The sequence below is a fragment of the Mirounga angustirostris genome, unplaced genomic scaffold, assembly GCF_029215605.1.
Source record: "Mirounga angustirostris isolate CCGP_5_RB_7025 unplaced genomic scaffold, mMirAng1.0.hap1 SCAF_15, whole genome shotgun sequence".
NCBI classification, from domain to species: domain Eukaryota; kingdom Metazoa; phylum Chordata; class Mammalia; order Carnivora; family Phocidae; genus Mirounga; species Mirounga angustirostris.
Window position 1 is genome coordinate 13,089,556 of NW_026991723.1, and position 121,246 is coordinate 13,210,801.

A 121,246-nucleotide genomic window follows, 5' to 3' on the forward strand; every position below is an offset into this window, starting at 1 on the left:
CCTGTGTGAATGCTTTCAGATTCCTGGGATTTCTTTGTACGGCTGACAGGATGAGGTTAGTTTCATATGGCAGATGTCACATGTCAAAAGGATCTTGGCCTAATCACCTCACTTCTCTGAATCTTGATTTTACCATCTACAAAAGAAATAATAGCTTTGACTAGGTGATCACTGGGGCTCTTTTTAGCCTTATAGAGATCACAGAATTTCTTTCTTCATGCACAAAATGGCAGAAAATCTGCATTGGGGGCATCTAATAGGTTTGGCTTCCTATCTGATACATTCATTCCCTCAAGAACATCCCTAAGAAGGGACCTTGGTTTTTGTGCATGGAACCATATGAAAACCTCGTAGTTTCTTTTTCTTTTTTTTTTTTTTTTTTGCTGTCTCACTCTCATCTGTTTATTAGCTTTGGGCAAATTACCTTTTTTTTTTATTATTGAGATGTAACTGACATATAATGGCTTATACATTACAGGTGTATAGTGTGTTGATTTGATACATTTATATATTGCAATATGATTACCACTGTAGCATTAGCTAACGATATGATCCAGCAATCCCACTTCTGAGTATACATCCAAAAGAAAGGAAGACAGGATGTTAACAAGATACCTGCATTCCTGTGTTCACTGCAGCATTATTCCCAATAGCCAAGATACAGAAGCAACCTAAGTGTCTGTCAACAGATGAGTGGATGATAACACACACACTGGAATATTATTCAGCCTTGAGAAAGAAGGAAATCCTGCCATTTGTGACAACATAGATGGGCCTTGAGGACATGATGCTAAGTGAGATAAGTCAGAGAACGACAAAGACTGTATGATATCATTTACATTTGGAATCTAAAAAAGCCAAACTCATAGAAACAAATGACCATATTTAAAACATTCTCCTCTTAGGTCGTCGATCCACAGCACCATAATCTCTGTTCCCTGCCCTGAATGCCATATTGGTGATACTTACACACCCAGCTCGTTCCTCTGTTCTGGAAAAAGCTGATACTCCCAGGGTAACAAACCCTTTCCTGTGAACCCTGGGACTTCCTGGTCTAGCCCCTGAGTATGTTCCACAGCCCCCCCTCCACGGCCCTCCCGACGCCGACACGGTTTATGGTCTGGCTCAGAGAGGACAGGCTGTGTACGAGAGCCGAGCTTTAGACTCCTTCGGACTCAGAAGTGAATCATGCCAGCTGATAGATGGGCAACCTTAGGTTACTGCTGAGGTGCTCTTGCAAATCTCTGAGCTTCAGATTCTTTCTGTGCAAAGAGTAGGGATAGCTCCTTGTCTCAGAATTATTGCAAAACTTTCTGTGGGATCATCTTTTAAAATCATATAGCACAGTTTCTAGTATCTTGTATGGGCTTAATAATTGCTAATTCCCTTGCCATGTGCTAAGCTGGGCACGCTCCCTGGGGCTGCTCCCTCTCCCACGGCAGTTTGTCCTGTCGTCTCTTCTCTCTGATGATGCGTCTGGTCCCTTCAGCTTTGCCTGACTATCTGCCCCTTGTCCTCTCAGGCACCGTTCAAGTATCATCTCTTATGAACCCATCTTGATTCAAGCAGCCTTCCCTGGGGTTAGGTGTCTGTCCTCTGTACTGACCCCTCTGTCACAGCATTGACACTATGCTATAAACCATGTCACCATCTGTGGCCGCAATACCACTAAGGTTGTTTGTTGTGTATTTACAACGTGCCAAACGCTGCGCAAAGCAGTTCACAAACAGACTTTGGCCGACCCACAAAAATCATCTATCGTCTAGTTTCTATGATGATTCCCATTGCCCGGATGATGACCTGGAGGCCAGGGAGGTTAGATGCCGTTTGGAAGGCCACGCAGTCAGGAAAAGTTGGGGTGCGTTCAGAGCCAGGCGGCCTGGTTTGAGGGCACGGTCTCCTGTTTTCTGGCCTCCCTCCTTCAATAGTCTCTGATTTCTTGGAAGGCAAGGGCCCTTCTTCCATCTCTACACTCCTGTTACGCAGTAGTGTGCTTGCCATGTTGTGGGTGTCCGATGAATGTGGAATGAATCCTTCATTCCAAGTTCAAATCTGGCCTGTGGTTTTCAGATGGGGACCATGCATGACAAAGGCTCTCTCCTTGACCAAAGTTTAGCCTGGCTTCTCTGAGCCCTCTTCTCTACCAGGCTCCAACCTTTAGGCTTCCATGTTCACCCTGACATTGCCCTGTTTTAGCAAGAATCCTCCACCCTCAGTATCTGATCATTCTCCCTATTTGGCCAAATTCCTTATTCTCCACCATCCCCCAGTGATATCTGAGCACGCTGGCCTGCCTTTAGCAAGAACCTTGTTAGGTCTCTTTTGCAAGAATCCTCCTACTCTCTTAGTCATTTCCCATCCCCTCCCTCTACTCCTCCCTTTACTCCTTGACTATAAATTCCCACTCCCCTCCCTCTACTCCTCCCTCCCTCTCCCTCTACTCCTTGACTATAAATTCCCACTTTTCTTTTTCTGTTCAGAGTTGGGCCCAATCTCTCTCTTCTGCTGCAAACACCAGTGCATAGCTCCTTGAATAAAGGCTTTCTTACTGTCTTTAACAAGTGTCAGAATATTTTTTTCTTTAACATATCTGAGATTGAACTGTCCTCACTGGATTCCAGAAAGGCAGGGCTGGGGTCTTAGATGCTCATCCTCTGGGTTTGGGTGTCTATGTATCTCTGCATTGTCTGTCATCCAGCGACAAGTCAGGTTTCCACCTAATATTCATCCCCAGTCTCACCAGTAAAGACAAGATAAGCTCAGCCCTATATTCCAAGGGCACCCAGGTCCTGAAGGATTAGGACTCATTTCATGTGTACCCTTGTATACTAATCAGCAGCAAAACTGATGCTGCCATTTGGTCAAGAATGTCCCCATGTGGTCATAAGAACCTATACTAAATTAATAAACTAATTCATAGCCTGAGTGAGAGGGTAAAGAAAGAAAACCTTCCGAGTGGCTTTGTGGTTGAGTACACAAACCACATGATGGAAGGACCCCTGTTGGAAGGACATGTTGGGCCAATGTTGGGATGTCCTGGAGTATGTGTCTGACCCAAGATAATCCTGAATTTTATGTGTTTGTTTGAATGAATGTATTCGAAAGCATCTGCAAGTGGAGATACAAGAAGGTATAATGATTCTTGTCTTAAACAATGGTAGTTAAGAGAGAAAATCACAAAGATCATCTACTGAGAGTCAGACCTTCTCTAGACCCTCCTCTCGTTTCAGTTTGCATGCCAGCCCAGGGCTGCTCTCCTCTCCTGGTTCCTGTGTGCTTGGCTGACGGTCCCAGGGGCAGAGAAAATCCCTTGTTTATGTACACAATGTCCCGCCTGGGGACACTGCCTTTTTTCTCTCTTCCTTTCTGCAGGTCTTGATTTCAATGTGTGCTCTCTCCACAGCTTTTTTCTATGGATGCTCAAGAAGAATAAGAAGCAAGAGCCTCCTTTGTTATATGACAAGAATGAAAATACAAAGGGAAACAAAAAGCAGCTCCGGTAGGTTTTCCCCTTAAACCAGCCTGGCAAATTAAAAATAAAGCTGGCAGGAGAATGCAAGGCCTCCCCTGCATTTTCTGGCCCAACAATGGCAGGACATGACATTTGTTCAATGGTAAAAGGGAGTATGAGTCCAGGGCCCATCTACTGTCATATTCTACCAACCTACAGTGAACCTCGTTTTGAAGAGTTTTCTATTCTTTCAAACTCTGATGGGGTTGATTCGAGGAAAGCACAATTCAGTTTATCAGCTCCATTGTTTGCCTCTAAACCCAAGTAATCTCTTCTCCTTGGGCCAATATGGACACACAGCCCTGTATCCTTCCATTTTACAGTTGATTTCATTCACCTTGTTGCTCATTGCACAAGCCATAGCTGTTAACTATCCCAGGGTCAAATTCTTAGCATAATAAATTGAGGCCAAGGGGGTGTCTGGCCACCCCCTGCCCCCCCCAAAATGCAGGCCAAGATGTTCGTACTATTGACTTCTTGGAGCATGATTGTTTAGGAAGGATAACTTTTGTCCCAAGTAGAGCAATTCTTTCCTCCCTGTCTCCCTAAGAGTTGGTTTACTGTTGCTTGTCATATGTTCCAGGTCATATGCACATATGTCCAATGGGAAAACATTTGGGGAAGAAATAGAGATTCAAAGATGCTCAAAATCAGGATGCTGTGATGAACACCATGAGAAAATCCTAACTAGGCTCAGGATATAAAGACGAAGGAGAAAGGTCATTTCTGGCTGGTGTGACCCAAGAAGACTTCAAGGAGGAGGCCAAGATTTGGTCTGAACATCGTGGGGTAGTTTGAATTTCAGTAGGGAAGTGTGGTGGTGGGAGGAGCAGGAAGAAGAAAATGGTAAGAGAAAATAAGAGAAAAGTTAACATTAAAACATTACATACAAATATTCAGTTTGGCTGGAGCCCTGGGTGAAGGGAACGTGACTCATGAAGCAAGCCTAGAAGGGAAGGTTGAGGCCAAGCTATGAATGATCTTCAGGCCCTAAGGAATTTGGACAGAATTCAGTACACACGAGGCCTGGTGCCAAGCACCTTATACCTGCTACCTTGTTAATCCTCACATCAATCCTATGAGGCTCAGAGATTAAACTGATTACTCGGAGCGCTTAGCTGGAACATGACTGTCAAGATTGGATCTCAGGTCTGTGCAGTTCTAAAGGCTGTACCCCTAGCCTCTCTAAGCCATCTTGCTGAAGTCAAACGCTGTCAGGCACAAATTAATCTCGGGGTGGGGATTGGAGTTGGGGCCCAGGTTCAGAGCTGTTGCAGCAGGCTTGAGATGGATAACAAGGGCCTGGATTAGTAGGTGGCTGTATGATGGGGAGGAGGCACGCACGAGGGGCATCAAGGAGAATCACAAGGTGGGCTGACCTTCAGGGGTCAAGAATCGGGGAGGAAGCAAAGATGACTTCGATTTTCAGCCTTGGTGCTGACAGCATGGGGCTGCTCTTAACAGAGACAGAAACCAGGATGATTTGGGGCAAGGTGAGGAGTTTATCCATCATTTCTATCCTTTTTGACTGAGTGCTGAGCGGAGGCCCAGGGCTGACCCCACCAGGCAGGGGGTGACTCGGACAGCACTCTGCCCTGCATTGAAACCCAAACTATTAAGAGTCTCTGCTGCCCACATGCAGTCCAGACCTCTGCGTTGGTGAGCAAAAAGAATGACCTCTTTGTTAAAGTGCCTCTCTCTAGAGCTACACCACAGCCCTGGGGAGGTTCTGAAGAGAGCTTCTGAATTTGGCAGACCTTAGAGGCTGTCAATAGCTTTTTTTAATTTTTTTTTTTTAAAGATTTTATTTATTTATTTGAGAGAGAGAGAGAATGAGAGAGAGAGAGCACATGAGAGGGGGGAGGGTCAGAGAGAGAAGCAGACTCCCCGCTGAGCAGGGAGCCCGATGCGGGACTCGATCCCGGGACTCCAGGATCATGACCTGAGCCGAAGGCAGTCGCCCAACCAACTGAGCCACCCAGGTGCCCTGTCAATAGCTTTTAAGGGTATTATTGCCCCAGAGCCATGTGTGTGTATGTGGAGAACCCCAAGACTGAGAAAACAGAATCTCTCATCAAATTGCTCTCTTTTGCTCTGCAAAATTGGAGGGAGGTTTTATACATACCCGCTTGCCTATCATGGCAATAGGAAGATACATGCACACATGCAGTGGTTTTTATGAGTCATGTGACTAGGGCCATATTAAATATGCCAACCATTGTCCCAGAAGGCAACTCGGTACCAGCTTGAGTGTGTTTCTCTTGGATGGCAGAATGTACATTTTAACCAGCCTTGCCCTTCCCACAAAGAACCCTCAGAAAAATGTTTGACTTTGTAATTACCATGTCCATCAAATACCAGTATTTTTTCCACACGCCCGTGTTACACCGATTGTCCAGTTATACAATGATGTCTATCCTATTTAGAGACATAAAAGAATGAAGTGTTCCACAGAAGAGAATTTTCTAGTTAAGTATGGATTATCCCTTACTGCCAAGTGAAAACATGTTAATTCTCCTGGGTGGAATTTTCTACAATGCAATGGACACATTTGTCTTCTTAGACAACATTAAATACAATGAAAATTCACTTTTTTTTTCTTCTGGCATGATTTAGTGGTGTTCTCGTTGACAAGAGAGGTAGGCCCATTTGGCCCTATCTAAATGGCCCAGCTTCTCACGTTTAGAGACCCTGTATCTGCTGTTTATAGATTCTGGACACTCGGTCTGACTAACCTTCTGACAGTGCTCATTCATTTTGCCTCCCCACTTTCTGGCTGCAAAGGGCAGGACGACCAGGCTAAGCTGGAGCAGAAGCGTGGTGATTTCTGCGGCATTTAGTGCCTATGACCATGTGGGATTTCGTGCACAGATTGTCTGATCTCAATGCTGACATTCAGATAAGTCTTTTTTTTTTTTTTTAATTTCTTATTTCCTGGTTCACAGTAGTTGACATTTCTGTATAAGAGATTTTTCGATAAATTAGGTATTGTCATGTTTTTTTTTTTTAGCAGACAAATTTTCTAATTAATTTTATTTCAGCTCCTCTGGCTACTCCCTGCTTAGGGAGGAAGGATATTGAATATCTCTAGACTCTTAAGGGGAGCAGCTGCTAAGTGAAATCAGCACCTCTGCCTAAGGTGGGAACGGAAGTGAGCCTTTCCTGTTAAAAACAGCCGCTAGGCTGGGCAGACGCGTCTCTAAGCATTCTGTATGTGTGACTCTCGTAGGTTCTTCCCCCAGACCCTCAGTGTCATCATTCCTGTGTTCCAGGAGAGATACCTGAGGCTTGAAAAAGTCCAGTAGCTAATTGAAAGTCACACAGTTGGCATTCCCAGGCCGTGCTCTCAGACACGACCCGGTTGAAGACCTCCCCACTCATTCTGCCGGATGGCTCATTAGAATTTCCAGGCTTCTGTGGAGGGACAGAAGCAGGAATGGCAGCCACACTGAGGGCACAGGTCATGTTCCATCGTTGATGCCCATGGCCACTGCTTGCATGCAAGTAAAGATCTGCTGGAAGAAGGGGTGGGGCAGCAGAGCCCTGCAGGTGCCATAGGAGGCCTGATGGCTCTCAGGCCCCCTGACCAGCTGCCCTGTCACAGGAGCCTCATTTCCCCTTGTTGGGTGCCATGCAGTCATCTACTCAGTGGGCTGGAAGGAAAAGAAAAGCCCAGCAGAAAGAAATAATCATGGCAGTTGGCCCGTCTCCCTAGTGCTCTCTAAAGGTCAGAATTCATCTCCTATTTCCTGAAAACCACCAACTCAGAGGAGAGGGTAAGAAGAACGTGATTACAGAGAAAGAGACACGGTTACCACCCAGCCTTGAACTTCCTCTCTACTGTTTTGGCAAGAGCACCTATTGATTGGTTAGATCATCCAAGCAGATTCTATCTGTCACTGATCAGCCGCTCCTCTGGACGTTGCTTTTTTGAATAGAGAATTCCCTAGATGCCCAGCAGGAGAACTAGCATGGAATAAAGCAAGCTGCTGAAGAAAGTCAAATTCCCAAAAATAGGCACAGGAGGATGGCTTGAAAAGGTGCATATTTTTAGCTAGCAATTATAAAGCTACTGCATTTAATTGAGGTGACAGTGGTGCAAAGTATGTAATTATTTTCTGTCCAGCACCTGTCTTTGAGTCTGCCGCTCTGCTATTCACTTCTGGACATCGGTGAGAGATGCTTCTCTGCTTTTTTAACCTCTTCCTTATCAGCCCATTGCAACGAAACATCACATAGCTTGAAAGTTATGTATGCATAGACGCATGGGAACATTCAAGGAACAGTGAAATGCTGAGTCCCTCTCTCGTACAAACCCTGCATTTCTTTTGGTTGTATTTTCAGCCTCCTCCTCTCTTTCCCTCTTCATTCCTTCTCTCCCTTCCTTCTTTCCTTCCTTCCAAAAATATTAAGGCACTGTACAATATACACACATATAAATTTAAAGGCTCCTAGCTAATATGTGCATACACACATATTAATCATATTTAATATATTGTATTCTATATAAATATATTAATAATATAAGTAATAACTAATTATCAATAATTAATGTATACATATATACACATATTTACTGGGAGCCTTTAGTTAAAATATTAACTAGGAATCTTTAAATCTTAAATCTTTAAAATCTTTAAATTAAATCTTTAAATTAACCAGGGCATAGTCACCTCCACGGTGACCTACTTAGAGGCTACTAGTTGATATGTGTTAGAAATACACACACAGATATTACATATAATATACTCACGCATACCTACACATGCCTAGGAATATATCTCTATTATCTACATCTGTTTATATTTATGTACTGTGCCTGCCTTTGGGATCACTTGCTCTTTATCTCATGTTTTGGATAATTGAGTACATACAACTCAATCAACACTTTACTGAAGCTTAATGATACTGTGATTCTACAGAGATATTTATTTCTATGGAATAGGAACTATATAGATTAGGTAAAGCTCAGTTCCAAGTTTAGAACCTTAAAAACTGCAATGTTATTAGTTAAAAGAATATAGTTTTCACAAGATAAGAAGAATGTACCTAAGAGATATATATATATTTTTTCTGGCCATTGCAGTACAAAACAAGAAACAATAGGATATATTAACAGCTTAGTGAAGCTAAATTTAGCCATGGGGAAAAATTATTAAATTATAAATTTACCATGGGGTAAAATGGACAATTCTAATTCCTTGAAAGGAAACCAGGTTTTATATTTATTTATCATCTAGAAAAGAAAAACCTAGTTTTTATTAGGTAGTAGAGTCTGTTTGAGAGAATGACACTACTGTGTCTCTTCATAATTATACTGTCAATCTGAAAGGGTAGGTAAGGCCAGGTTCATGGACACCATAACTCCATGAGCCTAAGACCTGATAGAAGTGAGACAGGCTGTCCCTAAAATAAATCAGGCAATAGGAAGATTTTTTTTTTTTCAAAAGAAATATCATGTGAGTGACAAATCCTTTACTTACTCAAGGCACTATCAACTTATCAAGTATCGCTCATCAACTTTTAAAAAAGGCCACCTAGGATCAGTCGGTTAAGCATCCAACTCTTGATCTCAGCTCAGGATTTGATCTCAGGGTCATGAGTTCAAGCCCTGGGTTTGGCTCCACCCTGGGCATGGAGCCTACATAAAAAAAAAAAAAAAAAGGAAAAAAAAGCCACCTAATGCATGACCACCATGCCACTAGGAACGAACAAGGAAGACAGCCCACAGCCACCAGCATCCCTGGTACTGCAAAGAAAGGAGGAGGCTCGTGAACATTTTCCAGGTTGCTGGGTGTTTTGCGTCTGTCTGTCAGGCTAGTTCAATTTCTCCACGAATTCCCCCAGATGTGACAGGCAGTCAACAGCTTTGTTGGGTATGACAAATTTCATTTCAAAGAGTCCAGCTTGTAATTTCAAGTAGGACAGCTGCTGTTAGAGGTCCAGTGAACTCAAGGTTTTGACTGCTTCCAAGCACTACTTCGTTGAACACACTCCGCAATGACAGAACCACCCAGGCCAATGTGGCAAAGGCTGGGGGGAAGAACTCGAAAGTCCCTTAAAGCAAAAGGATATTTTAGCAGCTTTCTGAAACAAGCATTCTACATGTACCTTTTCATACTGAAGGAGCCTAGACTTTCTGATATGCAAGAGGAAAGGAGGTATTTCTGGAACTGGGATGCAATCCAGGGGGAAGACTTCATCTTTATCACTCATAACTTACTTATGCTGACTTTGAAAGAATTTTGGATGCTCCTGCTTTCACTCCAGCTCAAATTTTAGTTGGGTTTTACCTACCATTTTTAAATGATCGGGTTTTTACCTTTTACAAATATTTGACTAGATGTCAATCCCAAGAAGTTAAAAAAATGGCATTCCACCTTTTACACTGACACACATCTAATACACACATTATATAGACACATAAAACACATACACTAACTACACACATGGAATTTTCCAGAATCGTTCCTATTTCAAATATTCCACCCAGATGGTAGCTCACATCCAAGGCCATCTAGTCTAGATTTTAGTACTGAAACTATGGTTTCTGGACCCATATGATTCACTGTGTTCACTTGTTCTAAGAGTGACATTCAGATTTTGATTTAGTAGATATTTTCTGAACACCTTCTCCAGTTGCAGGGTTGGTGTTTCAATTCAATATTTAGTGAAATCAGAGGACCTTTATTACGTGGGATATGGCATATTATTTTTTCCTGATTGGCCTCACCAATGCATGATGGAGGGATCGCAACACTCTTGACTGAAATATTTGATGCATAGAACATTTTAGAGAAATGAATTTTTATAAGTTTCAATAAAGAATACTTATTATTGGGGCACCTGGGTGGTTCAGTCGTTAAGTGTCTGCCTTCGGCTCAGGTCATGATCCCAGGGTCCTGGGATCGAGCCCCGCATTGGGCTCCCTGCTCAGCGGGAAGCCTGCTTCTCCCTCTCCCACTCCCCCTGCTTGTGTTCCCTCTCTCACTGTGTCTCTCTCTCTCAAATAAATAAATAAAATCTTTAAAAAAATTTTAAAAAGAATACTTATTATTATATAACAATTTTGTTATGACTCTATTTTATCATAACATAACATGTTATAGATAATATAATAAAAGATAACCATATAATATTTTGGGCCACTTAATGGGCTCTGTGGCCTTGAGCATGTCATCTGTTTTACAGATGATGATACCGACAACACTATGAACCACTAAATTCTACCTCTGAAATGAATAATACACTATATGTTAATTAAATGGAATTTAAATAAAAAGATTGCCTTCATAGGCTGTTGTGAGAAAAGTGAATTAATATGTATAACACAGTCAGAAAAGACCACAACATATTCTTGGAGAAACTGAACTAGCTTGAATAGATGGGCACAAAAAACCAAGCCACCTGGAAAATGTAAGTATTCAGTAAATACTGTTGCTATTACTGTCATTTAAAGCCCTGATTTCCTCATCAGTACCTTGAATGGGTAGATTTAATCTTGATTGTCCCTAAAGTTTCTTTCTCTTGCTGTGGTGTCCTTTAACTTCCTAGGGAGTGACCCATATCCTAGATGAGTGGGCCATCGTAGCAAATAGAAGCATAAAAATAACTATTCTGTCTCTATGCTTTTTTTTTTTTTAATAATGCCAGAATGATGAAATGATCAGCCCCAGATAATTCCCCCTGGGGGCTTAACTAGTTGGCTTAACTTTGAATGCTTTGGGAATCCAGAAGGAGAGACACCCCACTCAGCCTTCAAGGAGAGCAGAACAGCTTGTCAATTGGTTGTTGTAGCTCCCTGGAGGTTCATTCTGACATGGCAATTTTATGTTATAAATTCAGGAGAATGTTTGGACAGGCTGAGGGCCAGTTGTTCCAACAACTGCTACTGTAAATCCTTCATTCCCCAAGTAGTTGCTCTCTTTCTCAAGCGTCCTCCTATGCAGAATAAACGCTAGTCCTGGGGGCTGTGAACTCCTTAAAATTAGGCTTTGAGCTAGCTGAGTATGGCCTCTCCTAAAAACGGTATTTTTTCCTTACATTTCCCAGTATTTTGCCTCCACCCAACTTGAGGGCTATGTTTTTTGCTTCCAAATGCATAGAAAAAGTATTAAAAAAAAGTAATGGTGAGAGACGAAGCAGTTAAGAATATATGGGTGTTTTCGTTTGTTTGTTTTAGAGAACTGTCCAGAAAAGAAAAAATACTATTCATCAGTAGTTCAATTTCAGGGGAGTTTTACAAAACGAACCACTTCTGATCAGGTGTAGATTTATTGGTAACACTGCTTGCAAAACAATTCAAAGGGAAAAGAAAGACAAAAAGAGAAACAGAGCCTACGTGAGAAGAGGCGTCAAGAGGGATTCTCTTTGGTGGTTCTAGTTGGTTTCTACCACTATCCCTGACATAGCCTTTGCTGCACGTGAAAAATAACACCAAACCATGACTATTCAATAACAGGTCATTGTTTCGTTGGTCACTACCTGGTATGGAGGTAACCTTGCTGGTTGTCTTATACTCAGCAAACAGGAGACTTACAATGGGACTTTCTCCGGGGCCAACATTAGAGCCACATTCATGGAGAATGCAAATTCAATCAAGGTAAGACTGGTAGGAATACATCAGTGAAAGATTGCATTTATCAGTGATGTCAAGTCCAGCCTGGGTCTTCATATTTCTTTTTGTCACACGATTTCTTCTTGTCCTGTGGCTCCTTCACATGGACTGCATATGCAGGGGACAAAGGTTCTCTAGGAGGCTTTGACTAAGGTCAAATCCCGCCATGTCTAAAAATCCATGACACTCTCTAACTTGGCAAATCGCCCAACAAAATGTTTGGACGTTACATGAATTAAAATTAATTATATAAACTTCCCGAGTGAAAAGGGTCCAGTAGTAAGGGCCATTTCTGCATTATCATATTTAACGATCATCCTTTGTTCAAATGCTGGAATATTGTGCATTTTTCAGTAGGTGCTCATAAGCAGCATTCATGGGCAATCTTAATGGTGAGGAAGGTTTTGTTAAGGTGACGTAGGATTGGCCTGCTACTAAATCCAAAGTGTTTTAAAGTGTTTCAGTAGAGTTCATAACGCTGATAATTCATGATATTGATAATAGGATGACCACAAAGTTAATTCTTGTCCAGGCAGACACCTTACAGAAAGCGGGTTTGAGAATCATGGCAGAGAGAGGAGGAGTAGCTATTGGTAGCACTAACTCTGGTATCCTTATAACCAGATACCTGCTATTTCCTAAAAGTATGGGTAGGAGGGCTTAGGTACATGATCCATGTCTTTTCCTGAGTTTAAAGCTCAACCTAATGTTTTTATTTTTTCTTATTTTTTTATTTTTATTTTTATTTTTTTAAAGATTTTATTTATTTGACAGAGAGAAACAGAGCGAAAGAGGGAACACAAGCAGGGGGAGTGGGAGAGGGAGAAGCAGGCTTCCCGTCGAGCAGAGAGCCTGATGCGGGGCTCGATCCCAGGACGCTGGGATCATGACCTGAGCTGAAGGCAGACGCTTAATGACTGAGCCACCCAGGCGCCCCTCAACCTAATGTTTTTAGTGGGGGAATCCCACTATCAAATGATGGAAGATTCTACCTTAAAAATGTATGTGTATGAGTTACATGAAACAATGCAAGTGTTTTAACGCTAAATGAAAAATCTTGTTGTACAAATATATACATGATTACGACGGTGTTTAAAACAAATCTAAAAACTCACATATAGGAAAAATAAAACACCTTAGAAGGAAATTTAACAAAAGTCATTGTGCTTGTGGGGCTGTGGGCAATATTTTTCCTCCTTTTTATTTTGTGGTAGTCTCTAAATTGATAATAAACATATTTTTAATCAGCATGCATTGCTTTTACAATGGAAAAAATGAACTGGATCAAAGCTACGTTCATACTCAGGTTCAAGATGATTGTTCCCTGAGAGCTGTGAAATTAACCTCAAGTATGGAAGAAGACTCTGAACTTGTAAATGAATGACAGGACCCAAGAGAGGCAGTGCTGGCTGGGACCCAGAGGTCATTTAGATTGTGTATTCCATCTAATCAAGTCATTGGAAGGTGAGATTTTTAGGCTGGAGAGTTAAAAGCCAGTCCTTCTTACATTAGCCGAGAGAAGTGGAAAGTACTCAAGACGTTTATTCAAACAAGTCTGGATTCAAATCTTGAGGCTGTTACTTAACCCTACCTGTCACTTGGGCAAATCATTTAAACTCTCTCAGCTTTAAAGAGGAAAGATGACAATAATACCTAGTTGTTAGGGTGGTTTTTGATTTAAACGAGAAAGGGAGAGAGAGAGAGAAGGGGAGATAGAGAGAGGGGGAGAGAGAGAAGGGGGGAGGGAATATGTATAATTTCCTAGTATCTCATAAGCACCCAATAAATGGCAGCTTTTAAACATTATTATTTGAATCTCTTTGATTTCTCAGTGGTCCCCAGGCCAAAAGAATTTCAATGCCATTTCTCTCAGGTTTAGAAGAGAATGAAGATAATTACCAAAATCTCTGTCCTGCGTGCATCTTCCAATACTGAAGAGGGTAAATATTTAAGGTCATGGAATTTTTTATGGACGAGAGTTATTGTGATACCATCTCTTGATACCTGTCCTCCTCTGGTCTCCTCATTTTTTTTAAATTGCAAGAGTCCTCAAAAACATTTTTTATTCTCACTCATTTCTACTTCTCACAAGTTTCATTCTTTCTTGAATGCACTGCATTTGGGATTTTCTCCTATACCACCACTGAAACCACACTCCTCAAGGCCACCAGCGAAATCCATCTTGCTAAATCTGGTGGCTGATCTTTAATCCTGGTGGTACTTGATATATGAGCACAAGGCCATTCCCTCCTCTGTTCCATGTATTTGTTATTTCTTTACTATCTCTCCTCCACTGGCATGTAGGCTGTTTGAGGATCGGTACTGCTCTAACCCCAGCCCCGTGACTACTTCTCGGCACGTGGCAGGCACTCAAGAAATGAATGAAAAACTGCAAACATAGTTTGTTGAACCAAAGAGTATTGCAGGTAACAGAGAGACTCTAGCTTGCTCTGGGTGATTTAGAAGGGGACCCTAAATGGAATGTGAATGAGTGTTCCCACCTGAAGCCCACCCCGTGGACACCATGAGCATTTCCTGAATACATTCTGGACTTCTGTTCCATGCTCATCATTTATTGGCATGTGTGATGATTTGGCTTTTAAAAAAAAGATGCATTTCCTGCCTGGATTTTCCCGCAGTGAGCTTTCTGCCTATGCCCATGATGATTTGTGTCCCATGTGTGCTGTGCCTGGCATCTGCTCTGCTTCCCGCCCCTTTGTGTGCCCGTGCCCACAGGGCATCTGGGAGTTTGCGGCGTGTTGTAAGGAGGTTGGAAAATTCTCCTCTCTGAGCTCTCTGGCTTCCCCTACTGGGGCTGAGAAAGCTACCAAGTACTGCTAGGCTGGCAGAGCGACAACATCACCCCACACAAGGAGCTAAAAGAGCTGCAGTGGGGATGGAGAACTTTGGAGGACCAATGAGAGAGGAAGACAGAGATTACGGCTCATGGATGGCAGATGGTGGAGGTCTGGTTAGAAATCAGGTTGTCGAGAAACATTTTGTCTTAGGCAGAGCTGGAACATTGGCATTTAATGCCACACAAGGGCCAATGACAGGTCCTGACAATCTTGGGCTCTACTGGTGTCAGGATGGGGTCCTCTCCTTCATCGTCCTGCCCCCATTTTGGTCCATAATGGAACCTGCAAGTTGGTTCTCATGAGTCCTGAGTTTGGGATGCCAGTGGGTGTGTTATCTGGGCACTGTGTCCTATTCCAGAGTATTCCACCATTGCAGGGGCATCTCTCTGTAGGTGCAAGGATTGAAGATGTGCATTGAGGTGCTGGAAATATAGGTATTAAGAGAGGAGATTTCCAGACAGCCATGGAAAAGGAACTTGCTGTTCAAAGTGACTTCCTGACTTCACTGTTTCCAGAAAGCGCTCTCTCTGGCAGCAATGACTACTGTGTTTCCTGCCAGGGAATGTGCATGTTTTTGGCAATGTGAAATGGGAACATGGGTAGAAAGAATGAACGCATACAAGGAGAGGAAGAAAGATAAATGAGAAGCATTGTTGTCCAAGTCTTTGGAAAGTTACTCATCCTCCCTGATACTGTCTTTTTTTTTTTTTTTCCCACAGAGAAAGTGTCATAGAGTGAGAAAAGCAAAAGCTTTCGAATTAGACACATCTGTGCTTGAATCCTGGCTGTTTCAGTTATGATATTGGCTTAGGCAAGAAACCTAATTTCTTAAGCCTTAGTTTCTTAATCTGTGAAATTGGAGAAATAACACCTATCACATAGTGTTATTTTGAGTTTTAAATGAAATATATGTGCAAAGTGCCTAGCATAGGGTCTGGAATAGAGTCCTCCCTAAATAGTAGTTGAAAAAAAAAACGGCAGGGGGAGAAAATACAGCATCAGATATGGTAGACCTGGGCTTGCTTTATTTATCAATTTATTCAGCAGATATTTAAATCGAGCATCTGCTTTGTACCTAGAGACATGTGACATGCTGGACAAGAACATGTCTTCCTAGAGGTTAAAAGCGCAGATAGACAAAAACACATGCAAATATGAATAAATGAGAGAAGTGCACCAAGTACCATCACAAAACAAACAGTAGTGTGAATGGGGGAACAGCTTTATATAGGGTGGTCAGGGAAGGCTTCCTGGAGGAGGGGAGGTTCAAGCTGAGAACGAAAAATGATAAGAGCCAGCCATGTGAAGACTGGAGGGAAAGAGTGTCAGGCAGAAGGAAGGGTACAAGCCAACGTCTGAGACCAAAGAAACCCAAAGTGGCTGAGATGAGAGACCAGGGCCGGAGTAAGGAAAGAGACACACGTGTTAAGTATTGGCGGTCATTCCCAGGGAAAACTTCTCTTGAGGGTCTACTATTTCCCCCTGCCCCCCCCCCCCCCCAAATGCCACTTTGTAATAATGAGATTTCTCCTTTGGTTACGAGTCTCTCCTCTATGGGTTTGGAAACAAAATGATGCTCCTTTGTTGAAGTCAGGTGGTCTGCCTCTATTCGAATCATTGGCATTTGATTGTTAGTGTTGTTAGATGACAGAATGGTGTGCTTTTGTGAATGTTCTGTTGTTCTCCACGAGAACCACTGGCTCCATGACACAAGTCGTCTGGCTCTCTCCACGGGGGGAGATGAAAGGACTCACACTCTGGGGCTGGCTGGAATCTCCTGGAGGAAGTTGTGTTTCTCCCCTGCCCCAGGGCCCTGTGGGGGTTAGCATGCTGCCAGGAAAACTCCAGCTTTATTTCTTGGGCCCCACGTCAGCCTGCCTCCACCTGAGGCTGAGAGGGGCAAGCTCCCTCTCCTCTGGGCAGAAACTGCCCATCCTCCCCCCGGAACGAGGTTGGTGGAAAGCTGCAAGGGAACTTTATTTCATTCACACCAGATGTAGGGTGGTTATCTTCGTTTTTCTGTTTTTCTTTTTTTTTTTTTTTTGTAGGCTTTAATTGACTTTTTTTTTCTTGTATAAAGTATGTGGTGGCCACAGCGGGAGCCTGGGTCCTCTGCACGGAGACTCTGGTGTGTGGGTTGTTATAAGATGGTCAGCAAATCTGATAGGGAGACTATCGGGTGGTGAATGCAGTCTGTTTCCAGAGTCGGGGTGAGCTAGCTGTAAGTCTTGGGAATGGTGACGGAAGTGGCCTCGGTAAAGTAGCCCAGGGTGGCAGTGCAATCCCTGGCTGAGAGGGGGCAGTCGTCTCTACCGACCCCCGCCAGTAGCTTCTCTGGCACAGGGGCTGAGGCAAGGCCAGTGCCCCTGGGGTCAGGGGTGAGGCGCCCCAGCACAGAGCCACAGCGGCTGGTCACCTTGCATGGGACAGTGGGGGGCTTGTCGATCTTGTTCCCCAAGTAGCCTCGCCACACTGGTAGATGGAAAGCTTGTCTGGAATCATGGCCCCATGGATGGCAGTGGCGACCTCTTTGGATCACTTAACACCCAGACCACCGTGTCCACAGTCATCTCCGATGGCAACAGATACCTTGAACCTGGTCCACTGGCCAGCACAGATCTGCTTTTTGCACCAGCATAGTCTTCAAAACCTCATCCTTGAGGGATGCCCCCAGGAAAAGTCAATGATCTCAGATTCCTGGATGGGCAGGGAGAAGAAACAGATCTCCTCCAGGGACTTGATCTTCATATCCTTGACCAGGCGGCTCAGCTTGGTGACAGGCATCCATTCCTTGTCTTTGGCCTACAGAGAAGCCACTGTGGTCTCCCATTCCATCACCCCTGGGACCCCCAGGCCCACCCACAACCTTGGTGCCATCTGACACTTGGTGTTTTCTCGAGAAGAAGCAGGGCAGTTGTCTTTGAATGGATGGTGGGCAGTGGGCGGGAAGGTAGGAGGAGGCCCGATCACACCACTTACTAGCTGAGTGATCTCAAGTCAGTAAAAGCAGAGAGGATATTCTCTGTCTCTTAATGTTGTGGGGAAGATAAAATTATAAAGCAACTGGTAAACTAGGGATTAATTTACTCCTCCTCTTCTACTTCCTGCCTTTCCTTCTCTTCTCTTCTGTCCCTCCTCTGTTCCCTCCTTTCTGTCCTTGATCATTGACTGTCTCATCGTGGGCACGTGCAGAGCCCTCAGGATGGTAGTGAAGCCCCCACAGTCCTTCTGACCACTTGTCAGAAGTCATGGCCAAGGGCTTGGGGAAGAATGTGGTCACAGTACAGATGGTTCCCAACTTAACGATGGTTCAATTTACAATTTTTTGGTTTGACTCTGGTGTGAAAGTGATCTGCATTCAGTAGAAACTGGGCTTCAAATTTTGAATTTGGATCATTCCAGGCTAGTGATATGTGTTAGGACACTTTCTTGTGATGCTGGGCAGTGGCAGCCGCAGCTCCTGGTCAACCCCGCAGTCGTGAGCGTCAACAACCGATACACTGACAACCATTCTGTATCCATACAGACATTCTGTTTTTCACGTTCAGTATGGTATTCCAGAAATTACATGAGATATCCAACACTTTACTATAAAATAGGCTTTGCGTTCGATGACTTTGTCTAACTGTAGGCTACCATGTTCTAAGCACGTGTTATGGCGGGCTCCACTAAGCTATGATGTTCAGTAGGTTAGCTGTATTAAATGCATTTTCGACTTAACAATATTTTCGTCTTATGATGGGTTTATCAGGACATAACCCCGCTGTGAGTTGAGGAAGATCTGAATTTAAAATCAAGTTGGTTGTGAGTTTTGGGGTGGCGGAGCAAGATGGCGGAGGAGTAGGAGACCTGGATTTCGTCTCCTCTCAGGAATTCAGCTGGATAGGGATAAAATCAAGTTGGTTGTGGCCAATTTCACCTAATTATGCTTTTTTCTCTGTTCCAGCGCCCCACCAGGCCTGTTCTTAATATATCATGACACTTCATTTGGTAGCATCTTTGGAAAATGAGGAGTTTCATATAAGTGAAACCTTAATTTGTTTTCCAGAAAACTTAAGCCCATCTCATTGTGACAAATTATACCAGAACTTCTCTAGGCTCAAAGGCACAGAAGGAAATAGGATGTGTAAGTGGTAATGGTGCAGAAGCAAGAATTTCCTTCTATGAGAAAGTCCCACCTGGAGAACTGTCCACATCTTTCACATTCAGGCCACATCCCAGGCCAATGACACGAGCCTCCAGGGGTGGGATCCAGGTGCCTGTTGTTTTTAAAGCTCCGCAGGTGATTCTAACACGTGGCTCATGTTGAAACCACTGCTGTGTGGTTTCTTAAGACCCCAAACCTCTATGTTTTTGTGGGTTATGTGTCTATGTTTCTATGAATTAAAAAGAGGGAGGAGGAGGAGCAGGAGAAGGAGGAGGAGCAGGAGAAGGAGGAGGAGCAGGAGAAGGAGGAAACTACAATGGTGTGGCCACCAGAAGCCAATGCCATGGTCCACAAGGATGGGGGTAGGGAAGTGTGAGTCACGTCATTATGGAAATGAAGAAGACAGACCAGCTCCAGAGGGAGCCTGAGCTCTGGCCGCAGCTGATCACAAACCGTGGAAGTGGGCAGGAGAATAAAGAAAACGCAAGAGAGAAAAAGGCCAGATGAGAAAGAGAAAAAAAAGCAAATCCGATTTACAAGAAAGGAGACTGGCAGGCAGGACATTTAAATTCTCTTTGAGGGAGAAAATAACTAAGTAAAGCAGATAAAAATCAAAGATAAATGATAGAGATGATAGTGGCAGTGATCATTTTTATGCAGTGTATGTTTGTCCTCCCCGATTAGGATAATTTTCTCTGGTCAAGGTTTAGGTTTGGTAAAGGCAGAAAATAAATTGGGAGAATGGTCTATTGGGCGACACACGATCAGCATCAGGCTAATGGCCCCAGGGCTGAAATCTTGGGATTTGATGAATGTATTCATTGCCTGGGCATCACACCTAATAAGCAGCATAAATACTAATATAGATGGAAATGTGGGTGAATGAGTTCAAATGACAGGAGGTACTGTATACACATTGATTAGCACGGAAGAGAGAGCAGAGAGTATCTGGCTCTTGGACACCTGGCTTACAAATAACCTGTGCTCATCAATGGCCTCTCTAGCTCCTTCCCATTTAATTTCCCCTCGGCCCACACTGTGGGTCAAACCACAACAAAACATACAGGTTTAAGTACATTCTGTGGGATTGAAGCGATGGAAAGAAATACGTTGGGAACCACCTGTGTCCTTTGGAGCTGTAGTTTTCAAACTATAGTTCTATAGTCTTTGGTCAAATGAAGTGTTACTGGGAAGGGCTAGAGAACTCAGATAAATTTAAAACAGAGAAAGGGTAAGCCAGCGTCTGTTAAGCTTTTTCTCCTTGCATTTGGCCATGAAGGAGATGCTGGAAGAAGCAGAGCTTGGAAAAGATGTGAATATGAGAGTTGACATGAGATTTCCAAATAAGACTGGACAATCTATGTGATCACTCAGCCCTTCTGACCCCCCCGCCCCGCCCCATATTTCCCCCTTCACTTGTTATACTGCCTTAGAATCCCCTAATCAATAATTCCTTCGGTTCCAGGGTGCCTGGGTGGCTCAGTCGGTCAGACCTGCCTTTGGCTCAGGTCATGATCCCAGGGTCCTAGGGATTGAGCCCCGTGTTGGGCTCCCTTCTCAGTGGGGAGTCTGCTTCTCCCTCTGCCTCGCCCCCTGCTCTTGCTCTCTCTCACTCTCTCTCTCAAATAAATAAATAAAATCTTAAAAAAAAAATTCCTTCGGCTCCATATGCATCCTCCGTCAGAAGCTTAAGTCGGTTACAGAGACCAAAGGGCTCTCAGTCCCACATCCATGAATATGAATTCAATAATACTGGCCTTCAGATTCCCAGGTAAGCTCATCTGCAGTAAGATCATGGTATTGTACCAGTTGGGAGATGGGCAATGCTAGAGGAATGAGATGGGGAAATTCTATTCGGGTGTCCAAAGAGGCTTTGTTGGGGGCAGGGGTGGGGTGGGCTCTGGGAGCAATGTTGCAGAGAAAGAGGGAACAGGTTCTAAAATGTTAATACATTAACAATTTTGTTGAGGGTCAATCCTGTCCCAGAGAAGGGGATGACAATCTTTTTCTTTGTAACTACACTTCTTGGTTTCCTGTTCTCAGTCTCATTATAGCAAACCAGAAGTTTGCTGTATTATTTACATGACTTTATGAAACAGTGGGTTCTGAGCTATAAATAGATCTTTGGATCACAGCCCATTTACAAGCTGCTGGCTTCCTGAAATGCATGATTGACTGTTTATCATGGAAGAGATTACATCTACAGAAACTGTTAATGAGAAATATGGAGGTGCACACATTTCAACAGTGCTCAGAGGTTAAATGTTCATCCAGATGGGGTATCTCTGAGGGACTAGAAGGAATGTAAGGCAGTGTTTATGGCTCCTGTGATCCAAACTTAGTTGTTGCCACGAAAAGGCATCTACTACAGTGGTTCTTAACTCTCTGGAGTGATTCATCCTGGGGGAATCTGAGAATTGGATGCATTCTTCCCATAATATGCTTATATGTACAGAATTTTGCATATATTTTCAGGGGATTCACAGAACTTAATGAAGACTTACTGCTTTTCTTAGACATGAGGCTAAGAACTCTTACTCTATTGAATTCAGGGAAAACACTAGTCCATGTATTCCTTTTTGTGGATAGTAATATTCCTATTTGAGAGTCGGCTGTAGGGTAGGGGTGGAGAATCCATCCCAGTGCTTCCAGAAACTAGTGCATTTAACATTTGAAAAGAGGATTCAAGAGCTTGTACAAAATACAGAAAGATGTATAAGGCATGGTGTTTCTCCTCAAGGAAAATTAGGTTTGGTTAGACTGGAGTATAAAAGTGGTGGTACCAATAATTGTGGCTGGAAAGGTAGACCAGATCCAGACCAGAAAGGGCCTTGAAAGCTACATTAAGGAGATGCAACTTAATTCTGAAGGCCAGTATGTTCCAACCTAATAGTCTTTCTGGTACAGTCCTCACTGTTTCACCATTTCTATATACCAACACTACAATCAGATTGTTTTCTTCAACTTGAGTCCCCTTTACAATTTGTGTTTATTTAGACTTACTATTCAAGGTTTTGTGTTTTGTTGTCATCATTTGTAATCTATATGCAAATTAATACATGCCTCTTAAAAATATTGATTTGCCTTCCTCCTGAAATAATCTCATATGCACTCAGTATTCCTCACTTTGGCAAACACTGCTAAGGACAGTGGGGGTTTCTGATTGGGGGGAAGGTTGTGTTAGGAGAGTTGCTCTTTAAGACGTGTCATTCCACAGTCAAGTGTCAGCTGGAACGGAGGGGCTGGTGGTGGTGTGGCCAAGCAGAGCCCGTTGGTCAAGGCAAACACGGTGAGACCCTGGCCTAGGAGGCAGAGTGGGAATGCATAGTGGAGGTAAGATGTGAAGTCTCTGTAACTCAGTTTAGAAAGGCCATCTTAGTTGGGGCACCTGGGGGGCTCAGTCGTTAAGTGTCTGCCTTCGGCTCAGGTCATGATCCCAGGATCCTGGGATCGAGCCCTGCATGGGGCTCCCTGCTCCGCGGGAAGCCTGCTTCTCCATCTCCCACTCCCTCTGCTTGTGTTCCCTCTCTCGCTGTGTTTCTCTCTGTCAAATAAATAAATAAAATCTTAAAAAAAAAAAAAAAGAAAGGCCATCTTAGAATTGACACTCAAGCCAATTGTTAGGTAAATTCTTTAGTAAGTCAGCTCTTAAAGGGAATGCAATAATATGTTTATTTCTTGTATATTTATATTTTATTTACTGTATTGTTTTATTTTTCTCAGGAAAAGAGTATTTTCTGTGTTTTTCTATTGCCTCGAATCCACTGATAATGTTTGGTGACTATGGCTGGGAAAGGTCAGGGACATTTCTGTTGGTTCTGAGAGAGTCTGAGACCTTGATAGTGAGAATGGAAGGCAACTGGGCATTTTCTGTACACTTCTGTGGACTCCTCCATTTTGTTTCATTTTTCTGGTTAGCTGAAAAATAGATATAATTCTCAGCCCATTGTTGTGCAGTTCAAATGACACAGGGATGCAACAGAACTTTGTCTATTATAAGGTGTTCTTCTACATTATATAAGATGAAAGAGGTTAGCATCATTATTAGCTGTCCTGGCAAGGAATTGTGTAAATGACGTTTCCTTCAAAATTTTTTTTTATTTCAGTGAATATTTTCCGAGAAGAACATAGAGTGAGTCAATCTCCAAATGGGGGGCTTCTAGTTAGTCTGATTAAAATACTATCCTGGACAAGAATAATTTCAGTTTGCCCTTGATGCAGAAGGATCAAGTGGCCTGGTCTTTGTGCTTACATTTTCCTTGTAGGCATATGATGGCTGCTACATAGGGGCATAAAGGGCATTCCAGAAATACCAACCAACGGTGTATTCTTTTTGTTCCAGGAATCTTGACGTCTAATAGATATTTGTTCAGATTACTCCAGAAATGAGAGAGAAAATGGGTTCCTACTTCAAAGTCATTTTTAACATGGTCATACCTGGTATTTAGAATATGTTGACATATGGTGGGAAGTGCTCAGTCCTTGCAGAAAGATGCTATTGGTTCAAGTTCTAAAGTTGCTACTAACTAGCTGCATGACTCTGGGCCTGTCACATAAGTCCTTGAGTTTTGGTTTCCCTCTATAACATGGAGATACTAATAGTGACCTTAGCAAGGTTCATTGTAGTATCAAATAAGATGACATGAAGATGATCTTTGTTAAATATGAAGCACTATATCGACATCATCACCACTGTCGTCATCATTGTTACAATGAAAGTATCTATTGAGTGTTTATTATGTTATCTGCATCCATTAACTTATTCAATTCTTATAATTAATCTCATAAATGCAATTATTATTATCTGGAGGAAAAAACAAAGGCATCTAGAGATTAAATAGTCTGTGGAATGACATGCATTAAATAGCAAATCTGGGATTTGAAGCCAAGCAAATGGATTCCAAAACCTGCATCATCCTTATTCCTAGGAAGTGATATTCTAATCATCTAAAAGAGTTTCAGAACTTTAGGGGCACCTGGGTGGCTCAGATGGTTAAGTGTCTGCCTTCAGCTCAGGTCATGGTCCCAGGGTCCTGGGATCAAGTCCCACATCGGGCTCCCTGCTCTGCGGGGAGCCTGCTTCTCCCTCTCCCACTCCTCCTGCTTGTGTTCCCTCTCTCAGTATGTCTCTGTCAAATAAATAAAATCTTTAAAAAAAAAAAGAAAAAAAAAGAGTTTCAGAACTTTCAAAAATCAACCTGCACCCCACTGTGTGTTGAGAACACAATATGGAGAACATTTTTAAGGGAGCAGTACTTCTTCTGCATCTTTTTCCCATGATCTCATTTAAAATATTTAGATTTAAATTATGTTAAGATGACATTTAGATGAATTTAAAAGGAGTTAGGTACAATTCAGCATCTATCTCAAAGAGCATTTCTATTTCTCTCCAAACATTGTGTTGGAGAGAACTGTTTTTTAAACTTGATACATGACTCTATGACTTTCAGCCATTTGGCCTAAAAAGCCTTTTCCTTTGCAGCTTGAAGAGTGTTCTTCCCTCATGACCTTAGGAGTCTACTGTGCTTGTTTGGGCATTGGTGTTCAACAGGGAAGACATTGGGAGGTTACGTCTGTGTTTCCTCTTGTCTGTACTCTCTGTCCATTAAGATGAGCAAAGAGGGGAGCTGGAATGTAAAGGTGGGATGACAAGTCTCTGAGGTCAAATTGTGCCTCACTGACAATTTTAGCGACGACTACGAAAACACAGGGCAAGAGTAGACATCTGTGCTTACACTCAAGTTAGTCTCTGTAGTTACTCGTAGAATAAATGTAATTACAGTGAGAAGTCATCCAGTGCTTCCTAGAACCACACACTATGCCAACATTCTTTACCCATGCTAGAATGCTGAATTCTCTCAGTAACTCAGGGCCATAGAGTAACTGGGGTCTTCAAGAACATTTCTTACACGATGCTGAGACCCTAACCTGCCAAGTAACACTCAGCCACCGGCGCATGGTATTAAGAATCTGACAAGCATCAAATTTTCCAAGCAAGGAACATCTTGGACTTTGTGGTCCTTCCCTGGATATAATAGGCCTGTTGGTAAAAAGAGAAGAAACCTCTTTGTTTAGAAGTCATGTTTGCTTGGTTTTTATGAATCTGTGAAAAGATGGGTAGAAAGTTGCCCCTCAGTTTCCCAAATGTGGCAGAGATTGTGATGGGATATGAGCATACATGTTAACTATACCCTCATAAGGAAACACATGTCCCTGCACTGAAGGTAGCAGTCTTGGGCCTCCAGGGTCTCATCAGTAGGGCACAGACAACACTCCTCTGTTGCCCTCCCTAGTATCTCTGGGAGATTCGCCAGTTCTGGAGCCTGGGACTGTCAAACAAGAAAAGGAAGCCATGTGAGTGACATCTGGATACTGCTCAGCCTTGTCCTTGGCAGAGTATGGATGGAGGGCATGTGAGACCCTCGGGCCAATCTTGATCTTTTGGTCTATTGTGATATTTGTCTCATTGTGTTCCTTTAACATTTTTTTAAAAAGATTTTTTTATTATTTATTTGACAGAGAAAGAAAGCACAAGCATGGGGAGCAGGAGGGGGAGAAGCAGGCTTCCTGCTGAGCAGGGAGCCCGATGTGGGGCTTGATCCCAAGACCCTGAGATCATGACCTAAGCCAAAGGCTTTACTGACTGAGCCACCCAGGCGCCCCTCATTGTGTTTCTTTAAAAAAAAAAAAAAAAAAAAAAAAGGATCAAAGTATAATCTGTACCAAGAGGAGGAAGTATGGCCAATCCTAGAACACATGGGTATTATTAGCACTCCCCCTTAAAGCGGATGGTCCTGGGGCTTCATGGAGTTAAGTCACTTGAATGATGAAGCCAGAATTGGGATCCCGGTTTGTCTGCTTCCAGAGCTTGCTAACCACCACATGAGCATACCGCCCATAACTGAAGCAGATGGTCCTGAATCAAACCTGAGTCCATAAACCAAATCTATGACTCCCTAAGGAGATGTAACACTGCATTAGTGGAGATTTTAAGGCAATTTAATGGATATTAAATACGTATCTCTCCTCTAATGTATATTCCTCTGAATTCATTCATTTGCTCGTCTATTAAATAAAGATTTATTGAGTGTTTGCTACGTATATGCTGTGCTACTGAGGGATAAGGGATGAGTGAGTGCAGGGAAAACAGAATAATGAATTAGACACAGATTCCGCTCTCAGGAGCTTACATGAGAAGTCAGAGATATACGTAAATGACTTAAGGTATAAATGATGAGCACCACAAGACAGTTGCAGATAAAGGAGTGCAGTGTATTCTAGAGGTGTGTGGGGGGGTGTGTGGGTGTGAACGCGTGCATGCACACGTGTGCATTCGTGCGCACGTATGTGTTTGGCAATTGGTTATGGCGAATGAGAGAGCTCTAGGTTTGAACAAATGCAGGGAAGCAGGCAATAAGAAAATAACTGCAAGAAGACTGGTTTAGTTAGCATGAAAGGTCCATAAAACAGTGGTGGAATTTAAGACCGGAAATAGAAGCAACGCGTTACACCTTCCATGCAGAGAGCGATGCCATTGGTTCTGTGCTTTGGTAGGAAGTAGCTGGCATTACTGAGCAGCAGGGGCCAGGAAACCACAGCTTGTGGTCACATTTGGCCCATGGGCTGTTTTTCGATGGCCAGCAAGTAGGGAATGGCTTTGAGATTTTGAAGCGTTGTTTAAAAACAAATAAGCACATAAACAAAGAAACTATGTGACAGAGACATTCTGCAGCACACAAAACCTGAACGTTTGCCAACCCCTCAGCGTATAGAACAGATTGCTGGAGGGTACTGGATTAGGGGACACCAAATTACTGGGGGACAGCAATAGTCTAGACAAGGAAGACGAGGAGGGTGTGGGTGACAGCGTGAAGTCTGGAAACGCAGGAGCCTGGAGGGAGACAAAGCTGGATATTTGTACACTTGGGAGTTGTCTCAAAATGAGACCTGAAATTCGAATAGTGAATGCAAGGGGAAAGAGCCAAGGATCGCTCTTTGATAAGTGTCTGTTTATAGAGTGGGGAGGAAGAAGAGGAACAAGCAAGCCCGCTGAGCTAATATCATTGCTTCCATTTGTTCCATTAGCACATGCTCTATGCCCTTGGCCGATATTTGCCTCAAGGTGCCCTCCTCCAGTGAGAACGTGACGATACTGAGATGCTCCCCCTTCGGCTGCTAGGACAGAACAGGGAGCTACTCCTTCAGTTTCGCCTCTCAGGCTATGTGTCCATCATCTTCCAAATACAGCTCGATCCCAGGTCCCCTCTAATTCTCCCCAAGCTGCCTCTTCTCTGTGTCCCTGTGGCATCCCTGGAAGCTTCTTGATGAGGTTTAAGGAGAAATCAGTTTATTTCTCCCCTCCCCCCGTACATCCTGAATTGATGGACCGGATAAGCGTCCTTAATAGTCTAGTTGCGAAGTTTGCTTCTACACTTTAGAATCACTACCACACAGGAGAGCTAGCTGTAGGAAAGGAAGCAGGACGCTCGTGTGGCCATACCATAAAGACTGTGACATGTACTGCAAAGGCCCCCAAGAGGCCACCAGGAGACTACCAAGGTTTATAGCAATTGTAGGGAGCAGGAGAGGTGACTGATGTCCCTGGAGGCCTATCTGAGTAAGAGCCAGATGACTCCACTTTGGGAGGGTACGGAGAAGCACCAGACCCATGAGCAGAGGGACGGGTAAGTGAGAGGACCCAGGCAAGCAAAGAGGGGAAACAGTCTGGACTCTCTGTGAGGCACAGGGCAGAGAAAACTGCACTCAGCTACACTCTGCCTCCATGGAGTTCAACTCTGACGAGCAAATTATGGAGAAGGTTGGTGTTCAAGTTTGAGATGAATGAAGTGATGGTGGTGAGTGGAGGAGGGAGGGCAGCTGTGTTTGCAGGGATGTGTGTGTGTATTTTAAAGTCTTGGATTTGGGAGCAGCGTACGTTCTGGATGCAGACATGACTCCCAGGTGTGACTGACAGGGGGCGGCAAGGTGGCCCCTGTGGGGGCCGGCAGCTGAGAGAGGACAGCAGATGGGAGGAGACGTCAGCGTGGAAATGGAAGGTGGCAAATGAGTCTCTAGACTTTCTAGGAAATTTACAGGACTGCTGAAATGGGTAGTTCTGGTAAGTTTTCATGGTTGGCATTGGGGAAACTGTTAGCACGCGGTCAGCAGGAAATCCGTCCTACATGCAGCAGGCTCTGGGGTTCATGTGCCCCTTTGGAGCTGGAGGAAGTGTTTGAACTGGATCTCCTCGTGGCTGTGAACCCCATCTGTGCCCTGGGTTCTCTATATATACAAGGTGGCCAGACTACCTGGGTCTATGGACACTCAAGGATTAGAGATGGAAACTTTCACACCAAACCTGGAAGGGGCTGAAGGTTCTCACAGAGGTCATGCGGATGCTTTCTGGACATGGGTCTTGCTTACTGGAATCAAGTCCTGTTTTTCTAAATGTTCGGTTTCTCAAACTCAGAAACTGCCTCCTTCCCCTGCTCCCCTCCCTCCTGGGAGTCTCAGTGAGCCTGCCACAGTCCTGGGCACAGGGACACCATCATGAGCAAGAGGGCTCCAGACCACGCCTGGAGGAGCTGAGGGTCTGGTGGGGGAACTGGCTGAGAGCGACTCACTCCAGCCCCTCCCTACCCTATCTGCCTCCCTGTGGTTGAACCTTTCAGGGTCTGGTCCTGGCATCCCTCTGAAGGAGAAGTGCCCCGCCCCCCCGGAGTCCCCAAAGATAATCATTCCAGGATGCCCACGCAGACTTGAGGTGGTTCAAAGCCTGAGTGAGGCTTCTGCTCAGGTTTAAGCTGTTCTTTTAACTTCCCCTGTCAGCAGGCAGGCTCAAGTGACCTCTGAGGATAGTCTCTGCTTGCTGAGGTGGGCAGGGAATCTGCTCAGAGGGGGCTCAGTGAGACAATATCTGATAAGAGCATTTCCCACAGCGATGAAATACCGCGGTGTTGAGTCCTGCCTCCTCATTTACTAATCCGTTTGCATCTCCTCATCTGTCAGGTGAGGATAATGATCCTACCTCTCTCCTTGGGACATTTGTAAAGATGGCAGCAGTTAATACATGTAAAGATTTAGCATGCTGCCTGGCACATGGCAGTACTCGTTAAATGTTAACTCATGTTATTTCTGTTCACTCTAACAGAAGGTCTCTGTGATGATGCCACATTTGCAAGACACTTGCACCAGATGTAAGAAATATTTCAGTAGTTATTGGAGGACACTTCAGAAGCTACAGAAGTTTCCAGCATTCCGTGGGCACGTCCCTCCCTTTTCTACCTGCATGGATTAGCATGTGAGCATAGCAGTCCTGTGTCACTAAGATACGTGACAATAAGCCCATCAGTGATTCCCTACTCCCAAGCAAAGGGAAGCCCTGAAGGGAAGTATTTTCCAGGAAGAAACCTATTTTCTCTCCTCGACTCATTTGGTGGAGGCAATCAGAAGCATTGGGGTGAGCTTAAGGAGGGTGCTGAGGCCTGGCTGCACACACTTCATTAAATCTGGGCAGAAAAAGCAGTGTCTTAGCTACTGAGGGGAGGAGGCTACAGGAGCCAATGGAAACTGAGGAACGTTGCGAGCTTGGCTGGAATAAAGAACAGTTGGTGTGTGATTCAAGAAAATGTTTCGATGGACAAAGGGAATATGGAGGGGACTCTGCCACGCATGGGAAACACTATTTACATACCAATTCCTTCTTCTTCATGCACTCCATGAGGATGATGAACAGATGCTGGGCTTGGGTCCGAGTGTATGTGAAAGTCTTCTGGATGGTCACCAGCAGCTGGTCTCTCAGAGATTCATTGATAAGTCTGCAATTAGAAACAATGTCAACCACAGGTCAACCCAGCTCCTCTTCAGAACATGTTCCTGAGAAATATTCTAGAACACAGGAAAGCACTGTGGGAATTGATTTTAAACAGGAGTTATTTCTTCCTGTATTTTTCTGGCCACAGTTATTTCAACTGCGATAATTAAAAAAAAAAAGCACTTAAAAATAAATCCATTTTAATGTCTCAGAACCTAAAAGAGTAGTCAGAAGATGAATTTGGTTCTTTTTTTTTCTTTTTCTCTTTTTTTCTTTTATATGGCATGTGTCTAATACCCTGTTCCTCAAATGCCGTTATCAAAGAAAGCCTTACTCATTAGCATCTTGGTAAAAATTTACTGCATTACTTATATGAAGATTTAATTTTCAACTTCATCTCTAATTGTGGGGGAAAAGCTTCCATCTCAGTAATTTGAGCACCAATGAGGAGCAATGGGACTTATGTTTCTTCTAAGACCATTTCCTGTAGGTGGTAACTTATCTGACCTATGATTCAGGTCATCATTTATGTCAAGCATTGGCTCAGCCAAAAAGAGTCCGATTCAGAGGAGCAATGGGACTTATGTTTCTTCTAAGACCATTTCCTGTAGGTGGTAACTTATCTGACCTATGATTCAGGTCATCATTTATGTCAAGCATTGGCTCAGCCAAAAAGAGTCCGATTCAGAGGAGGTCTAATATGGACTATTTCAGTAAGAGAGAGCTTTTGTGCTATAGAAGAATGAGGGAAAGCAAGGGAGGTACATGATACCCAACCACTGGCCTGTTGCCTCTCGAAGCCGAACCAGCTAACTTTTAACTCTGCCCTCACTAAATGACCTGGTGAGAACTGGGTTATCTTTATTAGCCATCAGGGGATGAAAAATCACTTTACTGTTCATAGATTCTGTCCAAAATCAGGAAGATAAAACTTCTTTCAAGGACCAGCGACAAAATTACCATACTTTGCCTAGCATTTTATGGTTTTATCATGTTTTCCCCATAATTGAAGAACCAGAAACTCTTATCTACAACAGTAAAATATAATTATTTCATTTGGTGCTCATGGGAACCCTGTAGGCAAAAGGTCTGTACAATTTAAAAGGGAAGGGTATTTTAGCTGGAAAGAGCCAGATGCTTAAGGTCATCAGCAATTAAGTGGCAGAGCTAAAACCAGAATCTAGGTCTTCTGATTCCTTGTCCAGTACTCTTTCCATTACACCACTGTCTCTCATTACACCAAGTGCACTATACCTTGGCCTCTCTTCCTCACTGTGGCTACTTGAGAAGCAAATTATAACATATGCTTTAATGTGAAAGCATAACGAATTTTGTTGCTTCAAAGAAAGCAAGATGGGAGGCTTGAGGATAACCTTTTGTGCCCCAGGATTGTGTGAAGATCACCCGAACCCACTAGGTTGGACAATATGGTTCCCTAAGCTTTGGGGAGGGTGCATTCCTCATGACAGAATCATACCAAGGGTCCTGGAATGTCACGCAGCTCGATGGAGGATTGGGTTATGCCTTCTGCCCTCCAGGAAGGTTTATATCATGAATAGTTAGAAAAAGAGAATGATCCAGATGAAGTTGAAAAATACTACCAGATCCTCTCAAGATTACTAAATTATTCTGGACGACTCTGTGGCCTTAGGTGTAAACCAATCTGAAACCATTCATTCACTTACTCGTTCATTCAACAATTGCCTAGTGATGTCTATTTCGTGCCAGAGACTGTAGTGCCTGCCAGGGCTACAGGGATAGATGAGAGACACACTCTCCCAGCCTTCAATGAGCTTACACAGTGGTGGAGTAGGAAGATTGGAACTGGCAATTTAACTGTGATTGGTAGTGGTAAAGAAGTAGAGAACTTGTGGGACACCTGGGTGGCTCAGTCATTGAGCGTCTGCCTTCGGCTCAGGTCATGATCCCAGGGTCCTGGGATCGAGTCCCACATGGGGCTCCTTGCTCAGTGAGGAGCCTGCTTCTCCCTCTCCCTCTGCTGCTCCCCGTTTATGCTCTCTCTCTCTCTGACAAATAAATAAAAATCTTTACAAAAAAAAAAAAAAGAAGAAGTAGAGAACTTGTGACAGTTGAATATAATCTAATCTAGGTGGTACAGCGAAGACTCCTCTGAGGAAGTGCTGTTTAATCTGAGACTTGAAGAATAAAAGAGCATTAGCACAGGGGTGGGGGGAAGCTAAGTAAGAGCATTCTTGGCAGATGAAATAGTGTGAAAAGATGAAAAGCCCAGTTTTGAGAAAATAAGGTCAGTATGCCTAGAACATGGAGAACAAAAGCAAGAGTGGAACAAGATGGCGCTGCAAAAGGGGTGAGTAAGGATAAGATCATAGGGGACTTTTGAGATGGTTAGAGACTTTGGATTTTATCCCACAGGTAGTGAGAAGCCGCTGGAGAGTGACATGATCCCATTTGTGTTGCCAAATTTCCTGAAGGGTCAAGACGTGAGCACTCTACTTGACAGGCAACCCATGTGGATGGGTCTAGAGAGTTTTGAAATATTGAGTATACATAAATGTTGTACATGATTAACAACACAAGAAGAGACTCTCCTCATTAGCCACTTGATAGATCCAATCATTCATCTGCAGGTGTTTAATTTTGATAAAAGCTCGAGATTTGTTTTCCATTGCTAACGATCTGTAGTGAAATGCCAGTTCCCTGAGGTCATTAACTGTTCGAGGGATCTGTCTGTTATTTGTATGTCGTCTATCACTTTGTAAAAATTGAGAAATCATGTGAAACTTAGTTTATTGTGAGCTTTGTTAGTGAGGAGAACTGAAAGACATTGAAGATGTCTTTATACTAAAAAGTATAAGATCTTTATTTTGCAACTGAATGAAGTTGTGCCTTTGGTTAAATCATTTAGCAACAAACACCCAGAATTCTACTTCTAGAAGTACAAGGATTCTCTAGATTGGTGTTTTCTAAAGTGTGGGGTGCCAATCACTGATAGAGCAGAGTGGTTTTAGGTGAGACAAAGATGATTTAGTCTTTCCAAAGCATTAAGTTATACTCATTAAACATTAAATAACTATTATTCTGGCTTTAGTTCTTTTACTATCCTGATTGCATCAAGAGGAAAATCACATTTTTGATGTTTCTTTGGTTTTATTAGCTCATGAGCATTTGTAAATCTCCCCCTTTGGGCAAAAAAATAACAGGTATTAGGTCCCATGCTTTTTGCAGAAAGAGTTTAAGAACTTTTAAAAGAAGATCCTGTAAAGCATTTGATGTGTTCAGAGCACTTCATGGTTTAGGACATACAATGGGATCATATCATTTGATTTTCACATCAATCTGAGAGAGAAGTAGGTATTAATTCCATTTTGCAGAAGAGGAGGCTGTGGCCAAAGAGACCAAATGATTTGTACAAGACCAAATGAGGTTGATGATCTTGGTGCTTGAGCTGAGTCTGCTGAATTCAGCCTTCCATTGTGGTGCTACTTTTCCTGTTTGAAACTTCTAAATATGTCTTTTAGTTTCCTAATCATCTGCACTGGAAGTAGAAATTTAGGTATATTTGTTTTAGGAAATTGTTCTTCCTTTTTGTGATAGAACATCTGAAGGAAATCTGAAGATACGGGGAAGAGTGAGGACAATGGCAAAGTGCATTTAGTATGTTGAAGATTCTATCGCTTCTGATTTCCTCACAAGTATTTGCTAAGCTGAATGATATGTTTTCTGTTTGGCACAAAGACTTCCCCTGTCTTCTCTAAGGACCCTTTCTTACTTTGTGACCATATTTTGTAGGATATTGGGAAGCCTGCTTTCTTGAAATTATTGCTTTCCTAGCTCTTCCCGTTTTTTTTTTCCTGCACAACATTGGAAGGATTTAAAAATCTTGACCGTGATATTTGATCACCAGCAAAAAATAGAAATAAGCCCATTTTAGATTTCTTTTTATGGCACAAGAATAGTGACTGAGAATTTCTTGACATCAAAACATGGTCAGAGTATTATATAAAATTTTCATTTTAGAATTGGGTCTTTGACAAAATGGTGCCTATTTACAGAAACTTAATTTGTGGCTCCATATGGACCAATGCTATTTTTGGTATACCTCAAATTAGAATGTTTCTTGATTTAGGAAGGGTAGTCATTGAAGTGAGGAAAATCTCCATACTATGGCATTTGTGTTTCCTTTTAAATGCTGAACTTTGATCTGGAGCTTTTTGGATGAGTCACAGAAGTATCTGAAATAGGTCAACGTTCATCCAGTGCTCAGAGTAACCAAAGGAACTTCCCACACTTGGCTACTCTCATTCTGTTCAAAGGCTAGCAATACAACCCACGTGTGCACACTTTTCTCGGAATGACTTTAATTACCTGTCATATCAGAGTTTTGTTCCTCGATTTAAAAATTAGAAAATGCATTTAGAATTGAATGGGACGCGAAGAGCTAGACTTAGGTTAATGGCTTTCATCAAGGAGCGAAGCCCTTCTCCTGCCCTCCACACATGCTCTCAGTTCATTTATTCAGATACAATATGAGAAAATTTTACCTATATAAATAAAGATCATTAATAGTACCGCATTTTGGTACTTAAAAGACTTCATTTCCCAGAGAATCTCTAATGCTCTAAAGAAAAATAAAATTTTGTCATTTGCTTCATGCCAAAGCAAATTACTACATGTAACCTCAGGAGACAGAAAGGTTACATGTCTTGCCTAAGGGTCACAGAGAATGGCATTTTTCTTCTCCTCATCCTCTCCCCCTCCTCCTCCTCCCATCCCCCTCCTCCTCCATTTCCTCCCTCTCCTCTTCCTCCTCCTTCTCCTCCTCCTTCTTCTTGGTTAGTAAAAGTTACACCTTCCTCCCAAATGCTATGACTGTGGGGTCACAAGTAACAGCATGATTCTTCCCGGAGAGGGAACCCACATTGTGGATAAAAACCATCACAGTCACCAGGGTTAGGCTGTCTGGAACAAAGCTGTCACTTGCTAGCTATATGATCTCGTGCGAGCTGTTTAGTCTTTCCATGTCATGTTTTTCATGTATGTAAAATGAGAATTATAAGAGTGCTTATCTCATAGACTTGTGAATATTTAATGAGTTAATCTTTGTAGAGGGCCTGATGCATAGCAAGGTCTATGCAAGCATTTGTGTTATTAAAACACAGTCCCACACAGCTCCTGGCTCACTGACATTCCTTCTTGTTCAGTAACATGGCCAGTGGCTGGGGTCTTTGTGTGCCATACAGAGCTCTCTCCTGGGACCAACGGTGCTCTGCATCCTTGCTCAGCCCAACAGTACAAGGCCACTCCCAAACCAAGCTGGAGAAAGAACTTTCCCATTTCAGAGAGGCCAGGGATCACCAGTTCTTTCTTATGTTTGGGAAAGAGGGATACATAGCAGATTTAGGAGGCTTCATTATCTGTGAAACCTTGCAAACCCTCCATGCAGTCTTCTGCACATCTATTTATTTATTCATTCAACAAACAATACTGGTGCCTACTATGGGCCAGGCGCTCTGCTAGGGGTAGAGAGATGAATAACATTTAGTTCTAGCCTCAAGGAACTCATAGGGCTGTAAGCCATATATTTTGGTAATAATAGGTAACACACCCTCAAACTTAGTGATGTAACAGAGCATTTTTTTTTTCAATTGTGTTGATTTTGTGGGTCAGGAATTGAGGCAGAGCACAGCGGGGATGACTCATGGCTGCTCCATGAGAGCTGGGTCCTCAGCTGGACAGGATGGAATGGCTGTATGTCTGGGGCTCCAGTCTTCTCTACGTGGCATCTGTTGGGGATGCAAGGACTTCTTTGCTCCACTGTCTGGTACCCAGCCTGGGATGGCTGAGAGAACTGAGGACTGGCTCATTGTTCTTTCTGGTGGTTGCACAGTGGATGGACTTCGTACACAGCAGCTGGCTTCTCTCAACTTGAGGATTCCAAGAGTGTGTTTGAAGAGGCCCAGGCAAAAACTTCAAGACTTCCTCTGATTTAACCTCACAAGTCCCAGAATGTCATTTCCTTACATTCAATTAATCAAGCATGTCTAAGAGTAGCCTGGGTTTAAGAGGAGGGAGGGACTCCATCTCTTGGTGGAAGGAAAGCAGGAATATACAGAGAAGGAATATATTGATGGTGGTCATCTTGGAGACCAGCAAATCCATCAAGGGATTCTGTTCAGATGAGACATTATAAAGCATCAGTCTTTTCCACAGTTTAATGATAAACAGCCTCAGCTGTCTTACTTTGCGTTTTTTCTTTTAATAGCAGATTATGAAAATCACCCTTTTCCTTAAAAGTGATAGTCTAACCACTCAGAAGTATTTTCAAAATGTTATTACTGATTTGAAGCATAGAACCTGCAAATATTTTCTCTTTTGCCTCAGCAGCCTATTTACATTTATTTAGCATATACTATGTACCAGGTATTTCTTTTAGGTCTTGGGCATCGGCCGGAGCCTTTTTTCCAGGGATACCATCACCATACTTTGTCCCTATCAAATGCAGCGTGCAAGGGACATCTTCAGTCAAATGTGTGCATGCTTGGGTCAGCCTTAATGCCCAGCTTAAGTCACCACCAAAAACAGTGGGGTGTTTTCTTGGTGCCATCATCTTGCCTTGAGGTCTATTTAGAGAAGAAAAGCAACAACAAGCACCTGCCAAAAGCTAGAGAGAAATTTTGACTTACTAATGTATTGTTCCAGTTTATGTTATTCTTTTTTTGGCGGGGAGTGGCAGAGGGAGAAAGAGAGAGGGAATCTTAAGTAGGCTCCATGCCCAGCACAGGGCCCGATGAGGGGCTCGATCTCATGACCCCAAGATCATGACCTGAGATGAAATCAAGAGTCAGACGCTTAACTGACTGAGCCACACAGGCACCCCCAGTTTACATTATTCTTGATCTACCTTTGTTTGGGCCCTCCTCATATCTTACTCAGATGGTACTAATAGACTACTAATTGCTTTCTTTTCTATCCTCCTTTAATCCATTCCACACATTTGATTGAATGCTTGTTCTACAAAGCAAAGATGATTCCATCACATCCTTCTTAAAACCCTGCAATAGCTTCTCATCACCAGTAAGATAACATTTCAACTTCTGATTTTTCTGGAGTTTGTATGTTGCTCATCTGAAAATTCAGCTGAGGGATTTGAACTTTGGAATAAATTAACTGATACAATTTAGGAGCCACCATTTTGTAGATGAAGGGTCTGGAACCTGCAGTGGGAAGTTAACTTGCTAAAGATTATATACCTGAAAGCATCAGAGCCAAACTTAGAGGACAAGAGAGTCAGGAAGGAAGAATCTTTGATAATGAACTACACTAACCTAAATATGTAGGCTCAACTCAGTGTGGTTATGTAAAGTTAGTGATTTATTGTTTAATGACTAGATACAAGTGGAGATTTCTTCTGTTTTACCCCTGAGACAGGGTGTTCTTTATCTTATGTGTGAGAAGACTGAGACTGAGTAACGTGGTCCCAAGGATCCAATTTTTCCCCAGAATTACTCCCCAGCTTCTCAGATGCCCAAAGTTCCTTTTAATTAATTGAGAGGCCAACAAATATTTTGCTCAACAATTGGAAGCCCTAAGAGCAACTCTTAGGTTAAGTGATGTAAATGGGACCCAGGGAAGTGACCAATAGATGGGATGGGATGGGGAGGGACTTACTTTGCCCAGCTTTTTACTGAAGATCAACTCCAGATACAAATGCCTTCTATCAGCTAAGACCTGTGAAAATAGTACCTCTAATCTTGTTTTAATATGTAGCTTAGAAAAGTGGTTCACCTGGCTTTTCCTAAGGGTTCTATCTAGTAATGCGAGGTAGTGAGAATGATTTTGGAGAAGCTGCCTGTAATCGGGAAGGATGCACACTTGTGGATGCAATCTGTTCAAAAAATTTCATTTACCACTACCCACAGAGGGAGCATTTCTTATTTTTGTTCACTTTCTCCTTATTTTTTTTTTACTTTTTAAAAATCCACTCTAGAATCTTGAGCTAGATATGGTAAAACAGAAGGCGCAGATACACATACAAAAGGAAACAGAAGGGGGGGTGATGCAGTGGGGTTGAGCGTTGTAAGGAGGGGCCCTCAGTACCTATTAAGATTTGGGCTGGGCATTTTATGTGTGGCATTTCATGAAGACAGATTAATCCAAGAAAATCCTAACTAGATTAACTCCTTGGATGCATGGATGATGACACGTGATATTACTTATGTATTCTCTTTTCTCAGTCTTCATCAAGGACCAAGGTGCTGAAGATAGAAGCTTTGCTACTATCCCCTTACCTTGGTTCCCTTCACCCTTCTCTTTTCCCATAGCATATCACTTTCTAAAGTATTATACAATGTGCTTATTAAGTTAATTACTTATTATCTATCTGATCCTGCCAAAATGTAAGTTCTGTGACCACATTTTTGTCTATTTTCTTGACAGGTGTATTTTTGCCAGTGTCTAGAAGAGTGCCTGAAACATAGTAGGTTTTCAAAAAATATTTGTTGAGGGGTGCCTGGGTGGCTGGGTCGGTTAAGTGTTTGACTCTCGATTTCAGCTCAGGTCATGATCTCAGGGTTGTGAGACTGAGCCCCACATTGGGCTCCATGCTCAGCGGGGTTCAGCTTGAGATTCTCTCTCTCCCTCTCCCTTTGCCCCTCCCCCAGCTCATGCGCTCTCTCACTCACTCTCACTCTAAAATAAATAAATAAATCTTCAAAAAAATATTTGTTGAATGATTGAACATACAATGTCAGTTGGATGAAAGAATGTAATTTAAAAAACGAAGGGAACAATGTCCAATCACATTGAAAATCCGTCAGACACTCAAGGGGTCCTCGAGGGGTGGAGCTCAATTACATAAATACTACAGCTATGTTCTCCAATATGGGAGCTGTTAGCCACATGTGGCAATTCAAATTTAAATTAAGTACAGCTAAATAAATTTAAAATTCAAATCCTTAGTCACACTAGCCACAGTTCAAGTGCTCAGTGGCTATCTGACTGGGCAGACAGAGGACATTTCCATCATCACAGAAAGTTCTATTGGAAAGCAGTGCTCTTGAGGCAGACAGGGCTGCCAAGCTCTTTACCTTGGGCAGAAACTAGCAGGACATGTAGGTGAAAAAATCCTCAGCAGTGTTGGCTGTGTCTCTGTAATTTCTCTCCTTTCCTTCTTTTGGGTATGAACATACCCAAGAGTGAAAACTGTTATGTGTTGCCAAAGCATACAGGGACTGCCACATGGTCAGGTAGCTTCTCTGCTGCCAAAATTGAAGGGGAAAACACATCCTCTGTGTTCATTCCAAGTGTAATCCCATCAGTGACCATTGCATGTAGCCAGGCAGGAGGAATAGTGGGATTTTTATTGTTTTAGACCCTCCATAAAAGACAGAATCAGACCTGGACTTAGATGTATGAGCTTCTTGGGCAGGCAAAAGCATTGGCACCTCTTTAACTGACATATTTTAAAGGTTGGTCTAACATTTATTCAGAGGAGAAGTTCACCTGCACGTGAGAGAAGGGGGGAAGCTGGAAGCTGTTGTTAACAATCACTCAGCTCTGGGGCAAGCAAGCCTCCTGCAGTTACTGGTCTCATCTTCCGAGAGGCAATACGGTGTAGCTGTAGTTTCCAGCCCCAATGTCCTTGGACAGACCACTCCCTAGTGGTGATGTCGAGCAAACTTCCTAATCTTTCTGTCCTCAATTTCCTTATTTATAAAATGGGGATAATTATCGTAGCTACCCTAGAGAGTGGATGACAGACGGTATTTAGATCAGGTTCTTGCATGCAGAAGCTTTAAAAAATATTCAATTTTTCAAGTATGCTTTTGGGAAGAGGGTCAGAGGTGTGGGGGAAAGGGTGAGGCAAATCTCAACTCTCTCTCAAAGTAATTTGTCAAAGATTCCTTCTAACCCCATATTCTACTCTATGAGATGTGGGAGCAAGTATAATTTTATTTTTTTCAGATGGATTAGTGATGGACTAATTCCTCGCAGTTTTTAAATTATTCTTTCTTATAAATTATCCATGGACAACTGCTCAGTTAGTCTGTCCCTCAGTCCAGCTTCAAACAGTACCCCACAACAAAGAGCCTCTTGTTTTTGATATCCTATGTATTATGCCTGTAGGGAAAGACTCATATTGTCAGACAGTTTAGACTGATGTGCTTCACAGTGTTGATGAAACATGGACTATTTCCCAGACATCTTTTAGGCAGATAAATTTCTTATTTTGCCCTTGGCTTCATAATTCAATGTGCTATTTGATGACTGCCTGGTAGTGATATATGGGGTTATCTATAACACTTGGTCTTCACTCCAGAATAAAAGTAGCCATCCATGGCATGTTGACTGTACATTTCTTTCTTTGCATCATTGTTAATCCACCACAGAAATCTTTCCCCTGAGCCCATATGTGGCCTCGGACTCATTCTCAACACAACATTCTAGGACGCTGGTACCAACGGATTGTTGTTGACACTCACGATGAAAACTATTTGTCATGCCTGCATTAGAGATAATAAAATCTCAAATATATTATAAAATGATGAATACCAAGGATATCACAGGATTGAAGAACTCCAAATTTTAGGTTTGTCTCCAAGACACTGAACTAGGACTTCCGTGAACTTAAAGGAATTGATTTTTTACTGCTTACTTTAGGGATCACTGCTTGTGGATACTTGATTTGCACTGAATATATCCAGAAAACACAATAAATATGTATATCAACTCTAGGACAGTTGTCCAGCAATTACGACAGCTGAAGAGAAAGCTTACTGAAGCTGAGAGGAGACTTTTCTTGACAACAGTAGTACAGACGTGAGTTAACCTTGGAATGCTACTTTAATGCACCTTTAGTGTGTCTCTGGTGGAAGACGCTTTTATAGCAGGTGGTCACTGCTGTATTCAGTTTTTATGAATCCTGTGGTCCATAATCAACAATGAGAATTGCATGGGGAATCTAATGGAAATCTATTAAGAACACTGCAAACATTATCTATTATTAATGATACCACCGGGTGAGATGTTAATCCACTCTATTTCTAGAAGCTGCAGGTTCTCGTGTCAGCCAGGATGATTCAAAATTCATCTCCTCTAAGGTAGAGGGATTAAATACCAGGGCATTTTATTATCTGAGGCTCCCTCAGATACATTTTAAACGTATTTGTGGATCTTAAAGTCCTCACGACTTCTTTTCACGAGAGAAAGAGGCTGTCTTGTAGAAACGGGTAAGGAAACGTACGTGTACATCTCCTGCTAAGACAGAGCAGCTTACGGCAGCAGTGGGGAGGACAAATCAGTTGGGTTGTCTGGTGAATGGAAGGTTCGTTGAGATGGCCCTAGGGAGAGGCTGGGGCCAGAATGCAAAGGGTCTTGAGTCCAAGCAAAGAAATGTGGACTTGACCTGTGGATTAATGGTCTTTAACTGGGTTCCACAAAGAAGCCCCTCGAATTTTGAGGAGGTGCTCCAAAGCTGCCTCAGAGTTGCCTTAGTGGGTGAGAGCCAGGCAGAGAGAGGGAGGCTCTAGACCAGCGACTCTCAAATTATGGTCCCTGGACCAACAGCATCCACATCTCCTGGGTACTTCTTGGAAGCACAAATCACCTGGCCAATTAGACCGAACTAGAAAGTCAGAGATGGAGCCCAGCTATCTGATTTTTTTTTTTTTTAAAGATTTTATTTATTTGAAGAGAGAGACACAGAGAGAGAGGGAACACAAGCAGGGGGAGTGGGGAGAGGGAGAAGCAAGCTCCCTGCCAAGCAGGGAGCCCGACGCGGGACTCGATCCCAGGATCCTGGGATCATGACCTGAGCCGAAGGCAGACGCTTAACGACTGAGCCACCCAGGCGCCCCAACTATCTGATTTTTAATAAGCCCTCCAGGTGATTCTGATGCAAGATAAACACTTGAGAACCACTGGTCTAGGCCTTCCACCCCAGCTTCACCAGAGTAAACATGTACGTATCTTGTCTGTCTCATATACTGCACTTCTGAGGTTTCGTATGAGAAGGGACCCAAGGGCTTTCAAAAAGTGAAAATCAATGCTACAGGCAAGTGGGAAATTGGGACTCTTAAAGGGTTGTCCCCTGCAACTATAGAGTCTAAGGAAAATGAGCCAGGACCTTCTAATGCTGAACATAGTGGCTTTGATGACTGCCAGTGGCGTCTCCAACAGCAGAGAGAGCCGTCATTCAAACTGGCACCGTTTGGGGTCTAAATACTTTTATGTTTCTCTTTCTCTTTTCCCTTTTGAAATTGGTCATCCATTTTGACCTAGTCAGAAAATCATTTTCAAAAGAAAGAAGGAAGTGAACTGAACGCCCTTAAGAAATTCATGTAAATAAAAATATGAACAGAGAAATCTACCAGTCCTGTCAAAGTGAGTATTTCTGTGGCATAGCTTTCTCTTCAAGGGAGGGATTTTCAAGTCTAACAGATGTTTGGAACCAAGAACAGCTGTGATCAAGAAATAAATGAGGTGATTCATGCTAAATAAACTTTTCAAGTCAACTGGGTTCCAGAGCCACAAGGTGGCAGAGGGTACAAAGTGCTTGTGGTAACAAGCTGGTGTGCCCAGCATGAGCGTGACACGCAGAAAGTGAGGAAGCTCTTTCTGAAAACATCAGGGAAGTGTGAAGACAAAGCTCATTTGTATACATTTAAAGAGTTTCTGAAAGTGTGGTCCATGGACCACTCTGGTTAGAATCACCAGAATTTTTTGTTTTTTTAAGATTTATTTTTTTAGAGAGCGAGCCAGCGAGCAGGGGGAGGGGCAGAGGAAGAGGGAGAAACAGAATCTCAGGTAGACTCCTTGCTGAGGGTGGAGCTCTATGGAGGGCTCGATCCCAAAACCCTGAGACTGTGACCTGAGCTGAAATCAAGAGTCTGATGCTTAACTGACTGAGCCACCCAGGCACCTCGGCATCACTGGGATTTTTGTTTCAAGGACAGTTTCCTGCACCCCAGCCCAGGTATACTGAATCAGGATTATTCAGGGGAATCTGTGTCTCCTAACACATTCTCAGGCATCCTGAAGTGTGATAACTGCATGCCTATTTTCAGTGTTTTCTGTGTAACAGGTGGTCAAGAAGTCAGCTAAGCAAATCTCAGAGGAACGTAGTTAACCCATCCTTTGAAGTCTTCACTTGGCATTGATGGGCTGTTTAAAAGTCATGGGCAGTGGTTCTCCGAAAAGGATTGCTTTATCATAATGGATTGCTCGGCTCTGTATTGTTTTCGGATGTTTGCTGTTTATATTCAAGGCCACACTTTCCCAACTTGGAGCTGAGCAATTCTAAAGCAAATTTAATCAATGTGGAGAACTGACTGACCAATTGAGATCAATAAAACTTTTCCCCTCACTAGTACGTTCTTCCATGAACGCTAGCTAGGTAATTGTCTTAAAGTCAATGCTTTGTTCTCTCCATGCTGACACAACATGGAGGGATCAAGGAGCCGTATTTTATTTTGAATAACTGAAGCTACTCCAGCCTTGTGGAACTTGGGAGGCAATGACACAGGTATTTATATAGCAGTATCTTTAATACATTCCATGGAGGGAAAAACTGCAATGTAAAAATTGCAAAATTGCAATTAAATAATTACAGGCATTAGTGTGTATATATATATATATATATATATACACTAATTATATATATAATTAATTTTATTAAATTAATTTGTCATTTAAATTGATTTCATTAAATTAAAATATAGAAATTCAATATATAAATATATAATATAAAATATAATTAATATATCAATATGTAAAATATAATTATATTTTAAATTATATTAAAATTATACTTAAATTAAATTATATACTTATATTAAAATTATACTTATAATATATTCACATATTATATTAATATATTTTAATTATAGTTATATAAACATATAATTAATATTATATGTTATAATATATAATATATACTTAAATATATATAAATTTGAGTATATATAAATTCAATGTAATAATATGTACACACACCTACAAACACACTATCTCATAAAACTATCCCTTTTACTGACTTTCCTTCAATACTATGCAGACTGATTCTTTGTTTTTCTCTGTTGAGTTACGTAAAAGAGGGTCAGAGATTAGCTTTTTCTTGGTCATTCAGGCTGATGATCCTCAGTTTGGATCCAGTTTTTGATGGAAAAGGAGAACAGGAGCAACAGAGTCACTATATTGCTATTTTGTGGGTAATTAACATACGCTGTTCCACTGAATAGATTCTTGGGAAGAATGCCACACTCAAGTACTTTGTCCTCTGGGCTCTTGAAACACTTTGTACGTTTATCACAGCACACGTGACCTCCCAGTTATCTGTATTCATGCCTGTGTTTTAATCTCCATTACAGACTCTGGGACAGGGCCGTGTCTTGCTCATTCTCCAGCAGGCCCATGCACAGAGTAGGCATTCAGTAAATGTTAACTTAGAAAACAGTTTACAAAAACAACACTTTTTATAAATAAAGCCCCCAATAGCCTTTGTCTGCGCAAGACGTTTCCAACTTTCTTTCCTTCCTTCTGGGGAAGGAAACAGAATCAAGTTTTGACATGCTAATTTCTTATAGAAAATCTAGAAAAGAGACAAGGTAAGATGAAATTAATGGAAACTGAAATGGACACTTGAAGTCAGCATGCTTGATACTTGTTTCCTTCTTTCTCACTCGACGTTCCAATTATGTCTAAATCATACTGGGATACAAGCCACTGAGATCAATTACTTCCTTTCAGCACATCTCACAGAGACAAATTGATAGGGCTGTGACATCCTTCAGCCTTAGATGGAAATCTCAAGCAGCAGAAGAAAGCATTAGTAACCAGTGCATAGAGTGATATGCCCTAGGGAATACAGACTACCACCTGGATTCCTAAAATGGCTAATTTTCTGGCGACTTCCTCCTGATTTTGGTCATTCTGATGTATACTTGGAGAGCAACACGCTTTTGTTACATCTGTGCTAGGATACAGTGATATAATGTGAAGCCATGCAACATATTTTTCCTTATTCATCTCCACTTTGTCTTCCATTTATGCCTTTACCTCAGCTAATCGAAAAATGTAGGGACCTTTATTAAGCTCCCCTTAAACAGGGAAAATGAGATTTCTTTATTTGATTTATTTGATTTTTTAAAATCTATTCCTGTCCTCAAGATCAGGCCATTCCTCAGTGTTTCTCCACAATATCTAATACAAATTCCACTGACACATAAGAATGCGAAGAGTCTACTGGTATTTGGCCCCATTGATAATTTCCCAAAAGTTATCAACAGACTACTTAAGATCTTTAAGGCTTTCTGCTACCACAGGTTCTGCTTCTCGTCCTGGGCTCTCTAAAAGTGGTAAATCCATATAATAACTTATGGGGAAAAAGACACCAAAATAAATATAAGGCTCGGCAATAAAATCCAGATGAATGAGCTGCATCATCTCAGAATGCACATTCATTCAGATACTTTTTCACGCTGACATTTTTTCATCCGTGCAGCACTTTCTCACTGACTGATAAATGAGGAGCTAGACCACGTTTCTCTGCAATCTGAAACTTAGATTATGAATTTTCAAGCAGTCTCTGATTTCAACTGCAGGCACCTATCACCTGAAAGGTATCCCTGACAATGGGTGATGTTGGTCGGCTTGCTCGGTCAGCAGCAAAAAGCAGAATGTCGGTATTTGAAAATGTAGGTAATCAAATCTAATGCCCCTTGGGTGGCATTAATCTGTTTCTGTTTGCAGTATTTAGTCATGCATGATTCAGAAAAGAAAATTTGATAAGATTTTTAAGGAATGAAATTAGTTAGGGAGAGTGACTTGTGACTCATTTTAAACTTCGACTGATGAGAAATAGAAACTCTAGTACGACAATAAGGGAAAGAGAGAGTTTGGCCATTTCTTCTGGGGGGCTTGTGCGATGGAGCAGAGACAGAGGAGAAGGCAAAGGTAAGAATTTAATTGCAAATGCCTCCTAGTTTATCCAAACCCATTTGTGTTGGGATAGATGCGGCCTGTCTTCCCCTACCTCAAGTAATCTCATCTACAAAAGTTAATTAGTTTTGCCAATTATAGTTTGCTTCCAAAGTGATGCCCTTTCAAATTCATATTCTTGGAAGATGGTTAATAACAGGGAATATAAAGGCAAAATATCAAGTTCACAAAAGTTAAAATAGAAGGTGTGTAAATTTCATTCACTTCTTTAAGATTATAAAATGAAAAGCTTTAGAGCTAAATATACACATTTACGAGTCCTTGGACCTGTATTATTTATTTAACCACCTGTAAATGAGTTTAAAACATTTTAAAGCATATTTAAATTACCAAAATAACCAAAAAGTAAAAATCAATGATTCCAAACTCTGATTCAGGTTTTGTAAACAAGGTGTGTGTGTTTTCTATAATCAATTTTATATGTACAATTATACCCCTTTATTTATATAGGTTTGTTTATATGAACATATAGTTATACATTTATATTTATTTGTAGTGAAACATGTCCCAACTCTGTCATGAATCAAAGAAGAAATTCTTGGTGAATGAAGTCTGGGATGGGTTCATCTTTTTTTTTTTAAGCATAAAGAAAACACACTCCTGCAAAATAATGTTCTTTGGAAATGCTTTTTTAAATCGGCTGCACATGTGTGGCTAGACAACTTCTTAGTCAAGCTAAGTAAACATGATTAATTCTGGCAGTAATTCAGATGACACAGAGAAATGTCATGAATTCACTGGATCAGGATAAATTTATAATTGCTTTCCTGGAGCAAGAGTTTACTTTTATCATAACAGCCTATAAAATAAATAAATATAGATTTATATATTTGGATTGGCAATAACAAAGCTTCTCTTGAAGTTTCTACTTTCTTAATCATGGTTTCTAAATGTTTCTTAAAATATTTAAAGTTTTAATTTCAATGATTCCCAAGGTGAGAAATTATATCTCAATTCTTTATCTTCATGCTAGTTAATTCTTTGATAATCAACCATGGTTTATATATTTGCACAGATTCCATACAGATTGTGCTTTTGCAAATTTTGGTCATAAAATAGAACTAAAACAAAACTTTGGTTTTAAAGCGAAAATTGCTAATTAAAGTTAAAAGGGCATGGTATTTCTGACTCTTAATTTGGGACTGGACTGGGGAAAGGAAAAAAATCTACATGACACCTGAAACTAATATTATACTGTGTGTTAACTGGAATTTAAATAAAAACTTTAAAAAACCTTAAGAAAAAGAAAGGGGAAAAAGAAAAGGAACCCACGTTCGTCAGCCTGGACATTGGTTTACAACCAGGAATGCATTGATTTTATCTTTTTGGGAATGCATGAAATAATACAAAAAATTAAGAAATTATAAGCAAAGGGGAAGCTAAAGAGAACTTAAGTGCACTTATATTCAAACAACAGTATCATTGAAGTACTACATAAAAAGCATGAAGGCACATACCACAAAATCCATTTCAGCAAATTTTTATAATAGACCAGAAAAAATCCTGGCCTGGGATCATGGGCAAGCACATAATTGCTCTGTGTATCTCTGTCCCCTCGGTTAAATAATATAGAGACCCTGCCCCCTCCGCCCAAGCTCTAAAATGTGTAATATTTCCCATGTATAAAAAACAGAATCAGGAAGAGCAACTAATCAAAAACTGTAACATTTTCAAAGTATACAACCCACAATAAGGACAAAAAGGAGGCCCTGGGTGGAGACCTTCACTGTGTACAGACCTAGAAAACCTGAAATACTGAGATGAACAGCTCACTTTTCCAGGAATTTTCTGAAAAGGAAATGTGCATTCTGAATGCAAACTTGTATCTACTTTGTGGAAACACAATAAAATAATTACAAGCACTGGGAAGCCAAAAAGTAAGCCAAAGCAAAAAACTGTGTAAGTTCTTCCGTTATGTTTGAAAAAGGAATACGTTGCTATATTTAAATTGATGAGAACTATGGCTTAATTTTTTTTTTTAAAGATTTTATTTATTTATTTGACAGAGAGAGAGATAGCGAGAGCAGGAACACAAGCAGGGGGAGTGGGAGAGGGAGAAGCAGGCTTCCCGCCGAGCAGGGAGCCCGATGCGGGGCTCGATCCCAGGACCCTGGGATCATGACCTGAGCCGAAGGCAGATGCTTAACGACTGAACCACCCAGGCGCCCGGCTTAATTTTTAATAAAAGCAAAGCACAGTTGAGGATCCTGAGCTCTGGTTAGTAACCAACATGGAGGCGTTTGGGCAAATGTTCTTTTCAGTTTTTTAGCTAGAGAATGGACCAATATTTACAACGAAAGGAGAAGATAAAAGTCATTTAAATTTGCCAGGAAGCAAACTCCAATTTCATGCTCAGGAATATCGGTTTTTTGTTTTTGTTTTTGTTTTCATATCAAAAGCTTTCATCAGGGGACCTGAAATCACTGTTACTGTTTGCAGTGTTACTTGGAGGGCCCGTGACTCTCCTATATTTAGGTCCATACACTTCCCCGGGCAGGGTGCCTGTGTTAATGGCTACCTGGCCATGACAGGTGGGGTAGGGAGTGTCCCGTAGTCCGCAAGCTCACCGGTCACTCGCTATTATCATTACACGCTTGTCTACTTACTAGACTTCCTAGGAGCTATTTGAGGGTAGGAAGAGTTGGTGTGCTTTTTCCCATCTTGGTGCGTGGCCCCCAGTAGGCACTTTGTGTATGTTTGTAAAACGGGATGAATAAAAGATCGCATCTCCTTTGGGGCTCCTTTCTCTCACCAGGTTCATGGGTTAGGAGAATTGATTAGGTGAGGAAGTTCCTTATTTAAAAAGTTAATGACCAGGGCGCCTGGGTGGCTCAGTTGGTTAAGCAACTGCCTTCGGCTCAGGTCGTGATCCTGGAGTCACAGGATCGAGTCCCACATCGGGCTCCCTGCTCAGCACGGAGTCTGCTTCTCCCTCTGACCCTCCCCCCTCTCATGCTCTCTGTCTCTCATTCTCTCTCTCGCAAATAAATAAAATCTTAAAAAAAAAAATTAAAAAAAAAAAAGTTAATGACCAGGGGTGCCTGGCTGGCTCAGTCAGAAGAGCGGGCGACTCTTAATTTTGGGGTCATGAGTTCGAGTCCCATGTTGGGTGTAGAGATTACTTAAATAAATAAAAACTTTTTAAAAAGTTAAAAAAATAAAAATTCAATGACTCCTCCTGAGTTTGCCTTCTTAAACTCATTCACACCTTGGGATGAATTACTTTGATCTAATAATATGCAGGAGTGCTTGGATTTTAGCATTCACTGGGTGGGACCTCAGATTGGCAGGGAAGGTTGGGAAGAGAAGTCCTCCTTGGGGTTGGGGCTTTGGACTGTTGAAAACAGCAGCAGGGGATAGACAGACCAAGGAAAATGCATGGGGGTGGGGGTGGACGCCAGTAAGGGTGTCCAGAGTGGTTAGAGGCTCTGCTTTCTGAGCTGATCTAGAAGGATTTGACAGCACAGGCCACCCAAAGTTTGGGTAAAAATTTGGCCTTTGTAAACCTACAGCAGTTTGGTGAAGCTGGTGTTTGGAAACTGAGCCTGGAAGCTGCACATCCCAGCTTCTCCCAAAGTACTCACATGAACCATAGGGTCCGGATTCGCTGTGCTTTATGTGTTCAAACCCAGTCCCTGCTTCTCCTCAGCGGGAGGAGCAGAAGAGAGAAGAAATGAAGAGAAAGGGTACCAAGTGCTATGACCCCTCCTTCCCTTTTGTCTTCCTTATTAGTCTAGTGTAGTGGGGCTTTCATAGAATTTCTCACTTCATAGGACATCTAGAATATATTCCCCTGCTCTTCCCCACCACCTTCCCAGACCAAACGTCTCCATCAACTGATACCATCTTCCTGAGCTTGGAACACAGCTTTGTACTCAAAGGTCTCTTATAGGGCCTGGCAAATTACCTACCCGCCTTCTTCTGAATATTTATGCCCAAATGCCAGGATGTCAGATGCCCGTCCACTCCCATCACAGACAACAACAGGCACGGGAGGGGTGTCTCGAAGGTACTCCAAGACAATCGAGATCACATTGGGTCCTCCTTCCACAATGAGTGCCACCACCGGAACTCCTTGACCGATTCCTGCATTAAAAAAGGAAAAAAAAAGGGAAAAAAAAGAGAAAAGAACACAAAGCCAGCAAACCAAAGAAACAAAAAGAGAAACAAAAAGCACAAACTAAAATTACTGAGCATGGGGGAGATCACAACATATGAAGGGATAAAATATGGAGCAAAAATTGTACAGAAACTCCTTTCACAGAATCTTCCCACCAAAGTCTATCTGATTTTGCCCTCTCCTCAGAGTTCCCGGGGTGCTGGGGCCGGTGAAGGGACCCACTGCCGTACTTTACCGGAGGTGGGGTGCATAGGGTGAGGAAGGAGAGGAAGGAAGGTTAGTAGATCAAGCCTTGAGCCAGCAACCGAAAGACTGGAAGCTAAATGTGACCTTAAGCAAGTCTCCTATGTACCCAGTGGTTCAGTTTCTTACGTGAAAAATGGGAATTTAAAGCAGGCCAGATCCCTGATGTCATCACAGTGCTAAGAAAACATCTGAACGGTTCACTTTATTAAAGACGGTCAAAATCAGCTGGGGGCATATATGCACTTGTTGAGTCAACTACTGGCTACATTAGGGGTCTATCTATATCTGACCATAAATGATCCGCTTGACTAAGGGTTCTTAACAGCGTAACAGTCATGATAAAGAACCCAAGAGACATGGCATCTGCCATCTGCCGCCTGCTGATACTGTGTCCTTGACCACATGGCGGGTGGTCCGGAAACAGTGGTTGAATTCAGTTGTTGAATTCTGGGGTGTCACAGACCTTTTCTAAAGTATTTAAGTTATTAATGGTAAGCTAGAAGACGTAAAAATTGCCCTAACATCAGTACTCATGTGGGGTTCAACCTAACATATTAAAGATGACTATTAAAAACGAATGTCCATGAGAGACGCGATGACAAAGAAATGAAGTTCATTTTCAAGTGACCTCTCAAGTGTCATCATGGTTCATTGGATAACATCTTGTGCTCATTTTGGTATCACGCTGCATTTTCTCACTCTTCACCTTCCCAGAAGAGTTAAGAAATTGAGCAGTACCATAAAAATGAGATGGTTCTGTACAGAGCAGTTATCTTAAAAAAGAAATAATCAAGATTCTGTACCACTTCTGTAAATACGAACTAAAAAAAAAAAAAGCCTTTAGTCATCTCAGTTTTTCCCTTTCCCCTTCCTGCTGTGGTTTTTTTTCTTTTATCCAGAAACCGCTGCCCTGTGAGAAATAATAGTATGAGGTTTGGTTTCTTGCTCCATTAGTGAGAGATTGTATTTGACTTGGGGGCCCTGTTATACTTCTACAGTATTATCAGTCTCCTGGGGGCTTCTCTTTTCTAAGTCAGTGTTTTTGATGATTTGATTTTCGTCTTAAAGGAATGGCCCAAAGTGTCAGTTACACAAAAATGGGTGCTGTTTTTAAATCTTTTAAAAATGTAAGAAAATGACAATTGTGGGTCCCCAGATTTCTTTTTGTGCTCCAGAGGGAATTAGAAGAGAGGGATGACCCGTGGTGCCATTCGATGTTTCTGTGGATGGAAAAGGTTTGAGAATCCCTCCTTCAAATCCAAGAAGAGGGAAGAGAAAGATCAGTGCTGCTCCCCTTTGGCTCAAAGGCCCTTAATGATTCAGACAAAATGTCCCTTTAAAACTCTCTTTACATGTCTATGAAGGAGACATCTTCCCCACTGCTGATCATGAGATCAAGTAAATTCTGTTGAAAGGCTCTTTGAAAATTAAGGGCTAACTTGAAATGTTAATACAGCACACTGCTTTTGGAAGAGAACTTGCTGACATAGGAAATACCCACCCTACGTGGATTTGTATTTTAACATGCCTTGGAAAAGGGTCTCTTTTCCAATGTTTAAAATTATTTTATGAGGTATTTCCCAAAGAACTATGCTATTTAATTTTTCACTTTTCCTTGAGCTAGCACATGCTATTGTATTGCTTCCTATCAAGGAACAGTACGCTGTGTTTGCTGCTTTATACCAAATGATTTATTTAGACTCATTCTAGGATCTTCCAAGAGAGGCATTTGCCAAATTCTGATCTTGGGCACTGATTCTGTCAGTGGAATCTTTACTCCAAATCACAGACCAATAGTGATCCACTCAATGTTCTCATGGAGAAAGAAGTCTTAGAATGGGCCTTCTAGAATTTCCAATCATCTACAATCTACCAGACAATAGGCAAGATGGCTGGAAACATCTCTTCCCTTTGCAAGGATACATAGGTGCAAAGGATCAATTTTCAGAGCAGGACTTGAGAGCAATAAACTGTCAAATGATTTCATATCAATGTATTTATCAATGTACCAAATTGTTGTAACCCCTAGAAACAGAGAAACATTTTAGATGATCAAATTTCCTATATTTAGAATGAAGCCATTATCAATTACAAGGATGAGAACAATTATATTAACTCATATTATTATTATAATAATATGACCCAGTGCTAAAAATTGGATGAAGTATCAAGATAGAATCTCCCTTTTCAAAAGTACTGAATATATCTGGTCTCCAAATTCTCTTCCATTTCCTACACTGATAATACATGGAAATTCGTTCCATAGACAACAAAAGCTCTTATAGTCTGAAATAATGTACTTTTGAATTTCTTAGTTATGGGAGGTAGAGAATGAGGCTATATCTAAAAATATCATGCTTTATGTAAACTAAACCTGCCAGAATATGGTAACATTAAGTCTTCCTGTCAAGACACACACACACACCCCCCACCTTTGTTTCTGAGAAAGGAAAATGATATCAAATAATCAGTGATGAACAAAAGCAGTGGTTCTTAGCCTATTTTTTTTTGGAGACAAGGGTCTCTGAATACTTTTGTGAATCTGATGAAAGCTAGTGACCCCTTCTCCAGAAAAATACACATATGGATAGTCAAAAAATGTGTCTATACAATTTCAAGGGTTTATGGATCTTTGAGAGAGATTCATGAAAAACCTATGAATGGACGCTTACAGAACTCCACCCTAAATTAAGCACATTGTTACAGCTGCAAAAGAGCATCAGCTTGCCTTATTTTATGAAGCTCACTGACACCTGTGAGAGAAGTTCTAGAATGGGTTTTCAAACGAAACTCTGTGCCCAATGGGAACTATATCATACTATTGCTGTCCAGTTAGACTGACTGGCTAAACTTCCACAGAAAACACTGTCTGTAGGGTATCACCCTTCCCTTCATTCTCTCTCGTTTTTCTTTATTTCTTCTGTTCACACTTTGGTTCCTAAGTTACATTTTGGACACAGGATATTAAAGATACCCTAGAGAAAGTCACAAATATAAAAGTTAGACTCTGTGGTATATGACCTCATTAGTAAAGAAAAAGCTTCTTAAATTATCAAGAACAGGACATTTTCTATTAATGACGTAAAGAAAACATTTTTCTTTCTGGAATCCACTACATACTCAGCTCGATTCACATGGCTCACTACTATTTTCTTTATGCCCATAACAAAATTAATATAAATTCCTTTGAAGATAATCACAAGTTTATACCATACTCAGCTAAACCTACTAGCCATTCACACACACACACAAAAATAGTTGTTCAGATGTATAGTTTTAAAAAATATAACCTCTATTATTAAAGAAACTTTTTTCATTTTATCTAAAGCCTCAGGGACTTTTGTGTGTGTGTGTGTGAATACATTTCCTGTGCTTTTGGGGAAAAATAGGTTAATTCCTTAGTTGATCACAATAATTTTTCATTTTCTACCATAACCAAAGGCTTTCAGTAGTTCTCAGAGATTTCCATTAGAATTTAATTTTAGAGTAATGTGGAGTTGCTTAAGCAGGAAGAGGCAAGATGCTTGCCACACGCTTGAGCTTTTGCAATGCTGGAGCTAGAGGCATGGCCTCCAAAACTGTGGGCTTGGGTAATGGATTTAACAGCCACATTCTACAACATTCCAAGCTGAGCTAGGGCTTTCAAATTACAAACTGCACCCCCAATTCATTGTTCTTTGCAGAAGACAACCCCTTGGACTTTTGTTACATTTTGTTCTGACTGCTATGTCCTTTAGCTTGGGCTCCCAATGAGGCTCAGTGCCAAAATTGGCTTAAGCAAAAACTGGGTTGGGTGTTGTGAGGAAGGGAGGCGGCAGGAACAGGAGAAAGCCTTAAAATTCCAAAAGCGCCCCCGCCCCCCACCTTCTTTCTTTCTGCTGACTTGAGATCATAATCTATGATCAGTTCGGGCACTTGTGAAACCATTCAGTCTGTTGTAGTGAAACGCCTGGATAACGTGAGCATTTTGATCAAAGTAAATGAACACTTTGGTTTTATGTCAACATCACCATATATGATCTAAAATGCCTACGGGCCTAAGGAATAATTTATTTTCTGTTGGGAAATGAAGATGGAGCATAGAAGGTTGATCTTAGGTAGGTCATAATGATGTAGGCTAGAGATCATGTGATTATTACAGTAGAAGCCATTTAGAAAGGAGGGATCAAACTTTCTGTGAGAGATGGCTTCCTGAAGATCTTAATGCATTCAAGACTGAGTCCGTCAATGGTGGGTGGGCATTTCTGTCAAGCCCCTGAAATTGTGCCGCAATAACAACATAGTTAATTCACTGGCCTTGCCACCTCTGGGATTATGTGATTCTTGATGATTTGGAAGTTTGTGTGGAGAATTCACATGCATTGAAATTATGCATATGGTAGGACTTCACCAGTATATTTTATGTTTCACAATTTTAAAGTTACATAATTAAAATTGGCATAAAATTTGAAAGCATTGAACATGTCCCCTTCATCCAACTTCTCACTTCAATCACCTGGTCTTTGGTTCAATGGTTGGCTTCTACCAACAGAACACTGGTCACTATCTCCTGTATTTGGGCTACAGAATGAAGCCATAGAAACTCAGCAACTGCCTAAGATTTTGCATTCTTCAAACAGAACCTTGCACAGACTTGGGGGACATTAGCAATTACTATAGTGATGGGAAGAGAAGCAGTAAGCTGTTTGCCTCATTTTAATGGATACCAATTTGCTACCTACTTGAGAAGTAATGGCTGAAGTTTGCATAATACAGAGCGTTCAACAGATAAGAGATTCTTGATGCTCTTATCTATTTAGTGAATCTCTTCTATGTTCAGAGAAACTGTGGACAGATTGATAAAAAGTACATAAATCTGGTAATCATTTGTGTTCAACTGACAACACTCGACACTATTCTTGTTTATTAAGTTTAAGGTGCTTCTTATCATTAGGAAGATTCATAACACTTGAATATTCAGGTACGACTATAGAATATTATTGTCCACAAAGGGAATATTTTAATATGCTGTACTTTGAGAAAGGGAACACAACTGGAAATCGTTGAGCTACCAAGGAACAGAGCAAGCCCAAGAAAATATCTAGGGAATGACATGAGAAAACATTTTTTCTTCTTCTGAAAAGATCTTTTCAGTCTCCTGTGGAAGCAGATGTTTTGGATATTGCCTTCATGTTTAGAGGTAAAATATACTATCTATTCAAGATGACAGAACTATAACCGGAATGTGGCTGGCCTTATTTGGAAATGGGTAAGAAACCCAATTATCTGTTGGTGAATCCTGGTGATGTAACAATTGGTAAATGCCAAACCCTGCAAACCACTCCTGTGCATCATTGTAATTACTATACCTTTTTGCCACTATAATTCTGCACCTAAATTGATGCTTAGGAAAGCATTTGGAGATATAAAGTACCACACAAACTCTTAGGCAGCAAAAATAAAGCCACACACAACAAGATGCTTCACTTCTGGATACTTATGGTTCTCGAGTGGGAAGGAAATTCCTGGAAAGATGGCTGGGGTCTTTCCCGGTGGTTCGGACTTCCCAACATATAAACTTCCAATTCCTTTTAGGACTAGGCAGGGGGAAAATAATGTGAATTCCTTAAATGTCCTTTCCTATTCACCAATTCCTATGGCAATTCCCTTACTGATATTTAACGTAATGGGTCCCCTTCCTATACAGTCCTTCCTGTTTACAGCTAATGCCGATAAGCCATATGTATTTTATCTTGCCATTTAAAATCTCAGCAAATTTGGCTGGAGACAGGCGGTTGTTAAGACACTAAAGATACAGAGTTCGAATTGATGGGAAAGCCTCTCTCAGCGATGAATGACTGAGAGCTGATGGTGTAGCCTTTCTTTTCCTGGGGACAGAGAATGCAGAATCTATCAAATTAATATGGCAAAACCCTTCTTGTCCAGCTTGTTTTCAATACTGTTGCACTAATCTATTTTGTGCATTATTGACACCACCAGTATTTTCATAGGAATGCTGTACTAGCTCCCACCGGCTGGCTTTCATTTTGGATGAAATGCAAAATTCATCGATTTTTGCTTCGATTTTCTGTCCAGCCATCAGAGGGCAAAGGACAGCCTGGGAGGGTGGACGAGTGGATGAAGTGAGGTATCCTGTAGACCAGCCATGGTACGCTGTGGCACGTATACTAGAAATACCTGTCATGTCCTCCATGTCCACACTCCCTGTCAGAGAATTGACCCGTTCACAGAAGCTTGGCCTTATTTGGCTTCTTTCAAAGCTGGTTGGACTAGAGGTGGATGGCAGACCTGCAGTGGGCCACATTTGCCTTCCTGGAATTAGAGTGGAAATCCCTAGGTCTGGAGTGAATAACTGGAAAGTGGGTTGGTGGGGAGTGAAGCCTCCATGGGCCGCGGCTCTGGTGGGATCATGAAGGGTGTTTAAGCAAGCAGAGAAGAGTGTATTCAGGGAGAAAGGAAGGGGCAGAGGGTACCCTGGAAAAGAGATTATGTGACCTGAGTGAGGGGAATGAAAGGGTGTGTGGTGTGTGTGTGTGTGTGTGTGTGAGAGAGAGAGACAGACAGAGAGGGAGGGAGAGATTTATAATTAGTCATTATTTATAAAACACTTAGAACAGAGTTTGGCACTCGAGAACCATATTGTTAAACAAACACAAATATAAAGATTCTTATTTATATTTATTAAGCTTATAAAAGATTTCTACTTTAAATATATGTAAATATTCATGAGGATGAAAGAAAAATAAATGCATTTTGTATGTTTAAATCAAAAGGATGCTCTGACAAATAATCGGAAACACGTTTTTCCAAAGTTTGAATGTTCTCTCACGCAGACCAATAATATGCTTAGGAAGACAAATTCTTTTTATCTTGTATCCAAAAGGCTAAAACTTTCTGGTTTGGGGTAGGTGACTCTTTCTAGAGGGGGATTAGGTGACTTCTTGTATTACTCCCCAAATGCCTTCTACCCTGGGCCTCTCCTCAACCAGCTTGGAAAGCCTTTCGAGTTCTGTGGCTTGGACAAAGATGTAAATGCCAAATAACAAAAACCCATAAACCAACTCCAAGTATATTATATGCTAATAAAGTAACTTGGCCTTTGACTTAGTCAATGGGAAACAGTTATTCCCTTATGGCCAACCAGCTCTGATCGAAATATCCTGCTATTAACATTCGCTTATTACCAGGACATGCAAGTAACATTCTCTGTGAATCGTTTCAATAGAAAGGGAACAGCCAATCCCAGGGGCTGTGGTGCAAGTATTATTTTCATAAAAGGAAAGAGCCAGTGTTTTCTTTGAGGCCATTGTTTGCGGGCTGAATGTCTTAATGTAACTGATCTAAGTCTACAAGAGAAGTCACCCAAACAAAGCTAGAGTCTTCTTACTTTCTACTCTGTTCAAAACCTCCACATCAAAAGGCATCCCTTGCCTTCTCAAATGTAAGGTAATCAGAGTGGTTCTAACTCATTTTACTTTATAATACTTTGCCTATCCTCCCCGATAAATGTGCCAGGATCTAGGTCCACGGCCCATACAAGTTTGTTTGGCTTCTGGGTGGAATTAGCAGGCAGCAGAGCAGGCCAGGGAATTATGGATTTAACCAAACATGGAAAGACCCGGCCCCCAGGGCAGGACAGAGGTGGGAGGAGAGGGAGACGGTAGGAAAGAGCAATGTTGCGGGTAATGGCAAAATGGTGGCATGTGTATTAATTTGCCCTTCTAAAAAAAACAAAAACAAAAACAAAATAAAAACCTTTCTGTATTAGTTGAGACAGGCTGCAATTACTTCTTCCTGCCCCAAATGTGAAAAGGTCTTTTCTCTCTTTAGGGAATGTTCTTTTTGACTTACTCTCTGTGAGGAACTCATACTCATCCTGCAGTTCTCAGGTTCACAGACAAGTCTTCCTGAGCCCCCTCCCCCTTGCCCCACTGGGCAGAATTAACCATTCTCACTTGTGTTTCCTCATAGCATTTGCTTTTTTAAAAAGCCCATGCCAATGAATATATTTTATAACTTTGTCCATCAATTACTCTGTTATAAATAAAAACATTCTCATAGCACCTTTCATCCCGAAGTTTTAGCTCATTAATGACATATTTAGGCACCTCTTTTCTCTGTTAGGTAGGTTTATCTTTGTATTCCCTGCACACCATACAGGGCTCTACACAGGGTAGATGCTCACTAAAACTTGGGGTACAGAAGGAAGGCGGGAAGGCAGGGCACTGCATTACCATCAAGTATCTCCTGATTTCTTATAGGTTAAATGACAATATAATTATTTCCACATTAAGTTTTTGATGTTTTCTGACATAAGCAATTTCCCCCTCAATCAACTGGCCTGAGTTCCAGGGCACTGAGATCTGATTTAAATTCTCATGAAATCAGGAATTATTCCAAATGCCCAGTTTCTATGCCCAGTTTCTATGCCCACATTCCTGTGGACTAGCAGAACTGCATCCTGATTTCCCTGCCTCCACAATGATCACCACCAGCTAGTTACCATAATAAACACAGTCTTCTCTACAGCCATCTTTAGTGGGTTCCCGTGGCTCATAGACAAAATCTCACATCTTTCATGTGACAGGCAAGGCTCCTCATGTTCTGGCCCTAGCCTCCATCTGCAGCCTCATCTCCCTCCAGAACCTTCTGTTCACCCTAATTCTAGTCTCATCAGACTATCATCATGATCTGCCATCTAGGATTCCTAGACATCCTAATTTTTAGAGGGAAATATCTCTCCCCACTCCTGGTTTCATGAAGAAGAATGAGGTCTCCCAGTTTCTCCAGGGGCCCCGTGCCCAAAGCTGTGTGTGCTGGGGTGGGGGGTGAAGGCTCCTTGTGGGATGCTATCTGATTTGGGGTGGGGGGTGAAGGCTCCTTGTGGGATGCTATCTGATTTGAGGGAGCCCCTAGGCCCACTTGACTAACAGACTTAAAGCCACGTCTGCTAACTTGCCCAACAACAAAAACTGGTATTTTGAGTCCCATCAAGTACTTTTTTTATTTCTCAAGTTGTTCAGAATTTGGATGAGGAAGACAGGTGCTATGTATTATGGCCCCTCAGAGAACCCCCAACTCCATCTTCAAAGTCCAGTCTAAATGTTACTAATTCCTGAGGCACTTCCTAGCTCCCTTGGGTAGTATTAATCATTCATTCCTTTGTAGTCCATTGTTGATTTGTTTTTCTTTTACATAGCTTTTGGCAGTTATTTTATTCTGTCTTGCTTTAATGAAAATTTTACCCACTAGATTTTAAGTTTCTTGGGACAGGACCCTCTTAGGCAACATCCTGGTTTCCAAAGTGCTTCACACATAGAAGGTAGTTTAAATACTTGTGAAATAAAACAAAATTAAAATGCACAATGTCTGGGGTCTAGACCTTGGGACCAGCACAGTTGAAGGGACAGGAATAAATTGGTGGTTGTAAAGGGACTGAGTGCCTTATCGCAATACTATTGATGTGTCCGGCCGACAGTAGAGATGATAACCATAAATGGTTCAAAAGTGGCCTCATGTTGGCGTTTCCCAGGCCTTAACTAATGGGACTCAGCAGTAGTCAGAGACCTAGAGAAGAAGCTGAGTCACCCAGGTGGGTGCTCACATTTCACTTGGTCCATTTGGATTAGGTCTGGACGAGTCCAGATTCTTAGTGACTCACAGAGCCAATTTGGTTCAGCTGTCTTGTACTTTTAAATTGAAGGCTCATTGTTTCTCAGAATTGCACCCAGCTGGAGTGACAACGTGTTCTGGTCATGGAGGGGGAAAGACGTAAATAGAGGTTTACATTCTTCCCTTTGCTGGAACAATATCCACGAAAGCTATTACTTCCTCCAGATGAAATGAATAGGGAACTACATGACTGAAAAGGCGACCTAATTCTTTTCCCTCTGAGGTGATTGATGTGATTCAGCCACTAAGGTGCTGTAGGCTAGGAGTGACCTTCATTCACCACCAAGGTTATTAAAGTAACTGCCCTATCACATATGAGACAAAGGGAGTGTTCTGATTATTTGGGATCTAGTAATGGCATTTAGTCCAATTTCTGACCAGCAGTTGGGAGAAATGATAAATTTATATTTATCTGGGCATCTTTTCTAAAAGACAATGTGTCAAGTCTAATCAAATCTTTATTGTGACTAAATGCTCAGTGAGAAATATGAATGACGTCACAAAGAACCTTCTTTCCCCTGGTTTCAAGTTTTGGTGTGGATGGAGGTCTATTAGGGTCATGCATCTAGCCCCTTGTCCTTCCCTTACTCCTCTCCACATATAAAATTGAGCAACTTGATTGGTGGTGACTAATGTCTGGCCATGTTTCTCAGTTAGAATAAATCTACTCAAAGTCTTCCACTGAAGAGAATTTAGCTTCTTTCTTCCTCTTCCTCCACAGACCAGTGCCAGTCAGCGCTGTTAGTAAAGGTGTGTTTTGTAGACACAAATTTCTTCTCTGGTTGGCTGTCTGGAGGCTGAAGTGAGTAGGCAAACCCCTTTGGCCCTCACACTAAGTCATTATTTCCAACAACTTCACCATTAATAAAAATGATATTTTGATCTCCATCTGCCTGACTCTGGTGTCCAACTCTCAGTCAATTTCAATCCTCTCCCATCAAGGGTGATGTATAATTTATTGGGCTTTTCAAGCTCCAACATCACGAATTACAATACTGTCATTTCTCTTTCTGGCCTTCACTTTGCAGCAGAGCATCTAACAAACTTGAGCCTCTGGTTCAAACCTGTGAACGTGAAATTATTTTTCAAGTGCAAATATGGCCTTCTCTGAAAGACAGTTTTTTTATTTATGTTTTTATAGCTCCTCCAAGGGAAACAACAGTTAACAATACACTAAAAAAAACCTAGTTATAAATGGAGCCCAAACAAGGTCGCTTATGAATTTCTGAGTTGCAGTGAACGATCTCATGTAGTGAAGTCCGCTCAGCCAAAAGGCTGAAGGCAGTTTCTTTTTCTCTTAGGGGAAGGAGCAGGTGTTGAGCACCTACCAGAAATGGCAGCCTCCAGGTGGGTTGCACTGGCTGACTCAGTCTGCTCAACAACCCTATGATAGAGATATTACTATCCCCATTTTATAGTTAAATAAACTGAAGCCTAGAAAATAAACTGCCTATCTGAACTGGGTTTCCCAAACAGGGGCCTGTTAGGAAATGCAGAGTCTGGACACTGTACTCTTCTGGGTTATCTCTCACAGGGGTGACCATATGATTTAGCATTCAAACACCAGGACACTCTTGCAAGGGAAGGGGCCATCAATCCTTAATAGTTTTTCTGGGATGACAGGTATAAGCCAGAACTATCTGGTCCGGGACAAACCAGTACATAGGATCACTCTAAGTTTCTCATGTCTTAGCGTCTCAAACTCGTTTCTGGAAGATTTTAAAAGTTTTTTTTTTTTTTTTTTTTTTTAAGATTTTATTTATTTATTTGAGAGAGAGAGAATGAGAGACAGAGAGCACGAGAGGGAAGAGGGTCAGAGGGAGAAGCAGACCCCCTGCTGAGCAGGGAGCCCGACGTGGGACTCGATCCTAGGACTCCAGGATCATGACCTGAGCTGAAGGCAGTCGCTTAACCGACTGAGCCACCCAGGCGCCCCGTTTCTGGAAGATTTTAAACATGGATGCCACCCTCAGATATTTAGAAAGGGGCCTGAGTTGGCTGGCTGTTCCTTTGCTACATCTCTTCCTGGCTTAATAAGGCCAAGACTCACTGCTGCCCCTCTGTGATTCCCTGGGATCAGGTTTCCAGCTCCTTCTAAACCACAGCTATTCATTATCAGAGATATTCCTTCCTGTTAGGTACTCAGAGAGATGAAGCTCCGGGGAAGGATTCGATCATTAAGCAAGGGAAAATAGCATCTACAATCTGGCAGCACTGCATAAATCCTGGAGGGGGAAAATATCGATTTACAGTTTTTCTCATTCTAGCATATCCTTGATGGTGCCGAAAATAAATCACTTCTACTCTTCTCTCTTATAAATAAATGCCTCATTACATTCTATCACTTAAACACATTGAAGTGCTGGGATGAAGAATCGGCAGACAGTCATGGCCCAGGGGCATCCAATGGTACTTTGGGTCCTTAACCACTCACTCATTATCCTACTCTGTCATGTTTGTGTGAAACAGCCACTTGGCTTCTTCCTACTCTGCCACCAAGAATCCTTTGACTGTAATAGTAATCATCCTAGAAAGGGCATGACCCTAATGTTAAATATAAGAAAGTGGCCCTCTAGGAACTGTTCTTAAAACCCTAATGCTAATGTACAAAGAACTAGTTTGTGCACTGAAAATTATCACTGAGAGGGGTGTGTAGAAATGTCCATGTCAAGTTCTTAGCTCTTCTGATCAGTGTCTGCTCTAACGCATGGCTTTTGAGTGTAGCATGCATCAGAATGACCCAAAGCTTCTAAGCAGGTCTAAAGTGGGACTTGAGAATGTGCGTTTCTAACAAGTTCCCAAGTTCCTGTTGCTGCTGGTCCACAGACTACACTTTGAGAACCACCGCCCCAGCATTAAGCTATAAGTAGAGGAGACTTCCGTCGATGAAAAGAAGTGAAATCCAAGATATGTCCCCTGCAGTAACTCAAGATGAGAGCCCATGGAGCAGGACTGAAACACCCATGTTATGTTTCCAGCAGTCTATCTTAAAGTCCAAACTAGGAGTCAGCAATCTTTTTCTGCAAAAGGCCAGATAGTAAGTATTTTCAGCTTTGCAGGCCAGACAGCCTCTGTTGTAAGCCCTCAACTCTGCCACTGTGGCATGAAGGCAGCCATAGATGGTACACAGAAGAATGAGCATGGATGTGGCCGTGTTCCAATAAAGCTTTATTTACAAAGATAGACGGCATGCTGGATTTGGCTCACAGTCTGTAGTTTGCCAACCTTTGGGTCTAACTATTGTGATAAAAATGATTCCTATGAGGCAACATCTGTTAGTTGGCCAAGACTGAGTATGTCCATGATCAATGAGAAACTAACCAAGCTGGAAATCTGACCTTGTAAGCCAAGCAGTGACAGCCAGTTTTGTTGTATACGATTGAGAAAACATGGCCGTTACTGGAAGATATTTGCTTGTCTTGCCGTTCAGCCACTAGAACCAACTATTTAAAGATGAATGGCTCCCCACTTCGTCCTATTTCAGTAGGGGTTTCACTGTACTGCTGAATATTATTTACCTATATTGAATGTATTCTCTCCTTGGTACTTTGCCTAATAAGTTTCTGTGTAGCATGATCATTTGTTGAGTTACTAATTAATTCACATTTTGTTTTCCATTTTTTCTCTTTCTCCTTATTTCCAAAAGGGCCCACTGGGCTGTCTTTCCTCAGGGAAAGTTGGCATTGCTGGCCTGAGGGTGAACTCATTGAATGGCTTTTGTTAAGAACCTGAGCTCACCAATGTCTTGAAGAGAAAGAGGAGAAGCCAAGTGTCTCTGATAGGGAGAAGTGGGAGCTGATGACACAGGAAGAAGGGACTCACAGCCTCCCTGACTGTCAGTTCCCACGTCTCTTCTGACTTGACCCAGTTGGCCATTCCTTCCTCTTGGAAATATGTCCTTCACTTGGCTTCCAGACAGCTCCCTCTCCTTACCTTGTGAGTTGCTCCTTCTTCATCTTTGCTGCTCCCCTCTCATTTCCCTGACATCTGGTAGATGGACTGTCTTAGGAATCAGTTCTTGGTCCTCTGCTGTCCCCTACTGTCTCTCCTCACACACTCCCTGGATGATCCCACCCACCAGCATGGTCTCATACACTGGCTACACATGGACAACTTCCACATTTACATCTCCAGACCGAGTATCTCCACTGAAATTTAGTCTCGCACAACTGTGCTCCTCTCGACATTGCCACATGGGCTGTGAGATGCCTCAGATCGGACGTGCCCAAAGGTAAACTCCTCATATCATCTCATACCTGCCATTCCCATCCCCACAGCCTCAACACAGTCTTCTAGCTGGGCAGCCCCCCCAAATTGGAGTCATCCTAGACTCATCTTTTCCTTTTCACAACTTGTAGCTAATTTAATGGTAAATCTTGCCTGTTCTGCCTTCAAATTATAGCCTGAATGATATACTTCTCACCTCCTCAACTGCTACCACCCCTAGTCTAAGCACCACCAGCTTTTGCCTGGATTATTGCCATGGTCTCTTGACTGGTGTTTCTGCTTTCACACCCACTCCCTGGGAAGCCTACTCAACTTAGTAGGTAAGGTGATGCTGTTGAAACATACAAGAACACTTATTCCTTTGCTCAAAACTCTGCAAGCTACTATTTCATATAGGGAGAATGCAGAAATCAAAGTTCTTACTGTCCTCACTGGATCTGGCCCTTGTTCCTTCCCCAGACTCCATTCCTGCTCCTCTCCTCCCTGTTCCATCCACATGGCCACGCAGGCCTCCTGATGTGCTCCAATCATGTTGCCTACATTCCTGCCTCAGGGTCTTTTCATTGCTGTGCCGGAAACGGTCTTCCCCAAGATGTCCCATAACTTGCTCCCTCACTTCCTAAGGTCCTCACTCAAATGTCTCCTTTCCAGCGAGGCCTTCACCTATTTGTTTAAAATTGCAGCTCCTTCCTCCACTCCCTTTTTTGACTTACTTCTAATCTCCCTCACACTTATCACTATGTAATACGCTATATGTTTTGCTTATTTATTTCCTGTTTCCTTCCACCCAGATGCAAGCTCCAGGAGGGTGCGATGAGCATGGACACCTGGCCTGAGCGGGTTCGCTGTGAGGTGCACCCTGGGACTCTGCTCAGCACTGGAGCTCCCAAGCCTTCTGCCTGGTCTGGGAGGGACCACGCGGGCTGGGGCAGTTATGGCAGCAATGGTTACCTTGGCTGAGGGAAAGTACGAGGCCCCTTCCCAGTTTCCCAGGTACGCTATCAGCCTGAGAGAGAGAGCAGGCAGGGGGAGAGAGAGGGAGAAGACGGGAAAGGAGGGAGGGAGAAGGGGAGAGGTGGGAGGGGGGCAGAGAGAGGGGAGAGAGAGAGAGCACGAGAGGGGGAAGGAGAGAGAGACCTAAGAAAGACTGAGATTGAATTCACCAAAACTAGATGGAAAGAGGGCTTGGAATTGGATTTATTTGAATTAAGGAAAATTTTCATTACATGACATTTCCTACATGCCTAAGTTTATGAACCATAATTCATACTCACTACCACAGTTCTTATTACTTGAATAATGGAAAGAAGTAAGTCGACAGAACAAGACAAATCCTGCTCGGTGCATGCCATGAAAACTGAGTCCAGGGACAGAAATACAAGGGTGAGGAGAACTTTCTATCTCTCCCCCAACTCCTGATGTGGGCACACCATGCTTAATTGTCTCTTTCAGAATCTCCCCCATGATTTCCTAATAAGTTCTGATATGCACCCGAGCCAGTCCTCACTTCCTATGTGGAAGAAATGCTGCTAATGAGGAGAGGTTCAGCTCAGATTTGTTTGATGACCAGAAAAGCTGACTCTTCAGTCCTCACACCCCCCGTTGAGCAAAGGCGCACCTGTTTTTTTTTTTTTTCATCCTCCCTCGCTCCAGCAGGAATTGCCCACAGAACCCCATGTGGATGCCAAGATGCCAAGGCTCATTAGCCAACAAGCGCTGTTGATTCCTCTGCCTGAGATTTAGGACCTCAGTGTTTCCCTGCAGGGCCGTGGCATGTGGAACTCCACGCAGCTTTTGAAATCTGGCATCCTTGTGGAACAGGGACAGTCTGTTCATTGAGGGGAAGAGCTGCTTGTTTGTTTCAGCTCTGGATGCCAAAAAAGAAAAGAAAAAAAATCAACTGTTTGCCTATTTGGCTGGTATTAGGGCATAACATCTCTATTTTCCTCTTTTTTTTTTTTTCTCTTCCTTAGGGGTTAATATATTTTGCTGAGGGTTCAAGGTTAAAAGATTTGTATTCTGTCACAATATCTGACAATTTTATTACTAACACCTTGGGAGCCCTATTTCTGGTCACTTTTCAAGCCTATCTGAAATCGACTTCACTTCCGTAGCCATCAGTTTCAATGGTTTGAAATGATCCAAATAATATTTGAAGGGAGAAGAATATTATTTTAAATTCTGGGAAGGGGCTTGGAGGGGTCCTATGACAAATTCCCTAGCCTTACAAGCAAATTAAAATCTCAGCCCACTTTTTTTTTTTAGACCCCTAGAGAATGAGATACCTTATTCTCTCTAAATATATCCCACTGTAAAATCGTTGATTATGGCAGAAAAGTACTTGGTCAGCACAAGTTCTGCCATTTATTTCATGTTTGCCTAACTTTCTAAAGTTAGCTATGCATTTCTACTGAATGGTTGATCCTAATCTAGACTGAAAAGCAGCCATGGGCAATTATCACTTTAAATAAGTGGGGGAAAATCAATACTTATTTCTTTTTCTGCGCAAATGGAAATAATGAAGCCACCATGGCATAGCCTGCTACAAAAATTACACATCCTTCAACTCTCTGAGCTCGTATGATGGCAACGATTTAACAAGAATCATGAGTCAACAGGAACACATTCAAATTTCTAGGACAAAAGCTTTCATGCCCATGACAGTCGGAAGTCTTCACGATGGTCTTTGCCTGTTCGTGTTCCTATTCGTTTCTCTTCCCTAAGTCTGTCTATGTGTTATTGCTTTATTACATGTCCTTCCTTTGTAGCTTTCAACTTCTAAGCTCCTCTATTACATTTTTATATCAGGCTGGAAACCAGAGCTAAAAATAAGGCCAGAAAAACATGGATTGATGTTTACAATAAACATTTATTGAGCACCTACCTGCACATACCAGGCACTGTGCTAGGGTTGCCGGATGACAAAGATGAGTAGGACTCAGGCTCTGCTCGCAAGGAGCTCACAATCTACAGGTGACGGAGGGGACGGTGCAGGCAGACAGATAAGCACTCTGCCGGAAGAGACAGAGCCTCTTACACAGAGACTTAACACAGGGCACTGTGAGACAGAGCCTCTTACACAGAGACTTACACAGGGCACTGTGGCAACAGGAGTTATGGGGCAAATAATTGAGCCTACAAGAATCACAGTGTGTGTGCGTGCGCGCGCGCGCGTGTGTGTGTTATGATAAGATTTCACATAAGAGAAGATTTTGAAGATGAGGCTTGGAATGTAGCTTTCTGTCAATAACTAGAGTTGGAAGAGGTTGCAATTTCAGCAAATGTCAAAACAGGAGGAATACACATCTGACGAGGTATGTCACTATGTCATTTATAGGAAACTGCAAGTAGCTTGGAATGGGTGGAGCAGAAGATCCACATGCATGATGGAAGGAGAAACTAGAAAAACAACAGGTGAAAAGATATGGAAAGACACTCCTTTAGCAGTGAAACCAGAAAGAGGTTGGGTCGCATTAAGAAGGTCTATGTTATCTTGAGAGTAACCTATTATATCTGACCAACAACAGCAGATTTTGCTGACATTGAGACCAAAATGCCAACTATTTGCAACACATATCTTTCGAATCTGAAAAGAGATCTCAGCGTGCTTCCCTGAATGTAAAAGCACCTAGGAGATCTTACCGGAATGGAATGGTGGACTGTTTACAGGAGCTGCCACAGTCCCTGAACAAGTCATTCTAATGCATAAAGAAGCGCGTTCCCAACAGAGAAAAGGCTCCTAGCTTGAACTGGAAAGTAAGTCAGATAAGCAAGATAGGCAGCTACCTAGAAACAGGTTTCACTAACGTTAGTTCTACTCCCCCAACACTATTCGTTTGACTCCATTACTGTCTTGATTGACAAAGTGACTTTTTAGTACCAAGCATGACAAACATTTCAGTGACAGCCAACTTGTATCAGGCCATTTCAAAAGATGAAGAGAGGGCAGATGTTTACACTGCATTGTCTTCGTCACACAACCTATTCTTTTTAGAAGGAAAATTCTTTAAAAGGTAGGGAAAACTTCAAACAACATGTTCAGCTGAGAGCCTCTGAGAAATGGCTGGTCATTAGAGTCCAAAGTTAACGGATCATGAATTTGATATTTGTATTTTGTATGGTCTTTTACTTGATCGGTTGAGTCTACAGGTAGTAGAAAGTCCAAACAGGTTAGAGCATCCACAGAAGGCAATGAAATGTCCCTGATATACATGTAACCCACCCAGAGGAAGTTTAACAACCTTTTCAAATCATGTGGTTTGAACCCAGGGCTGTCAGTCTATGGGAATATAAATTCATTATTTCTTACTTCCAGGTCTCCCTGGATGAAGTTCTGCTATGACCCTTAATCCACGGAACTGTTACTGATCTCATGGAACAGTTATGGGCTCAGTGATGGAAATTTTCATGTCATGGTTACCCCAATGCATTTGAAGATGGTGCAATGATCAAAAAAGATGCCAGTGATGACAATTGAACGTCCCTTTGCCTTCCCAGCCTCCTTCATATATTCTCAGGCATAGGATGACAAAGGGAAGTCCACGAGTCACATGAAGAAAGACTGTAGCCATGGGTACACGATCAGGAGCTTCTGTTTCTCTTCACCCCATCCTCCATGCCATCACCCTACTCTATTTCCTCCTCATTGTTGCTCCTGTGAATTCCTCCACCATCTTGCCACTAAGCACTGTCCTCTGCCCACAGTTCTGTTGCTGATGAATTCCAAATGAACCAATGTCCAACCCGTGTGTGACATGGAGTTTGTGTTCAAATAGTTGTTGAATGAAGTAATGACCCCCAAACCCTCCAAGGTAACAAGATTTTAGGGAAGTGTCTTTTTGAATGATATAAGGCTTCCTTATGTGAGGTGAAAGGAGCAAGCGTTCTGGAGTCACATCAGCCTGGCTTGTGCCATGCTGTGCCACTAACTGGATTTAGAACAAGGGCTTAAATACTCTGTAATGCTGTGTCATCAACTATATAAAAGGAAGATAATAATCCCTACCTTGAAGGGTTGCTGTGAGTATTAAGAGACAGTACATATGAATGCCTAGCATAGTGCCTGGAACATACCAGGGCCTCAAGAAATGCTTATCTCCCTCCTCCCTGTCTTATTCTTATGTCGGATTTTAGGATGAGAAATAATAGCGAGCAACTAATCTCCGATGTGGCTGGAAGTCTTAGAAAGAGATAAGCAGCAGTCATAGGGAGAGAGAGTGTTAGGAATTTTTAAAGGAAACGAATGGTTTTATGGTTAATTTTCTTGGTTGGGGTTTAAGAGGAGATTCATGTTGTCCATTAATTATACTTACCAATTGGGTCTAATTGGCAACTACCCCAAAATGAATAAAACAAGCGGGAGTCAAGAGAGAAAAACGGCAGGCATCCTGTCAAAAAATAAAATCTTTGAAATTTCTACAACCCGATGGTTGAATATACATTTCATTAAAGCAGATGGACTCACCCAACTTATAAATGTGTACATATGATGGAAATCTAAGTTGCATATTCAGACTTTCACAAAGCATCAAACAGCCCTCTGTACCAGCTCTACCGTGTCTCATCACTCTTTCACTTGTTGGGGTCCTTCAAATCAGCATCCCCTTTGCTGGAGAAAGCAACCCTTATTATTCTGTTTTAGCCTAGGTGACTGTTCTGGTGGTCAAAGAGTTAAACGAGGCACTCTGTGTTGAGTACTTGTAAGCATGCTTAGCCCTTAAGTAAATCCTCAAGAAACACTAGCTGTTGTTACAGTGATTCTAATAATAATCATGAATTTGGTTCTGTGTTTTCCAAGACTGAGCAGAACTGGATTGTCCCCTCTCTCCTTTTAAAAATGCTTTTCTGTTTTTGGGGGGATATGCATCCTGTTTTCAGGTGATTGGCTTACTTTTGACTTAAATGGAATATCCTCCCCCACCCCCCCCACCCCCCGCACCGTTGGCTAATGCACTTAATTTCTTTTCCTTTTAAAGAGTAATTGAAACCAATGTTGACATGTCACTCAACATGCATATTATTTACTGAAAAGACTGCCCCATTTCTCACTCTTTTCTTTCTCTTATTGCCAAGAACATGACTAATTAGATATAGCCGAATATATATTATCTATCCATATCATCTATCTACTGCTTCCTTCCTTCCTTCTATGTATGTATGTATGTATGTATCTATCTACAGAAGAAGTCACCAAAGCCATTCCATTATAATAGGTTTCCTTACTAATTTGGCTATACTATCCTAAACTGGGAGGTAAATTTAATTGTAACCTCATGCCTCTGGAGTTGTTAATTGACTAAAGAAGCTACCTTAGGTTGAGATGATTCAGTATCTCATTTCAAATCTAGGCCTCAGAGGAGAATCCCATGAACAGCTGTTTTTGCTCCTCTTTGTTCCTTCCCTAGAAACAGCATTTACGGAAGCCCCCCCCCCCCCCAGATCCTCAAGTTATGTCTTCTGGCCCTAGCTTCGTAGGATCAAGCCAGACTTCTAGAGCAGCCTCAACTGGGGGCGGTGGTTGGGCAGAGGGTAGCTGGTCGGTGAGAGATGCAGTAGGGTCTTACCCACTTTTATGGAATATTACTTGGTGAGTCCTCATTGCCCACAACCTGGCCAAGCTGCCTTGTCATAAAAATGTATTCAGTGGGGAAAAGACAAAGCAATATCCCTCCAAGCACAAAATGCAAAGGGTTGGTTCCTCTAGATTCTTAATAGGTTGTAAAATAATAAGTCAAGAGTAACTACTGTGTATTTTCCAGAAAGTTACCAATTAGCATGTTCCTGAGAACATAGATTCAACTTGGGAGCCTATGCTTCCCCAGGCCACTCTACCACTGTGTACAACAATTAGACTGCTGGCTAAACACTGTGAGCAAAGCCCCAAATAGACAACAACACAAGCATCTGTTTACGGAACCAAGCACAAAACTGGCTTAGCTCTGTCTTCCCTGCAGAGTGAACAGCACCCTGGTATTTTCAGTTTGTTTGTTTTTTTTCCTTCCAGTTACCAAACCCTAACGAACAAAAGTTAAAATGACATTTTAGTGAGGATAAACCAGATTTGTTGGAGATTTGTTGCATGGTTGAAAATGGAAATGTCTAGACATCTGGCATCTGTTGACCGTGACCCCAATTGTCTCATTATTTCCTTGATTACCCTTCTGGGCACGGTGGAAAAAGTGGTCTCAAAGGGGAAAATAGGGAAACAAAGGGCCAAGGATTGTGCTTCCAGTGAGGTTGATGCCCTAAGGACCCTGCTTTTGTTCCTTGCTGAGGTGCATGGAGAAACTTTCCTAATTTGAGTTCTCTGGTGTTGGCGTTAAATAGAGTAAGAAAACTACCTCCCAAACTAACACAGTGACTATGCTGAGCAGCAGACTAGAAGTGTAGTGTTTTGAGCTGAGATCTGTGTCAGCTAATGCACCATATGAAAAGAGGTAGGATGCGTGACTGTTTCCAAGGGGGGGCTTTCCTATCTGGAAAACGAGGCCAATGAACTAGGTGAAATATACATACACACACATATATATATATATATATATATATATATAATAGTGTATATGTGTATAGTTTATGTATATGGTTATACAGACCCCATGAGCATGAGTAGCTTTGCACCTGCCCCATCTGTGTATCTCTATATATGTAATTATATCCCAGTTATCATATATTATTCTATAGTTTATCTTTACATCCCCATCGAGGAGTATCTAGAAAAAGAAAACAATGAAACATACATGTCTTTTCCTTATGATTTTGTTATTTGGATTTCCTAAAAAACTAACCCAGTTCACAGGTAGACCTTGTTTATATTTGCAGCTAAAATAATGCAACCAGATAGGATAAACAATTTAATGAGAGTAGAACAAATTCAGTTAGACCTCATGCTAGGCCCTCAGTTTCTGTATGTTGAAAGCTTTTACCTACGCGGCTTGCAATCCATTGCTCACATTCTACCCCGCAAAATCTTACTTAAAATACTTCTGCTGAGTAGCCCCTTGAACATTCCACCTAGAAATACTCTTTGTCTGAATTCCTGTTGTATTTCATGTCATTAAAGGGCACGTAACACTTGCTGCTTATTGTAATGCAGCTCTTTGTCTCCTGTGTGGAAACAGCCTGATGGTGGGGGCTCTGATGCGGGCGGACTTCTTGGGTGGGCCTCTTACTGCCAGTCTGACGTTGGGGCCATCACTTGACCTCAGTTTTCTTTTTGGTCAATGGGGATAATAAATGGTACTCACTTCCTAGGGTTGTCATAAGGAATAAATCATATTTCTTGCAAAGTGTTTAGAATAGCATTCAATTAAACACTAGTTATTGTTCACTTATTTGTAAAACTCTAAGTTCTTCGAGCGCACAACTATGCTTTATTTCTCTTGCAACCCCTGTGGTGCTTTGTAATGTTACAGGTGCACAAGGCAATACTGGCCGGGCCATGGAAATACACAAGGGGAAATGTAACAGGCAGAGCAATCACTATTTATCGTAAATGACAGATATTTGCCCTTCTCCTTTTGCTACATTCTGAAAAGCTGAAGAACTTTAAGCCTGTGTTTTGGCTCCATAGGAAACATCTTAAAGGGACAGTGGAATAAAGAATATTGCGGGAGCCACTTTTCCACAGTGAGCACCACGGATGATCTCCAACACGATAAACAGTTGTTGAATGAGCCATTGTGTGACCCAGCTCCATCTCAGGGAGGAGGACCCTGGGAGAGGGTAGCTGGGTTTTGGGATGGCCAGGAGCATAATGAAGGGAAAATGAACAATTCCAACTTTGCTGAACTGTACTCACAGTAGAGATATAAAAGTAGGACATTTTCAGGAGCCCCATTATATTAGGATGTCTTGCTATGGCTAAGGCTTGGGAATAAATTTAGGTTGTTTTGTCATTCACTAAGTCCCAATAGGGAAGATTATTTTGCTTCTGATTTCAGCTACTGTCAAATGTAGGCATCAAATCTGTTACACTGGTCTCATATATATATTTTTTAATTTTATTTATTTGAGAGAGAGCAAGTGAGAGAGAGACCAGGAGCAGGGGGAGGGGCAGAGGGAGAGAGAGAAGCAGACTCCCCACTGAGCAGGGATCCTGACGCGCGGAGCTGGATTCCAGGACCCCAAGATCATGACCTGAGCTGAAGGCAGACACTTAACTGACTTAGTCACCCAGGCACCCTGGATGTGTATTTTTATACACATCCTTTATATATGATTGCACAATATTATTTTCTATTATGTGTCCTTAACCAGCCTCTTCTCTTAGGTTTCCTGACTTGACTCTTTCCTCTTGTCTTAGAGGAAGCAGAGGATTGCCAGCAGGCTGAGTGAGTGAGAGAAAACATGGCGGGGCTGCCTCCTTACCCAGAGGTCAAGAATGATATACATATACCTGAGGAAGGAAGATTCTGAACTTACATATTACATGGATAGGCTGACTACTTCCAAAGGTTGTCTTCTTCCCTCCTTCTCTCCCCCTGTCCATTTCTTTCCTTCCTTCCTTCCTTCCTTCCTTCCTTCCTTCCTTCCTTCCTTCCTTCCTTCCTTCCTTCCTTCCTTCCTTCCTTCCTTCCTTCCTCACATCCCCTTCCCTTTCCTCCTCTCCCGTCTCCTTCCCTCTTTCCTTCCTTCCACTACAAAGGCTGTATTTGTTCATTGTAAAAAAACAACATTGAGAAGTACTTAAAAGGTATACGTGGAACACATCAGTTCTCACCCCACCTCTCCCACCTCAGGTTTCACTCCTTAGAAGCTACGACTAATAATTATTCACCTGTCTCCTTTCAGATGTTTTATAAGTATATACATATATATATATTTTCAAATTTTTATAAACATAAATGTAATCATAAACACACAGTTGTACTGTTTTACAACAGGCTTTTGCACTTAAGAAAAAAATACCCTTGGGTATCTTTCCATATGAGCCCAAACAGAGCTAGTACATTATTTATAACTTCAGAGTATTTCACTATATGTTAACATAAAATTTAATTAGTCACTTACTCGTGAATCTTTGGGTAAAAAATACTGTAATAAATATGAATAGAATTCTTAGAAGTAAAAATATATGACTAAAAGGTATGCACATTTAAAATTTAATAGGGGTAGCCAAATTGTCTTCCAAATAAGGTTGCCCATATTTGCACACATCATAATGCATATTTCTGGGTATACTTCTGGACAGTAGATCTTTGTAAACTTTGTTTTTTGCCAACTGATAGGTTGAAAACATTTCATTGTCTTAATTTTCATTTCTTTAATTTTGAGTAAGGAAATTTGTACTTTCTTCCCTGTGATCTTCCTGTTGATATATTTTGCCCATTTTCTTAGAGAATTTTTCTTTTTCTTTGGATTTAATGTCCTTTGTTTATTATGGAAATTAGCCCTCTGTCATAGTTGTATCTGTTTGTTTTGCTTTGCCATTTGTTTTTTGAACTAGTATTTTCTTTTTTTTTAACTTTTATTTATTTATATTTTTTAAGATATTTGACAGAGAGAGAGACAGCGAGAGAGGGAACACAAGCAGGGGGAGTGGGAGAGGGAGAAGCAGGCTTCCCACTGAGCAGGGAGCCCAATGCAGGGCTCAATCCCAGGACCCTGGGATCATGACCTAAGCCGAAGGCAGACGCTTAACGACTGAGCCACCCAGTGCCCCTGAACTAGTATTTTCTAATGGGGCTTCTAAGCATTGAATTTGTTTTCTAAAGCAACTTAGCTTGTGTGAATGGATGAGTCATAACAGCTCCGAGTTTGGTATTATTAAAAGACGGGAAAAGAAACAAGGGAAAATACCAGTTTCACATATGGAGTATCCAGAGAGGAAAGGTGAGGTTTGTTTTCAAATCACCTGCCTGTGGTTTCATTAAATCTGTAAGGCATTAGATCCTCGTACCTCTACTCATTTAGAAGGGAAATTCCAACTGTCTACAGCTCTATCTTTGGGGTTTTATTGAATAACACAAGCTAAAATCAAAAGAAAAACTAAACTACGGTTGGATGAACAAGGACATGTGTATCTCGGTCTCTAAAACAAGGTGACCCAATTCACTATTTATTCCAAGAAGCTTCATGAATTAATCTTTTTATAACTGTCAGTGTCAGCAAATACTCTCAACTCTATATTTACTGACATTCGAAACATTTTAAGAGCCCTTCAGCTGTATCTTGCCAAATTATTAGTTATCACTTAGGGGTTATTAAAATGTAGGAATGACATATTGAATAATTGGCATAAGAAAGATTTCAATCCCTGAGAAACTCATCTGCTCATCTGGCCTCCTCAAATGTTTCCTCAACAGAGTGGGGGGATATCTTATTCCCTAAGTCATCTCCTTTGTCCTTTTCTCTCAACAGGGCTGAAGTCCTGTTGGAACCTACGGCTTTGAGAGGCTGACCAATCTTCATCCTCCTGCCTATCACCAAGATTATGGTCATGTTTGGTCACATGAGAATTATTTTGCAGGATTTATCTTTGAAGCATTTGTATCAAGAGTACAGCGTCACGGAAACATGGAATCTTATTTATTTTTAATATTTTGGGATTTAAAATGTTACCAAATGATGCGCAACAAAATATGTGATTCCATTAAGGATCCATTATGGGATGCACATGGATTATGCATAGCACAGCATATGCAGTTACTTTGAGGCTTAGGGGATCTATTTGAGTTAGTTAACTTAAGATGTTAACAAAACCAGAACGGTCTAAGATAATCTATATAATTTTATACATCTTGTCTCAATCCAGTTTCAACAGATATTGCAATTTCCAGAGCCAGTGCAAGACTCTGCAACTACCGATCACTGAAAGACTCAAGGTAGAGAGTGAAAGAGTGTGGTACAAAGCATGCGCTACAGGAACTATTTATGGACAAGGCTCCCCAATGAACAAATTGGAACCGTAATAGGCATATCTCATTTATAAGTGGCAGATAGGTTTTTTCTCATGTGACAACTCTAGCCATTCCTTAACAATAATCCGGAATGCTAAGCTGAAAGATATGGCAAAAACTGCTGGCTATACGCCGATATCTATTCTTCCCTTCCTTCATAGTGATGGGATTTTAGCTCCTGATGTATTTGTCCAGGAATAAAGACTATATTTTCAAATCCCCCTTTAGCTAGGTGTGAACGTCTGACCAAATATTGCCACATGGGATGGAAGTCAAAATGGCGTGTATGACTTCCTCATGGTGACTTTAAAGGGAAAGGGTATGACTTTTTCCCTTGCTCCTTTATCCTGATGCTTTCCGGCTAGAAAGTAGATGATGGACCATGAAGACAGGGATGGGAGGAGCAAAAGAAAGAAGGAAACTGAGTCCTCAATACCATGAGGCCACGACATTAAATCTGGACACCTGTTCAGAATAACATGTACGTAAGGAATAAACTCTTGTCTCCTTTAGGTGTCCAGTGTTTTGAGTCCTTGTTACAACAGCAGAACCTGTGTCCTAATGAATGAAAAATGGTTCTGAGCTGAATCAAGGCTCAGTGGGAAAAGTCATGCTAGCTTTGCAATACCCCAGCTATGGGCAAGGGACACAATGGGCTCCGGCCAACTCTAATCTCTTACTGTATGGAGAGCTAACGTACTCCAAAATGGAAGACTCTCAAAAAACCCTTTCATGTCACTCATACATTACAGCTTTCCTTGGCCTTTTGCCCGTCTCCCTCTCTGTGCTATTGTTAACCACTTCAGGCTTAACCTCTGTGTATTTGGTACAAATACAAAGAAATGAGACTGACTTAACAATCATAATAAAAATAAGTAATATGTGTAGTATTTAGGATATACCATTTATTTTTATGTAAATGACTTTAAAAAATCCTTTAAAATAGCCTCCTGGAAAACTATATGCTTATTTCAATGATGCTGTCATTACTAAAATATTTTTGGAATTTTTTTGGAGTTGTAAATCCATACGTTTCTTATAATAATAGGACTGGATCAAATCCCTTAAATTTCTTTCATGCCAAACCAGCAACTCTTTATTGAGCACTTACTATGCATAACATTGTTAGGTTGGGTGTCAGAGAGGTTGGTAATCAATTAAGGATGTCAATGGTAATCTTCAGACAATCTATGTTAAATTTCCTGGGGAAGATGACTTCACAATTCAACAACAAAATAATATATATAAGGGGTCTACTATAGTCCAGGGAAATGAGAAATATACACCAGAAATGGAATGTGAATTTTTAAAAAGCTCTGCTTCATGGAGTTTTATATCATGAATTTATTCATTCACTCAAGATTTATATTCCTGCCCTCCTCCCTTACTTCCCCCAAATTCTCAGTAATTTATAGATTAAAAATTAGAGTTCTGTTTGTATTCAATTTCGAACTCTTTATTCTACTAGAACCTTGATTTATTAAAATATTCCCTGTGCAATGCATTGTACTGAGTAGGCTTTCCGGGGACCTCTGGGTACAGAACCCCATCTCTGCCTCTGCCCCTGTATCAGTGAATAACTGTGGACTGGAGGATTTCTCTGAGTACCAGGGACTCTGACAGGAGAACTCCTAGCGTTAAGCACATTTCTGGAGTCACTGAGCCTGAAACATAAAGCTGTGGTGCTCAGAGCGGGTGCTGCTGAATTGGAAATACTGATCTGATTTACTTCGTGAGTCAGTTCTGCCTGTTAAGCAAGTCGGTATGTCTCTTCAAATGAAAACCAGCTTCCTAATAGTCATTAGGGCAGAAAGGTCAACTCAAGTCCATTTACAGTTTTCAAATATGCCAAGAGCGTGGATTTAGACAATGAGTTTGGTACTCACCCCGCAGAGAACAGACACAGAGCAAATGAAGTCAGATAGTTGGAAGGACTTCCCAACAGCAAGTGATGTTAGGATTGGAAGGGCTGACATCCAGCCAATGCTGTTGGTTTAGGAAACCAACGTCTTCACCGGTTGTTAAAGATTTTAAATCTCACTGCTCGCTTGCTATGGCTGCCTCTTCTGTTGTCTTAGGTATGAGTATTGTGGGTGTGGTCTTGACAAATCAGGTGTGGGCTATTGGAAAGATTTGAAAACAAAAAAACAAAAAAACAAAAAACCCCCAAACAAACAAAAAGAAAACTCAAGGAAACATACTTGGAGTAGCGTTTCCTGAGGGATGTGATTGGCCTTTGGGCCAGGCAGGTCTTCATGTGAAACTGTTCTGCCCAAGGCAGAATATTAACCTTCCTGCCTCCTCTCTTATGTCATTCAGGAGCATGAGAAATCACATCAACCTGAGGCCCCCTGATATTTTTAAATGCCCCCTAGGGGAGGCAGGGTCACTCTACTCATAAAACACTACAGCCATGTTTAAGAATCATCACCCAAAAGGGTGGTAAAGGAAGTAGGATATCAATGATGCAGTCATGAGTACTCATTTCTGACAATGGAAATTCAATGGAAACAAAATGCTTTAAATTGATGTGTGTCATGTCATAGAGATGAGTTAATTTTTAAAATGAAATCCCTTAGGGGCGCCTGCGTGGCTCAGTTGGTTAAGTGGCTGTCATGGTCCCGGGGTCCTGGGCTAGAGCCCCATGTCGGGCTCCCTGCTCAGCGGGGAGCCTGCTTCTCCCTCACCCTCTGCCTGCCACTAGAATGTTCCTGTGGCTCAGATATCCTATAACTCAGTGAAAAGGGGATATATTTGCTCCCACAGTAAGGCATAATTCATTAGGGATGACATCCTGTACTGTTGGAAGACATTATTCTCATTATTATTTTTGTTAGTTTGGGTGAGTAAGCATACAATCATATATAAAGAGGTGTGTTGGCTTAGGGACTGCATAATAAAACATATATTTTTTCCTAGAGAATTCTAAATATCAGTATCTTCAAAGACCAAATGTGATTATGCTTTATGAATTCTGCCATCATTTCTTCCACCTGTTTACTCAGAAATACCAAGCCCATTTTAAGCTGCTGCTTTAGTAGAAGTACTACTCTCCATGTCTTCATCAGACGAGGCTACACTCAAATGTCAGTCCTTACCCTGGGGCAGAGAAAATGTGGAGAATCAAATTCTCTTTCAAGCAAACCCCGACAGTAGCAAAAGTTCTGGTTATGGAAATCTAAACCTACCCAGACACCCCCATTAATTAATATAGCAAAATAAACGTAGACTGGATTTAGTCTGACATAGGGACATAATCCCGTAGACTGGATTTAGTCTGACATAGATTTCATCTCATAGTATGGAGATGACAAAGTCAGAAATTTCTAGCCTCATAACGAAATTTCCTACAACCTACACTGATGTTCACAATATAATTAGATATGCAGTCTGAATAAAACTTTGCATCTGGGCCAACCTAAAATAAAATTCAAACAACAAAGGAGTAACATTTTAATCAAATAGAGCCCAAAGATAACTAGATTCCTGTCCTCTCCCTTCAATCCCCTTTTTGAATAAAATGGTAACTTACAAGAAGAAAATTTAAAGCGTGAGATATATTCTGGGCTGATTCACATTTAGCCTAAGTTCTAACACCTCCACCAAATACAGTAGTCAACAATCCTAACTGACAGTCACCATGATTGCTCCAGGACACCGGAATAGCTTGAATCTCTAAAGAAAGATTACATTTTCTCCATTATGCTCTGTTTATTCAGGTAGGAGGAACAACTGCAGTGTAGAATATATTTTTGACAATATATAAAAAGACAAAAGAGTTTGCTGGCTATCGCTGCAATGGTTAAGATTTTAAATCAATTACTCTTTAACAAATCATGTTCACAGAGGATTGATGGTAAGTTCCAGAACATAATTTTGAGCCCTCATTTTTCCTCTTTGGACCTTTTCAGTAACTATAGACATATACGGTTCCTCCTTAATGAGCAGAGCCAGGTCTGATTTGTGGTATTATATATATATAGTGATGAATACCCTTGACTCTCATAGGCTTTAATGAGAGGGTCTGGTCTCAGGTTGGAACCCATGGCAGCCAGGCTCTGTCAACACAGGACATGGTTTCCCGCAGGGGGACCACTGTACCACCAAGAAGGCGGGAAGAGAACCAGTTGTTTCTGGATGGCCATGTGCCAGAATCCTTTCATATGTTGACTTGTATGTCAACTCATTTAATCAGGGTTCACAGATCCAGAAACAGAGTCTAAGAGAAATGCTTTAATGCTGGAATATTTATTGATGAAATGATATGCCATCTGGATTTCCTTCAAAATTATCCAGAGAAGGATGTAGGTGGCTATATAGAGAGAGATTCTAAGCTTGGCCATGGGCTGGTAAATGTAGAGACTGGGTGACAGTCATGGTGAGTTATTATAATATTCTCCAACTTTTTTGTATGTGAAATTTTTTAATAATAAAAACGTACACACAAGATACGCTTAGGATTTTAAAGTCCCACGAGGCTGCTCATGTGCTACTTTCTAGAGCAGCTCCTTGGTAGTCTTTCAGCTCATATATATTTCCTGAGCAGTTAGCAATGTGCTAAGTTGCCTCAATTTATGTGAATAGGTGAACAGCAATAAAATAAATATGAGGAATTTTTGATTATGTACCTTTTTTTATTTAAATAGTTCAAACTTAGTATATGGTGCTTGGCAATATTCATGAAAGGTGTGCACCACCTTTGATAATTCTCTTAATCACTTCCCTGCACCTCAGTCTGATCTTTGAGATGAATGACTTTATGTTCTTGTGAATGTCAGCCACACCTTGCTTTCATCCACAGACACTGATAAGACTCCTGGGATATAGGTATATAGGTTTACAGAGTACATACAGCCTCACTCCCTTGCCTCTCTCTTCCTCTTACTTGCCAGGCAAAATCCCAACAGGCGCTTAACCCATTTCTGTGTCTGTTCTACTACTCGAGCTGAACATGGCTGCAAAGAAAACACACAAGCCTAGTGATCCATGCCTCTCGAAATTCACAACCACAAATACCCGGTGGGACCAGGGTGCTGTGGGTTAATGCTACATTTCCCTGGTCCGGTCATTCTCCCTGTCTCTCTATTAACTATAGTTCCTTTTGCTCCCTAATCTCTCCCTCCTCCCCTTCCACATTCTTTGCTGATGACCTCCCGTACTCTTTTCTTTATAAAGAAACTATCTACAGAGAAGTACCTGATCATCCCAGCAGAAAACGTTCCATCCTACCCACGTCTGTGCCCATATGCTCTGCCCTCCCTCCTGCTATGCAGGATGAAGCTGTCCACATCCTATGGCGGAGCTCTTTATCTGTGCACTGAATCTCATCACTTCCCTCTCTCTTAGGGACTTCGTCCCAATTCCCCAGAGATCCCCCACTTTTTTTTCCTGCAATAGCTTACTCCTCTGGGGCTCTCCCTAGTCCCCCTGTTTTAAGAATATACCAGTGTTGCTAAGAATGGCCTTGCAGCTTTCACTTGATGTGTCTACTCCTTACCCTGAATGCCCAATTCATTAGCAAGTCCTCTTGAGTTCTGCCTGCACAATATATCTTAGGGCCAATATTATATGATTTATATGAGGCACCTGCAACAGGTGAATTCGTAAAGATATCAAGTAGAATAGTGGTTATCCGGGGCTGAAGGGGGGAGGGGGGAGGAACAGGGAGTTAGAGTTTAATGGGGACAGAATTTCAGTGTGGGATGATGAAAACGTTCTGGGGATGGACGGTGGTGATGGTCGCACAACAATGTATATGGGCTTAATACCACTGAACTGTATACTTAAAAATGGTTCAAACGGTAACTTTTATGTTATGTATATTTTATATTTAAAAAAAAAGCCCAGGGCGCCTGGGTGGCTCAGTCGGTTAAGCGACTGCCTTCGGCTCAGGTCATGATCCTGGAGTCCCGGGATCGAGTCCCGCATCGGGCTCCCTGCTCAGCGGGGGGTCTGCTTCTCCCTCTGACCCTCCCCCCTCTCATGTGCTCTCTGTCTCAAATAAATAAATAAAATCTTTAAAAAAATAAAAAAAAAATAAAAATTAAAAAAAAGCCCAGTTAAGAAAATATCTATGCTTGTATTCGAATCCGACCACGTTTTACTTCCCCTATCGCTGCCATTCTATTTCAAACCGCTCATGCCCACCTGCATTATTGCAACGGCCTCCCAACACATCTCCCTGCTCGAAAGCTTGCCCCCCGCCTGGTCTCTGCACACAGCAGCAGAGTGATGTTTTAAACCGGGAAGCAGATCCTGTACTTTGCCGGATCACAATTCTGTTAGAATACAACCTAGCCCTCTACAAATGCCTTGCTCTTTCTTGAACACCTGGGGCTTTTGTCCCTACTTCCGCTCCCTTCCAGAATGTTCTCCCCACAGTGGGCTCCCTGACTTCATTCAGGTCTCTGCTTCCGTGTCACCTCCTCAAAGAGGCCCTCCCTGACCACCTGCTCTACACCAGCCTCTCGACGCGCGGGTGCGTATGCGTGCAAACCGCGCACGCAGGTCCAGTCCTATACCTTCCTCTGCTCTCTTTTTCTTAACGGTTCTTTTCACTACCAGACATCATATATTTATTTGTTCCCTGATTTACCTATTACTCTACCCCTCTAGAGTGAAGGTCCATGAATTTCGCAGACCTCAGCCATGACTGGTCTGTAACAGCAGTTCAAGAAATACCTGCCTCCTAAAAGGCATCCTTGGAGCTGTTGGAGGCTGTGCATGTTAAGTGTGAAGTTTAGTAAGTGGCAGATGGAAGAATGTTCCAAAGCAGGTCACTGCGCATGCCCCAAAGGGTTCTCCTTTAAAAACCAAGTCCTTCAGGGACCAGGGACAATACTTGAGAAGGGGCTGGTGACAGCAGGAATGAGTGGGGTGCGGGGGAGAGACGAGATAATGGAGGCCAGGGTGCAGAGACAAATCAAAGGCACTGGTGCTTGTGATTCATTATCATTCATAATTGGCATTTTGATGAGAAAGGGTTGAAAGGTCTCCCGAACAGGATTCACTTAATATTTAAGGAAAGCATCCTTCAGACGATTAGGTCATTTAGGTAAGAAACAGACTTGAAAGGCTCCCGTGGTAGGCAGGGCACCCCTAGGTGGTGAGGAGGAATGGCACTTTAGGAAAACGCTGAGCGCAGTCCCAGCACCCCCGGTGTCCTCTGAGGCGGAATGGGTGATGAGCCCTGTTAATTGTGGTGTGGTGTCTCATTTTTGAGAGACCACGCTGGGGCCCCAAATTGAGTTCCACCTTTGTGTTTTAGATTTCTTTAACTTTTGAAGGGGGAACTACAAAAGTAAATGAGGTTTTTAGAATCAGTTTTATTTTTAATGGGAAGAACCACATTACTGCTAATTGTGATACAAGGAAAAGAAATAGTGTCCACCCTGGACAGTAGAGTTGCTGTTCCAAGGTACTGATTGGGGATTGATTGCATTAAAGGTTTGTATTCTTACTTCCGCTGTTTCTTGTTATAACCGGGTCAACTTTACCCCTTGTTAGTCCTGTTCTGGAGGCTTCTGTGTTCTCAGTGGGCACTTTGCCGTTAACTAAATTGAGGCCTCAAGGTCCTGCTCTACTTTGGGGAACTCCTTGGGACACTCCTTAAGCTCTGAACACCTTGTTGCCCCTTCCCTGCTTTTTGGGGTGAATGCAGCAAAAAGACAAGGAGACCTAACGACTCACGAGTGGCTCACTTGGAGGGTAATCTTGGTTTGCCTGGGACTGAGGGGACCCAGGGACATGGGACTTCCAAAGAAGAGACAGTCTCAGGCACCTGGGACAGGTTGATCACCCTCTCAGGTTAAGCTTAGGGACAGAACCGGTGTAAAAGCTAACTCATGGCATCTTTCACTACAGCTTGTGAGCAAACTGCTGACCCTGACCCTTTTTACTTCCTGTGACCTCAGAGATGGCCTCTGGGTGTCTTTAACCTTTTCTTCCCATTTAATTATTTTTACTCAATGGGAGCCTGCGGGTTTCTGCAAATCCTCAAATAAGTATCTCGAAGCATGTAGGAAAATTATGTTTATAAATTATGATAATTCCAATGACCATGTGGTTCCCCTGCCCCCACCTCGTTCCAACTACTGTCATTTAACCCACTGGGGCTCATCCCTTACCCCAGACCTAATCCTGTTTGTGGGCTTAGAGCAGTTCAAGAGTCTCTACCCTGCCTCTCTGACCTTGTGCCTCAGCTCTGTACCTGGTGCATGCTCCTCCCCTACATTTTTTACCCTAGACCCTTGACTGGGTCCCCACTTGTCAATGTTTTTGTGTGTTGCTACCTACCTTGGTAATCTAGCAAGGGTCCACTGTCTCTATGAATGGCATGAGGCCTGTGGAGGGGGTCCCAGCAACTCCAGCATCCCTGACATCCTGACCAGCCTTGGCCCGCTCTCCGACTCCATGCTTCTGGGCTCTGTGCCTCACCGTGGCAAGGTCATTATATGGGCCCCCCACTGCAGGGCCGTCCACACATAGAGCACCTCTGGGAGCTTTACAGGAAGGGTGCCCCTCCAGGCAGATAAATTACAAAAAGATGTTCCCTCTAGGATGACCAGTTAGAAAAAAAGCAACCTGTCCTTGGGCAGCCTGTAAGGCATGGAGCTTGGCAGACAGAGGCTTGGCGGGGTTTTAACCCCCCTGGCACCCCTGAGCCGGGTATATAACTTACACCACCACATACCTAGCTCTTCTCCTCACTACTGACTAACCGGCCCGGCTGCCACCAGCGCCTAGCCCAATGCCAGGCTTTGCTGGGCTGGACAGGTTTCGCCTCATCAGCACCCTGAATCTGACCCTGAATTTGCTCTTTGTCTGTCCTGCTCCCGTCCTGCATCTTTCAGGTCACTCCCATTGAGGTTCTCATTCTTAACCTGATGGTGTATAAAATGTCAAAATCTAATAGATATCACTCATAACATAACATTTGCCCTTTCTATCCACTACTGTAATAAAATTCAATTTTAGTATTACAAAACCTACTACCTATTGGTTATAATGCTTAGTTACATTTGATCTCTGCCGATTTCTGGATAGATTTGCTAGTCTTTTCTATTTTTGTCTTTCCAAAAGATGTCTAGCTTGGGATGATCCTGTTTTCTCTTTCCAAAGACAGTTGGGGATTCTAGGATAGAAGACAGTTTCCTAATACAACTTGGACTTCAGGCCTAGGCCAAAATGTACTATTCCAGACATCTCTGTGAAAAAGATAAAATAGTAGTAGCTCCTAAAAGTTGGGACCACAACAGGTATAAGAAAGAGAAGTTGTGGTCTGATAGGGCGAACATTCCAGTTTTGGGAGGAAGGCGGCTCTGGCAGGCAAAACCCACCCCAGACAGTTACAGAGAAAAGAAGAGAGAGCAACCATTTGGACAAGCTGAATCACAGCACACTGAGCTTTTGGAAACTTATCTAGCCAAAGAGAATCTTTTGTTATTTAGAATTGCAGGCTTTGAAAGTTGGATCAATTAGATCCAAGTTGTCCTGATGAGACATACAATTACCCCTAAAGTTTGAGCCTGCCACGAATCCTCCTCAAGGGTTACTTTTGTTTAGAGAATGCCAGTTGCCTTGAAATTCCTAACCATGGGCAGATCTATGCTAAGATCAAAACATATGTATATATAAAATTTCTGGCCAACAAAAGTAGCTTAACAAATAGAAACAATTTCTCTAGGGTGCCTTTCCTCCTTAGAGTACTGTGTAAAGGATGTAGGAAAAGTCTGGAAAGAAAAACATATCTGCTTGCATACACCCCAGATGGGGTTGAGTTTCTTGCATATGACAAATGAGCGCTAGGCCACTAATCACGCTTACGTGTCCAGTCCTCCTCCCCCAGATGACTTCCTCAGGTTCTAACCACTGGTCCAGCAGACTCATAATGATCCCTGTTTGAAACTTGCTCAAGTTCTTATAATATTGCCACACGGTATACTTGTAGTTACTCACTTTCCACAGGCTTCCTATGAGGCCCGGCAGTGGGAACAGTAGCCTACTTACTTGTGTTTATCTTCTGGAGAGAAATATGCTTTTCCAGTTGTCTCCTCAGCTTCACTTCGGCTCCATATTTCCCGGTGGTCCCGTTGTCGGCCAGAATGAAGTGGGAATGCATGCTGTTGAGAACAGTGAGCTTGCTCATGGGATTGGACATGGTCTGATATGGCCGGACAACCTGCAGGATTTCAAAAGGAAGAGGCGGAAGTCAGAAGAAAAAGAGCAAAATATGAAAAGGAGAACCAGCCAGAGAGGAAACAGAGAGAAGGATAAATCAATTCTCTGGTACAGTGAAAACAGAGTTTACATCCTCCTCCTAATAGCACTGTGGGTAGCAAGTTTTATGGTCAATGTTCCCCAGTCACAGCAAGATTATACTTAAAGAGTAATGTGTTCATTTATATGCTGAGTTGATACAGAAGCTAGAGTTTGTGCTCTCATCATACTCAAAAACTGACATGTGAAGGATTGTGTCATTGTGAGGTCGATCTTTCATTTGCTGATGAACCACAATTAATTTTAACGTTTACTCATTCTGTTTTCTCTTTCTCTTCTCCACGATGTCCATACTCCAACGGGCACAGCAGAGCAATCATGGTTCTGGAGTAGGGTTGGGGAGGGGGTGGGGGCCAGGGTGATCTTTTCAGTCAAGCCCATTCAGTCATCTGAAGGTCTGTTAATTCAAAAATCAACACTGTTCTTATTAGACACCTTATTTAAGTGGAAATGTTGAATGTCAAACACGTGTCTCATGAGATGAGCATGAATCAAAATGTTCATCTGTCTTTGTTTGTTGTTGCATTATTTTAATTTCGTGGTGAATTATACTACCCCAAACAGAGTAAGTCTTTCAGATTTTTGATATCAAAAGAAAAGCAAAACCTATTTTGAGTTTGAGTTGCTAGTTCTAGTTGCTTTATAGACATTATCTGTATTCCTTGCAACAATCCTTGCAAGGTGGGTGCTCTCATGCTTATCTCATAGATGGAGAAACGGAACTGGAGGTAAAATAGGTTTTTCAAGAGTTTCTTACACACAAAATCAGAATTAACACCCAGGTCTGATTCCAAAATCTTTGCATGTCCCCCTCCCCACACTGCTTAGACACGATGGAAACAAGACGTTTTGGAAATCTACTCCTAAAATATTTAGGAATAGACTTCACTCATGACTATGAAAAGGAATATTCAACAAGCTCACTGTTACAAGGTCCAGTACAGTTATCCCTGTATTGAATCATCAGAATTGACAGGACAGAAATAAATGCTACTGGGTTTTTATTTCTGTGCCTTTGTGCGGTGTGTACATTCATTATGGAGTTGAGATGCTCTCGTTCATGTTCAGTACGTAATAACTCACCATGAAAAGCTGTAGTAAGATTGAGTAGTTTGTTAAAGAAGTTACAAAGTGATTTAGTAAGGGCAGTCTTTAATAGTACAGACCTCATAAAAGTCATTTTTTAGATCTTGATTCCAATTTCAAAATCCATTTCTATGTGCCTGGCACACAGAATCTACTCAATACATAGTGAATGAGTGAACAGGAAAACTTGAGACAGGCACGCTTTTGTTCAAAATTGGAAAAAAAAAAAAAAAGAGCCCTCTCTTTTCTGAATTGCTTGGGAGTTGACCTAATCTAAATTTAAAATGTATAATTTTGAGCTTTTGAAATATCCTTCATTCCTTTTAATGTATGTCTTATTTGTTAATGTAGCATTAATATAACATTAATTCATAGCCTCATCTTAGTTGACTCTTAGTGATAAAGGAAGCTCATAACTTTTTGATTATTGTTTCCAGTAATGGATGGGATTTTTTCCAGTAATGGAGCAGTATTCAATTACTCCTTTGTCTGGATGAGTGCATGAGAGTCCCCCAAAATACAGAGACAGTGGTTTGCTAACTCCATCCTGAGTTCTTTATCACTGGAAGAGTGGGTCGCTTGTGGTTGAAATTCCCATTTTGTTGTTACTCATTTTTGATCATAAAACATTCATTCTATAGCAGAGTGCAAGTTAATAAATATTAATGCTTTGTTGAAAGAGGCTTAGCAGAAGGACTTTCTCCTATCCTTAAAGTGCCTCGGCATTGTGCTTTTGGACAAAAGAAAATACTTTAGTTACTCTTCTCTATTTTCTGAGTAGGTCCCCAAGGCTCCATGCCAAGGAGGAGGAAGACCCAAAATATTTCTTTAAGAGGCAGGGACAGTGGATTTTCTAGAAGTTAAATGATGCATGACAGTGAATCCCAGACACTTGTTCTAGCTCAGACATAAGAACACATTTTCTAATTCCTGGGAACCTAATTAAAGACCATCAGTGAACTTGAAATTTTCAAATGAATAAGGTAGTGAAAATAATTCTGGGCCAACTGACATCCTTACCACAATCTGAGAATAATATCATTAAATCATCTAACTATATTCTGTATGTTTCCTCCACCACAGGATTCTAAGGACAGTGGGGCATCAGTCTTCTGAGTTTTAATCTTTTCTTGTGAAACATGGCACACCAGCTCTTTGGAAATACTGTTCCTTTGAATCAGTCATGGCAAGAAGGTCAAGTTTACAGTATCACTCATGAATTTTAATTTCTTCATCTTACTGCTCCCCATTTCATTTGATCTTATATGAAGGTAAGTTAAAGGTGGTCATATTTGGCAGAGATTTTGTCTGCTGCATAATAGGGGATATACATCTGAAAAGTAAGTAAAATGCCCTAATTTATTTTCCTGTCGTCACTGGAGGAAGATCTGCTGAATCCTTGAGAATCCTGAACATATGAGTCATGGAAATCTGTCTGAATCCCATTAGTTCTGTCAGTGGCTGTGTATATCTGAGGCCCACATTTTTAATCTGTAAAAGGGATATGAGAACACCACTTAGCTCATGGCGGTTAGATGAGATTATAGATGCAAAGTACCTGGCACTTTGCCTGGTTCCTGGCAGGCAATCTATACATGTGAATTCCTTCTCAAGTTTGGCTTTATTTTACCAACTATAAACTGATTTTACCATTGCAAACTAGTGACCAAAATGACAAGATGACAGACTTATCACGGACTTTTGTTTTCCACAAGAGATTTGAATCAATCAGTTTAAGTAAAGAAAAAAAATTAGCAATCAGTTGGCAAAACACACAACGTGTTTTTACTCCATCACCTCCTCTCAGGCCATTTAAGAGGGCGATGCTCCGGAATTAGTGGTGGATTAACTGCAAAGTTGGAAAGACCTTCCCAAATGCTTCAGGAGGAATGCGTGTTGGTCTAACTTGCCTACAAAATCCACTTAATATTCTTCATAACAAACATACCAGCAGTCTGTTCTTATTTGAGTTATAATTTGCATATCTACAAAAGATGCTGATCTTCCTGTTAATGCTTTTCAAATAGGAAAAAAAAAAAACAATGCCTTTGTGTCACATGAATACAAATGAATTCTTCCCTCTGACAAAATTTTAGAGGTAATGTATCTGCTTGCATTGTTAAGAGCTCAGAAAAAAGGGCTTTTTTTGGAAACGTGTGTGCGTGTGCGTGTGCGTGTGTGTGCACGTGAGTGCATAGCCACACAACTGTGACATGTTCAGGACATGTAGGCATGTTAGACAGCTCTAGCATGTTCCTCAGCCACTGTTTTTTGAGAGAATCAAGCCCTAATGCCCATACATAATGGATCACCTCTCCTAAGAATATAGGATGGTCCAGGTTATGTACCATCTTTGAGGGAATTAAGAAGAGAGTCGCTCAAATAATTTTCCGTGTTCATATTTCAGATGTGGAATCTGGGTTGATGAAGGTTGAATAGCATCTGAGAGGCCTACATATCATGTGACCTTTCATGATTAGTAAAAACGGAATTATATGTACCTAGAAGGGAAATTTGCTTAGAAACAGATTTTAGATACCTTGTACTCTTCGGGTATCATGGGCCAGCATACTTCTAAGTAATGACATTTTGCCCCTTTCTTGTCCCTCAAGGGGAGATGGGAGAATTCTGCACTCTTTAATACATCTACACCACTTTATACTGGCTGATTGGTAAAATTCTGGTTCCAAGGCCTCTGTATATCTTGACTCTGAAACAAAGAGGCAATGAAGTAGAAGCTGCTTAAGAAATTAATGAAGGTGGGGGCGCCTGGGTGGCTCTGTCAGGTAAGAACTAACGCTTGGTTTCAGCTCAGGTCGTGATCTCAGGGTTGTGGGATCGAGCCCCAAGTCGGGCTCTGCAATCAGTGGGGAGTCTGCTTCTCTCCCTCTCCCTCCGCCCCGCCCCCCACACTTTCTCTCTCTCTCTCTAAAATAAATAAATAAAAATCTTAAAAAAAAAAGGAGAGATTAATGAAGGTGAAGGCCCTTGATGTACTTGCTGGGTCATTATCGTTGCCAGGAGGGGACTGATCTAGAGACACCATGGAAAATCTGAACATTCTTTATGTGCTGGTGTTTGTGTGCTGCATTTTTTACCTATGGTGGGCTTAAGTGGATCACTTGGGAGCTGATCTAAGATACCTGCTTGAGTTTTCCTAGCTATTTTCATGCATGTTCTGGTCTCACTCAGGAGTACTTAGTGGGCAGTCAGGAGATTGGGGGGGTGGTTCTAGTTCCTCCAGCTACTAATTTGTGACCGTGGGCAAGTCTTTCAACTCATTCCTTCCTTCCTCTATTCACACATAAGAAGTCAATCAGAGAAATACATGTATCATATGACCTCACTGATATGGGAATTCTTAATCTCAGGAAACAAACTGAGGGTTGCTGGAGTGGTGGGGGGTGGGAGGGATGGGGAGGCTGGATGATAGACATTGGGGAGGGTATGTGCTATGGTGAGCGCTGTGAATTGTGTAAGACTGTTGAATCACAGACCTGTACCTCTGAAACAAATAATACATTATATGTTAAAAAAAAAAAAGAAGAAGAAGAAGATAGCAGGAGGGGAAGATTGAAGGGGGGGAAATTGGAGGGGGAGATGAACCATGAGAGACGATGGACTCTGAAAAACAAACTGAGGGTTCTAGAGGGGAGGGGGGTGGGAAGATGGGTTAGCCTGGTGATTGGTATTAAACATATTGCATGGAGCACTGGGTGTTATGCACAAACAATGAATCATGGAACACTACATCAAAAACTAACAATGTAATGTATGGTGATTAACATAACATAATAAAAAAAAATATGTCTTGAGGAAATGTATGTGATGAGTATTGTGCTGGCTTGAGGAGACATAATCTTGCATCTAGGTAGTCTTTCAAAAATGTTCAAGTTACACAGATTGAAAGAAACTTCTTGGATGGTAGTTTCTCATCTATAAAGTAGAGGACTTGACTGTAGTTTCTGAGGGCTTTCTACTTCTAAGATTGAGTCAGGACAGCCTGTGTTGAAAAGTACATTTGCTTCTTCCAAGTTAGTGCAGAAAAAGGCCACAAAGGTGGTTCACTCCTGTCCTAGGGTCTCTTCCCTTTTCTAGTGCTTTCTACAAGGCAAGGCAGTTGGCTCATCTGCAGCTCCTTTCCTGAACAGAACTGAATTGAGCTAAATTGGGTTTTTGAGTCATCAATCACAGGCCTTTGGCAATCCCTGAACTTAGGACCCGGTGAGGTGTATATCAGTATGCCACTGGCAAGTAGCAGGCTAGGGGACACCAACTCATTCTTTCCCTCCTAATAGCACCATGGTTTTAATTTAGGCAGGAAGAATATGAGGATTTATTGATCACTTATTGTATGCCAGGCACTATGATAAACACTTCCCCATGGATTAATCCGTTCCAAGCTTATTTTATAGGCAAAACTATCGATGCTCAGAGAGGTGAAGTCTTTTGGTCAAACATGTCCCACAAACATTCTTTCCTTTCAATCTACAGAGCACGTAGGTCTTAAACTCCTTTACAGGCTGGGAGACATTTAGAGGGAAGACGAGCTGAGCACTAAAATCCCTGTGAGAGCTGATCAGATTATTTCCAGATGAGTCATCTAGAACTGTAGAGTATGCAGAGGTCAGGACAGGCAGAAGCAGGAGGCAAGATGGGGTTTGTACTTTGGAGAAAGAGATACAAAAAGGATGGGCAAGGTTCTCTTAGGATCAGGCTTGCATTTCTGGGAGAGATGAGGGGGTATTGCTGAGACGTGGGCAGCACCCTCTGTGTCTGAGAACAAGGAACATGGGGACTGAGAGGAGAAGATGAAAACTGAACAGAGAAAGGCACCGTGTGTCCTCACAACCTTAGCGAGGCCTGTACCAGCAGGGAGACTGGGCAGGTTATTTCCCATTCAGCCAGCTCAGCTGCACATCTAGGTATAAAGCAGGGTCATATGAAACCCAGATGCTGCCTCTGAGCCCAGCAATCCAAACAAGAAGCCAGCAAACCCCAGCATCCATCCCAAAGAGTGCCCGGGTACCTCAGCTGCAAAATCCATGCTAAAATCCACCGGTGAACAATTATGTCTTTCTGCAGCATTCTGAAAACGTGTCCCGCAACTCATGGGCTGGCAGAGGGTTACACTGTCCTCATTTCAGGCTCACCTCCCTTTGCCCCATCCTGAGGGAATCCATGGACTGTCCAGGTTAAGGACCTACTTACAGTGGAAAAAGGCCCTTAAGTTCTACAAGGGGTCGCTCGCTTTAGAAATCACCATGTATCAGTGGGGTGGTTTTAAAATATGTTAGAAAATTCTTCGAAAATCTTCCCTTCCAGTCTGCAGTCTTCAGTGACTCACTTCTAAGAAAGAGAATAAAACAGAATGATGGTGTGTTGACTTGCAAAACTAGGTCATAAAAGGGTTCCTTTTAGCTCTCTTGGATCACTTACTCTGGGGGAAGCCAGCTGCCATAATAAAGGAGCCTTCTGGAGAGGTCCACATGGGGAGGAACTCCTACCAAGAGCCATATGAATGAGTCATCTTGGAAGAAGGTACCATATCTCCATTTGATCCTTTAGATGATGGAGCCCCAACTGATATCTTGACTGTGACCTTAAGAGAGACCCACACCAGAACCACACAGATAAGCTGCTGATAAATTTCTGACCCACAGAAACTGTGACACAGTCAGTGTTGTGTCAAGCCATTAAGTTTTGGGGTAATTTGTTACACAGCAGTAGATAACACAATAGTGTATTATTGCTATCTTGAGACTTCAAAATGTATTCTCTCCCCTCTATTCTGGATTCACTGGTGCATCGTGATTCCGTGACTTCTAATGCCTCCCTGCATCCTCCTTGGGCTCCAGTCAGCTCTGGTTCCTGTTCTCCCCTGGGGCTATCGCCATCCTCCACTCTCTCACTGCCCATGTCTGACCCCTCACACCATCCTTCCTCATTGGGCAGATGGCCTGACGCCCACACCTACACACATGGCAGTCGGGTGACCCGAAGCAGGTTGTTCTCTGTGTCTCAGCGTCTCCCTATGTCAATGGAGATTAATAATAATAATAACCACCTCATTGGAGGTACTATAAATATTAGATGAGATATAAAACGCATGGTACAATGCACATATGAACTCAGATAAATGATCGCTGCTATGACTACGGAGAAGTCGTATTGCATCATAGGTAAGGATGTGGTCTTGGGAGCTGGATGGTGTAGGCTGAAATCCCAGCTAAGTGACTTATTAGTCATGTAACATTGGGCAACTCACTTAATCTTTCTGTGTTTAGTTTCACCATCAGAGACGCGGAAGGACGGCAGTGAGACTAAAAACAACTGAAGACACGGAAGGACGGCAGTGAGACTAAACAACTTCTGAATGCCATTATGAGAATTAAGTGAGCACCTATGATGTGTGCTGAAACGTATTAAGCTCAACAAAAGTGTTGCTATTTTGATTATTGTTGTTGTTGTTATTATTATTATTTCAGTGATAAATGATAAAACCTCCAGGCTGAAACTTCAGTATCGTGCCACCAACCCTTTGCAATACATACTCTTTCCTCTTCTCCTTCAGTTATAAGGATACAGATGGTTCCTCTCTCCTTTAGCTCTGGACCCCATCACCTCAGGGCCACTCTAGGACTTACTTCATCGATTCTATTCTCACTATCCCTATTTTCTCCCCTACCATCAACACAGAAACAAACTCAAGTCCCTTCCTTGGAGAAAAAGTCCTCAAATTACGGCTCCCTTCAGCTACTCACTTCTTGTCATAGCCAAACTTCTAAAAGGTTGGTTTCTCCTGCCCATCTCTACTTTTTCACTTCTCCCTCTTTAACCCATTGAATTGTGACCTGCCCCTTCATCATTCTTGAGATCATTTTGACTAGTGATGCCAATGATATCTGTTTTGATAACCAGAACAAACACTTCCGAGGGGTGCCTGGGTGGCTCCGTCGTTAAGTGTCTGCCTTCGGCTCAGGTCATTGTCCCAGGGTCCTGGGATCAAGCCCCGCATCGGGCTCCCTGCTCCGCGGGAAGCCTGCTGCTCCCTCTCCCACTCCCCGTGCTTGTGTTCCCTCTCTCACTATGTCTCTCTCTGTCAAATAAGTAAAATCTTTAAAAAAAAAAAGAATGAACACTTCCAAGTCCTCATCCTCCTCAGTCTCTCAGGTGCACTGGGCATTGCCCTTCACTCCATCCTTCTGAGCACACTGTTGCCTTGGCTTCCACAACACTCTCTGGTTTTGTTTCTACCTCTTGGCCCTTTTTTTGTCTTCTTTGCAGGCTGTTTTTCCTCTGCTCAACCATTAAATGTTGGATACCATCAGGATCCAGGTGTAGGCCTTCCTTTTCCTCACTCCACACATACTCCCTGGCGAGCCCATCCACCACAATGGCTTTAATTGTCATCTATAGGCAGATGTCACCCGAGTCTGACTATATGGCCAGATCTGGCTCCTGAGACTCCACCTCATAAACCTACTGTCCTGCTGGACATTTTCACATAGATCTCTCAAAGCAACTTTGAAATCAACATGTCCAAATCCAAACTCAACACTAGCTTCATTGAAACTGCATTCCCTATGTCACTAAAGCAGCCCAGGATTGGAATGTGGTCCAGGGTTAGCTAGAGTTGGCTCCTATATGACTGTAACAGGCTTGGGTGAATCCTCTTGTCTCTGAACTTCTCCTCTCACATCCTCTGGAAACATCTTATACAACCTAGTCATGGAAGTCCAATAAAGTCCATGCAAGAACAATTACCGGGAAGTTTTCTGAGCTTACAATATGAGGTTATACTTGGCTTGCTTTAGAAATAAGTGACAAATACACTGAGTTGATAACTACATGAGAATTATCAATCAGGTGCGTTATTAAACTTGATTTTTCTTGGCTTGAAATATAAAGATGGCATCAAAAGAATACTTTCCAATTAAATATAAGAACTCTTAAAGGTTATAAAATTCTGAGAATAAATCTACGGTTTAGGGGAAAATAGAAGATATCATTGAATGTCATGATAATTTAATAACCACATAAGGTGATGTGTTGGAAATCTTCCCAAATACAATTTTCATCCTCAAGTGAAAATGAAAAGTGCTTTTTCTTATGATCATGCCTGGGTTTTTAATTTGGCATGTGTTTTGTCAGTCTAGATTGGAAATGACAAATTATAAAGGTTTTAGGAACTGCTCAATTACCTAAAACAATTCCGGTCAGACTGTTTTCCAAAGTAGGGAAATCTAAGGCTACAATGAGTCATGTAAAAATTGAATTCAATGGAAGTTCTTTCCTGACTTTACAATGGGGATACTTTCATCATCTATCCAGATCAAGATTCTCTAGGGACAAAGAAAAGGGTTCTGGTCATTCTCATAGTCTATTTTTTAGTTCAGTTTACAGCCATGAGATATTTGCCAGTATCTCAACTAACAATAAAAACATCATTAAATATTTTCTTCTATATTACTTGGCAACCTACTAGTTAAGTGTATGAGCCTTGAAGATAGTGGATCTTGGTTTTAGCCCTTATTTGGTTTCCTTACATAATAATACCTCATAAGGCTAATATATACAATCTCAGAGAGCTTCCTCAAATAGGAGCTCAGTAATTACAATTACTATTATTATGATTATGCTCATACAAGTTGTATAAAGATAGAGCATGTGTTTTTATAGTTCACTTAGAGATGAAGGAACAAACTCTTACAGAGTTTTAGGTCACAGGTAAGTACCTCATGTTCATGCAAAGTATTATATTAGTGGTTGACAAGAAACAAAGAAAACAATTGAATCTATTTCTGAGGAACTTTTACCTAAACTGGGGAAGAGGATGGTTGTAGGAGAATTATAATCAGAGATATGACATTATGGGTGAAGTTAGTCATGGAAGACATCTTAGTGGAAGTGAGCCTTGAGCTCAGTTTGACTGAAGAGTAGATTATGGGTTGTAAGAAAAGAACAGGGCAGTAGGAATCATACGGATAAATTACAGAGGAGTAGTAAAACTTGACAGTTGAACAATATTCATTTTCACGTGTAATGGCAGAACAAAAATTATTACCATCTCAGTATTCATAACATTATTTCTCACCAAATTCTGCTATTTTGATCTGTTAACTGGAGGTTTGATTGAATAAAGTAGAAGATATTTAAATTTAAAGAATCAAGGCTAGTTCATTACCCAGTTGGGTGGATCATGCGTCTCTCAAAGGGGTTACAGAAAAGTCTGTTCTCATTTCATTCTTCTTTATCCCCATATCCAACATGTAGAAGCTTCACCATCCACCTCCCACCTTGAGTTGCTACATAAGAAAATAGTTTTGTATTTAGATGGTTGATTAAAAAATGCCTTCATTATAGTTACTAAAGTATGATCAAGCTTGGGGGCATGTGTGGAGATGAAATTGTGGTAAAGTTGTGAACTAGATAAGATGTATCATTGCATTTTTTTTCTGTAACGTTAATTTTCCGCATAGCCTGAATCTCGTCATGCCCAATCTGTCTTCATTGATATTTCCTGAGCACCTGCTACACGTGAGGCTCTAAGTTGAACTCTGAGAAGCCAAAGATAGATGCCCTATATCTTTAAAGTCTCACCTAAAGTCTAGCTAAGAGATAAGAGCTGAAGGGAGGTAGGTGCTTCAGAATATCTAGAAGCAGACCCAAGGGAAAGTTAGTTTTTCTTTTTTATGTGTAGGACTAGTCTTTGCCTTTCTTTACAATGCCCTTCCAAAGGGACAATCAATGCTAGGATGAACAGTAACTGCTGTGTCTACCACTTCTACCAATAAAGTAACTATAGAACTCTATTGAATGTTCAGCTTCTGAAAGTGCTCATCTCAGAGTCATCCCCACAGAAATAAAAGGATCTTTATATTCTATCAGTTTGGAAAAAATCTACTGTAATATAATATTAGGCATAAGAAATGGAGCCTTTCTTTTATCCTTACATTTTTATTTCAAGTAAGTGTCTTAGATTTCCCTTGACATTTATTTTGTGCCGCTTCGACCTTATTCTGGAATACAGACATAGACCAGACCAAAAATACAACTTTTTTTTTTTTAAATGAATGCATTTTGATAGAACTCTGAAGTGGTAAAAATTTTTAATAATATGTTAGTTTTTTTTTCCTCTGCTACCTGATGTCTGATGCTATAAGGTTTATTTTCTTGATGTTTATTACATGTAAGTTTGGTTATGTAAAATGGAAGGAAAAGGACAGAAGGCGCTAAATTAGGCTATGAAAGTTCTTATAACTACTTAAGAAGTTTATCAGATAACACTTCTACTTCAATGATTTTTAGGGGGACTTTCAAATGGGATCACTAATATTGTATTCAAATACTTCTTTTTGTGACAACTTAGCACCATATTCCTTTTTAATTATAACATTAGAATAGTAAACACATATAAAAATTTCCCTCAAACTATGTCACATACCTTGTACACCAAAAGCAGCACTTTGGTCCAAGTAATTTACAACGTGAAAAACTAATTCTGTTGCTGTACAAGGGCCTGAGAAACCCTATGCATATCCCAACTCCCCAGTTTGACGGGGCGGGGGATGAGGGGCGGGCTGTACTAGAGTGGTTGAAATTCAATAGATTTCGGTCAAAGATTTATTAAGAAAGTAAAATACAACTGTTTTTCCTGTGCTCTTTACAATTTGTCAATGTCAATCCTTTTTTCGATGGTCTCTCTGCAGGTTCACTTGGATCTTTGTGGGCCACGGTTTACCTCTAAGAGCCCCCTGTTGAGCAGGGAGAATGAATGTGCACATTTTACTGAACATGAGTGCCTCCTTTTGCCCTCTGCGTGGGGAACGAGACTATTTTTTTTATTGGGAAGTCAGACAATGCGACTAAGTCCCACTGCAATAGGCCTATGTAAGTTCCTATTGACATAAAACTGGGAACAAGTGTGGGTAGAAAGAAAATAAGAGTAAAAAGGAGAAGCGCAAGAGGAGGTGAAATCAGGGGAAAGGAGCTCAAACTGGAGGAAGATGAATCAGGGGTTATTCTTCCAACTCAGCAAGGCAAGTAAACATAACGTAAGTACTGTCTTTCTGCACTCACGTAGAATTTACAAGACACACAAAATGACACAAAACGGCAGTAGGTCAGCATTCTTGGCAAATGTTTAGGCAATTGAGGTAATTATTTGGTTACTCTATCTTGAATAAAGAAATCTTCAGCTTCCATTTATTCATAGTTCATCTGAATAAGAAAGTTCCAAAGTGGCTTTTCCCCCCACCAAAAAAAAACTGACTAGGGCACCTGAGTGGCTCAGTTGGTTAAGTGACTGCCTTCGGCTCAGGTCATGATCCTGGAGTCCCGGGATCAAGTCCCGCATTGGGCTCCCGAGTCTGCTTCTCCCTCTGACCCTCCCCCCTCTCATGCTCTCTCTCTCTCATTCTCTCTCTCAAATAAATAAGTAAAATCTTTAAAAAAAAACCTGAATAAATGTAACTTAGGTTTACAATAGAGATCCTGAAGCAATGAACATTTTAAAATGACTTCTGAATCATCACAACATTTTTAAATAATTAAGTCGTTCATTAATAAAGTGCACTTGTAGTTCACCATTAACTTCAAAGCCAGCTTGGAATCTAAGGCAAGCATTAACCCAAATATATTTCATCAAAGACTAGTTCCAGATACTCTAAAAAAATTAGCAATGCTTGTTTTTCCAGTCAGTTCTATGTATCACTTTGGAAATTGCTGCTTGAGATAATCAATGATGTAAATCAGTGATATAAAACAGCCAGTAAATTTTAGTTAAGAGACTGTTACACTGATAAATTAATATCTCTTGTTTTCTTAATTTCTCTTAATTTCTTACTCCATGTTTTCTAGATAAATTAGTGTTTCTACAGGTAATTGTGTAGCATTGATAAGGACGCTTCTTATCCACTTAAAGGTCCTGAAGGATTTAAAGAGTGTTTTATTGCATTTCATGATGTTTGATTTTTTTTATTCAAAGTATTTTTGCATTGTATTAAAAACTGCAGAGACTGTGTTGTTTTATTAAAATAAGATGGTTTCACTGTATTGCTGCACAATAGAAGAAGTTAAGACCAGTTAATTCTCCAGCTCTTTGAATTTTTGGCTCAGAGAGACCTCATGGAACTTGGAAAAACTACTGAGCACATTTGTTATATCCTACGGCAGGCCTTGATTGGGAAGGGAAGAGTATATCGACCTTATGTAGAGGTGCAATGATCAATAATTAATTATTAAAATTACCAGGGGAAAAAAGCAGTGAATAAAGTATGGCCATTATATATAGTTTAACTACAATTCCTATCAAGTGGAATTTTGAGAAGTGTTATATAGGGGAAAAAGTCTGGTGGTTAGTAGGAGAGAAAACCCTCTAAAGGAGGTTGGGGATAACCTGTCTGTGGTAAACAAAACAAAACAAAACAAAACAAAACAAAACAAAAACAAGACTCTAGAAGAAACAGAAGGAAGATGATGACTCAGAAAAAATGAAATAAGTTCTCTCTGGCAAAAACTGGCTGATCAATCAGTGTGTGGCTCTGGACCTGAGAGAAGGAAAGAGAGGTCGGCACCTTGTTGAGTTTGTTACCTGGGGTTAATTAATCTCAACCGAACTGTGCCAACAGCACTTGTAAGATTTGATGGGCGAGGAAAGACCACTGCTTGATTCAAACCAAGAGGGTAGTTAGTATGTCTTACTTAGGATTTTTTCTGATCATAAGAATTGATGGAGTTTATATAGGTAGATTTTGGGAAATACATGGTCTTCGAATAAACTATTGCTCAGATGAATTTCGTTTTGGGAGGTGGGGACCAAAAGAGTACTATAATATGTATATTTTGAATTCTAATTTTATTTTACTCTTTTGATAGCACCTTTAGGAGAAGTCACAGACAGGCGCAGTTTCTAGGACTTACATCTCTTCCAATCAGGTCCTCTTGGTTTTCCACAATTCCCCAGGGGGCGATGCCTATGGTACATATCTTCCCTCGAGATTTGGATGCATGGTCCTTTAAGGCATCTCCAACATGGCGAATAACACCTAAGAGAAAAAGAAGTATTACCCTTTCTTTTAAAGCAATTACTCTCCATTGTTCAAAAGGAAATTGTGATAAATGTGTCTCGCAAGATTAAATGCACTGAATATAAAATTTTGACACATTTCTACACAAATGTTCAGAAGAGAACATAAATCTGTGGCTCTAATGTCAGATACATTTGTGGGACTTGTATATGAACTCTAGCAATGCACTTCTTTTTTCTTTTCTTTTTTTTAAGATTTTATTTATTCATTTGACAGAGAGAGGGAGATAGTGAGAGCAGGACCACAAGCAGGGGAGAGTGGGGGAGGAAGAGGGAGAAGCAGGCCTCCTGCCGAGCAGGGAGCCCGATGTGGGGCTCGATCCCAGGACCCTGGGATCATGACCTGAGCTGAAGGCAGACGCCCAACAACTGAGCCACCCAGGTGCCCCTCTAGCAATGCATTTCTCATTTGACTTTAAGTTCTTTTTTTCCTAAGGAAAAAAAATTAAAAAGCATCCAATGTTTTAAAAAACAAAACAAAATAAATACAATTCTTTAAACTTAGGGAATCTTTTTCTTCTACTATAAGCATAATGATTTTAGTATGGCTAAGAACCAACACCATGAGTATATCCTATAAAAAGCACCGTATAGAATATTATACGAAATCTACACCAGAGTTTGTGTATGAGTTAGGGTCATTCAAATAGAGTAGTTACTTAGATCAGATTTTGTTAAACTTGATTTCATCTTCCTATTTATTGACACATAATGTGGAGACCCTACTTGTAAAGAAAGCCTTGGCATATTCTATGGAAAATTTATGTTGGAAATGTATAAATACAGCTTTTTAGCTTCATTATTCTAATTTGGTTTCCTCTTCTGTCATAATGACCTTCCCCATCACCGTGGCCTTCCTCACCACTTAAAAGTGAAAAAACTCATTTATAAGATGGTAGGGAATCTATCTCTTACATTTTAATAAAGACAAATTGCATTTAAAGAAGATGCAACTTCTAATCCATTAACCCCCCCTCTGAAGTAATCATTTTTATAGACGCAAAATATATTCTCTAAGAAAAGCTGTGTCCACTTATCACAATTCCACCCATTTCTCAAGGAAAAATTCACACCTAGTGCCATCTCCTATAGGAAAGCTGAGTTGGATTTGATTTTTTTCTCCCTTTGAGCAGGATTGCAGTTTGTGTATCTTGAATCGCTCAGTATGTTATGTAACACATTCTTCTGTGAGTCACAATCACACGTGAGGGTAAAACTCCTTGTGGGGCAGGTTGGGGGGCCGGCGTCTTACTTCACCTTTGCGTGTCTAGCAGAGTCAGGGCCCCAACACCGCACGGAACTAAGCACACAAAATGCACCAGGCAATTTAATCATGGGAGAGGACACACATGGGTGAATCATGCCATTCTGAAATATTCATAAGATCAAACAGAAAGACCCTCCTTTAAAAAAAAAAAATCAAATAAAAGAGTGTAAATGGCACTAATCCATACTGAGCCATGCTGGCGGTGTTGATTAGAATATCAATTTCACTTGGGAGCTTTTCTAGGGGTCTTCTGAGATAAAGTAATGGTAAAAAAAAAAAAAAAAAAAAGCAAATACAAGAGTTAAGCTGGGAATATCAGTGTTCATCCCCCCCGCATTTATATGCAAAACTCCTTTCAGGGCCCATTAGGGACAAGTTTAACTTCATGGTATGCCCTCCATCATCCACAATCCTACCTTTACCTCTTACCTAATCTGAGACACCACCATTAGAACCTCACTTTGGGTATTGGATTGAATGCTAGCCTGGGGCGAGGCAGAGATGAACTCTTTGGTTTACAGTATTCATGCTGTTACTTCCTCCTTTGATACTGGGTGCATTTCATAAAAGAAGAAAGGTAATAAAGAACGTTCCGAGTTCCCAGAAACAGAAGATTGTTAAGAGTTTCTTTTCAACCTTTAGAAACCTTCGAGTGGGTCTGTAGATGAGGTGCAGGGGATGCCAGGAAAACACAAGACCAAATAATCACGCGTGAATGAGGTCGCTACACTGAATGAAAGCTGGAGCCTAAAGCCTGAACAGCCACTGAAAGATAATAGCTCTGTAGATATTTGATTATTACCAAATAAACAGTAAAGAGCTGACTGAGCAGGTCATTCGAAGATCATGTCAGTTTACAGACTGAGTTAGGAATCCACCAAACAATGACGAGCATGCGCAGTCTGCAGCGTTCACTGCTGAAATGAGCTTATGGAGTCGCATGCTGGATGTTCACAAATTCTAGGTATTGGGGAGAATTCTGAGTGCAGGTCTTGCTCAAGTATTACCCAAACTGCACACAAATGAATAAATAATCTTGAGATAACATCTTATTTAAAATTAGTTGGCTAGGGTTATGCCCAGACTGTTCCCCAGCTCCAAATGTGTGCGGGCTGCACAGACTTAGAGCCTTGAACCAAGTTTAGATGGACTTACTGCAGTATTCCTGGTGCATTTCCAATCGGCACTTCTGACTCAGGCTGGGGAAATACGTCAAAGCAATTTAGAGGCATCCATTCCATTATCAGTTGCACATTAATAATCTGCTGCATGTAAGCACTTAACTGTAAGTGGGTTTGTGAGAATTGATTTGACAGCCTACCTGTATCACAATATAGAGAAACTCATTTGGCAGGAGAAAAAATTGTTTGGAAATCAGAGTGTGATGTGTCTTCTATTGGTGCAGAGTTGATTTAATAAATTATGTTAAATAATAAACACACAATACTCCAGACTTTGCTGTCACAATTTATGTTCCAGATGTAATGGGCATTTTACAAAAATTAAAGCTATTTGCCTCAAACTTAAAATCACTTAAAGATCAGACACAGAGCTTCCAATTTAGAGCAAAGGTTATTCTTAAAAAAATTACTGGATGCTTATCTGGCAACCTGAGGTATTGAAAATATCCTGTGAAATTCCATTAGTCATGTTTACAAATTCTGTAGAGTCAAGTATTAAATAGCCCAACCTGTTTCTCAGGTGTGCATAATTCTTCCTGGTTGAGAACTACCTGTATGGTTATCATGTTGGTCATGAAGGGCAGAAGTATCAGAGGATGGAGAACCAGTGAATATAGACACACGGGGATGAGAGATGAGGTGGGAGAATACAAATATATTTAGCTTTAGGAGAAAATGGTCTTAGTTACAACATTCTTGTGGCCTTAGGTTGCCTTTCTCTGTCCCACTTCCAATTACCTGTGTTAACCCCTCCTGTGAATATCCACGCTCCAGTTGTCATGGCCGCTTTGATGAGACCCTTCCCAAAGACTTGCTTGAGTTTTGGTTGGAGTTCAAAGTTCTGTAGGCCCCCGTGCACGGAGATGAGAAGCTTGGGAAGCTCCAGCTGCCATTCCTTGGTCATCAGGTGCAGAAGGAGATCAGGTTTTGTATCAAAGGATACTCGCACATACTGGAAGAAGAAGGGTCACCAGTTAGGGAGACAGGGCAGGGCTGCTAGGGGTGGGGGGGCCTTATCTTTACTGACTGGAACGATGTGTGCAGTACTTGAAGAACACCTCTCAGCTGAAATCTGATTTTTGAAAAAAGGCAAATCATTTTCTTTACCAAGAGAGTCTTCATTTGATGAAGGGATTCACCATTTTTAAAGGTTTTCTTGAAATTGTGATTTATTACAAACTTCAAAATGGTTTGATTTTCTAAAATGCAATGCAAGCCAACTTTTCCCAGTTATACCAACTGGGCCTGAATATCACTGTTTCTGTGACCCTGATACTTTGAGCAGTTTTGAAAAATTCTGCAGTTCTACTTAATGTAATGAGAATTTTAAAACAAGGTAACAATTGACTACATTTATTTAATCTATAATAACTGCATACTAAATATTTCTTAAAGAAGACAAGTGACAAAAGGCATGCCAATCATTCTTGTAGAATAATCGAAAAAAATTAAAGTGTATATCAGATTTCAAGGTATTAGCAGATGCACCTGGAAATAAGTATACTAAGTATATATAAATGAAATGCCATAAATACATACAATGATAAACATGTATATAATCACATACATACTTATTTAGGTCTCAGTTTAATTATATAAAGACTTCCATCTTTATCTGGAAACAATTAAATTACTGGGCAAATATATTTGAAAGCCTTTTGAAATGCATTGCTGAGTGGGCATGAAAAGAGCCAATATTCAGATTCCCAAACAAAGTAGAAGCTGGAACCTCAGGAGACAAGGAAGGACCAAAGCAGGCTTTGGACTTGAGGGTTTCTCCTAAACCCTGGCAGATGTGGGCACCTGCTTTACTGGCTTTATGCAGTACAGACAAATTTAATGGAGGAACCCCATGTAAGCTGGGATACTTCAAAGGGCTCCATTCTCAAGTGTAAGGAAGAAAAAAGGGAGCAAAAGTCTGATGTACAGAAGAAGAGAGCAAGGAAGCCTGCCTGCTTCTACCTTGGTTCTGAGTGAATGGGGAAGAAAATTCCCCTCTGATTATTTATAAACCAGGGGGCCCTCACAAAGGCTTTGATCCACATTCACACTATCAGTGTGGCTTGAAAAACACCAAAGTACTTGATTTAAAATGGTTCTGGCTGGGTAATGGCTCCAGATAATCAGCATAAGCAAATGCAAATCCTCTGTGGAGGAAAGAGCCCTCAATCCGGAGCTCAGATAGTTTCCATGGGAAAATAAACATTTCATAGAAAAAAAATAAAATCACGTCTTACATAAGGAAATCCAGCAGTATGAATGAGAACCAAAAGAAATAACAGGAAGCAGAGTAAGATTCTCAAAGATATTGAAATATTCAGAGAATATAAAATAGCTATATTTAATATGTTAAAAACACAAATGAGATTATTGAATGTATCAGTAAGGAACAATAGGCTATGGGGAATGACTAATACTTTTTAAAATTATTATTAACATACAATGTATTATTTGTTTCAGGGGTACAGATCTGTGATTCATCAGTCTTACACAATTCACAGCGCTCCCCATAGCACATACCCTCCCCAATGTCCATCACCCAGCCACCGCATCCCTCCCACCCTCCTCCATCCAGCAACCCTCAGATTGTTTCCTGAGATTAAGAGTCTCTTATGGTTTGTCTCCCTCTCTGGTTTCATCTTGTTTCATTTTTCCCTCCCTTCCCCTATGATCCTCTGCCTTGTTTGTCAAATTCCTCATATCAGTGAGATCATATAATTGTCTTTCTCTGATTCACTTATTTCGCTTAGCATAATACCCTCTAGTTCCATCCACGTCATTGCAAATGGCAAGATTTCATTTTTTGATGGCTGCATAATATTCCATTGTATATATATAACACATCTTCTTTATCCATTCATCTGTTGATGGGCATCTTGGCTCTTTCCACAGTTTGGTTATTGTGGACATTGCTGCTATAAACATCAGGGTGCACGTACCCCTTTGAATTCCTACATTTGTATCGGGGTAAATACCCAGTAGTGCAATTGCTGGGTCATAGGGTAGCTCTATTTTCAACTTTTTGAGGAACCTCCATACTGTTTTCCAGAGTGGCTGCACCAGTTCACATTCCCACCAACAGTGTAAGAGGGTTCCCCTTTCTCCGCATCCTTGCCAACATCTGTCATTTTCTGACTTGTTAATTTTAGTCATTCTGACTGGTGTGAGGTGGTATGACCAATACTTTTGAAAAAGAATCAAAAGCAACTTCAAGAAATAAAAAAAGTAATAATTTAAAGAAAAATACAATAGAAAAATTAAGCTACAGATTAGACAACGCTAATGAATAGATCCAGAGAAATCGACCAGATGCAGCCTAGAAAGACAAAGGAATTAAAAACGGAAGCAAAATTGAAAACCTTGGAGAAGATGATCTGAATTCTAGATGGAAGTAAAAGAGATAATGGGCAAGAAGCAATACTTGAACAGATGCTGGCTGGGAATTTCTCAGAAATGTTGAAAGATACAGATTCTCAGATCCAGGAATGTCAATGAATCCCAAGCAGGATAAATAAAAACAAACACCACTCAGAGACACCTCACAGAGAACACCAAAGGGAAGGAAATAAAAAAAATCTTCAAAAGCTGCCAGAAAATAAGATAAATCTCCTACAAAGAAATAGTCATTTAAGACAGAAGGTCTATTCCTCAACAGCAAAAATGGATGCCACAAGCCAGTGTCTTCAATGTGCCAAGAGGAACTGTCAGTGTAAAATTCTATATTCAGCGAAAATATATCTTCCAAAAATGAGAGCAAATTATAGACATTTTCAGACTACCCAAACTGAAAATTTATCTCTAGCAGACTTTCCTGAAGGAAATTTTAAAATATATATATAGCAGGGAGAAATTACATGATCCCAAATGGATGATCTGGGATACAAGAAAGAATCACTAACAAAGATATTAGCAAATACACGGTAAATCTAAAAAAACACTGGGTGTAGAATATAAATGATGATAATGTCTAATTTATGGTGGGAAGGTACAGAACTAAAGCACTGGACAATACAGCATTTAACTGGGTGGAAGTTATCAGGATGAAAGCATTCTAAAGTCTGTATGTTGCATGGGAGAGAAGAGAAAGGTACTGATTAACTCTGGAATTTGTTAGGTATTAATATTGAGGTAGCATAACCACAGAAAGAACAGAACAGCATGTAACCACACCAACATATGCTTTTGGATGTATAAACAAATAAGGTTATGCAGGAGGTGACAATTTATTGGAATATTTTTGGATCTAGGAGACCCCGTTGCTGCAAAAACCTCAGAAATTATGTCAATTCTTTTGTTAAAATGCTTTTTAAATATATTTAGCTGAAATGAGAGGCAAAGTAGAAGAAAAAATGAAAGCAGCTTGACAACATAAACCGCATCAACAAGAAATACCAAAGAGCTAAAGTTTCCTATATACGTGTATACTAGAAATCCAAAGAGGTGTTGGAATCTAATAAGCTGGTTCTGTGTTAATTTATTTTATTTTTTATTTTTTATTTTTTTTAAAGATTTTATTCATTTATTTGAGACAGAATGAGAGAGAGAGAGAGCACATGAGAGGGGGGAGGGTCAGAGGGAGAAGCAGACTCCCCGCCGAGCAGGGAGCCTGATGCCGGACTCGATCCAGGGACTCCAGGATCATGACCTGAGCCGAAGGCAGTCGCCTAACCGACTGAGCCACCCAGGCGCCCCTGGTTCTGTGTTAATTTAATCTATGCAGCAACAATCAATTTCAGAATGGAAAGGGTAAGGGTTGGCAATTTTAGCTAAGTGCATTATACCAACAGAATTTAACTAGAGCTCACAAGATGAGAAGTGGCAAATTTTGTGCACAAACTTTCATGCAGAGGGCAAGAACTTTCCAGTATGTATCCACAGAAATTTTCAATAACACTGTGCATTTTTGTGCCACGCAAGGAGCCTTGGGGCTGAAGAGTGGGCATTGCAGTGGTAGAAGCAAGCACAATGTTTCTTAAATAAAGGCTATGTTATTATCTCTCTCTATTGTTAAATTTATTAACTCATTGAGCGACTCTAAGAAAAACATCTAGATAATAGATGCTATAAGATGAAAGAATAAAATGTTTTCTGTGCCTGCACACTGTAGTTAAAATTTGGCGGCCCTGCTGAATTGAATTTATGACATCTTGACTAATTTCAGAAAGGGATATTTAGTGAAATAAATTAGGGCTGGGACTCCCAAGGCTTCCAAACCATACAAACCAAAAATGCTTTGGTTTGGTGTGGGAGATGGTAAAAAAAAAAAAAAAAAAAAAAAATTGCTTTTTAAGTGACTGTTCTCTCCTTTACTCTCTTATACCTTCAAAAAAGAAAAAAAGAACCCCAGGAAAGTGACCAAAAAAAAAAAAAAAATCTACAGAATGTGTTAAAATTCCTTTCGAAGCAGCCTAATCTTTTTCCTGGTTAAGAAAAGCTTGCTCGTGATCACAGAACTCTTGTTACTCTGAGTGCTCTAGTAGGGAATGAATGACCTTGGATCACCTTGTCCCCAGCTCTGTCTTACAGATGGGGAAACAGAGGCACTTGCTGTCCAGTCTGTGTAAGGTCACATTGCTGGTGGGCCCTCTTCACATATTTCTCTCTGCTCTCAATTTCTTAATTCTACTGAGAACCGCCCCCCCGCAAGCCCCAAACCAAGACCTTTTTGTATTTACTGTGCCCCAGCGCATACATTATCATGACTCCTCCCAGTAATGAGGAGGTTGGTATCATCCACATTTCACTGCTGGGGGACAGAAAGGATCCATCAGGTTCTCAAGTTCAACTGATAGCTAGTGGTAATGACAGGATCCATAGCCCAGGTTTGCTGACGCCAGAGTCCTTGCTCTTGACCTCAAAGTAAAAATGCCCCTCTCTTCTTCTCCTTTTCTTTCACCTATAAGCAGTCTCAAAGTTCTAATGATCCATCAGCCTCCAAAAGGCTTCGCAACCCCATACCCTCACCAAGACGTCAACAGACAGAGTTCTTTCCCCCATTCCTTTTTGATCCCACTATTTCTCAGTTCAAAGTGTTACATTATATGTAAACTCTCATTCTACCTCTCCTGGTCCTCCCTGCTTTGGCTTGACCCCACCTAGAGGTGTTTCCCCACTTCTCTCTGTATTTGGGCTAATGCTGTTCCCTAAGTTGTAGGCTACCCAGTTCCTCCCTTTCTCGTATACAGAAATCATTCTCATCTATCAAAGGCTTTTACTGACTTTTCCTGAGAATCCAAGCTCATATCGATGCAGCATAACTCTTGACCTAACCCAACTGGATTTTTTTTTTCCCCGTTGTTTCTTGTACTTGTCAGTTCTATCTGCCTATGTCACAGGATCTTTGAGGGCAGGGACCATGTTTGACCTGACCGTGATTTTTGATAAAACTTTCATATTGGCTATGAAGTCGTCAATCCTAGAAATGGAAGGGAACTTAGAAGTATCTTAGCAATCATGGGAACTAGAAATCATCAAGTTCAATTCTTCTGCTCTACGGGGAAAGACAGGGAGAGCCAGGGAAAGTGAGTGACTGGGACCTCCAAGCTAGCTGTCTAATCATCAACCACCATCTAGTTCATGATTAAAGCTACTGTTGCACTGGAAACTCTCGGTGGAGCCGTGTTTCTCAGAATTTAATGTGCACAACTCACCTGGGGACTGTGTCAAAAATGCAGGTTCTGATCTAGTAGGCCTGGGGTGGGGCTTATGGTTTTGCATTTCTGACTAGCTCCCCAGGGACCGCATAAGAAGCAAAGATTACAACTCTTCCCCAGACCAAAGATTCTAAGTGGTGTCTTGTGTTTCTCATTGGGCCAAAGGATAGAAAGAACACTCAATATTTTACATGAAACTCACAGAGAGGAATGGGGGAGATACCGGAGGAATTACTTAGGCGACAATAAATAAAAAAAACACAGTTATTTTCAGCTACCCAAATTATCTCCAATGACCTAGATCCCTTGGAGAATAAAAGGCAAGATTTTTTTTTTTAAAGGAAGAATTTAAATGAATCCATTAATTGTTTTTGTTATTGTTATGGTTTAGTAACTCAAATGATTTGGGGAATAAGAGGCTAATTAAAACAAAGGGATAAAATGACATTTGACAATGATCTGAAGATGTCAATTTTTAAATTATATTCTTATACCCATAAAAAGCAGGTTAGTCAGGAACTCTCCAGATGCTTGTAATATAACAGCTAACTCATATGCCGAATCAGCAGCTTCAAGGTCATAAATGGCTGTCCCCAGAGCAATTAATAAGCGGTCAATGTGATTTGAAATTAGGAGCTATTTTGGTTGTCAAGATAAGCAGTTGTGACCGTCTACCTGTGAGCTCATTGGTTGCTAAGGGATCACCTTACAAATAACAAGAAATCTTCCTGATGGGTATACTACATTTTGTCACCTGGGCAGTACCCTGATGTGGTGAAATGTGCTTCCATTTATAGATTTTCCAGTCGTGAGTAGCATTACACTCTAGCAACAGGCACGGGCCCTGTAAGTCATTTGGCCAATTTGCACACCTTCTCTTATGAAATGGGGGTGATCCCGGCCACCTCACAGGATACTGTGAGGACTAAACTGTGGAAAATCCCCTGGTATGGCGGAAAAACCAATACATGAAAATTGAATGAAGGCTACAAACACTCACCTTAGAAATGACTTCTGCGTAAAAAAAAAAAAAGGGGCGCCTGGGTGGCTCAGTTGGTTAAGCGACTGCCTTCGGCTCAGGCCATGATCCTGGAGTCCCGGGATCGAGTCCCACATCGGGCTCCCTGCTCGGCAGGGAGTCTGCTTCTCCCTCTGACCCTCCCCCCTCTCATGTGCTCTCTCTCTCATTCTCTCTCTCAAATAAATAAATAAATAAAATCTTTAAAAAAGAAAAAAAAAAAAAAGAAATGACTTCTGCGTACAACAGGATCCAAATAACTTGCCTTTAACTCTTTCGTGGATAGGTTAAAGGAGCACTTTGTTTCTCAGCTCTGAGTTATCTGGGGGAGTGATTGGTGCCGATGTTTACATAAAAGTACCTGTCGAGAGCAAAAATGCTACCTTTGCTCTGGGCTGCCTAACCCATCCTTCACCCTTAGTTCCTCAATTTATAATTTCTAGAGATAAACTGAGCTCGAATAAGTTGCCCATGCCTAGAATAATCCCCTTTTCCTTTCTATCCTTAGCGCCCCCGCTGGGTAGTGGAAAGCCTGTGTGATGAACTAATGACATCCAGAACAGCACTTCGAGAATGTTCTATATAAAATAGGGATTCACTCTGGTTGAAATTGTCCTATTGGATCTGTTCTTGGGGGCTTTGGAGGCCAATGCATACAGCATGATTTTCACAAAGAACACACATTTTGAGTTCCAAACCACAAACTTGTGAGACTCTGATAGAAAACTAGGGATTTCTTCTGCTCAAATGGCACAGGGCTTCGGTAGCTGCTGCTTGAGTTTTTGTTCTGCCTGATGCTAAATGTCTTTTTGTGTAGCAGGTGACTTCACCAGAGTTTTTTCTAAAGCCACCCTTACTGCTTTGTCAGTAGAAACGTTACTATTCACTTATCAAAACAGGACTTGACTTTACCCATGGGCCTCCCTTTGTGGGTCACAGGTGCGTCAGAGACTAGGCAATATGATTCTGACTTTATAACTAACCCAGGGTGGGCAAAAGCTCTGTGCGCGTGTGTGTGTGAGACAGAGAGAGAGAGAGAGAGAGAGAGGGAGATCGTCATTACAACTTAGGACAGGCTGGGGTTGTTTAATTAAAATATAATAAAAATTCTGGACTGGACTAGAATTCTGAACTTGAGAGTGGGTGGAATAATTTGGCTCTGATAATGAATGAGTCACCTCTTCAGCCCTAAATTTTTATTCCGGTAACTTTGCCCGGCTTTTTAAATGAAAATGTAAAAGAAATGCAGAATGATAAATCTGGCTACGCTCCTGGAAATGGTAAATCCTCTTCCTAATACTGTGAAGCTGTCTTTAATTCCTGGAAATTATCAGTTGGTATTTGTAAGTAGTGCTTGTTTGGAGTAAATGGTAATAGCACTGCTAACTCTATTTGAACACTTATTTTGAATGCTTTGCTTCCGAGGCTGTAGGGGGACATTCGGCCCGTTTTCCTTTATGTTGAGAAATGTGATAAGCATCATTTCACTTTTTAAATTCTCTGTAGCCACATTTTTAAGTGAGTTCTTTTAATTAAAGCCAAGGATGACACGTCATATCAGACTGCTAAGACAATTTTGCTGATACCAGCTTTCTAAGTCCCTGGAGTTTCTAGTTTTGCAGCAAGAGTTTAATACTTATGGTGGTTTCATGCACGTAAAAGTTCCCTAGAAGGGAGCCACTTGGAGAGCAAATGTATGGTGTCACTGGTGATCGCATTCCTAGTTTGTTGACCCACAAAACTTTGGAAATGAAAAATGCCATTGCAATTTAGTCTATATTGTTTTTGTGATTCCTCAGCGTTAGATACCAGGTACTTCCAGGTGACAGTTGCTGGCTGAGAAGCCAAAGCTAAAGGTTTAGAAATATCAAACTCCACTGAGCATATAAATAGGTCATAGGGGGGTACTCTCTGCATTTTCTGCCAGAATTATTTAGCATAAAATTTTCGAGAGGCAAAGAGATGGGAATTTTCTAAAGGCAAGATGGGTTTCTTCCCTTCCTTTCCTTAGGTCTATGATTGGGACCAGAAATTTAAGTGATAAATTCTAGTTTTATTCTCAGTTTCAGAAGGGCCTCCCAAAGGTACTGCTAATTCAGTGGCCTAAAGATTAAAACGTAGAAAGTAGGAATCAATGGAACAAATACCAAACCCCTCAAATACCTTACCATGCTTATGGAAAGCTGATTAGTTAGCCAATGTCTAGGGATTACCTGTTTTATTTTGTGACATGGGATTCATTTAGTTTCGTATTTGGTATGTGTCCGTCAGTGATGAGACCCAGATTAAATTTGCATAATTCAAAGAAAGACAATTTAAAAAAAGATCAAATTCAATCCCATAGCATTTGAAGAGTGTAAGATTGTAGATGACGTGCTGCCAACAGACTCCCTACCCTCAATCCTCCCACTGATAATGCTCAGAGTAGAAGGCTTTCATCCCAGCAGACTCGACGGTTAGAGCTTTAAGTGTGACAATGAGGCAGAGGAACAATTACCTAAATTATATAAAAACTATAATAAGGGGCTCAACCTGATCTAATAAACAGAGTGAATAGCAAGGGAAAACCTGAAGATAATTATGTGAATGACTTGAGAGGTTTAAATACAAGTCCTTAATTAGGTTATACTTACCTGGTCCACAAGTCAGCTCAGCATTAATTGGAAGAGACAATTAGTAGCAAATAAGATTCTGTATAATCAAGTCCAGCACTGTCCCTCTTCTAAAGAACTTACAGCCGTAGCCCCAGATAAAGAAGAGTCTTTGAGAGAGGGCCCAGGGTCTGCTGCGGGGCCATCTTGCGACTGCTCTCTAAGTCAGTTTTAAAAAGTTACCTAGAACTCACACTAATAAGACAATGTCTAACCCAGAGCTTTAGTATCTTACTATCTTCTTCCTTGGTCCTCATGTTCTAACTTTTATGAGGCACCTGAATGAACTGCCAGGTCCTCCAACAGCCCAGGAATGGCATTTGGGGCATGCCAATTTGGTAGGACGTGGCTTAGTGCTGAGAAGAGAAGGGAGTGAGGACCCTTCACTCACTGTCAGCTACCAGGGTGTCTCCTGCTTGGGTCATGATTTCTTTGCAAAGTGAGAGAGACGCTGGATCCATTGCTACCACACTTTCCCAGGCTTGTCGAGCCTGGGAATTGAGGACAGAACACCACAAAGTGCTGGGAAAAGCTCAGAAAATGGTTCCATTAACCTAGGATGTAATTTTACAAAGACCTCCTCCTGCTCATAGCTTTTGAGTTTAATTAACCTCATCAAATAATACTAATTTCCTAATTCTACTGAAAAGTTTTCAAAACCCTTATAAGACAGCGAGAAATATAATAGTAATTAGCTTCCCTTCAAAACATCTCCTATAGTCTATTCCAAGCATACACGACAGAGAAGAAACAGAACTGATGGCGAGTCCTGAGGAACTTGGGTTCAAGAATTTATCTTTGTCATTACATAACCAAGTATCTCTCAGAAAAGAATTGAAGTTCTCTGGGCTCCGGTCTCCTCGTCTATAAAACAGGTAGAGAGATTGAGATGATTTAGTCCTTTCTAAGCCTGGCTGAATAGAATAACCTGGCTCATTTTTAAAATACTTCAAATGCCCAGGTTCCATCTCAGACCAGCGAGGGAGACTCTCTGGCAATGATTCTTGGCCACGGGCATCCGTAGAAGTGCACGGGTCATTGTGATCCTCCAAGCAGAGAACCACTGCATCGCTCCCTCCAGTGTCTTTGGTGCCCAAAGCTCTGTGGCGTCCCTAGGTGAAGACACACGGACATAACGTTTCTGAGCAGATAAGGTTTCCCCGTGGCCCACCACATTTTAATAAAGATTCTCTTTTCTCCAACTGAACCTTCTACCATACTCCAGTGCATTCTGCCTCACATTGTGTCCAGACCACAATGGCATTCTGAAGAGCCAAGTGCCTCATCTTGGGCGGTCTTGAAGGTAAAAATTAATGTTATGTATATATTTTTTTACTTTTTTTTTTTTAATAATAAAGGTCAAAATTAATCTGCCCTCTAGAGTTCTTTGCTCACTTTGCTAAAAATCATCTCAACTTCTAAATATTCTTGTCAGGAACAGGGATCAAAGACAGTAAGTTATTGACCTGTTTCCCTTCAATCGTGGTGAATATTTAACCCTGCCTTCCCCATCTGAAGACTAGCATTCTTTAACAGACAGTAGTTGCTGATTTTTTCCTTTGTCCAAACTGCATGCCAGTTTGTTGGGGAGGGCAAGAAGTAAGGGAGGCCCAGGTTGGCACAAAACCACCACCCTGCCTGATAAAGCCGGACATCTGACCTGTTGTCAGCTCCGCCCCTTGGTCTAGACAGGAGAATCAGAATCATTCAAGGCCAGGTATTCAAAGTGGACAAATGCTCATTGTCTCTGAATAGCGGGGACTCTCACTGGCTAAATATTTGGTTGTACACACCGCCCAAAAAAAGAAAGAAGGAAAAAGAAAGAAAGAAAGAAAGGGAAAGGAAAGGAAAGGAAAGGAAAGGAAAGGAAAGGAAAGGAAAGGAAAGAAGGAAGGAAGGAAGGATGGAAGGAAGGAAGGAAGAAAAAGAAAGGAAAGGAAAGGAAAGGAAAGAAGGAAGGAAGGAAGGAAGGAAGGAAGGAAGGAAGGAAGGAAGGAAGAAAGAAAGAAAGAAAGAAAGAAAGAAAGAAAGAAAGAAAGAAAGAAAGAAAGAAAGAAAACTGGTCCTCGTTTGACTGATTAGACTCTGAAAGAAAGGTTTTTCCTCGTAGTGTCTGCTCTGAGACCATCGAGGACATGTGAGACCTAATCTCAGGGCCCACTTCACGGTCACACTGCTCAGAAAGGCAGTGCTTAGAGTTTAATGCTCTGCACTTGCTGTCTTGAAATCCTTAACGGTTTTATCCTTGAATCTGTGTTTTGTACATGAAGTCTGATGAAGTCTGATGGGACGGTAGAGCATCCACAGAGGGCTTGGGGCCTCAGTTCACATGTGGTCCACGGTCCCCATTTCCCACCTCCTCCTGCTGCCTTCCTGGGACAGGGGATCTCAGCCACCTGCTCTCATCTCTGGTGTCCCAGCCAGTCGAGCCTCTCCACCCCAATCTCGCCTGGGGAAGAAACGGGGTTTGTGCTCCATCATCACCCTCCATCACTGACTGGGACCTGGGTGCAGGCGAGGGGAGGGGCAGGGTTAGATGTATTTCCTGTAGCATTTCAGGACAGAGCAAGGAAGTAGCTGTCCCTGCCTTAGGCTAGTCATGCTGTGGAGTGTTTCCTAGGTGACTTGGTGGAAAGATTCAACCACAACAGATCCCGAGCATGTCCCACCACGGAGACAGCCATTCCCTGGATTGTTGCCTGACTACTGTGAGTTGGGGCTGTCAGCCGTGGCAACGGGGGACTGCCTTCCCTGCCCCAGCTGGGGGCCTACATTTTCATTTTACACTGGGATCTAAAATCATGTAGCTGATCTTTCCTAACCTGATTAACCAGATAGTTCCGGGTTTTGTAGAGCTATGTGAGGCTTGGGGAGGGCTATCAAAGTTCGATGTCCTATGTATTCACACTTCCAGAGGAGAGGGAAAGATTTGCCTCTTCAAGTTTTTCCTCTGCTGCTAAATGTCATAATATACATATATCATATATCAGCTGTGCGACGTGGGGCACAAAGCTCGCGGGCACCAAACACCCTATGACGTCACTGGGTGTACCACTCCACAATGATCATTGCCTAATAAGCCACTTCCTCATCTGTGGGACTTTCTCTCTTTGGGGGGCACACTTCATTCTCAACATTATCATAGTCTCGTCTCCAATGAAGAACTTTGGCCCCTCATGGATCCATTTCCATCCCTTTGCTTTTTCTTTTCTTTCTTTCTTTTCTTTTCTTTTTTTTTTACAGCACTTTTCTTAAAGGATGAACTTACATGACTTTTAATTAATGCATCGTTCCAGAGGATCCCCAGTGTATATGGTTCAATCCCATACTGTGAATGGGAATTGTGCTGAGCTAGGGACTCTTAATGACTTTGTGTAGGGGAATACATCCCTTGGGTGGATGAGGACATTGCCAAATTTCCATTGCCCTTGGTTCTGTACAGGCCAAGACTAACACCCCACCCCCTCCCCTTTTTCCCCCAGGCCTTACAGGTGGCTGCACATAGCATCCTCTTCTTCCCAATACACTGCTCAAAATTGTTTTTACTCTAATGTATAACTCAGTATTGATTTTCTTAGGGGAAAACTATGAGAATAGCTCAGTCAGCCATTCGTGGTGAAGAAAATCCTGCAGGAGTGAGGGAATAGAGGGAAAGGGGAGGAGAGATGAAAGGGGAGAGAGGTGGCTTTTTTGCACATTTTTAGTCTGTGACTAGTGTGAAGTGACTTCCCTTGCGTTTTGCAGTAAGCTTCTCTAAGCAAAATTTCCCCTCCAAACTCGGAAAACTTTGTGAGCCTCAGAGCAGTTACCTCCAACTGCCTCACCCTCAACTAACTCTCTCTGTTAGAAGCAAGCTTGTTGAAATATAGCATTTCTAGAATTTCCAAAAACATATGGTATACTTTCCTCCTGGAAAAAAATCTGTCGGCCAAGTAGGGAGAGGTTCATGATGAAAGCTGAAATTTAGAAGCAACAACTCTTAGAAGTAAAATCTGTATTATTTCCTAAAGCCTCCGTTCCAAACAAAATGCTTTTCATATGGAGCTCTTCTACTGAGAACTTTATTGAACATAGCTGCCTGGAGCAAAAGCACTCACTTTAGATGGCAAGATCTCTGTTAGAACAGTCTGGGTTGATCATTTCTACCTTGAATTGAAAGAATGCTAGTTACCAATAGAACCAAACAGAAACCTAAAGGTAAGATTTTTTTTTCCCTTTTCTTTTCTTTTTTACCAAAGGAGACAGAAAAACGCCCCAAGGGATGAGACCCAGAGAGTAACATAATAAACAGTGGATCACTATAGAAAGCTACTTGTTATTATTAATAATTAATAACAATAGTCACTGCATCCAATAATCATACTAATTATTTAAAAAATCCTGGGAGGAATTTTCTTTCCCCCATTCTCTAGAGGAGAGCAGAGATGCATAGGGCCAAGGTCATCAGAGCCCCTTGCCCAGCCTGGATCTGACAGAGGTGGGACTAAGCCCAAAGGCTCAATCTCCAGCTCTTCACTTCTCCTTTACAGGACGTGAGAAAGAATTTGGGAAGCAACTGAATGGGTTTCTGATTACCATAGCTTTGTTGGAATGGCCACCTCCTTGGAACTCAATGGTCCCAAAAGCATCCGTCGGGCTGAGTTGAGTGTGCTTGCTGATGGACCACTTCTCGGACTGGATGTCATTTCGGGAGAGGCGACTCTCATTTTTCTCATTCTGAAGAACGGAGATACTGGGAGTGAGGCCCACATGCTGGCCGATCAGACGCCCACAGCAACACCTGCATCAGAGGAGGTCAAAGTGAATCCCTTGTATCTGCCATTATTGGAACACCCACTGAGGGCAACCTGCCAGAGAAATCGACAGACCATAGCCAGTCAGCTCTTAGGCAGAATCCCACAATGTGGCTATATCAGGCAAATAGTGAACTCAGGATTTACTTGACATACAAATTTTCTTTTCTGCTCCTCCTCATTTTCCTTTAGCTGGATAAGCTATAACATGCCTCCCGGCCTTCTCCACCCACCCCTTTCAGACCTGCCATATTGTTCTGGATCGGAACCTGTGAACAAAAGCCCTATATATATATTTTTTAAGATTTTATTTATTTATTTGACAGAGAGAGAGACAGCGAGAGAGGGAACACAAGCAGGGGGAGTGGGAGAGGGAGAAGCAGGCTTCCTGCTGAGCAGGGAGCCCGATGCGGGGCTCGATCCCAGGACCCTGTGATCATGACCTGAGCCGAAGGCAGACGCTTATTGACTGAGCCACCCAGGCGCCCCCCTATAGATTTTTCTACTTCTTACTCCTCCCATCTATCAAATCTTGCATGAAAGCCACTGCACAGCTTTGAGGGAAGAATCTTAACATACACATTTAAATAAGAACGCTCACTCATATGTGAGTCACCTAACTTGTCTTTCCTCAATTGACATGCACTGTCAAATATCCAAGTCTGAGAATAAAAATCTACAGCTTAAGTGTTCCCAAAGAAACGATGAAAATATTATTCACAAGATATTTGAAAACAAAATTCACTCCTCACATCATGAAAATGTCCTTCATACTTTTCCACTACCACTATTATTAGTAATAATACCGATACAATCCTTCATACTTTATTTGTATCACTATTATAACTATTAATAATAATATTGATACACAGTTATCAGTTATTAAATACTAACGACGTCACATTTATTTTATGAGTAAAATATTGCAGTTTTGAAGGTTAGGAAATTTGCTCAAGGTTACACAGCTAGTCTATATGACTCTACAGCCTGTATTTTAAAATTGCTTGATTATGTTGCCTTTTCATAAAGGCATTTCCAGACATTCATATGTTACCACATCCCAAATGCTTCCTACTTTATACGCTGTTAATTAAGGCAAAATCAGGGAGGTAAGTAGGATACTAAAGGTAAGGTAAGTAGGACACTAAAAATGTGCTTGGACAGGAATCTGAAGGTCAGCAGTCTAATTAGTAATCTGCTAGGAGTCTTTTATTTAAAAAGCTCTTTTTCATTTTAGCAGAGAATGTTGGTACAAACTAAGCATTTTGATGAAATGCTTAAAAGGGAAAATCAGTAACCATACTAAAAATACATATAACCCACTTATAGACAGTGATTAATTCCTTCCCAATGGGTTATCTGTTATTTTGTACAGGCTGTTAGAGAATTAACTGCAGGCATGGCATATTATGTGGTGTATACATATAATATTGCTGCGGAGATGTCCAGCAAAGATTAAAAGAAATGATCTTTGACGTTGGTTCCCTTGCAATGGAGAGTGATTACTGTTGTAGTTTTGTTCCCGTAACTGCTACTCTGTGGTCTCACTTCATTATAGAAACGGCAAGATTACCTATGGGGGTCTTTGGTGCTGGGTATGATGTGAACACATTCTCTTTTATAAAATGCTCTTTCTATCCAGGATTTCTGAGCCTGAAAAAAAAAAAAGAAGAAGAAGTAAGGTGAACATAACCTCCAAGTATTTTTGCATAGGAAACAAAATTTCATAATCACGTAATAGACTAGTATCTCATAAACCGAACTGAAATTGTGGTTACTTCACACATGGACACTGCATATAATGAAATCAAGTGCTGCCAGAAGTTGTTGATTAGGTCAACATTATAATATCAAGTCAAAGAAAATGACCATAATAAAAAAATGTTAGTGATGGAACCATATACAAATTCTTAATGATTTTTGAAGGCAGAAAAACAATGTTTTATGGAGGAAATGAAAAACACAGAGCAGTAGGTTTATATCCCTGTAAATAACAAATATTCAGTGCTGGGGGGAAATACATGTAAGTAAGTATTAAGTTCTCATGGCTAACACTTCCATTTGATTTTCCTTGTAGAAAGAAAGAGAAACTGGGGAGCCTGGGTGGCTCAGTCAGTTGAGCATCCAGCTCTTGATTTTGGCTCAGCTCATGATCTCAGGGTCGTGAGATCAAGCCCCGAGGCCAGCTCTGCGCTTAGTGGGGAATGTGCTTGAGATTCTCTCTCTCCCTCTCACTCTGCCCCTCCTCCCACCTCTCTTGCTAAAAAAAAGAAAGAAAGAAAGAGAAATGGTAAGAGAATTATACAATTCAAGAGCTCTAATCCATCATGATGCTTTTTCTAAGATCCTAATTAGCAGTGCTTAAATACAGAAGGAAAAAAAGGAAATGGAAGCATAAGGAAGATAAATGTCTTTATCATAGTCCAGAACTTCACAGGTAATGCCTTTGGAAGGAAGGAAGATAGCACTTTTTCTTTTCCTTTCTTTTCTTTTTTAATTCCACATGTCTTTAAGCACAGGAAGCACAGCTTCTTAGAATGGGCATTGTTGGGACTGTCCACCAGGAAGTCCGGCCACTGAGATTGGGTTCCCTGAAGGATGAAGGAAGCTCCCGCAAACTGTACCATCTTTGTTCCAAAGCACAGTGTACATCCCATAGCCTTTACCCCTTTCTTTTCCAGCTTTTGAAAAAGTAGAGGAGTCTCCCATGAGATCCTATAAGCTACTCAGAAGATTCCTTTTCTAAGCATTTAAGACAGAAGTTGTTAGAGCATCCTGTAAAGTTATTTCCATATGGTATCATCTTTTCTTTAACACAGTATCAGGACTAAATTTATGCCCTTAAAATATACAGGGCCATAAAAAAAATAAAATAAATAAAATATACAGGGCCAAAGTGCAACTTATCAGTTTACTTGGCCTCAGTGACCAGTGTTAACTGTTACAAGCCCCTATATGTTGGCTGTAATTAATACTGACTCTGCCAAGGACCCAAACATCTATATAAACTGTGCGAGGGTCTGGTTTGCTTTCAACCCTTAGTCTCCCACCTCTCTCCTCTCTCATGATGGAGTCTATGCAAGCCTGTAGCACAGAAGGCAGAAGTTATCTCGTATGACAAAGAACATTGTAATAGTAGCAAC

At 41.5% G+C, this 121,246-nt stretch overlaps 1 protein-coding gene across 1 annotated transcript; it reads right to left on the reverse strand.

Annotated features, from left to right (window-relative positions):
* Nucleotides 1–49,831: 49,831 nt before the first annotated feature.
* Nucleotides 49,832–119,752, reverse strand: LOC135362752 (transient receptor potential cation channel subfamily M member 3-like). The gene is made up of 7 exons (XM_064579937.1): nt 119,677–119,752; nt 117,886–118,090; nt 103,727–103,940; nt 100,375–100,499; nt 86,095–86,266; nt 69,502–69,576; nt 49,832–50,010 (listed from the first exon to the last, which is right to left on the reverse strand). Exons 2-7 carry the CDS (start codon nt 117,886–117,888, stop codon nt 49,832–49,834), a joined length of 768 nt encoding a protein of 255 aa, XP_064436007.1. The 5' UTR covers nt 117,889–118,090; nt 119,677–119,752.
* Nucleotides 119,753–121,246: the final 1,494 nt, after the last annotated feature.

Bases quoted from the DNA above. Each gene is read 5' to 3' on its own strand.
- LOC135362752 (XM_064579937.1), bottom strand. The intron at 100,500-103,726 runs GTAATTGGAAGT...TTTTTCTCTTAG, and splicing joins CACAGGAGGGGTTAACACAG to GTGTTATTCGCCATGTTGGA. The intron at 50,011-69,501 runs GTAAGTATAATT...TTTTTAATGCAG, and splicing joins TTGCCAATTAGACCCAATTG to GAATCGGTCAAGGAGTTCCG.